General features: G+C 42.6%; 5 protein-coding genes and 1 long non-coding RNA gene across 11 annotated transcripts; 3 read left to right on the top strand and 3 right to left on the bottom strand.

The window, feature by feature from the left end:
• Positions 1-1,707: 1,707 nt before the first annotated feature.
• On the bottom strand, positions 1,708-5,872 carry sgf29 (SAGA complex associated factor 29). Its single transcript, XM_071466188.1, has 10 exons — positions 5,730-5,872; positions 5,022-5,095; positions 4,813-4,888; positions 4,641-4,713; positions 4,343-4,407; positions 4,108-4,237; positions 3,847-3,993; positions 3,694-3,729; positions 3,016-3,178; positions 1,708-2,729 (listed from the first exon to the last, which is right to left on the bottom strand). Exons 2-10 carry the CDS (start codon positions 5,085-5,087, stop codon positions 2,613-2,615), a joined length of 873 nt encoding a protein of 290 aa, XP_071322289.1. The 5' UTR covers positions 5,088-5,095; positions 5,730-5,872; the 3' UTR covers positions 1,708-2,612.
• Positions 5,873-10,770: 4,898 nt separating this feature from the next.
• nupr1b (nuclear protein 1b) lies at positions 10,771-12,742 on the top strand. Its single transcript, XM_071466124.1, has 3 exons — positions 10,771-11,038; positions 11,120-11,255; positions 12,357-12,742. Exons 1-2 carry the CDS (start codon positions 10,942-10,944, stop codon positions 11,245-11,247), a joined length of 225 nt encoding a protein of 74 aa, XP_071322225.1. The 5' UTR covers positions 10,771-10,941; the 3' UTR covers positions 11,248-11,255; positions 12,357-12,742.
• Positions 12,743-32,196: 19,454 nt separating this feature from the next.
• doc2a (double C2-like domains, alpha) lies at positions 32,197-85,996 on the top strand. 3 transcript variants are annotated; one of them, XM_071466089.1, is made up of 12 exons: positions 32,197-34,999; positions 37,241-39,232; positions 50,169-50,516; positions 54,997-55,076; positions 60,629-60,703; positions 61,454-61,563; positions 67,736-67,862; positions 68,044-68,103; positions 77,540-77,754; positions 82,199-82,280; positions 83,991-84,087; positions 85,157-85,996. In XM_071466089.1, exons 3-12 carry the CDS (start codon positions 50,174-50,176, stop codon positions 85,291-85,293), a joined length of 1,326 nt encoding a protein of 441 aa, XP_071322190.1. In that variant the 5' UTR covers positions 32,197-34,999; positions 37,241-39,232; positions 50,169-50,173; the 3' UTR covers positions 85,294-85,996. The 3 variants fall into 3 exon arrangements, with proteins under 3 accessions (XP_071322190.1, XP_071322197.1, XP_071322206.1); XM_071466105.1 differs by lacking the exons at positions 32,197-34,999; positions 37,241-39,232 and adding exons at positions 40,712-42,773; positions 43,659-43,906; XM_071466096.1 differs by lacking the exon at positions 32,197-34,999 and having other exon boundaries at positions 36,159-39,232.
• On the bottom strand, positions 50,376-55,821 carry LOC139611425 (uncharacterized). The gene is made up of 3 exons (XR_011686311.1): positions 55,708-55,821; positions 55,382-55,471; positions 50,376-51,585 (listed from the first exon to the last, which is right to left on the bottom strand). It is a non-coding gene; the product is annotated as an uncharacterized lncRNA (long non-coding RNA).
• A 4,494-nt stretch (positions 85,997-90,490) lies between the features above and the next one.
• On the top strand, positions 90,491-114,928 carry LOC139611386 (proline-rich transmembrane protein 2). Of its 4 annotated transcripts, none has more exons than XM_071466061.1 (6): positions 90,491-90,640; positions 99,545-99,593; positions 105,532-105,814; positions 106,949-107,238; positions 107,363-107,495; positions 108,491-114,928. In XM_071466061.1, exons 3-6 carry the CDS (start codon positions 105,586-105,588, stop codon positions 108,505-108,507), a joined length of 669 nt encoding a protein of 222 aa, XP_071322162.1. In that variant the 5' UTR covers positions 90,491-90,640; positions 99,545-99,593; positions 105,532-105,585; the 3' UTR covers positions 108,508-114,928. The 4 variants fall into 4 exon arrangements, with proteins under 4 accessions (XP_071322162.1, XP_071322154.1, XP_071322178.1 ...); XM_071466053.1 differs by having other exon boundaries at positions 99,545-99,624; XM_071466077.1 differs by lacking the exon at positions 90,491-90,640 and adding an exon at positions 96,489-96,627.
• LOC139611381 (zinc finger protein 358-like) lies at positions 91,935-96,703 on the bottom strand. The gene is made up of 2 exons (XM_071466039.1): positions 96,465-96,703; positions 91,935-95,244 (listed from the first exon to the last, which is right to left on the bottom strand). Exons 1-2 carry the CDS (start codon positions 96,655-96,657, stop codon positions 94,193-94,195), a joined length of 1,245 nt encoding a protein of 414 aa, XP_071322140.1. The 5' UTR covers positions 96,658-96,703; the 3' UTR covers positions 91,935-94,192.
• Positions 114,929-115,485: the final 557 nt, after the last annotated feature.

Raw genomic sequence — 115,485 nt, 5'->3', positions numbered from 1 at the left:
GTGCTCGTGTTGTGTTCACCCTCTGGTTCAGCTCAATTAACCAAAAACAAGAGATTCTGGAGCGGTGTGGGTGATGCAGAGGATGTTTGTGTGCAGTAATGCTTTGTTGTGTGACATTAAATCAAATCTAATCTTATACCCTGAGTGTGTTGTGCGTGTCCCAGGAGAATAACAGAGAGGAGACAGGAACAGTTTTCACTCTGCTCTTTAAGCTTTTGTTCCACACAACAATCATTAAAACTTAACATGTAAAAATAAACAATTCAGGCCCTGAAACTTATCAAGGCACAAAAAACCAAACTGATCCCACTGAGACATCATGGGATCATTCACACTGAGGGTTGGAGGGTGTTGTTCTTCTACTGGCCACTAGATGCTACGACACGTTTGAAGACGGTGGGAAAAATGTCCGTCTCTCACTAGTACAAAATCAGTTATGTCCCAGTTCCATACAGTAAATACTAATCTTTATTTTTGCACTCAGTGTACAAGACGTGAACATACTAAACTGTTTCATATCAACAGGAAATGATTCAACACAAAAAGCTGCTGCCAATGAAACTTGACAAACAGGAAGCAAAATGTTTTTTCCATTTGTTTGATAATAATTTTTTGTTTTCCGTTCATTTGAAAATGTTCATTTTGTGTATTCCCCTGTGGGACGGGGGGGGGTTGTTTTGTCCTCACACTTTAGTTTGTCACTTTTCCAGTGTGAACACAACAGCATCAGGGTCACAGATACTATGTTTCCCCACGAGACGTTCAGGTCTCTGTGGTTAATCTTCTGAGTCTGGTGGTGATTTGACTAACACAGTCTTATTTAAAGGATGTTACACATTTTAAAATAATCTGTTCTGGGGTGTTTTTTTTTTTTAACGAATGTCTCCCACCTCAGCTCCAAACCACTTTTCTTCACATTTGGGTTCTCACTGATCATCACAGATAATTCACTGATCAACCAGCATGGATCCTGGAGCAGAACCTGCTCTATTCCTGAACAGTTGATGAACCTGTCCTGTGATTTGTTGTGTGGGTGTCTGCAGAAACAGACGCACTGAGCTGTGTGTCCCAACAAAGTTCAGTTTGCTACACGAACATGGTGATATTTGAACCAAATACATTTTCAAGTACTCTAAAAGGTACTTTTACTTTTACACAGTGCTATAATTCTATAATTTTATTTGTATGGCCCAAATCATCATAACTATTATCTCAAGGCATTTTACAGGGTCAGGTTGAGCAGCAGATAAAGATTCATATTAAAATGAAAAAATGTTCAACATAAAAGAAATGCATCCAGAGGCATGTGAGTGAGTTTTTAATTATTCAATTAATAATTTTCCTCTAACAAGCTCACTATATCATCACTGTAATGAAACCCAGGTCTGTGTCAGTGTTGTGTAATAGAGAATCTTTTAGATAAATAATGATTTAATCACTATATCCTCTCTGAAATATTATTTACTTTGGAGAAACGTGAAGAAAACGTGTTAATGAAAATCTTTTTTATCTGATTTTGTGCTCGTGTTGTGTTCACCCTCTGGTTCAGCTCAATTAACCAAAAACAAGAGATTCTGGAGCGGTGTGGGTGATGCAGAGGATGTTTGTGTGCAGTAATGCTTTGTTGTGTGACATTAAATCAAATCTAATCTTATACCCTGAGTGTGTTGTGCGTGTCCCAGGAGAATAACAGAGAGGAGACAGGAACAGTTTTCACTCTGCTCTTTAAGCTTTTGTTCCACACAACAATCATTAAAACTTAACATGTAAAAATAAACAATTCAGGCCCTGAAACTTATCAAGGCACAAAAAACCAAACTGATCCCACTGAGACATCATGGGATCATTCACACTGAGGGTTGGAGGGTGTTGTTCTTCTACTGGCCACTAGATGCTACGACACGTTTGAAGACGGTGGGAAAAATGTCCGTCTCTCACTAGTACAAAATCAGTTATGTCCCAGTTCCATACAGTAAATACTAATCTTTATTTTTGCACTCAGTGTACAAGACGTGAACATACTAAACTGTTTCATATCAACAGGAAATGATTCAACACAAAAAGCTGCTGCCAATGAAACTTGACAAACAGGAAGCAAAATGTTTTTTCCATTTGTTTGATAATAATTTTTTGTTTTCCGTTCATTTGAAAATGTTCATTTTGTGTATTCCCCTGTGGGACGGGGGGGGGTTGTTTTGTCCTCACACTTTTGTTTGTCACTTTTCCAGTGTGAACACAACAGCATCAGGGTCACAGATACTATGTTTCCCCACGAGACGTTCAGGTCTCTGTGGTTAATCTTCTGAGTCTGGTGGTGATTTGACTAACACAGTCTTATTTAAAGGATGTTACACATTTTAAAATAATCTGTTCTGGGGTGTTTTTTTTTTTTAACGAATGTCTCCCACCTCAGCTCCAAACCACTTTTCTTCACATTTGGGTTCTCACTGATCATCACAGATAATTCACTGATCAACCAGCATGGATCCTGGAGCAGAACCTGCTCTATTCCTGAACATGTGTTCATAAAAAAACTGAAATCAGAGCTGTTTCAAAATATAATCAGGCTCCATCACTGTCTTGTAAATCTGGTCTTTGTATCCAGGCGTCCATCACTTCTTCTTGTTCTCTTTGCAGGCGACCACGTATCGCTGCGCCACATTCAGAGGAGGGGAGTAACCGTCAGCGTACGATGTGTCCTCAAACAGCACCGAGTAGTCGTCCTGAGGCTGTGAACAGAGCAGTGTTACAGTGAGAGGCTGCAGCTGTGGAACCGTGGTGATGTGGGTCTGACATCAGGAGCCACGAATCATAATTTAACAACTCGTGCAGCTCCTCAGATAACGTGTACGTTCACTCATTTCCGCCTGAAGGGTATTTATTCATCTAAAACCATCAATGGCTGAATGCGAGAGCTGCATTTATAATTAATGGATCATTTATCAGACGGTGTCGCTCGACAGGGAAGCGGACAGTGAGCGGGTTCAGATGTCGGAGCTGTGAGCAGAATCTCACCCTGTGTGGTGGGGTGTGGATGAGGGCCCGGTAGAAGCAGGTGGTCTGAGGGTAGAGGGCCAGCACCAGCTGGTCCTTACTGAACAGGGCCTCGGGGTCCGTCTCTGGGTTGGCCTTCCACTGAGGCAGAGGGATGATCCGCCGTCTGCTCAGAGTGTGTCTCCTGATCACACAGACACACAGAGGGAGAAGAGTCCACAGGTGATTTCTACACTTTTCTTCTTGTCATTAAATCTCATGTAGAGACTGAAACGTCTCCCACCAACAGGTCCTGAGGTGGATCTGGTTCCTCTGAGCCACAGAGCTCCATGTATGATTGAGGAAATTATTTCTTAATAATAATTTAATAATAATTTGTTAGTCAGTGAGCCTTGGACTTGAAACACAGGCCAGCTGTTTCCAGTCTTAATGCTGAGCTGCTTAAACTCCTGTGGACACACATCAGCTGTATAAAAACATAATGAACGAAAATGTCCTGAAACAAAGCTGCAATAACAAGTAATATGTTTTAGGTATTAGAACAAATACTGAACATTAATAAAGCCTTAAAAACGATGAATATCTGCTTGTAACTACATTAACAGTGTGTTATTAGCTGTTATTACATGTTTATACACTGAGGTAGGAAAGAGGAGGAGAAAACAACATGAAGACAGTGACTGTTTGTGATAAACTCACTCTTTGCCTTCTTCATCAATGTCGTCCACTTCATATCTGAGGAAGAGGAGAAGAGTCACATCTGTTTCAGAACGTGTTCACCCCAGCTGTGATTTCACATCATCGTGTGTGTGTGTGTGTGTGTGTGTGTGTGTGTGTGTGCGGCGCTCTCACTTGTTGGTGGAGTGGTTGTAGCTGACCACCTCAGCCAGGATCCACTGCTCGTCTCCATCCACAGCTTTCACCCTCGCCGCCACTTTGTCGCCCTGTTTGGCCACGTAGTCGCTGCTGGCCGGCGTCGCCCCGCACAAAGGGGGGGGGCTGCGGGTGGTCAACACAAGTTATGTTAACATTTACGATTTTAGTTAGTGTGACCATGTGACCGTCCGTCAGAGCAGAGGTTTGTCCTTTAGAGAGTAGACGAGGAGCAGCTACCTCTCCCCCGGCTTCCCGATCCACAGAGGGAGCGTCATGGCCGACTGCTGGAGCAGCGTCATCAGGACCCCGCGCCTCATCGTCTTCCTGGGAGGGTCACTGTCACTGTAAACTCCTGCCATCTTAGCAGCTGCAAATAAAATTAGACATTTCATAAATTAAAAAAACACAAAGTCACAGATGTTGGAGAGCAGAGGTTTTATAGGGAGTTTCTCAGTGTGATGTGTTTTCATACCGATCCTCCTCTCCTCCAACAGAGACTTGATTTCTGCTATTTTATCGAGAGCATGACGCAGGATGCTGCAGACGGGAACAAGACAAAGGGATTTTCTGTGAATGCTCAGCAGCATTTGGACGTGTTGTAAAAACCCAACCCAACTACAAACAACAGAGACCAGAGGAGTGACCTGAACAACAGTGTCTTATTTCAGTAAAACTTTACATGAACCAGGTTATTCTCTCAAACCTTCCTCTGGTCACAGTTATGTGTCAGTGCAGCAGTGACATCAGAAAGTGATTGTGCACCCACTCACCTACACTCTGCCTCGGCATCTGCTTTGGCCGTGGTGTACAGTCCCCTCAGCTTGGTGCGGTAGTATGGAGAGGCTGAGGAGACAACACGTGTGAACTGGGAGTCATGTCTGTAGCAGCAACTAATACATAGTTAGAGAGTTAGAATACAGTGTCAACAGTGCAGTGACTGACTCTTGTTTTCTGTCTGCATCCTCTCATGTGTTTTCTGAATGTTGAGCAGATTGTGTTCGCTGCGCGATCTCTCCTCCTGAAAAGAGCAGATCCGGTTTAGTATCTATGTTAAACTTGACATCACGACACCCACCCTAGTCTGCGACAAAGGTGTGGGAAGATTCCCCATCATCGCTGTGTAGAGTTAATAACTAGTGCCTCCGTCTTACCTGGGTCTGTTTGATGAGCTGATGGAGCTCTGTGAGCAGCTCTGCAATCTTGGTATCAGCTGACATGACCGCTCCTGACATCCAGACAAGAGTCTTGTTACAACAGCGTTCATACATACAAAAACTCGTACATACAAAATCTCGTTAGAAAATCTGTCAATTTAAAGGCAGGGGGCACTGATGACATGACTGGGAACAATCAGCAACAGCACAAATAAAATTATGATTTTACCATAGTATTAAAACTGTGCATCTAAAGATAACCGAATTAATAAGGGGAACTTAAGCAGTTTAAATCAATGCCCCTCCAGGTTGTTAGGCTTCCTTAAAGACAGATCGTGTCTGAATTGACAGATTTCTGAATGGAGATCGGTGTAAACTTCCCTGATTGAGATAAAGAGGTTCATATTGATGCTACAGCGGCTTCTGTGATATTTTGAGTGAAAAAATTCGTAACCTTGTTTTATAAGTTTGGTTTAAAAGCTAATTTTTTTGCGGATGATGGAAATAAACAAGGTTTGATTGCGTTATAGCTTCTGAAGTGCTAGTTAACCGGGTTAGCAACTGGTTTGTCTCGCTAATGTTAGCCGGGTTGTTGGCTAATCTGTGAGATTTGTGCTCATGCAACAAAAACATTAACATTACAGCTCAGCTCGATTCATTGAGTCCTCTTTATTCTCCCCTGATTCAGTCTGTGAGGCTTCTTACCGCGACTGTTTCTCTGTTTGTTTGTTGTCGGCCTGTGAAACACTCGGATCAGCTTCTTCTTCGTTGGTGTTTTCAGGAGTCGATAAACCGGCCTCAATGTTCACAGCGCCTCCTGCTGCAGGAGCCGCGCCACTTCCGGATGAAGCACCAGTTAGAAAGGGTTTATAGGCTGTAATTAATGGATTTATTAATGATTAATAAATCACTAAAGATTTATAGATCAATTCTGTTCTGTTCTATTTGTACAGCGCCAAATCATTACAAACATTATCTCAAGGTACTTTACAGAGGTCAAGACCCCACAACATTATACAGAGGAACAGTTCCTACAATGAACAAGCACTTAGATTAGTTATTGTGTTGCCAGGTTGTGGAAAATCCTCCTGCAGACGAGGATATCTGGATCAAACTCCATTTATAAGTTGATTATTAAAAACACAGCTGCAGACTTATTATGTTTGCACCATTTATTAACTCAGACATAGAGTCTGAGATGTTGATGAAAAGACATTTTGAAGTGAAGAGGTTTCTGTTCTGTTGGTTGAATAAAGACTCTGTTGCATCAGTGTGTTCTGCGTAAATCTGATGTTCTTGTAACAACATGTCTGTGTGCGTCTTCACAGTGTGTGTTGTTTTGGCTCGTGCTGCAGGGCCCGTGCCACATGTCAGGCTGTGCAGTCGGCCTGTGAAGTAATGATTAACATCTGCTGTGGTGTGATGGTCCCGCCAGAAACACACCAGGGTTTATAAAAATACATGTTTGTGGATCAATTATTTATTTCTGCATAGATAGATAGATAGATAGATAGATAGATAGATAGATAGATAGATAGATACATAGATAGATAGATACTTTATTTATCCTCAAGGGGAAAGTCAAATATCCAGCAGCTCATTATAGAGACAAACATTCCTTCAGTCATAACCACAAAAAAGACTTAATAGATAGAGTAATTAAATATGATTACTGTTCTAGGCTGAAATGCACATGGTGTATGTGTGTGTGTGTGTGTGTGTGTGTGTGTGTATGTGTGTGTGTGTGTGTGTGTGTGAGGTGAGATAAAGTGTGTTTACATGGAGCTGCAGGTAGTTAATGTTCACCAGTACAAACAGTGATATCAGGCCATAAAGCTGACAACATCTTATCTGTAACCTGGTTTTCAGTGCAGAAACAGAGACTGTGTGTGTGTGTGTGTGTGTGTGTGTGTGTGTGTGTGTGTGTGTGTGTGTGTGTGTGTGTGTGTGTGCATGCCAAGCTCCTGCTCACACAGAAGTGAGGACAGACTGTAACAGTTCAGACAGGTCGGCTCATATTTCTGCAAATATTTACTTTGCTGAGTCTCATGAGCAGCTGAGAGGAAAACAAGACTTTACAGAGACTCATGTGACGGAGCTGCTCTCAACAAAGATCCTGAAATCAGAGCAACAACAGCTCCTGCTGTGTTTTCATGGGAGGCAGAGATAAGCAGGGAGGGGGGTGGTTATGGACAGACTGAGGCCTGTGTTTATATCAGTCACAGCCTGATTCTCTCTCTCAGCAGCACGTCCTCTTCACACGTCTGTCTGCGAGCAAACAGTCGTGTCGCGCTCACGAGGAGGCTGCCGCCGCTTTCTCCAGGCCTGAGGAGGAGTCTCTGCAGGAGGAGGGAAGTCACAGCTGCTGGTTTCCACAGAGACGGAAACACAGTTGAAAAACAGATGCTGCATGTTCACACCCTGCAGGACGCGGGGACACCGGACATGATGCGTCAATGATACACACATGATCACATGATCACATGATGAAACATAAACAAAACTCAAGTCATGATTCAATGACAAAAATAACAACCGGGTTCAACCAGGGTATTAGAAACACCAGGGTGACCCCCCCCCCCAACACACACACACCTTTTACTCCCTCTTATCATATACTCTTATATTTTTATTCCTCCTTTCCTCAGCTGATCTGAGAGCAGTAGAATAAACTCTTCTTTTGTTCTGAAAAACCACTTTCACTTAAGATCATATTACTTTCTTGTACTGGAGCTTTCAGCCGTATCACATGGTCCTCTTCAGCCAGTTAGGTTTGCTCCGTTGCCATGGAAATGTAGATGTTGAAACTTTCCATGACCCTGAGCATCGCCTCTCATCTAAGCTGACCGTTCACTCTTCCCCTTAGAAACAGCTGCTGACAAAACAATCTCAACTCTGCTTAAAAACGCTTCGTCTGCTGATGAGGACCCTGTGCTGCGGTCGAAAGCTCCAGCACGAGAGAGCGAGAGGAGCTCGATGGGAGTTTGTTTTTGTTGCTGTTTCTAAGGGGAAGGATCCCAGTCAGACTCTCCTGGCTCACTGTAGCATCTGAAGAGCATTTTTCCCTCAGATGATGGAGGGAGGGAGGCCTGTAATTACAGCTGCTGACGTGAGGATGAGTGGAGTTTAAATTCAGAGCGTGATGTGGTTTTTCCCTCCGCTGTGTTTGTGCTCAGAGCTGCACCAGGCTCAGCTCTGAGGCAGAGACGGTCACTTCACCGACTGTCAGGAAGTGTTTGATGCACGAGGAAGGACGAAGGTGTTGTGATCCTGATTTCTGAGCTCTGATGACTCGGACTTGGTCTTGAAGCTGGAGACTCAGACTCAGACTTGTGCTTGTGGCTCTTGTGTCAAACACAGCGAATAAACTCAGTTTAAACAGGGACAACTGTGTTATTGTGTTTATTTTTATGTCAGTTCTGTGTCATCATCTGGAGCTCGACTCTGACTCAGCCATGATGACTCAGACTCGGACTCTGACTCAGGTCATGTGGACTCAGACTCCAGGTTTAGTGACTCAGCTTCAACGCTGCCTTTAGAAAGACTCTGATTTCTTTTACATGTACCTGCTACATGTTCAAATACACACGTGATGTAAAATACTTCAGAAAATGACCATTAGAATAAGTTGGGCTGGAGACATCTGACATCCTCACTTCACTTATACATTTTATTTCACTTTTGGATGATGAAAGTTTGACTCAGGCTAAAACGTACAAACAGAAACAGGTTGTTAAGATGTTTGAATAAAGTCTTTCATTCGGTGACAAATATAGAACTCAGTTTGAACAGTTCACAGAAATGAGTTATTATCAGTATAAAGCTGAGGAGGGGTTTGGGCTGGAGGAGGCTGGGGAGCGGGACAGGCAGCAGAGCGGTGGACCAGGCCCGGGTGGCTGGAGGCAGCAGGGCAGGTGGTGTACGTGGGGCAGTAGAGGCCTGTAGACAGCGGCAGAGCGCTGGCGAGGCAGGTTTACTCGAGGGCAGACAGGTGAACAGAAGTTAGTCAGGATCCAGAACACATCAAGGAGTTACCCAAAAGGTGAACGGACGACCTGGCGGGGAGCGGGGGGAGGAGCCGGGGTAAATATGGGTTATCAGGCACAGGAGGGGGAACACAGTGGAGTGAGGGGACGGCAGAGCAGGACCCCAACAAAGAGCGGTGAGCCCCAGGGCTCCGCTCTCGGGCCTCTGTTGTTCCTCATTCATGATTTCCCTAACGTGTAGTTTCTCCCATTTTGTTTGCAGATGACACAACTTTGTTTTTTCAGTGGAAAAAAAGACATATTGTAAAAAACCTCAAATCAAAGATTGAAATCATCAAAGATTTCACTTGAGAATAATAATGTGCCTCAAGGTCGAGCAGCTAAAATCCTAATCGACAAGAACCTGATCTGGAGGAAACACATTGTTTATTGTGGTTCTGTCGTCACGAAAAAGCTTCATTAACATTTTTTCTTTTGTTAAAAAAAGGTGAGATCACTTTTATTTAAACAATGATTCCTGTTTATGGTTATATGAAGAATTTATTCTGCTTTATTTCATTAAAATCCGACAGCGAGGGGCTGTACATTACTTGGGTGGAAATTATTTCTTTCTTTTAACAAACCAAACAACCTCTCTCCACTTTTCCTCCAGATAAGTTCAGTTCAAAGTTTGTTCAGCAGGGAAACATCAGACGGTGTTTAACAGCGATTAGACGACCGACGGGAGATTTCAGCAGCCACGCTGTGGGCTGGTCTGTGCAGACTGAGGTCATGTGGACTCTGAATCAGGTCAGGGCTGTGTGAAGACTGCAGCTGCTGATAAACAAAGAAAACACAGGTTACTCTGCTGCAGAAATGAAGGTCAGACCCCACGGTGGAAATGTGAAGAGTCAAATGTAGGACTTCAAACGCAGGAACCGGGTCCATATATAGTTTAGAGAGTAATATATCATTTGGAAACCAGCACAAAGCTGGATCATAAAAGTGAAACACTCAGTCGCATCGTGTCATTTATCAGGGCTGGACTGTAACTGAGGTCATGTGTTTTTTTTGTGGAACCTGGAGGAAGTTTACATTCCTCGATTCAAACCTGACACATGGTGGATATTTTATAAACCAAGTCCAGTACTTTTAATCTCATTATAATTAAATTTGATTCGTTTTTCTTGAACTGTTTCCCTGAGAGCTTTGAAACACGAACAGACCTTCAAGTTGGGAAATGAACTAGTAAAACTGAACAATTGATAAATAAAATATGACAAATCCAAATAATGTAAAACAAATTAAAGACATTATTCTTGGTGTTTGGTCCAGAGGGGTGAGCTGACCGCAGTCTGTCTTAGCTCCTGGCTGTGGCCCTGTTGATGAATTGAAAAAAAGGTTGATCAGTTCTCACATCACAAAAAACTTGATTTAAAAACCATTTCAGACTAAAATGACTGATATGAATGTGTGTGTTGGATTGTTTGTGTGTAATTGTGCTCCAGTTCCATGATTAAAAGTGTGTTACAGTGAGCGTGAAGAGCTCAAGGTCTAATGATGGTGGAAAGCATCTGGTTCCTCTGCTTTTAGGGGACAAGAGGTTCAGTGAACTGACCACAAACCATCAGATTCATGCAGCTTTCCTGTGTTTTTCACTTTGAGCTGAAACTGATGCAACATCTGCAGCAGAAACAGGACACCTGAGGGGGGCGTGTCTGCTGAGGGCGGGGGGAGGAGCTTAGTCCCTGTTATAAAAGCACGGAGGGACGTCTGGAGGAGCATCCTGTTGTTTTTCTGCTCTGAGGACAGAAGAGAAGAAGAAGAAGAAGAAGAAGAAGAAGAAGAAGAAGAAGAAGAAGAAGAAGAAGAAGTAGTAGTGTTTCTGCTTTTTCACTGTTGTTACTGTTTCTGAAGTTTACTGACAAACTTTCCTTCTTGGAGAAACAAACATGAGTCACGTCGACGTGAAAAACATGAAGCCCACCAGTTTTGAAGACGAGTACTACGACGAATATGAATATTACAACTTAACCGACAAATATGCAGGTGAGGTGACTTTTCCGCACAGGTAACTTTCCTCTGGATGTGGGTGACAGGTGTTTATCTTTGTGGTTTATTTTTGTACAGAGGGCTCAGCCCGTAAAGGCAGGTCAAAGAAGGAGGCCAGTGAGAACACCAACAGACCCAACCCCGCCGGACATGAGCGCAAGATTGTGGAAAAACTCCAGAACAGCGAGAAGAAAGCCAAAGAGTGAACACTGAGGTAAGACTGACTCTGTGCAGAAGTCAGTGTCAACCCTTCGTTCATGTCTGATCAAACCTATGCCGAATTTAAGACACACTGTCATGTTTGTTGTTGATAAAGTTGCTGAATCGTTTTGCATGCTCTGGGATCTCAGACACAAGCAGACACTTTAAATCGGAAAAAATGTGTATGATGTCTGGTATATGGAGCTTTTGAAGGTATGCAAACAGGCGGGTAAGTGTTTGAAAGACTTGGTGGTTGTTTTTTTTTTTTTTTTTTTTTTTTTTTTTAGAGATGAGACAAACAAGCTGGAGGTTAAAAAAAACCTTTTTCTGAAAGTGTCCCTCGGTTACACAAGGGGGCGCTCCTGGACAGGTTGGATCCAAAAAGCAAATTTCGTACTGAAGAGGGTGTTAACTCTTTGGATGTTCTTATAATCCTGCGCCAAATTTAAGAATGGTCTTTATATTTGATTGGTAAAAGTTGCTGGATTATTTCATTTGCCCTGTTCCCCCATGAATGAATAAACACTTTAAAATGGCAGTTTTCTGAATGACATTTGGCACGAGGAACCATTGAGTGTTGGGACAAATTGTAGATAAGTTTAAACCAGACTGTATATAAGGTTTCAGTATACTTGTGACATGTTAAGGGTCTATTCTTGAATATGGCAAACATTCAGCTTACCAAGTTTCCTTTCAAAACCTTTTCCTTCTTTGTAAATTGTCCTCTGTGGGCTGTGGACGGTTGCTGCCCACATATGACTCAAAGCTGATTTTTGTACTGAAGGAAGTGTTAACTGTTTGTTCACCATGTGCAGAATTTACAAGAGATTGTTTAATTTGTGATTTTTAAAGTTGTAGGATCATTTTACCTGCACTATACTTCCATCAATCAATAGATGCTCTTAATTAGCAAATTTATCAATGACATCTGGCATTAGGAACTGATTGTGTCAAATAGTGTGCGTCATGTTTTTGTTGTGTAAAACAGTGATGTGTGTGTGTGTGTGTGTGTGTGTGTGTGTGTGTGTGTGTGTGTGTGTGTGTGTGTGTGTGTGTGTTTTTTTTTTTTCCTGCCAAAGCACAACCACAGTCTGATCTTATTTCTCTGACACAGGGCAACTCGGACGGCTCATCCCGGACACCGACCATGGCCTCCTTGGCGACAGACAGAACGAGACGTGCAGACGGCAGGGGCGTCTTTGAGCTCCGATGGGCGAGGTTCTACCTGGGCGTGAAGAGGAGCCCGCAGATCCAGATGTTCTAGCTGCTGCTCCTCCAGTGAGGGGGATCTTCATCTTCGTCATCCCCTCTCTGACAGGCAGCGGACTGTGGCTCCTCAGCCTGTAGGTGTTGTAAGGCACTCACCTGTGGTGGGGTGCACCTGGTTCGGATCATGATGGTGCACTGTGATGGTGGTGGTGTGATTTCTCTGTGTTGAAAAGTTTCAATGGATTTTAAAAAAAAGTATTTTTACAATTAAAAACTTTTTAAGTGACTTGACTTTGTTTCTCTTGTCTCTCTTGGTATTTTATTATCTCACAGTGACTGAGTTCAAAGGTCACACTAAATACAAGTGCATCTTGATTTCAGTCGGCCTGGATGTTGGTTTGGTATAAATGTAAATGTGACCATGACCCTGAGCATCAAAAGCACATTTTTGATCAGATAATTCCTGATTTCAAATACATTTTGTCAATTTATCATTTAGGCAAAACTAATGAACAGCTGCTTGTGTTCAACACTGATATAATAATAATAATAATAATAATAATAATCTTAATTTATATAACACTTTTCAAACAGCAGTTACAAAGTGCAACACAATTAGTGATTAAAATGCACACAACTCAACAATAAAACACTGTAGTAAATAAGGCTGAAGATACAATGTTGAAGTTATTCAAATTCCTTTCATATTCAGTTTAGAGCTGAATTATTTACTAATATTTATTAATTTAATAATACTTTTTTTTTTTTTTTTTTTTAAAGACAAGTACAAAGAAAGTTAAGTGTGAGTAATATTGAACTGAGAAAATGAGGCTCAGATCCTCTCTTCTGATTGGCTCACTGACCTGTTGTTACTAGAGCTCCAGAGAGAAGCCTGAGAGAGGAGATGTAAAACTACACTGATGGTTTTTGGTTCTTAAAACTACAAATATATCTTCTGATGGAGATCAAGTCAAAGTCAAAGTCAAAGTCAGCTTTATTTTCAATTATGCTACACATACAGGACATACAGCACAATTGAAATTTCAGTCCTCTCGGACCCACGGTGCAGATAGGAAAAAAAGTATATAAAGATATAAATATAAAATATAAAATATAGATGTAATGTAATCAACACTTTAAATAAAACACTGGAGAAGTGTAAAATATGGGATCTTTAATTCCTTCAGTGTTTGAGTCACAGATCAGTGATTAAAAGCTGCAGAGACTTTGTCCCTGAAGGTTAAAACACAAACCTCTGACTGGTTCCTCATCAGCCTGTAAAACTCAGACCTGCAGGGTGTGAAGTCTGGATCCACCAGCAGGTGGCAGCGACTGTCCAACAGCCACAGACTTATGTGGGGGGGGGGTCTTTAACACAATGAAATAAGCATTAGAAGGTTAGTGTGCAGTGAGTTTGCAGCACTCCCTCAGCGCCCCCCCCCCCCCCCCCCCCCCCGGTGTAATGAAAGAGCTTGTTTATTTTACCTTGGGCTGTTTGCTGTGTCGTCAGCGCGGTCACACTCTGCACAGTGTTTTCATACAGAAACTTTTGGTTTGCAGTTTTAGAAATGAGGTTATGCAACAGTCTGTAGTTATGTAACACAGACAGACTCAGACTGCAGAGCTGAACCTGAGGATGCAAATCAGAGGGGGAGACGCTGATTAAAGGGTGAGTTCACCAAATATTGACGGCCTTTATTCAGCTCCAGCTGCCTGGGTTTGTCACTCGTCTGTCTCCATCTGTCTCTGCCTGTTTCCTGTCTCCATACTTTCATGCTGTCACAGTTACGACAGAAAACACCAGAAAACCCACTGAGTGTGTCGGTGTGTAACATTTTAATTGCACCTTTTGAAATAAACGCAGCTCGTTTGGTTATTAAAAGTCAAACATTTTACATTTCACACTTTCCCATCAGTTACAGGCTGGAGATCAGTTTCACATCATTCACTAGTCTTTCACAACATATGGTGAAATCACAGCTGGATTAACCTCCTACAGGGCCCTGAGGAAAGAAAATCCTGTTGGGCCCCCAGTGGCCCCCAGTTCTCAAAGAAAATAACTGTCAGATCAGATAATGAAGATAATTGTTCTTAAAATAAAGGTTAGCAAATTCTTTAGAGGAAAACAAAAAGAGAAAAAGGAGTTAAGAGAAGACGATGTACAAAACAAGGAGAACTCATAAAGTAAAAGTTAATAAATCAATGTTCCACTGCCATGTTTCTACTGTTTAAACTGTTTCCTGGTTCAGGTCCAGGAAAGATCCTGGTCTGGTTTAAAACAGAAAAAAGTTCACAGTGACTTCAAACTTTCAAACTTTGAAATCAATCCTATACATGACAAGGAGCCAAAATACAGGAGCTCACACTGTGAGAACCCTGATCTGGGTTCAGCTCTTGTTAAAAGCTTCGCTTCATTGTACTCCACACTGTAAGAGTCCGTCTGACTCTCACAATGTTCCTTGGTTATAAAAAGCAGGACTGACGTGGTGATTTCACACAGAGCCAAAGTTAAAGTTATACCTCAGGAACAGTTTCCTGACTCACTGACTGTGTGCTGCCTGTAAAACCTGCTTCTCAACCAGTGTTTATTCTATCAGCAGCCTCCCAGCAGACAGCCGCTGGATTCAAACCAACCTCCCACCTTGTGGAGGCTTTTGTCTGCGTCCTGGTGAACATCTGCGTCTACGACAGCCCTTCATCGTCCTTTCACCAGGACAATGAGTTGGAGCACTGTGAGGAGCTCATCCCTCATGTTAGTGCTGTTGGACTGAGGCTGAGTGGATATTTACTAATGGTCCGTTTAAGCCGGAGACACACTGGATGTGTTGCGGCTGCGGAACGTCTCATCTATTTTTATCATGAGTGATGCTAACGTCTCGCAGGAAAAACAGAAAAAACCTGTGGACATCGTACCAGCAATATTACACAAAACTGCCTCCTTCCACTATATGAATCTGAACAGGACACAGACATAAAAGAATATAAACATGTATTTTTACAGTCTGATGTTGGAAAGTATCCGACCATCTGACGAGCACAGAGCCGACAGGAACCATCAGGCAGGCGAAACTTTGTCTTCATTGTTTTTCAATTCACTGGGGTGTTTACTAAGTCTACAGATAAATGAGCCTAATCTCAGTAAATCTGATCTGCAGGATGCAACACTATCAGCGTGTCCCTGTTCAGGACGCAGCGTCACAGCGGCGGCCCAACCTCTCCCAAGATTCATCTCGCGCCGGAAATGAAAATAATAATATGGCAGCAAACAGCACAGACAGAGAGCCGGAGGGTGACACCGTTAAATGTTGGTATTGTGTTTCAAGTTTTTGTGAAAAAACTTACATGTTGTCAAGGTGACAGGAGCTGCACTTTGCAACGCAACGGTAAGGGCGGGCGAAGCTGGTGATGGTTCAGCTGTTGTTTATTAAACAGCGATGATGTGATGATGATGAAGAAAACTCCGCTGACACCGTCTTGCTTGTATATAAAGAGGTTTATTACAAAGAAGTCCAGCATCAAATCAAGCACCATGGATTGCCTGAGAGAGGAGTTGAAGCCAATATGAATCTCCTCTGAATAACAGCTCTAACTACCCGTCTTCATGAACCTAAGACAACGTATATGATCCATACCATAAAAGGCCTCATTCAGAGAGACAGTCATCTCCAAAAACCCCTAGACCTAAGACCAAAAAAGGCCACATTTTCCTAAACAGAGAACCCATCTCCCAGTGCATCCTCTGACCTGGAGCTCCTATCTAAACACACCAAACCCATAAAGTTACATATCCTATAGAACTTCAGATACTACACAGCCTTCACGGTCTATGACGGCTACGAAGGGCCACACCTTCGTAGACCGCGTCCTCTGAGGGATGTGGCCCCTGAACTGGGACACAGCTTAAATAAAGGTTCAGTCAGATTATGTTTCATTTTGAGAGATATCAGCTTTCTCAGATCAATATTTCATTGATCAAACTGTAAACAGCGATAAAATCAAACCATTAAACCTTAAAACATCTGAGATCAAATTAAAACATCAGTCTTGTCTCTCTGAGGACAGTTCGTCTGATATGACCTCCAGTCCTCTGGAGAATCAGCCTGTTGGAGTTATTGACACATTTTCAGAAGTGATCTCTGAGCTCATGACAGCAGCTGACTGCGATCATCAGTCTATTTCTGTGTAATCCTGACTTACTGTTTGGCTCTGGGTGTTTGGCAGAGTGCTGTACGGGTGCTGTTGAGTAAATCTGCAGCTTCTCGACAAACAGGAAGCAGAGTGGTTCGAATCCCCCGTGCACCTGCGGCGTGAGCGCGGCAGCCAGCAGGATCTGGCTCCACCGTGGAAACAGGGATCAGGAATATTTAAAGAGACGATCCAACACGCCAACCTCAAGACGGCGTTACATAACTAGCTTCATCATATAACATCCAACTCAGTGTGTCTGTACCAATGTCTCACACACACACACACACACACACACACACACACACACAGCATCACCTCCTCCCCCATCACCCCCCCCTCTGCAGAGGAGACACCAGTGCTTTTAGAAACTCCCCTGGTTGCCTAGCAACTAGTCCTCAGGACTGCCTAAAGAGACCTCAGATTTGTCTGTTATGAGGATGTAATATGATATGCTGTAAGTGTGTGTGTGTGTGTGTGTGTGTGTGGTTCTCTGATGGTATGTCTCTTATGTACGGTGTCTCGTAGCAGACACACTTCATGCTGAGATGAAGGAGAAGGTAAAGTTGCAGTGCTGAAGCTGATGTTTGTGTTGTTGTTGTGTTGTTGTTGTGGCTGGAAACTCTCCACAGTGTGTTACTGACAAACACTGACCAGGTTTGTACTGGTGACGTCAGGATTCGTCCAGTACACCCAGTGGGTTCAGGCCTCCTCTCTCACACTTTAAATTAAGGTTTGATTGATGCTTTGGATGAATTTTGTGAACATACATCACATATTTCTTTTGGCTGTTTGCCTCTGATTGTTGTGATAATTAATTTTTACGATTATTTTAATTGTTTTTTCTTTCTTCTTTGAGAAAATCTAATTGTAGACGTCATTTATTTATTTATTCATTTGTTTTTGGCGGAATGTCTCTATAAACCCATTTGGGTTTTTTAATCTCACCAGCATATGTTAAACTAAACTAATTACTTATTGGACAGTTTTGCATCTCACAGTTTCTGTCCTGTGCCAATGCAGGAAGTAAAATCACTGCTGAAAAATGAATAATGAATCCTTTCACACTGCGACAGAGCTGTGATGAAGGTTTGGTTAGATTCAGGCAGAAATATGTTTGGTTTAAAGTTAGAATCTGTAACTTCTTCACATTGAATGTCTAAAAACAACCAGACCTGTGATCTGTATGTTGTTGAGTTGTGTTCTTACATTATCACAAATGTTTCTGTCAATTCTGTGATTTTAATCATGGCCACAGTCCGTCTCATTGGTCGCCTGTCAATGATGTCATATCCTCTATGCTCGAGAATCAGTGTTGTGTTTGTCTGACAGAAGCTCAAACTGACTTTTATCCAGTTTGAAGTCACATTTTTTTTAAACTTTAGCGAAGATGTGAGTGTGTAAACAGAACCACAACAGAGTTTAATCTACAGAGAACCTGCCGGTGGAAACATGAACCTTTATCTCATCAGTGTCTGTTGTACAAAGATGGAGGAGACCAGGAGATGAGACGCCGTACAGACACATCGGAGTTCTCACAAGTTTCACCTCAATCGTCACTGAGCTGTGTTCTGCTGCTAATCTGTCCTCCATGTTTGTTGGTGGATGTTTACAGGTGAGAGCAGACAGGTAAACATTACAGCGTCTGTCACAAAGCAGCATGAAGACAAAGAAATATAACACAACGGAGCAGGAGGAGTCGTCTACACATCTTAACCACGTCTGTGTGAAGGGGCACAGAGATGACGGACGCTGCTGTGTTTACGCTGTTGAGTTAAAATCATCTGATGATCAGTGGTTTGTTGTGTACGAGTCGACAGAGAAGATAAAGCTGCTGTATTAAAACATCCTGCTGCCGCTGACCTCATCTGATACTGTTTATTAAAGTCAACATGGAGGTGTGTGTGTGTGTGTGCGTGTGTGTGTGTGTGTGTCCATGCAGTGTGATCTACAGGGGTTAGAGCTGCTTCACACAGACCGGGAGGTCTGATATTAAAGTGACCTCCGATCCATATTGCAGGGCCACACACACACACACACACACACACACACACACACACACACAGTTTGGAGTTGTTGGTTCTGTGTGCTGCAGATTTTCAAAGCCCATTTCCCTAAATGAAATAAATGAGGCTCAACGCACGTTAATTTAAGAAAAAACACAAACACACGAAACACAATTTAAGAAAACATATGCAAATTGAAAAAAAAACACAAACCTAAGGAAACATTTTACAACACAGGTGCACAACATGAGAAAACACAACCGAAATGAAGAGCTGCTACACACAGTTCCCTGTGTAGTTGTGTGTTTTTCTAAATGCTGCGTCTTTGTTGTCCAATTGGTTGATCTGTTTTCTCAGTGTGTTTTGTGTATTTATTTGTGTTTTTTTCAATTGCAATGCCTCTTTAATGTTCCTCATCAGCAGTGAGGTCGTCTGATCTAACTATGAGAGAGAGAGAGAGAGAGAGAGAGAGAGAGCGAGAGAGAGAGCGAGAGAGAGAGAGAGAGAGAGAGAGAGAGAGAGTGCTTCTCTGTCTCCTCATTCTGCAGGAATCTGACTCTGGAGCTGCAGGATCCAGATCTGATGCTACAACACTTATTATTATTATTATTATTATTATTATTATTAATATTATTAATATTATTAACCAGTGCTGCTATCATTGCTACCTATATGTATTTACTATTATTATTTTCACTAAGCACTCAGCAAATTAACAATCAACAGTATATACAACTGCTCCTGTAGAAAAACTAGTTCAAACTACTTTGTAAATTGACAGCGTACAAGCCTTATTTGTGTTACAACATTTCTAAGTTTTAAATTCATTTTTTAACTGTATTTTTAACTTCACCACCTGAAAAATGTCAGGTGGCGCAACCAAATTTATATCCTTTCCTTCTATTTATTCTAAGTGAAATGTTTGGCAAGTATACCTGAGTGTGTCTACAGTGGCTAACACATTGTTACTTTGTGGTTGAGTTTTTTGTTAACTATAATTTAAGATTCTTGCATTTCAGTGGCCAGGTATTTCATATTTTTAATATCCAATTTTACATTTAAATACAGAAAAACTTGTATATAAATATACAAATGAATCTATTTAATACAATAGCTATATACCTCATAGTTTACAACCATTTGTTCATTTTAACCTATCATTTATTGGTTTCAATAAATATTTTACCTGGTCGCACCACCTGACGATTCAGTTGTGTCACCTGACTTTTGCAGCTAATTTCAAATTAAACTAGCTTCTACTTAGACACCTGTTTAACCTTTAGCCTTTGCTAGCAAGTTCATACATATAGTTTTTTAATAAAATGGAGAGTTTTATAATAAAATAACATTTTCCTAGTTTTACCTTGGTTGTACCACCTGACATGAATTGTGCACCAGCCCAACTATGAGTTGAAAGTAGTTATTTTTATCAATATTGGAGAGAGCTCTACAAACCTTTTCACTCATCAATAAAGATCACCTGGGGTCCTCTGGCTGATGGAATATCCTGTTTGATGTTACAAAAATACACAAATTCCCGGACAAAAGTTTTTGAATTATCTTTAAAACTATTAATATTTGTGAATTTAGTTTATTTGAAAGGTCTCAAACATGAAATCATGCCACAGTATTTATTATGAATTTATTATTATTAAAATATCATATTTAACACTTTTCTCAGGCTGTTCATGAACTCGGACGGTTGCACCACTGGAGATTTTGGTGGTTTGAGAGGCCAAAATATAAAATATATACATTATTATAATGTACTGAAAACATGGTCAAACTAGAGCAGTTCTATAGAATAAAATGATGCATGTCATGAATTAATTAAAATTATTTTAAAAGAAAGTAATGCACTCGGACACAAACATATGCACGTCCTGTCAATGACCCATAAACATGTCTGCCACTTTAAACAGGCGCAGGTTGTTTGCATTGCACATAGTGAGAATGTGGAGTTCACAGCACAAACTGTAAGGTTGGATTTTACCATATGTGGTTGGTTGATTAAGAAGCATGTCATTTTTCCTGCATTCTGATTGGCTGGGAGGCGGGACCTGACGAGGTGCGGGGGGAGGGCGAGAAAAAGGGAGGGAGCGGCGGGATTAGCTAAACTTCCTGCCTGGGGAAGGAGTGAGGGAAGAAAAGACGGAGAACTGCAGTAAAAAAGGTTTAAAGTGTGGTTTGCCAGTTAATGCACATTAGAGCACAAGTGAAAATGTGTACGAGCACTGTAAGAAGTTCAGTGATAGACGCAGTAGCTGACGTTGTGTTATTATTAGCCTCTCCAGCTAACTAGCTAAGTCAGTTGCCCTGCCCACCACGGTCAGCCGTCAGCCCGCCTCCAACCAAGTGGCAACCCACCGTGACGTCACCCGTGGTTTGTGAACCGCCGTTTTGAAGCCTCGAGTTTGCAATTTGGCCGCCGCCATCTTGATTTTTTGAAACCAGAAGAAACCATATTTGGAGAAGAGGGTGGAGCTGAGGAGGAGCGGGGGGTGGGGCTGACCTGAGAGCCCAGGTCACTGTGCCCGCCCACCTGAACTGTCGTCCTGACAACGGCATCAATCTTTCGGCTACGCAGCGCTGCTGAATCTGAAGTCATTTTCCATAAGTCGAGGTAAACTTTATTACGCAGTGTTCAAGTACTTTTAATAGTTAATAGTTAAAAGGGACTGCTCTTGATTGACAAGCCAAAATGTGTCAATCATATGTTAGCCACGCCCCAACGCATACCCTACTTTATCGTCTATTTTAAATTAAATGGGACTATAATTTTAAAAATGAACATCATGTTGTATTGAAGAAGACTAGGAACTAGTGATTGAGACCATAAACTTGTTATGAAAACGTTTACTGGGGTCGTAAACCAAGTGAGAAGTAGGGTCATTTCCTCATAGGCTTCCATACAATCTGACTTCTTTTTGCAGCCAGTGGTGTCGCCCCCTGAGGTCAGTAGATAGAATGCAGGTTTAAGGCACTTCCGCATTGGCTTCATTTCCCGGAGCCGGCGTTGACGTCCATTTTTATATACAGTCTATGCCTCCAACACTGGGACTGTGTGACTTACCTGCAGCTATTGTGAGTACTGAACATTTATATTTGCTGAGAGTGAAACAACTTCTACGTCGTTTGGCCGCCACTTATTCGAACATCAATCAGGCCTAAAGCGGAGTTTACTTGTTTAATTTTCTTTCATTTTGTCACCAGCCTGTGTGTAACACGGCCTCCAATTTAAAGGCTACATTAAAGTTAAACACCACAGCTTAAAGGTACTTAAATTGGTTCATTAAAGGTTAAAATACAGAAACAAAACAAAGTTTAAAGGGAAATAAGTGCAATTTGTTTGTGTAAATGTGAAGTAAATTTTAACAGGAAGTTCAGTAGGCTGTATTTGCTGGGTTACTGATAAAAACAGCAATTATTTCATTTTGTGTAAACCTTTTTTTTTGTCTTCTGTTTTTTAAAACTTATTTTTTCTAATTTATGAAATTATTATTTCCCTTTGAATATAATAAATCATGACCTAGTTCTGGGGAATATAGTATAATTGGTTGTGATTCCTTTTAAATATTGATAACCTTGTGAAGCCATGGGAATAAAGGAGAAGATAGCTATTGGTAATTAGTGTTAGAGCACACTCTAAAAAAAAACAGAAATAAGGGCTTAACTAAATGAAATTGGGAATTAAGTTTACAGACACAGGGTGCTAACTATAGAATAGGCTTCAGAAGTGCTACATGTAGTTTCAATTAACGACACAAAAATAGTAAAAAAAAAGTTATTTAACCACTTGAATAAAACGTTTCAAACATGAGACCACAGCTTCTCTGCAGCTTAAACACCAGAGGCTGGTCTATTATTATTATTATTATTATTATTATTATTACGTGAGCAAAATGCAAGTTCAAAACCACTATAAACAAGGCATCTTTCTATTTTTTCATGTTAGGCAAGGTTAAAATATGCACATAACTAAAATGCATTCCTGTCTGGTCTTATTTGCAGTATATCCGATTGTGCATGCAGGCCAGGGAGTGTCCGCACCTCACCCTGGTCCACAGCAGCACCGTCGAAGCCATGTTTGACAAGGAGATGTCCACCATCGGAGCTGTGGTCAGCTGCAAGTCCTCCAACCCACCTTTACTGCTACCTCCCAAGAGAAGGGTTCCCACACACACACACACACACACACACACACACACACACTCTGATAACCAGTGATGTGTGTATAATCGTGATAATAATGATGATCACAACAATAGAGAATCCTTCAGTTATACAATGAGACAGTCACTTCACTACAGGTTTTCACATTAAAAGAGAAGCAGCATAAACAGCTGCTACTCTGACTCCATGTGTTGTCACACAGCAGGGAGACGTCGCACACTTCACACAACACTTTCATTTTCTTGGGCTAAATTATAAAATGTACATCACGGGACACCGCAGACTCCATGAAAACACGATTAAAGCCAAACAGAGGGATACAGACGAACGGCAGCCATCAGCATATTTGGGCCTACGTACTCTCTCTCTCTCTCTCTCACACTAACTGAATCACACAGTCGTTTGTTGTTCCCATTTACATACGGCTGCAAAAATCATAAATCTGTTCCTGAATACATAACTGAGGCCTGAAAGAGGGATTGGAAAAAGATTTACAAGTGAGAAAGAAATCTAATAAGACTGTTACTGGTGTTGTACACTGGTGTTTAACTGGGATTTGTTACCCTATCTGGACAGACTATTAAAAACATCCATCTGCATCTGGAAATCAATGAGGCCGATATAAGCGTGGAGCAGATCCGACTGAGTCTGTCTCAGCTCTGCGATAAACACCAGTCGAACATGATCAGCGCTCTCTGCAGAGGCTGAATGAGTTTACCTCAACTCCTGCACTTTATAAAACAACTCTTCTTGAAGCCTTATGATGCAGCCTTGAGCACCTGTGATCCTCAGTGTTACCTGACAACTGTTTTATGTTTGAATTAACTGGAGGAGGGAGTGTTTTTTTTATTCTCCTGTTCAGGGCTCTGGTACAAGTTGCTCCAAACAAACACAGATGCTTCTCTGTGTTGAAGTAAATCTCCTAAGTGCAACACACACAGCATCACATTGTTAGATGCAGAACACACTGTGAGAGCCGTATACACAGAAGCAGCAGTCATGGTCTGTCCCACCTGGATTACTTCCTGTTTTATTTTGAAGTTGTGTTTATCATTTTGTCCCCTCCCTCCCTCCCCCTCTGTGTTTTCCTGCCTTTGTGACTAGCTGGGTCCCAATTCAAGGGCCGCATCCTTCAGAGGACGTGGTGTACAAAGGTGTGGCCCTTCGTAACTATTGTCGACCATGACGGCTGAACCGAAACGAGGCGGTCTGGCCTACGGGGGATTTTCGCTTTGCGTCACCAGCTGTGCCCGCCCCTACTGCTGCGTTGCCAAGTGCAGCTCTTGTTGCCTAGCAAGACTTGAGGTTTTAAGGCCCCTGGTTTGAACAGTTGTACTGTTTGCTGCTGGACTGAGCTGAAACACAATACTCGGATCTAAAAGTATAATCTGTGATCCCTCAGATTATACTCTGTCAGGGCCTTCGTTGTCCAGGAAAAGAAGGACACATCTGAAGGAGCCTCTGAAACGGGGCAGTTTAGTCGCGTTGCTGTGACCCAGTCGGTCTTCACGTGAAGCCTCTGAGGGATGAAAGCCTGAACGGAGACACAGCTGTCGGCCTCGCTCTGAGTAGTTTCACCTCTTCCTCACTGTCTTCTCCTCTCTACACTATTTAGGTCCAGTCCCAACGTCCCCCCGAGCCCTAAGTCCTGAATGTTGTGCACAATTGTGGGTTTGGGACTTACATTCTTTTATTTACTCCCTTCACTTCCTGTTTATCAACAGTAATGTTGGATTACTGAAAAAGACACAAAATGACCACAAGGACACACAAAACAACTACAAAGAGACGCAAAACTACACTGAGATGCAGAATGATCACAAACGATTTTGTGTCTCTTTCAGTCTCTGGACCTTTAATCCATCTGTCCACTGTTGTTTGACAGAACCTGAAGAGCAGGTTCGATTGTTCTGTCTGAATCATTGATTTCATGGAGTGGAAGAGAAATGTGACTAATTTTTATAAAATCTACACTCACATAAACACTCGCGCTGTAAGAGGAATATTTAACATAAATAATGATCATCATCAAACAGAATTACATCAAATTACTATAAATGACAACAACAATCACAACAGTGAAGAAAACAATCATCACAGTTTTCTTTGAGGTTTTCATTGGTTCTTTCACTGACTGCATCATAGAAATATAATTGGAGTTCACAGATTTTGTCATCAGAATCAGAATCAGAATCAGAATCAGAATCAGAATCATCTTTTATTGTCACTGAACACTGTTCTATTTAAGTGCAAACTCCACTCAGTGATACACGAGAAATAAAGTGTAAGATGGAAGAAAACATTTCAAGATAAAAAGATAAAAGGTAAAAAAGGTAAAGAACGATCGACCCAGACACACATATAAAAAATCAGTAGCAGCAGTTTTAAAGATTTTGTACAGTCAATGTATTGCACAGATCCAGCAGGATATTATTTCACTCAGCTGTGATATTGCATAGTCCCCGTGTTTCAGGTCACAGTTTCAGTGGGAGTTCAGTTCTTTAATGGCACATGGACTGAAAATGGAGGTGCAGGTCTTATTAGACCTGTAGTGTCTTCCAGAGGGCGGCAGAGTGAACAGGTGGCTACCTGGGTGGGAGGAGTCCTGGATTATCTTTGTGGCCTGATTGAGGCATCTGGCTCTGTGTGTTTGTCCTGTGCTGATTTAATAACTCTTTCTGTGCTTTTTTGTCAGCCACAGTGCAGCTTGTGAACCACAGCAGGATGTCATGAGAGAGGAGACTTTCAACAGAACATGTGTAGGTAGACGCTGCTGCCTTTTTCACAAGAGAGGTGGTGTTTACCGTCCCTCTGAGGTCCTGAGAGATGTGTGTGACTCTCTCCACCGTGTCTCATTTGACGTATAGAGGAGCAGGTTCCTCTCTCTTCCAGTTGTTAACATGGCACCATGCAGTCAGTTTATAGACTTCCCCCTGTTGGCAGACTCATCATTATCTTGTTTCAGTCCTACCACAGTTGTGTCGTCCGCAAACTTAATGATTGTGTTTGTGATGGGTTGGTGTACAGTTGTGGGTGTACAGAGTGTAGAGCAGAGGGCTCAGCACTGGAGCCCTGCAGGGGAGTGATGGGACCCCACCCTGCTTGACTGTGGACGGTCTGTTAAAAAGTCCTTGATCCATCTGCATGTGCACTGAGTGACACCGAGGCGGTGAAGTACACCGATCTGCCGGGGACGATGGTGATAAATGCAGAACTAAAATCAACAAACAGCATTCTCACATGAGGCAGGGTGTTAAAGGTGAGTCAGTGCTGTGTGGAGAGCTGTGTTGATGGCGTCTTCTCTCAACCTGTTAGCTCTGTATGCAAATCGGTGTTTGTCCAGAGTGGGAGGGAGAGAAGATTTTTTGTTTTTAGGACTAGCCTCTCAAAGCACTTCATCACAGTAGAGGTAAGGGCCACAGGTCTATAGTCATTTAGGCTGCTGATAGATGGTTTCTTGGGTACAGGCACAATGGTGGCCTAAGTCTTTAGGGACAGTGCATGTTGACAGAGACGGGCTAAAGATGTTACTAAATACCAATGAAGTGCCCCTCAAACTTTTTCCCATAGGCCGCTTTTGCCTCTTTGATGCCTTTCCTTGGTGATTCCTTATTTCCAGACCTAAAGGCTGTTTTTCAGTCTCTCAGCAACAGCTTGACATCCCTGGTCATCCATTGGTTTGTTGTTCCGTTAACATCTGATGTGTTTGTTATTAATACAGTTCTGGATGTAAAACAGGACAGTGGATGTGTAGTCTGCAGTCCTGGAGTTGAGTGGACGCATCCTCAGGCCAAATCTTTGTGTATGTCACACACCTGATGAGAGGTCTGTATGCTGGGGTGAAAAGAGGGATAGGTGGTCAGACTGGGCTAAGTGAGGATGGGTAGAGACTTAATACCCTCCACTAATGTTGCTGGATACATGGTCCAGTTTATTTTGACCTCTCGTCGGACTCGTAACATGCTGGTAGAATTTAGGAAGAACAGTTTTTAAATTTGCATGGTTAAAGTCCCCACTCACAGTGAACATCCCATCAGAGTGCATGGTCTGCAGTTCACTGATGGCAGTCAGCAGGATGCTCAGTGCTATCTTGACGTTAGCGCCAGGTGGATGTACACAGCCATGGCAATAACAGTGAACTCCCGCGGCAGATAGAATGGCTGCATCTTAGGGTAATAAACTCTAGATCCGGTGAAACGTGTTTTTTGATGACTGTTGCATTAGTACGTTATTAGAGTGGATGAATAAATATACCCTCACTGACCACTTTATTAGGTACACCTGTTCAACTGCTCGTAAATGCAAATATCTAATCTTCCAAGCTGATAGGAAGGAAACAGTAACTCAAATAACCACTCGTTACAACTGAGGTCTGCAGAGGAGCATCTCTGCATGCGTTGAACCTTGAAGCAAATGAGCTACGACAGCAGAAGACCACACCAGGGGCCACTCCTGTCAGCTAAGAACAGGAAACTGAGGCTACAGTTCACACCGGCTCAATAAAACTGAACAATAGAAGATTAGAAAAATGTTGGTTTGGTACCATTAAGATGGTAGGGTCAGAATTTGGCGTCAACAACGTGAAAGCATGGATCCATCCTGCCATGTATCAACGGTTCAGGCTGGTGGTGGTGGTGCAATGGTGTGGGGGATGTTTTCTTGGCACACTTTGGGCCCCTTAGTACCAACTGAGCATCATTTAAACACCACAGCCTACCTGAGCATTGTTGCTGACCATGTCCATCCCTTTATGACCACAGTGAACCATCTTCTGTTGGGATAATGCACCATGTCACAAAGCTGAAATCATCCCAAACTGGTTTCTTGAACATGACAATGAGTTCACTGAACTCAAATGGCCTCCACAGTCACCAGATCCAATAGAGCACCTTTGGGATGTGGTCGAACGGGAGATTCACATTATGGATGTGCAGCTGACAAATCTGCAGCAACTGTGTGATGCTATCATGTCAATACAGACCAAAATGTCTGAGGAATGTTTCCAGCACCTTGTTGAATCTATGCCATGAAGAATTAAAGCAATTCTGAAGGCAAAAGGGGTCAAACCCAGTACAAGCAAGGTGTCTTTAATAAATAATTATTAGACATAAAAATGTTTGAACAGAAACAATAAAAAATGAGTTCTCAAATTGCTCATATTTTCTGTGTTTTGACAGGAAGCTATTTCCTTTAAGTTAATTAGGTGTAAAACAAAACCAGTGCAGCTTCATAAAATCTCTGAGGAACAATCGAGAAGCAGCAGTGACAGAGAGGAAGAGCCTTAGTCAAAATAATGAGCCTCAGAGGGAGCAGGAAAACATCAAAGTGGACAAGCTCGATGCCTCACGGTGACCCGGACGCCTGATGAGGCGGCGATCCCCCAGCTGAGCACTCAGAGTCATCCTCACGATTATCACATCATCACAGGGTTGTTAACACCACTGACTCATAAGTACATAATTACACACACACCTACACATCACACATAAACACAGACCAACTGAGTGTTAGCTGATGGTATGGATTGTTGGTAGTTAAATTACAGGTTCATTAGATCATTATCACCTCTTTAATCAGCAGAGGGCAGAGCATCCACCCACCAGCAGCCAAAGAGCAATGACGAAGAGGAACTGTCTGCAGAGACGAAGATTTACTCACAGAGAGGAGAACTAAACAAAGGTAAGATCTCGAACAAGACACGAGAAGAGTCCAGCTCACAGATATTCAGTCCACTACAAGGGAAGACAAAGAGAAGGGCAAATCCTCCAAACTGGAGGTAAAAAAAAACAGGTGAGTTAATACATTGAACAACCAGTGCTGTTGTGAAGCAGGTGAGGAGAGTCTCTAACCAACAGACACAGGCTGAAAATCCTCTCAGTCGTCCCACGACTCAGGATTTTGTCTGTTTAACATGATCCATGGTCAAGGTCTTTATAATGATGGATCACGTGACCTGACTGCAACGACGGTGCTCTTCATGCAAACCTGCGCCTCCCACCTGTTCACTGCTCTCCTCCCACCTGTGCACTGTGAGTGCTGTGCAGGGTGCAAAAACACCACACAGAGAGAAGTGAATGTAAAGGTCAGGAAATGGTCGCAGCTCCGCTCGCGCTGGTCTTTATCATCAGTTACTAGTTTTTCAGCTGCCTCTCTCTGCCCCCTCCGCCCCCTGCCCTCGGCCTCTGTGACGGGAGCACTAACAAAACACAAGCTCCTGCCACAGTGTAGAACATCAGTGGATGCTGCAGAATCAAGATTCTTCTTCACTGTAATTATGGGGATCAATCAGTCCTCCAACCTGAACAACTGTCAACCCTCTGATACGACCCATAGCAGTGTCTCCTGAAATGGTGCAACCTACAGTGGGAGGCGGACATCGGTTGTCATGGTTACAATAATAACCATCATAGGTACCGAGAGCGGTGTACATACATTCATTGCTGTGGTCACAATAATAACAGTCATGGCTTGGTTAGGTTTAGAAGAGATGGTGATTTTGGGATAAAATAAGTTCTTCCTCAACATTAGACGATCTTTGTTGTCATGGTTGCAATAATAACAGCGAACGGTCGTGGATAAAACATAAACTGCTCCTTTCACATGGGAATCGAACACCGCTCTCCTGGGTCATATTCATCCATCCACCCCAACCTCCTCCTGACGTGGACTTTGTCGCTCTATAAACTACGTCACCGCACTTTTCCCTTTGCTCCTGTCATCATTACTACGACCGCTAGATGTCGCCTAGCAACAAAACCGAACTATGGGCCATAGTAACCTGCTGACAGACGACCTGTGGGCTCATTTGTTACAGGACAGTCTTGGATCAGACCAGGACACACAGACCCTGACAGTCTACTACAGTACCTCCTCATGAGGTCAAATCTAACAGCGCCTGTGTGAAACTTTCTGTGATACCTCATGGACCCAACGGCATCATCAGTATCGGGCTTCTGGAGCTGTAGTCAGGATTGTTTTCAGACTGACCCTGAATCTTTCTGACAGAGGAAAACATCTAGAATTCAAGACCACCCCCACCTCCCTCGCTGCTGCCTGTGTGGATGTAGAGAGATAGAGAGAGAGGGAGTGGGTGGGGCTGGGTAACCTCCTCCTGTATACGAGCTCCGTCAGTCCTCTGCAGCTTCTCTTGGCATGGACGCTGTGCACTCTGTTGGCACGGTGTGTGATCAATGTTGTCAGCCTGAAACAGCAGCAGCAACAGCACAAGTCCCACCAGCGACCGTGGCTCAGGAGTGGAGAACCACTGGTTTATTGTCAAACCCTGATTACTGCGATATCTGCTGCTGGTGCATTTTGGGAATGTTAAGAGACATCCTTAATGTTAACACCAACAACTGTGTCCTTCTCACTGTGACCAGTATGAATCAGCCTGTGGAGGGAAACTGTAGTATCTACTGCAAACAGGCCCACAGTGCAGTCATCACATTTACAGATGCACAGATGTTTTTGTAGTTTTACAGATGTGCAACATTATACCTGAAGTGTCTGAACTAAAGAGAGTGAATGAGTGAACAGGTGAGTGAATTCAGACACAGTTTATATTTATAAGATTTATACATAAAAAGTAAAATCAGAATTTGACTTTGTCTTCAGACTGATGAAGACAGTGACCTGCTGTAGAGAGGAAGCAGGTGCGGGGAATATATCCTGCAGACATGATGAGCTGATGAGCAGCAGGTGTGCTGGCAAACTGGAGAACAGGTGTCTGAGGAAAACATGGGAAACACCAGAAAAAACTGGAGTCATGGTCCGGACTGTGACATCAGCACCAAGGAAGCAGAGAGGCAGAAGATACAGTAGATAACAGCTCAGATCCAGTGTGTGGATGGTTTGATGTTGGACTGAGACTCGGAAAACTGTCGTCTGCTGATTTTACCAAACAGCTTTTGACACAAGTTGCCAAAGTTTACTCTGACAAACAGTGGTGGCCCTACATTCTGGGGGGCCTCAGGTAAAGGAGTCCATTAAAGTCCATCAAAGAACACAGTTACAATTACAGATGTCCCTTAAACCCCAGGCCCAGGTGGTCTGGACTTAGCCCCAGACCTCGTCAGCTCCTAGAGACGCCCCTGCATGTACCTGCTCTTAGATCAGGCCCTGTTTATTGGTAATGTCACTATTGTTGCTGCATGATTCAAACAGTGTGTCAAAAGAATCACATAGACAGTGTGTCTATCTCTCAGTGGGAGTTTGTATCATGACCCTGATGCTGATTGACTTCACTCGACACACTGGGTCTGGTTTTGACAAACCGGGAACCAGACGCTTAAAATGTAATAACCAACACTTGGTTTGACAGTAACCAGCTAAGCCTGTTAACCATCTCACTTTCTTTCACTCAGAAACGCAAAATCCTTTCAGACAAAAACTCATCAGAACATTTCCATCTGGATGCCAGCAGAGGTTTTATGAGATTCATGAAACAATAACAGGAAACTTCTGGACGCTTTTAATCTTCTATCTACGAGGCGACGGGAACATGAAACATGTTTGCTAATGCCACTATAATTATTTTTCGCCAGCTCAAAAATGAGCAGATCGATGGAGTCTTAAGAGAAATGCAGTTTAAAGTAAGGGGCTGAGTGACATCTGAGGGGATAAAAAGCTTCACAAACATGAGCTCAACACAGAAACAGCTCAGATTTAGTTTTGTAGTTTTTATCACTTGAATGTGCAGCAAAGACTTAGAGAAAAATCCATCGAAAAAACAACAAAAACTCTAATTTTAGCATCTTCATCCATCCATCCATCCATCCATCCTTCTCCCTAGTTACTTCCTTCAGCTCCTCCTGTGATCCCAAAGTGTAGCCAGGCCAGACAGGAGGTGTTCAGGGTCTTTCCTGGACTCTCCTCTCAGTTGGAGATGCTGGAATACCTCCACCAATTCAAGAACCCCTGTGGATCCTGCAGTAACTGACAGAGCAACCTCGCCTCGGGGATTTACACTCATTACCCAAGAGAAGGAGAGCAAAGCCTGCTCAGTGTGCTGCAAATGGAGCTTGTCGGGCCGTGCTTGTGGGTCTGCATCTGATCATTTCTGTAACTTTCAGAAAACGACAATCTCACATTAACACCAATTCATGCAGCGATTGGTTGAGACTGTCCTGTAACAAACGAGCCCACAGGTCGTCTGTCAGCAGGTCACTATGACCCATCATTGGGTTCTGTTGCTAGGCGACATCTAGTGGTCGTAGTAATGATGACAGGAGCAAAGGGAAAAGTGCGGTGACGTAGTTTATAGAGCGACAAAGTCCACGTCAGGAGGAGGTTGGGGTGGATGGATGAATATGACCCAGGAGAGCGGTGTTCGATTCCCATGTGACAGGAGCAGTTTATGTTGTTTCTATTATCCATGACCATTCGTTGTTGTTATTGTAACCATGACAACAAAGATCGTCTAATGTTGAGGAAGAACTGATTTTAACCCAAATCACCATCTTTTCTGAAACCTAACCAAGCCATGACTGTTTTGATAGTAACTATGGTAACGAAGATGTCTACGCCACTCTCAGTACAGTCCTTGTGTCTACTATTGTAACCATGACAACCAAAGTCCGGTACACCTGCCGCTGTAGGGGCACCGTTTCAGGAGACGCTCATCTGGGTTGTTCAGGTTGGAGTTGTTGGATTGGTCGGCTGTGTGGGGTGAGAGTTAGACGGGTTTGAACTTCTAACACAACACAAATACTTCACCGTTCATGTCAACAACCAGCTGCAACACAATGACCATCTTGTGCTTGGTCGTTCACATTTGCACGAATCATCACGTCTCCTCCTGACTCTGTGATGCAGACCCTTCCAGTGTGTCCACTCAGAGCAGTTACAAACAGTTAGAGTCAGAGGATAAAGGCAGAAGCTGTGAGTCACTGTTAAATAATTAATGACTAAAAGCTAAATCACACTGGCAGCACGTGACAGGTATCAAAAGATCTGCACCTGTTGTTTTCTTTTTAAAATACATTTTTATTGGCACTCTGCCTTTAATTTGACAGTGAAGCAGAGACTCAGGGGAAACAGAGAGATGTAGAGAACGATATAACACAGCAGTGTCCCTGAGCATCATCCTCCCTGCACCTCCACTCTCACAATAATATAATAATAACTTCATTTGTATAGTCAGCAGCTCAAAGTGTGTAACAGACAAGATTAACAACACACATTGAATCCTAAAAGGAGCATAAACCATAAAAATGAGTCTGCGGTGCACAGAGCTGGAGACACTGTCTTCTCCAGCCATCTCACCTGACACACCTGCATCACAATGAACTGATGCAGACACATGATGTCACACTTTCTTTAGATTTTAATGGGACTTTGTTTGGATTTTTGGTTAGTTCCTGTTTTATTTTGAAATTATTTACCTTGTGTGTCTCATGTTGTTTGTGCCTCCTGTGATTGTGCCGTTTCCCTCCTCAGTGATTGTCTGCCCCGCCCTAATGTGTTTCACCTGTGCTCAGTTACCTGCGCCTCCCTGGTGTGTTTAAGTGTCTGTCTGTGTCAGTTTGCATTGCTCAAAAGTTTCAGGTATCAAAGTCAGGGATGAGATAGATAGTGTGATCTCATGTTCTGTCAGTGTGGTGTGGAAACGGCTGTGAAACTGTGAACACACCATCAAAAGTCATCGGTGAAGAGCTGCCGAGCATCTGTGGTATTTATAACACCTGCCTGTAGAGGAGGGTGTGAAAACAGTCGGTGACCCCTCTCACTTTTTGTTCCCCATCCTTCAGGAGGAAGGTCGCACAGAGTCAGGAGCAGAACTACTTGTTTTTATAAAAGCTCAGATCCCGAAGCAGTGAGGGCCCTTAACTCTGCATCATCATCATCATCATCAGTTCAGTCCCTGAACTCAAAGTCGCTGAGTCCCCTCAAGTTTTTAATGCAGCTGAACTTTGTGATTCAATTATTCTTAAGAGTTTTTATATCAGTCATTTTATGGTTATTCTCAAGTTGTATTTATGTTGACAGAAGAGTACTGATGTTTTTACACTGTTGTGTATTAGTGTTGTATTGTTGTTGTGTATTAGTGTTGTGTATTTTTGCAGCTCCATGTCTGTCACTGTGTTTACTCTGGGAAATCGTTCTGTTTATTGCAATAACAATATTCCTGTAGGATTTGCATTGACCTTTTATGGTTAATTGTGGGCGGGGCATGAGGCTCATCGAAGTGCGCACATTTTCAAGTTGATTTTGATTTCATGGAGTCATGTGCACAGTATTATAAGTCTGATTACTTTTTTGTTTGCACTATTTTCGGCTTTTGTGTGCACGTACACTTTGAGTCTGGATCCTTCGCATTTTACAAACGAGGCCCCAGGTGTCACAGAAGATCTTTGCAGTAAGGAGCTCTTCAAATATACCTGAGCTGAGGGTTTAAGGAACTCACATTACCATGGAAACAAAACTTAGAGTTTGAGTCAGACCCCATGTCTATAAATCTAAATGTCTACAGGGTGTAAGTGCAAATACAACAGAGATGTGGGTGATGAGAATTAATCATAAGTGAATAGAGAACATCAGGAATAACTAATGATGTCCCACAGGTTGAGGTTTTGGGTGGTTCCTGGGGCATGATGATGATGATGAAGATGGATATCAGCTCAGGGAGCCAAGTTTCAGTCACATTTTCTTACTGAGTTGACAGGTGGTGCAGAGGGAGGAGGTTTTAAGTGTGGACCCAGGAGAGTGATGCATTCAAGGACACAGAGATGAAGTCTGTGCTGTCGTACAAAGACCTGCAGTGTGAGCAGAATCAGAAACAAGTGGAGTGGAATTCAGCCGGTGAATCTGCTGTGACCTCAGAGGATCACAACTGAGACTCAGTGGAAACAACACCTCCTACAACTTTCCATCATCCTGACAAACAAAAAAACATTTTTTGTAGTTATAAAATGTGCTTCAGTCTCCTGTTGTAGTGTAAAAGTACAGCTGAGTTCAGTTCAGTTCACTTACCCCAGAGTTCTGCTGCGGGTAACAGCAGGTCTTTTTCGTAGCCTATTTTTCCTATGTTTAAAAATTTTTGAAAAGTTGAGCTATTTCACAGGAAGAACAGTAAGTCACATTACCTGTTCACAGCTCCTGTTTGCAGTGTAGCCATGCAGGTCCAGACAAGTATCACCGGATCACTGTGATACTGAAGAAGACTTAAAAACCTCACGATTCTCAGGTGAGTTCTTTTTTCTGTTATTTCTATGTGGACGTTTGATGATCAGAGACAATAATATCTTCAGAAGGTGTGATAGGTGTATTGAGTCTGTGTTCAGATCTAACCGAGTTATGATTCAGAGGAGAAAAGCAAATCCCGCCGCAAATTTTAGGAATGAAGTGCTGATGGTTTAAAGTACCTTCTCATCCTCCTGAGAGCTGAGAGAGGAAACCCTTACGTCTCCATCATTGCTAGAAATATTGTTGAATAATTTGCATTAATGACCTTATTTAATTATGTAGATTAGTTTGTGAATGTGAATGATATTAACAGCAGCTCCATTAGTGGAGGATAAAGAAATGAAGGTTGGGTTAATACAGAGTGGATGGAGGGAAAATGGACGAAAGGGTGAGAGGAGGAGCAGAGTATGTGATGCAAATGAAATTAGACCTGAATGGTTACTGTCTCATTTCTTAAGGGCTTTTAGGGTTAATAACACTCAATCTACATAATACATGACCGCTTCATAGGCAGCACATATGTGAAACAAAGAGTGGAGGCGGCGGTGGGAGGGCAGTTAACATTTTCAATTGTCTGACTCATTATCATCAATAATTAACAGGAGAACACTGTTTGGTTGAGCATGAAAAATAGCTTCAGTCAGTGAGGGAACAGCCGGAAGGTGTTGAACGTATACGAGTGTGAGATACATCACAGTCTCATTTTTCACCAGGACTTTAATTAAACTTTTGTCCATCAGAAGCAGCAGAATGTGGTCGTGATGATAATTAATTTCTTTACCAGAGGATGAATCCCAGTGACTTTGGTGATCTCCTGACATTTCCTCCAGTATCATCATGGGTGTAAAACATCAGTATGTTGACTTCGTCACTGTGACAGAACCAGGTGAAAAAAGTAAAAAAAAAAGTTAACCCTTTCGTTATTTAAAATAAATTTTACTCAAGTAGAAATAAAATAATAGGTGTATAGATGTTCTTAGATTAACGTACAACGTGAGTCAGTTAAAACATTTTCTGATTAAATTACTACTATTACTATTATTACTATGTTACCTTTTAATAAATTAAAATTACAAATGTAATTAAAATTTTGATAAATTGTGTCTATTTTGAATCAAGGTACGTTATATGTACAACAAAACTCAATCACTGTTCTTTGATAAATATTACTTCATAAATAAATAATATTAATATTACACTACTATGTGTATTGAGACAAAAAGCCAAGGTTAACAGGAGAAATTTAATGTATTTCCAATCTGTTGCAACCATCCCTGATCGATGCAACTGTCCCCTGGGTTGGGGTCAGTTACAACATCTGAATTCTTCTATTCAAATAAATATTGTGAATAATATGTGATATGTAATCATCTTTAAATGCTATTGGTAGTTAGCAGACAGATGTGAGTATAATATGTACAAGTTTGGTTGGTCTAGGGAAATGAAAAGTGTTACGAGCGTCCACAGTTTCCGCTGCCTCATCTAATTTGACAGTTTTATTCAGGAAAGTTTCTTCTGTTTCTTAAATGAGTTTTTTTTTTTTTTTTTGAAAAACAGACTCCAGGTGTCAACGTGTCAAAATGGTTGAAAATTGTTGATTTTCTAAGCTTTTTTCCTGAAAGGTTTGTTTTGTCTTGAGAGACCTGATGTATTTTTCACAGGTTGCAGGTGATCAGATGTAATATTGTGTTTTTCTGTTTGCTCTCATTTTGTGTGACTAATTATAAAAAGTAATCAGCTGATCCTCAGAACCATCACATAGACAGTAACAATGAAGTTTGTTATAAATGTTAAACACTTGGTCCAGAAGAAGTTCAGTTAAATTTGTAGCTGAGTGATTTTATTGCTTGACCATTTTCTCAGTGACAGTCACAGTCCGTCATACAACGCATTCACATTGTACTCTCTGTGTTTCTGAGCCTCGCTGTGAGGGGCCGAGTTTCCTGCACAAAATTCAAACATGCAATAAAATAATGATGAATGCTCATGTACATATCGAATGGGAGGAGAAGAGCCGGGGGCAAATACATCACATGGAGGAAACGGCGCTCAGGCCCCTCAGCTGTTAAAGTGATAAATCAGTGGAGGGGAGTCGAGTCCTCTCAGTGGTTGTCAGTTAACGCTGGTTCTTACAGACCAGAGACACAGTACGAGCTGTGGTGACTCTGTGAATAGTTGTGTTTCATTTATTTGTGTAACTTTAAATACACACAACAGTAAAACCACTGCTTATATATTGTAGGTCCCCCCATGGACTCCACAAGACCTCCGCAGGAGTCCTGTGGTCTCAGTCACCAAGACGTCAGGATCAGATCCTTGAAGTCCTGGAGGTTTGAGGTCTTGTTGGGGATTGAACATTACAGAGATTTCCACAGCTCATCAAATGTTTTGTTATACCACCAAGAACAAGAATAACATTTTCTGTCTATTACTAGATCGAGTCATTTACATGTTGTATGATTTATGCATTTTTGGTTTACTCTCAGTAAACATGGCTCAAATTTTCATCTTTCGTTCTTGAAAAGTCTGTAGTTTTAAGACAAAGCTGTGTCTCAGATCAGGGTCTCATCCTTCAGAGGCTGCATCTGAAGACCGACCGCACTGTCCTGTTTCAAAGGCTCCTTCAGATGTGGCGATGTGGGTCACGAAGGCTCCCATGTGGATCCTTTGTGGCCAAACATATCCCAAGATTCATCACGGGCCAGTAATGAAAGCAAACGACAGACAGAGAGTCTGAGGATTAGACTGTGAAATGTGAGTATTGTGTTTCAGCTCAGTTCAACAGTAATGGTATAGCTGTTAAAACCAAGGATCTTAAAACCTAAAGTTTTTGTGAATAAACTTGCGTGTTGTCCAGGTTGCTAGGCGACAGGAGCTCTACTTTGTGATGCAACAGTGAGGATGTCCACAGCTGGTGCTGCAAAGCAAAAATTCTCCGTAGACCAGACTGTCTCATTTCAGTTCGGCCTTCACGGTCCACGACGGCTACGAAGGGCCACACCTTTGTAGACCACGTCCGCCGAAGGATGTGGCCCCAGAATTGGGACACAGCTGAAGTGAACTTCTTTTGACCGCGACCCAGTGATTTGTTTGTCTATCAGACGAACATCTTGCTGTTCAGCCTGCTTTCTGCAGCAGATATGTGAGCGGCTTTCAGGCTTGGTTTGCTTTGGTTGGACTCCACCGTCAGCTGGTGGAACACTGAAGAGAAAAAAAAAAAGAAAATTGCTCCATCTGGGCTCTAAAGACGAAATCCAACACAGCAGAGGCAGCCGTGGTATTTCTTTCTATGTTTTATTTTTCATTGAACTGCCCTGCAGGGTTTTATATCATGTTACACGCGAGATCAGAGATGGAGATGGAAAGAGAGGAGAGCAGAGGTGTGGATGGAAATTGGAAAAAAAAAAAAAAGATCTCAGGGTTCCCTGGTCCATTTGGCATGCATGGGTGGGTAGAGAGAGGAGAGAGTGTGTGGGTGGATGAGATGTAGAGAGGAGAAGAAGAGGAGGATGAGGAGGAGAAAGACAGGGCTGGTGGGGGTAGATTTTTTTTTATTGCGGGGTTCCTTCACCCCAGGGACACCTATCTGTCTGACCACGGGAGTGAGGAAAAAATGAGGAACAAAAGGTTGAGGAGGAGGAGGGATGATGAAAAAAAAAAAGACTGAAATAAAGGGGGGGGGTGGAGGGCCAGATCATCTACACCCTTTCCTGGAAGGGAGGAGTAAAGAAGGCTGCAGCTTTGCATGGACATCTATGTGTGATAGTATATGTGTGTTGGATGCACACATGTATCATTAGGCATCATTAAGCTCAAATTATACAGAGAGAAAGAGAAAGACAGATGCTGCTGTTGGCACATTATTTTACTCCAGTCTCCCCCTGCAATCTGCAGCCCCAGGAAAGAGAGGGAGAGAGAGATGGGGGGGGGGCTGAGGGAGAGTTAATCTAATACATGTGTAGTGTGATTAAAGGAAGAGCTTCATCACTGTTGACATTTCAGATGAATGTGAGGCTGCAGTGAAAGGATATTAAACACACTGAAATCACACAGAAAAAAGAGGCAGAGGAGAAAGGGTTAAACGTCTCCCTCCCTCCCTCCCCTCCTCCCCCCTACCTCTCTCGACCACTCGGCTCCTCGCTGCCTCTCTCACCACCTGTTAGTTGGTGCGGACCCCTCATGCACTGACATCCACTTGTTTGTGTTGGAATCTCCTCCACTCACACAATCAAAGGTAAGAAAATGAATCTTCTCTGTTTCCACCAGTGCTGCTGCTCCTCATCCTGAGCTGGTTGCTGCTTTTACTGGTCTTTTTTTTTTTTCTTTGGGATTATTTTCACTTCTCATTTTTATCTCTGCGTCTGTTATCTCTCCGTCCTCTCCTGTCTGTCCATCTCTCTTTGCTGCAAATCAGAGGTGGAAAGTAACTCTTTACTACATATACAACATAAATACTGAACAATATTTACTTTATATACATTTTATTTTTATTATTTTATTTTCAATTTTTACTTTTTCTGCTTCTACTTTACTACATTTCAGAGGTAAATGTTTTTACCCCACATTATCATGCACACAAAAAAGACAAAAATAAGCTTTTAGTTTTTTCTTCCAATGAAAATTACATCTCTTGTTACTATTAAGTTTAAATGCACCTTTATAAATGATTTTGGACAAAGGCATCTTCCAGATGAATGTAAGGTAATCTATATCTTTTAAAACATGATGCACTGTCACAGATAAAACAATCCAACAGTAAATAGAAATGTCTGCCAACAACAGATTATTATTGGTTTGCTAACTATAAAAGTTTTAAGTGTAAGTGATGTGTTCACTGCTCTTCGTGCTGCCTTCAAGTGGCCAAAAAAAAAAAAAAAAAAAAAATCAAGTAAACGCAGATTTAAATTTGTGGTAATTGTACTTAAAGGAAATAATTATCAAAATGTATTGTGTAATATATTAATGCAAATTTAAAAAGGAAAATATATATTGCTTCATGTCTGATTTTAATAAAAAGAAATAAATGTGGACATACAGAATTATTTCAAAATCTTTCAGGGACACCCTGCAATACTGAATCAGACCACAGGGGGTCTGCAGTACGGAAGCTGAGAAAGGCCATACTCAAAAATATATTTTTATCCCATTTTCTTGAGATGACAGAACAATTATCTTGTTATCTTGGGAAAACAAAGCTCTGTTATCTGGAAATAACAAGATAAAGGGATTAAAAAATATATTTGCTTCCGTTCCTCTCCCAGCTTCCATACTGCCAAACAAAACGTAATTAAATTTAACTCCTCCTCTGCCAGATACAATAAATGAAGCGTGCAATCCAGTAATATAATAATAAATAGTATCTCATTCTTTAAGTATTTTTAATTTAAGTCATGTGTCTCCAGAGGGGAGACATTTATTTGAGTTCCTTTAAGTTATTATTGTCTGAATCTACTTATTTTATCTGATAAGCACCATAAACATTGAGACACTTGTTAACTGGACGCCAACGTTCTGATGCTTAAGTACATTTTTTCGATGCAGGACGTGTTGTGAGTCGGTGTTTTTGTACTGATGTATAATGTCAGCTCGTATGTCAGTGCACTCTCAATGCGTGCGTTAATCCACAGTCAGAGGGATTACAGTTCATCCACACTTCGCCCAGGTTCCTTCTCACTGTGTCAATTCAGTTTCATCTGATCAGGGATCAGCGGTGGAGGGAAAAATATCCAAATCCTTTCCTTAAATAACAGTAGCTGTAAAAATACTCCACACAGGTGGAGAAGTTACTACGAGCTGGTTTAACTTCTCACTTTGCTGCAGTGATGTCAAAGTGTACTCAAGTCCACTGTGACATCATCACTGCTGGGCGGGGTTACAGCCTGTGTTGACAGGTGGTTGAGTCTCCCAGCTGATGGTCGAACTGCAGCAGGTGGTGCAGATGCTGCAGTGACTTTGATTTCATCTTTTACAGTGGAGCTGTTGGCAGATGCAGCGATGCACCGTCTCTATTTGAGTTCAGCCAAAACAAACTGTGAAACATCAGCCTCTGTTGTTTGCAGTGCTGTGGGCACACATGGTGTTCTGTTTGTGTGCTGCACAGAGCAGCTGGCAGCGAGCCCTTGTGTGCGCCCAGTCGAAACGGAGTGGAAGCGATGCCCAACTGGCACAAACTGGAACTGGAGTATCCAGGTTTCGGAGCGCACATCCGACCACACCCATCAGTGATGCTGGATGTGGTCAGAGGTGAATCAGGTCTGACGCTTAATCCTGAGAGGCCAGAGAAACAGGCCTGTTCACCCTGCTCAACTCAGTCTGACTGAAAGGCTGTGATAATAATGATCTTTGTAATTATCGTTATTATCTGCTGAAAATCACAGAGGTTGTTTTCAGTTCCCAGGAAGCCAGATATCTGAAAACGTATTTCACACAGGCAGGATTTTGCTTTCTATTAACATAATGAGGAAATGTTAATTTACATATTTGGAAACTGAACGTATCAGTTCACAGATGTTTTTGTTTTCAACCAAAATCTCCTATCCAGCAGCTCAGTCTGTAGTGACTCCAGCTTTATTCAGCTGTTCACTGGTTCTGTTCAGACTCTCACAGATCTTCAGGTTCAGGAAAAGATCCTGATCTGGTTTAATAAATTAAAAGTTCGCAGTGACTTTAACGACTTAAGCCCGACTGACTGACCACCACACTACCCTGCTTCACACTCATGCATTTTGCAGCCATGTTTAATGTATATTCAGCAACGTGTTGCAAAAAGGATAAAAAACAAAACATAATTCAATTCACATCATCATCCAAAAATTTTCTAGGCTTCTCTCTGGGATTTAAAAACCTCCATTCTCTGAAACAAAACATTATTATAATTCATATCCACCAACAGCTGCATGTAAATCAATACTGCCTCAGTGCAGACACAGACCTGGTGTTACTGCTGTGAGGAGGAGTAGCTTCAGCAGAGAGGAAGAGAGGAAGAGGGAAAAGGCATTTTCTAGAATTCAGGTATATACTGAAAAAAAAAATCCCCCTGCTCAACGAACAAGTAAAAACAATCAACAACCCACAGAGAGTAATAAAGTTTAAATGAATAGCAGTTCACTTCTTTTCTTCCTCCAGTTCCTGGTTGTATGTAAATGTCATAGACTGTAAACAAAGATGGACGTAACCTCTGTGACGTCACAGACTGGTTTCTGATGAGGGGGTTGAAGCTTAGTGGGCTGCTGTGCCGTTGCCATCTTGGCACTGCCTGACTCCGCCTCCCTCTCAGAGGTGGGGCTTGTGTGGAGCATTTGTGGTCATTTGAGGAACTGCAGTTTCAGTGTTTGCTTCATTTTTCAGCCCCTGGAGGTTGTTGCTTGGTAAATGTATCATCCAGGCATAAAATGTAACTACTTACAGATACTCAAAAACTATACTTAAAGCTGATCTAATCAATAATTGTATTGGGAATGGGAAAAATAACTGTGTAATGTGAACAGTGTCACTCATTACAAAGACTTTTCACCATCTCTGCAGCTCTGTGGAGCTTTTCAGCCTCTTTTAGCTTCAAGTTTTGGTTTTGTGACACATTTACAATGTTTCCAGCTGCAGCAAAAAGCTTCTCTCTGACTCAGTCAGGAGACCAAACACAGAGCTAAAAGAGTGGGAACAGTGAACTCAGATTCATCAGGAGACACATGAATCATCATTTTGATCCGTAACAGCTGGATGTGGAAATAAACAGCTGTTTGATCCCCTAAGACGCCACAAAAGTGACTGCTTGACAGGTGGGTAACAGTTTCTCCAATAGGTCAGTATCCCCTGCAGGCATGAAGCTGGGCATTGACGTCATTAGATGTTGATATGTGGTTGAATGTAGTTTGTGATGTGGGGCGAACAAAATTCAATGTCAGGGCGTTAATTTCATGTGGAATACTGACGACAGCTGATGTTGATATTTTGTTAGTTTTAAGTTGTGTTGTTAAATAACTGAAATCCAACGTCTTCCAAATGTCTCACGTCAAGGTAATCCTGACACAAAAAATGTCGACATTCTGGTCATGAGCAAAACCCAACATCTACGAAACATCAGCTAAACATCACAACGTCAGTGGTTAGGGTTAGTGAATGTTTTTAGTGTCGCTCCGACGTTAAAACCGACCACTGGTTAGTCAACAAGCAGGTGTGGGTTCGACTTAATGTGTCGTTTGCCGAGATGATGTTGTGTGATGTCAGAGTTGTTGGTATCTGTATCTGGTTAACTGTCTCATCCTCTCTGTGTGTTAGCTTAGCATCAGCAACTGTAGCCACAGTTAGCTGTCTCCTTTGTGCTGTGTCGTACAACGTGTGAAGAGTTTTAGAGCCGCGAAGACCTAAAAACAAGTTTGCTAGCACAGTGGATTATCTGATTTGAAATGCTAACAATATCTTCCTTGTTAGCTTAGCTACAAAGCTACAGTTCTCTCCTCTGACATTTTTCACTGATTTTTTGGTGTTTTATAGACAAAATTACAAATTGATTAAACAAGAAAATAATTGACAGATTAATTAATAATAAAAACTAGAAACATGACACATTCACATCTAAACTATGAATGATCCTGAATAATTTGATGGTATGTGAGCGTTAGCAACGTTCCTCACCCTTTCCTCACGTGTCTGTCACTCATCAGGTTAGTATTCACAGTGATGGGACTGACCGGCCACTGAGTCACCCCTCCACGGTGAGAGGGTGAGTGAGGGGGAGACTGTTGATGCAGAGAGCAACATGAAGACTGTGACATGTCTGCAGAGAAGAAGAGACAAAAACAAGCAACACAGGGGGGATGAGAGAGGGGGGAGACGACCGACAGAGCTCTGGAAGAAAGAAAGAATCTGCAGACACCAGGATGGGAATAAAGACTACAGCAGTGAGTGGCAGGTGAGATAGGCCAGCACCGAGGAGGTGAGGGAGAGGGAGAGGGGTGAGGATGCAGAGAGAAGCATTTAACGTGTCTTCATTAGCATACTCCACTGTGCTTTTCTCTCAGCTTAACTCTCCACTGCTGAGTTTCACCAGTAATCCCACTGAGACCGAATATCAGTCACTGGACCTGCACCAGATTTCACTTTCATGTGGGAGAATGGTTCAGTTGATAAACGCTGCTTCCCCCTGAATTAAACATGACGACAGTAGAGCAGCAGCCAGCTGAGACACCCACGAAGTAAATGCACATACCCTGGCTGGGAAAATGGAAGGAACAGCAAAACTAAAGTCAAACTTATGGGAAAAGGTATCTTACAATTATCACTTTTTATTCATAATTATCATAATTATAATTTGCAAGTCATGAAGATGACTGAGTGTCTCTGAGTGTCTGACTGAGTATTAAGTAAATAAGAAATTATGACTTGAAAGCTCATTAATATGATTTTATATCAAAGCCTTGAGAGTAAATTATAACAGTGTCTTATTATTATAAGGATGTTAAAGTTTTGATTCAGTATTATATAATCATAATTACATTTAGAAATTTAAACAGAATCACAACACTGACACATGCACATAGAGGATATGACATCATTGACAGGCGACCAATGAAACGGAGTGTTGCCATGATTAAAATCACAGATCGATGGAAACATGTGATAATGTAAGAACACAACTTAACAAGATATAGAACATGGGTCTGGTTGTTTTTTTATTTTTTTTAATGTGGAACAGTTACAGATTATAACTTAGTGGGGGGGGGGGGGGTTTCACAGTTTTTCACAGCCTGTTCTGGTTCAGGAGGCAGAGCTGAGGCTCCTCCAGTCCACATGTCAAAGTGTCCTCAGGCAAAGATACTGAACCTCAGATTCCTCCACTGATCCACCATCGATGTGTGAAGTTCTACATCACAACAGTCCATTCACCAAAATGTTTTTTTTCATATTTGATAATCTAGTGAAATGTGCTTTACATGCCAAATGTTTACATGTGTTGTTTTTAACACAACTTAATAACTCAGAGCTTGACTTTGACCACGTTCAGGCTCACATTAGCCCTGCAGAGGCCTCTGGTTGAACCTGGCTTAACCTTTCAGTTTGTTCAATACAGTTAGATTATATTGTAACACGAGCAGCATTTCTCTGCTGTTTTTCTGTGTTTTACAACATCTGTGCAGTGATTGGTGTCTGAGCAACATTCTGATTTAATGTGTTAATTTGACTGAGCTACGTGAAACTAATTGTATTGTCTCACAATACTTGAAACAACTCCTCTGCACCATTTTTCTTTCTTAGACGCCCACCAGTAGGGTCGTTAAAGGTGCCTTCAAGCTACCGCACATGCTTACAATGAACTGCTTCATCACTAATTTTATTTTCAAGTACCACAGGACTCACATGCATGAATCAGCTTTTCTCCTTCTGCTCACAACAGCAAATCCAAAACCTCCGAGGGAAGAATCCAGCAAACAGGTCTCTGCACCAATTTAGAAACAGAAACCAAAAAGCTTTTTTTAAGTTTTGCGTAAAGGATGAAACAGACACATTCTGCAGACTACACGATAAACAAGTGACTGACAGGACAGTTTTCTGCCTCCACTGCGCCACAGGAGAAGCAAAAAAAAGGTGGAGTGACTCTGTTTTTCAGTTACCGGTGTGATCAAACCCCTCACTCTGTCCACACGGTTCATTTCAGATGTGAGGCCCTGCTTCAGCCTCGTTAAGGACGCCCTGCAGAGCTTTTAAACGAGGACAGACTCAAACTGAGAATATATTTCATCCAGCATCAGTTTCTCTCTGTTTTACTGTCTTCACTTCCTTAAACGTTTCATTTGTGCTCTCCCCTCCTGATCTCCGTCTCCTGCAGCTTCACATGAACAAGGCTGTGGGTCTTCAGGTTGATAACTGGAACCAGCTGTTCAGCATTTGGAGCTAATGAGGACTCTGCTCAGTAGACTTTCAGTAGACACACAATAAATTCTTCTGCCTCCTCCAACAAAGACTCTGGCTCCATCTCTGCCCACGGCCCCTATGATTTAGATTATTGTCAGACTCAACAGGAGCCTGGTCCTGGATTTCACAGATGAAGCCCACAACTCGCCGTACCCCGGACCAGTCGACCCTCCGTCCAACTCCCAGTCAGACAGTGAACCGAGTGTCGCTGGAATTAGAAACTGTGATTTAATAACTGAAAGTAAAACAACTCGTTAGTGAACAAAGGAATCACATGACCCTTAAACCTGCAGTGTGCAACTTCTGTCTCCCCCTAGTGGCAGTGAGAGGAATGAGGCCTACAACCTGGAAATGAGTTAGCATTTTGTTAGATGGCTGAAATAAGGTTTGTGGTTAATACAAGCTCAAGACATTTTATTCTATTATTTCTTTTCTTCTTTTTTTTTATTATTAATTAATTTATTAAACCTTCTGCTATCAGGTCGCTTCAGTCATGATTTCTTTAAGCTTTAATGTTTCTTAAAAAGGCTGGTTGCTAACAAGAGACAAAGAGACGAGTAAAGGATTGAAGTTTGATGCTTAACTCGAAACGTTTCTGCCAAGTAAACAGCTGTTAATGCTAACGTTAGCTTCGTAGCAATAGCAAAACTTACAAATAGCTCCCTTAAGTAATCAGAATTAAATCACTGCCTGTTGAGCACACTTAGGGGCCAAATAAGTCACAAGCAACAAGGTGCTCACGGTCAATGGTGTCATCTACGTCCAGTTAAGAACTTTGTCACTGCTGCTGCTGCTGAGGGCTCATTTCACCCTGAGCTCAAAGTGATTAAAAAACCATTCGAGGAGGGCGGCAGGACGAGGAGGGAGGGAGGGAGGGAAGGAGGGAGGAGAGGTCGTCTGAGGCTCTCAGAATAAACATGAGCCCAGGTTGAATGTGGTGACTTCAGTGTGTACACAGCTCACAGACTCAGTGATTATTAAAGCACTGGGGGTGTGCAGCTCAACAAGTCAAGCAGTGATGCATGTTTGCACTACACGGAGGTTTTTGTTGTTTTATGTAGCTTATTATGCTGCTGCTGGGTTTTTCCTGTTAATTGTAACAAAGCTGTCGTCCACTGGGGATCGTTGCTGTTGTTGCTCGAGTTGTTTCTTGTCCCCAGAGTCTAAACTAAAAATGGGGAGGCGTGTTTAGTTTCTTACGCTCCACACGTCTGGAACGAATCTGCTCCAACTCTCAGTTCTTATGAACCAGGACTTCAAACTTCACTGTTTGTCCCGACCTTTTATGAAATTACATTTATCTACCTATCATTTATCTTTCTTACTGCACGCTGATTTTTATCGTTCTGTTTTTAATTCGGTTTCCTTTTTTTTAAGATTCACAGACCTTAAGACACATCTGCATCAGTTTCAGCACTCGCACGTGGACACAGAGACAAATCTGTACAAAATCAGATCATCTGTATGAAAGGATTCTTCCTCTAAACTATAACAGATGTGTCTGTCTATAAGAATCTCATCTGTAACGAGGTTACCATGGTTCAGTACGGCTCCAGGATGGAGTCCCACTTCAATGACACTTTTCACCTCCGCCTGTGAAATGATCAGTGTCACGTCCGCCCATTCGACTCTGCAGCTCCTCTCGCCGTCTCTCCTGGACGCCGCAGTCGCCTGGCACATCATGTCTGAAGGTGGGGGGTCGTTGACGTCAGGTTTGACCAGTAAATTTACTTTGGAAAGGTCACCAGCAGAGCCTGAAGCAAACGCTCTGACTCATTGATACTGTGGGGATGTGACAGTGTTGGGGCGAACAGGTCCATCTGTCAAACCCTGTGTTCAGTTCTCAGACTTTAACCATCAGGACCGACTCTGACTACAAGCAGCCATCAGACGCCACTCAGGGCCTGAGGTGGAACTAAATGATTGGCAGGACTCCCCTTTCAAAGAGCCTGTAAACCAGATTTTAATCAATAATGCAGCAACTGTTCGCTATGTAAAGATATAGAGGAGTCATGGCGTCCTGAATGGAGAACGAAGCCACACCCCCTCTGTGTGATGTAATCTGAGCTTCTCTGGTCTTTGTTTTGGTAGCCAGTGGGTTAGGGTTAGACCTGTGAGTGGTGATGTCAGAGCTGTGGGTGGTGATGTCAGAGCTGTAAATGATGATGTCAGACCTGTAAATGGTGATGTCAGAGCTGTGAGTGGTGATGTCAGAGCTGTGAGTGATGATGTCAGAGCTGTGAGTGGTGATGTCAGAGCTGTGAGTGATGATGTCAGAGCTGTGGGTGGTGATGTCAGAGCTGTGAGTGGTGATGTCAGACCACGCATGTTGAAATCTTCGGTGATGTTAAAATTTTCTGGAGGCCTCGGTCTTCACCCTGCTGTTCATGAAACAAGCAATGTTTGTGTGTGTGTGTGCGTGTGTGTGTGTGTGTGTGCGTGTGTGTGTGTGTGTGGAAACCTCATCAGGGAGCTGTCTTTGCACTTGGTTCTGCTCCTGTCTATGACTCCTATATATTTCCTGTTATATCCACACACCTTCAGAGCTCGGCTGTTAAACTTCCTGGTGTTTATCACCTTTCCTCTCAGTGTCTCAAACTCACATACAATCCTTGTAAACTCAGTCTCACACATTCAATTCTTTCTTTTCATTTGTCGGACTCTCACACATAAACACTCCTCATTAAATATCTGCTGTCAGGGACACGCAGCGGACCGCCGAGGATGCTGTCGGGGCTAAATTGTGTCAGACCTGGTAAATAGACCTAAAAATAGCTGCGTGTTTCCATTAAGTTCAGAAATTGAATGGTTTAGTCAGAGCAGCACAGACGATGAGTCCCAACTGTTGCAGAGACAGTTTGGTGAGCAGGACTGGAGGTGTCGTCAGGTCCACACAAACACGAGGATGAGAGCTGAGAAGCGTCTGCCAGCTCAGCTTTGAGCTTAAAGCATCGTAGTGATTTTCTGTATTTTGCTTCTTGTCAACAAATCCCAAGTCTTGAGTCAAACCAACAATGACAAGTATCATCTGTGTATCACAGCCTGATCTATCTCCGTCCTCCGAGCCACAGAGCAGAAATAAACTCTGTCCACACTGACACGTCTTCAGATGAACATGTAGGTAGTTTAGACACAACCAAGTCAGCAGCACTTGTGGTTCATCATCCATGTTGAATCCAATTCTGGTAGTTCGGTAGTTTCCCCCAGAAGACGATCACATGACAGGAGGGTCAAGAAATCAGGAAGAATAGGTCATGACTCAGGAAGTGAACGTGGGTGACTGTGTCATCATTTCGAAACGTCTCTGTTTCTGCTCGTCCAGACGTAAACGCCACCAACTGAAACAGGGTCCGCAGTGTTTCTGTCTCTGTTTTAGACGCTTGAAAACTCTGGAGTCATGTGGACGCCAGACGTAAACATAACAAAGTGATTTCAAAAGTTTTTTAAAACAGATTCTTGTGGATGTAGCCTGGAGCAACAAGGTGGATTAATCCACCACTGAAAATAGTCCCCAACAAATGCGTCTCCTCTTTGTTAAGTGCAGGAGAAATAATCACGTCTCTGCTCGTTAATTGGTGGAGCTGCTGTGTTTGCTGCTCAGTGTGGGTCTGTTCGGGTCCACTGCATTTTAGACAGAGACTAATTATCCTCTGGTCAGTGTGGACTGGGTCTGGCTCACACTGTGTCTGTTTTTTGTTTTTTTTATCATATTGACTTCATGTTAACACACTGTTTAGCATCGATAGACGTGAGGACTCAAACCACAGGCCACAGGTCTGTTACCTCACCTTTGAAATGAAGTCGACAGATGTTGGATCAGTTTTTTCTGTTATCATGAACAATAATATTTTAATACTTCAGTTGGAAGTAAAGCAACTGAACTGATGACAGCCAGTTAATGTGGTTGTGGTGTAATATGAATAGTTGTGACTTATTTTACCAAACTGAAACATTTCTATTGTTTGATTTCATTTATATTTAAATATCTAATAATGTTCTTATGAGCTGATCACTGTTTGGACCTTTTAAAGATCAGCAACTACTAAACTAAACTAAACTAAACTAAACTCATTCACACCTGAGGTGTTCTCTAAAAAAACGTCCAGAAACCTGATGGTTTCCTGAAAACTTGATGTTTACTGAAAAGACATTTGTGAAAAATCAAAGTTCAGCTGAATGTTTCTAAAGTTAAAAAGCCATGGTGAGCATCAGTGTGGAGGGAATCCTGTGACGTGATCCGACTGGTTTGTGTTTCTCCTCAGACTCTATGACGGTGCGGAGAGGAAAGAAGCTCAGCATCTCCATCCAGGAACACATGGCCATTGACGTCTGCCCCGGCCCCATCAGACCCATCCGACAGATCTCCGCCTACTTCCCCCGCCTGTCCCCCACCTCCCCCACCCCCATCTCCCCGAACCCCGCCGTGTCCCCGATCCCTGCCTCCTCCCCCCTGTCCCTCAGCCCCGGCTCCGTGGCCTCCGGGATGGGCGGGGCTCACCTCCTGTCTCCTCTGCTGGCCCATGGCCGGCCGGGTGGGGGCGGGTCGTTGTCTCTGACCAGCAGCGTGGACACGTCGGTGGAGATCAACAGCTCGGACAGTGACGACTGCAGTGAGCCTCGCTGTCGGCATGTGTCTGTCTGTGTGTGTCTGTCTGTGTGTGTCTGTCTGTGTGCGTCTGTCTGTGTGCGTCTGTCTGGGGGGGTCCAGTGTTGATTCTGTTGTACCACACCCTGTTAGTTTGTGGGTTCACATGCCTGTTAATCACTTGTATGTGCCACTTCAGAACAAGTTCGTTCAGAGACTCTTGTACGAGGTCCAAGGAGTCAGAGTTAAATCATTAATGATGATTTTCAGCTTTTCTTGATGGGATCTTATTGTTCCCCTGAGGCTCAGGTTGAAGCTTCCTTCTCTGACACAAAGGTATAAATATAAATGTGTCTTTCACTGAGAGTTGGCCCTGTCTAACACCTGGTGCAAGGCATAAGCATCTTTGTTCATTTCAGACCAACACTGATTCATTTTCTCATTAATTGCCCGCGTTGTTTAAATAGCAAATACACTTGTGTCCATCTGAGCACCCACGGGTGTGTTGGTCTTAAGCGGCTCGAAAAGCCACGTCCGGGTCCACATCCTCTTCTTCCTCCTCCTCTTCTCCTTTGTTTGTCATTACAGCGTCACAGATGGTTGATGCACAGATTTGTTATTGTACTGACTCGCGTCATAGCCTGTGATTCACCAGGTGTTAACCATCGTACTTTCATACCAACATTAATGAGATCCTTGTCACACAGTGTGGCCATCAATAAAGTTATAGACCGATGAAATCTCACAGGCGACTTCAGTCTGAGGAGTTTAAAGATGCTGCAGCGAATCCTCTTTAATCAATCAACAAAAACTCCTTGAATTTATCTACAACACAAATGACCATTCCTCCAGAGTTCAGCTCAGGGAAACAACTCCTGAATAATTGATGTCTTTATGTTAAATAACATTAATAATGCAACCACAGAGCTGTGTGTTTCAGTGGATACTTCCCCCTGTGGTCTGCTGAAGCTCCAGTGGATGGCAGACAGAGGAAGAGTCTGATGAGGCAGCAGGCTGCAGAGGAAACACATCTCCACTGTAGAGACGTCTCCCAGGTGTCAGCATCCTTCTCCAGAAGAAGAATGACGAGCTTTCTGAGGGGTGAAGAAGAGCGGAAAAATCATTGTCTTCCTGCAGTGAAGAGATGACTCCTTCATGCTCTCTATCATCCCTTTAGTCACAGAATGAGAATAAATTGTGATAAATGACTCTGGCTGAACGCTGGTCTCAGAGCAGCTTTTGTCTCTGACATGCTTCCAGGCGTCTCTGTGATTCAGATCCCCTCAAAAACAGAGACTAATTAGGGGTTTTTACCAATTTAATTTCCTCATCAACACATATTTATTATCTGATTTGTTTTGCAGTCATAGGTCGATGATTTATTCTTTCTGTTTTGTAATAATGAGGCTTCAGACTCATCAGAGCTGGAGGGAGGAGCAGAGCGTCGGAGTCTGACAGTCTGTCTCGTGTAACTAAAACTCCAGGCTTTGATCAAACATAAAAGACACTTTCAGTAACAAAGAACATTTCTGATGAGAATTCCTCCTTTGGTGCACAAATGAATCCTTTAGAGATTTCACCCACAGGCTCAGATTTCATCACTGCAGAGCGCTGCCGCTGTGCAGTGATGTTTTTAGGATGTGGAGGACTGCATTTGTTTGTGCACCGAGCTATTATAGCAGCCAGGCGTCTCTGCCCCGGGCAGCTGTAAGTCAGTGTAAGTGGGTGGAATCTGAACTGTAAGCATTCAAAAAAACCAGCATAAAACATGGAATGTTTTATTTCTGCAGTATGTTGTGTTCAGGAGAGCAGAGAAACAGGTTGTGTGTCTTCATACTGAAGCTCCGACACACAGACGTCTGTTCATCTCTCACTCTGCTCGTTAGATGAGAATCATTTTACTGATGACCTCTGAAACTCAGAGTTTTTCTCTGTTAACCTCCTCTCCTATACTTTCTGTTTTCTATTTCTGTTCTGCACCTGGTTCAGGTCAGGAAAGGCCCTGGTCTGGTTTAAAGCTCCACACAGTCTAAAGGTAGATGTCCATGTGTTTGTGATTATAAAGCAGGTCTAGGTTCTATATTAATACTGTGAAAGTATCAAAGCCTCAGTCCACAGAGAAATGCACACAGCCTGTATTCAGACACTGAGCCTTAAAACCAGCCGTCAGGACTTCTGGAGCTTTGTGATGTCACAACAAAGCAGTCACCGCCCTCAGCCATGCTCCAAGCCCCGCCCACCTGGACCCAACATCCAACCTCACAGGATTTTGTTTCTCTGAGTGTTTACCTGAAACCTGCTGTATTTTTATTGGCTCATTCATAAAACATCCATAAAACTGTTACTAGAGCTCCAGAGAGAAGCCTGAGAGAGGAGATGTAAAATTACACTGAGATGGTTTTTGGTTCTTAAAACCACAAATTTATCTTCTGATGGAGATCAACACTTCAGATAAAACTCAGGAGAAAATCTGGAGTTTTAAAACAAGCTGCAGTCAGCCACGTTGTCCTTGAGAACCCCTCCACCTTAAATCTGTGATTATTTCTACCAGGTTTGGTTTAACAACAGCAGGGCAACAGGTAGACGGCCCCACCTGTATCAGATCTGCTCTCATTACCAAAGACTCCACATGTACTTTTGCTTTCCACGCTGGGGGGACTTGACATTGGGCTGTTGCACACAGCAACGTCTCAGGTGATGAAAAATCAGTTTCATACCAATCTATACAATAGATATTTGACTCTAAATGTCATCATCACTGTGAAGCCACAGGAGAAGTCAGAGGATCCTCAAAGTCAGAACAGCTTGTTCTTCACTGGCAGAGCTGTGTGGACGTCCTGCATTCAGACTGGAGAAGGAAATGGACAGAAAAACAAAAAGTTAAAGACGTCATTCGGCTTCGGCAGCGTTTTACTGCAGCCAGATAGTTGAGTCCAGTGGTTAAGGCTCAGGCCTTTGGTTTTTTTTTGGAGGAGACAAAAAAATTTGAACCCCCACCCCAAGGTGTTTTTTTCACCTATGAAAAAAAAACAAAAAAATGTTTTTTTCCACTCACACATAAAAAATATTATTTATTTATTTGTTCACTAGAACAACCCCTGAGAGGCAAGTTTTTTTTCTTTTTTTTTTGTGAGTGGGTGATTTTTCTAATTTAAAAAGGAAAAAATACAGATGCAAAAATGTGATCCTGGCCAAATAAGGACCTCTGTAGATGATTGTTGTCACACACAGAGTCTCTTTTTCATTAAATATTGTTGAATTTAACTTATTTTCCTTCGGTTATTTAAATGAATCCATTTTTGTCTCTGTGGAGGAGCGACAAACTCAGACATCTGAAATGTGACAAGGGTCCAAACCAGATACAGATCTTTTGTAGGATGGAAATCAGTGATTTAATGCATCATTCTGCACATGGAAAACCTTAATATGAAAGTGTACAAAGTTTTACATAAAATAAAATGGAAATACTCAACTATTAGTACTTCAGACTTGTACTGCAGTGAGGTACTGAGTAAATGTACTGCAGTGAGGAAGTATCAGAATCACTGATGTGGGAATGAAGCTGCTGTTGATGCAGAACCAGTGTTTTAGAAATAAAATGCAAATGATGTGGAGAGTCTCCCGGGCAGCAGCTGTGGGGCTGATATCCATTTAATTTAATACAGTTATGGAGAAGAAAGAAGAGCAGCTTGTTTCAGTTTCACAGAAACACAGAACAGAAGCTCCTGCAACACGCACCAGGCTCCCGTGTCTCTTCGTGGTCTTTGTGTGGTTGTTTTGTGTCCTTGCGTCATTGTGTGTCTCTTTGTGGTTGTTGTGCATCTGTTTACAGTCATTTTGTGTTTGTTTGCATCATTGTGTGTCTCTTTGTGCTCATTTCGTGCCTCTTGTAGTTGTGTTACACCTGTTGTCGGCTGGTTGACTTTCCAACAATAACCTGTAACAGTTCCTGAAAACCTGCCTGTTGCTGTTTGAAGCTGGAGCCTGATGAATCACTGCAGCTTCCAGCAGCTCATAGTTTATCATGAAAACACAACACGTTGTGTAAACAGTGTTTTGTTTCGAGCTGCTGCCTAACATAATGCTCTAATCCCTGTGAATCATACGTACTGTATGTATCGTCTTATATAACCACGCTGCAGCAGCGCCGGGTTGCGTTTTTTATGTTGTGTGTCACTTGTATGAACATGTTTGTACCTTTCTCCGCAGTATGTATGCACGGTTGTAACCGGCCATGACGGAAGTGTTTGCTGTGCTTTTAAGAGGATTTTCCGTGTTGACGTGTGATGTGTTGTGTTCAGATTAATATGACGGGCGCTGCTCCTCTGAATGCCTGGTGCGGCTCAGATATTCCTCTGCTCTCTCGCATGCTTTCAATTTATCCTGACAGATTTTGAGCAGTGTCATTTTTTCTGCCTGCTGATGCGAGGGTTGTAAATCATGTTTTTTTTATGAGTTTTGATAATTGTGTCTCTCCTCTCTGCCTCTGTTTGTTATTTCCCCAGCTGCTCTGGGAACTCTGGAGTTTGAGCTGAGATACGAGCAGAGCTCCAGCGAGCTGCACTGCACCGTGCTCCGGGCCAAGGTGAGGACACCAGCACTGGTTCTGTGTTTGGACAGTTCACGCCTCCTCTGTGTCGAGGAGCAGCTCCACTCTCTGAAACTCACGTGTGAATGTTTTCACAATTAAATTTCCTTTGTTACCGACTCTGCTCCAACATGTGTGAGTTTGTAGAGAGGGAGGAAAACAGTCTCAGCACATTAAGCCTCCAATCAGCCTTTAACCTGTACTGAGATCAGCCATATTAACATTTAACAGTCAAAACAGGGACATGAATCATTTTTTGTAACAGGTGCTACATCATTAGATGTTGGAGGATCAGTGTTCACCTTTTCCTCCAGCGGGTTGAATATGTAGATCTACCTCGCAGAGGAAAATGACTGTGGACTCTGTGCCATCGATCTCACTCATGGTGAAGCCTGTAAAACAAACATAAGGAAAATATAGTTTATTATGTAATTAAAGTCCACTCACACAGGAGCATTATCACCTTGGAATTTGCTCCTGTGATCATAAATGAAATCTGCTGTCATCCCGTGTGAATCAGAGGGAATTATTTCTCCTTTACTCTCCAGCGAGTGGAGAATTACAGAGGATATTCATAAAATCCTTTTAGTATTTCAGTGCAAATTCAGATTTATTGAGCTCCTCAGACCTGTGATGTTTCCTGTGCTGATTCCTCCTGTGATTGGTTGGTAAATTCACTGGAACACAGACTTTTATCCTGTGGATGTGGCTGAGGATGAAGCATAAAACCACACCTGTAAGAGACATGATGATGATGATGATTATGATGATGATGATGTATCTGCAACAGGTGGAAGTAGCGGCCGTTCTGTCAGCAAACAGTGTGTTTGTGTGATTGGCTCCTGCTGCGTCAGGGGGCGGGTCGCTCTCGTTGACCTGTAAACACCGAGGCTCGGAGCAGGTGTTAAGTGTTGGCAGGTGAGATAAGAAGCAGCGGAGCCTCTGGCTGCTGCAGGAGACTGTGTGTTTGATGTGAAGAGCAGGTGTCGAGTCTGAGACGACACAAAGCCTGCTGCTGCACACACACACACACACGCAGGTCTCAGTAGCAGTTAGATGAGCTGTCAGGTGAATTGTACCTGGGCTCAGACTCTGCTGTAGAGTTGCGGCCTGTCGTCTCCTCTCACTCCCACAGCAGGTGAGGTTCACTTATTATTTCTGACACTTAAGTCGGCTCCTGTGCGACGGTTTGAGTCTTGTTTTCCCTGGAGACCCTGACGTGGTCCCAGATCGTAGACACAAGAGTGAAAGGTTTGCACCAGGAGGCAGAAACACGACGTGATCCCACAGTAAGTAGGGTACCAGAATGCATGGGCGGATTAGGAGAAAATTGGCCCCTAGCAGAGACAGGTAAAGGGCCCCCACACCTCTCCTATATTTAAGGAGCCCCAGACTGAAGGAAACAAAACAACATAATTCTTTGTCGATTTAATGACATTGTTTGTCTCATGTGGGTGTTTTGTGTCTCTTTGGGGCTGATTAGTTTCTTCTGACTGAGCTCTATGACTTTTAACCAGGACACAGAGGCCCAGGGGTCAGGGTTCAGGGGTCAGGGGCCCCTGTCCTGTACCTGTTGGCCTGTTTTGTGATCCACCACTGCTTCTATGTACAGTATCTTTTCCAGTGCTTGACTTTTGAATTTCTCTGCAGGGATAAATTAAGTATTTCGTATCTTATTTAACTCCAGTCATTGTAGGACTAGAAAGTGAACTTCAGGAATTCAGAGGTGAAGAGAGGAAAAATGAACTTTTCCTCCTTTTTCTCTGCAGTGAAATTGTCGCCATCATAAGCTCCGCCTCATGTTTTCATCATCACATTTTCAGGTTGTCCGTCCGTCTCATTCTTGTGAACACGATCTCTCAGCGACAGCCTGAGGGAACTTCTTCAAATTTGGTAAAAACATTCACTCCAGGACAATCTGATTAGATATCGGTGGTCAACGGTCAAAGGTCAAGGTCACAGTGACCTCACAAAACACAATTTCATATCTTTAAGTGACAACACTACAAGTGGACACCACCATGATCACTGTCACTGAAGGTTCAGTTTTCAACCAAAACCCTGTGATCAGATTCCAACAGATGAAGATGATGAAAGTTTCCATCTCGTTCAAACACACGATTCATTATAAATGTTTGTGGAATTTTCTCATGAATCATTTCATGTGATGAAAAACATCATCTTCTATTAAAGGAACATATTCAGAGGGCCGAGCAGCTCTGAGGTCGTCTTCAGTGGAAATGAAAAGAACGAAATGTGCCACTGAGCTCGTCATGACTCGGATATAATCAGGCCGAGATGTTTCCTGCCTCCCTCACTCTGCAGCTGCAGGTTTATAACCTTTTAGAGAACAATCGTACCACAAAGAGAAACTACATCAGACAACAGTGCTCTGATAGAAACACAAGTCAGGTTTAAATTGCTTCATTATCTCCGGGATGGGAGATGATCTGAGCACCTGCTGCCACTGAGCTCTGTATCGTCCTCTCCGCCAGCGTTTTCTTTATTTGAGTACCTACTTGAATATCAATGATTTCCCTCCCAGCGTCGAGCAGCTCCTGCAGCTGAGAGAGAGGCAGCTTCAGATCGAAGCAGGTGGATTAACTCAGCGCTGCCCGTTGTGAAGATGAAGGAGAGCTCACATTCGTTAACGCCTCAGAACTGAGAGAACATTAACGGCTGCTGTGACTGAACAGGTCACATTACGGCAGATTTACAGTGTGTTTGTCTGAGACATTGGAGCAAACATCTCTAATCAGCACAACAAACCAGCAGCTTCACCAACACTGACTCTGTGAGGCTGTGATGTTCACGTCAGATAAAACACAGGTTTCAAATATGGACCTTTAAACTTCCTTCCTGTTGCCTTCACCTGTGGGAGGAATCACAAACAGCCCAAACTGACCAATCACAGTTCGTTCTACCTCTGTAGCCCCGCCCCCAGGAGGTGCAGACGGCTGTTTTAGGTTCAGCTGTGCTTTTGACCAGACTGTTAGCTTACATGCTACTTTGCTAACATTAGAAGCAGCAGAAAACACTTTGCTGTTTTCTTCCAGCTTCTCCTGCTCTGTGGACGACAGAGTCAGGTGGTGCCACCAGGTGAAATATTCATTTAAACCAATAAATGATTGATTCAAGTGAACAAATGGTTGAAAACGATGAGGTATATAGCTATTGTATTGAATAGATTCATTTGTATATTTATATAATCATATTTCTGTATTTAAATGTAAAATTGGATATTAAAAATATTAAATACCTGGTCACTAGAATGCAAGAATCTTAAATTATAGTTAATAAAGAACTCAACCACAATGTGTTAGGCACTGTAGACACACTCAGGTATACTTTTCACTAAGGAAAGTATATAAATTTGGTTGCGCCACCTGACATTTTTCGGGTGGTGAAGTTAAAAATACAGTCAAAAAATGAATTTAAAAACTTCTAAATTTTGTAACACAAATAAGACTTGTTGAAACACATTGTTCTTATTTAAAAAATATGCATAATATCCATTTTAAAAAGATTTTTTAAAAATACATTTTTAAAAGCTTTATTTGTCAATGATCGATATTTCAATCAGGAGAGACAAGTGAGATTAAAAATTTTAATTAGACAAGACGTGATGAATAATGCTGAAATTATAGACCTCGACACTTGGTCTCATAGGGGAGCTATTTAGAGTTGGGATGAGCAGCAGCAAAATACATGTACGTATATGTATATAATCCCCCCCAGACACTGGTGGTGGTGGCCAGAGAAGCTCTGACACTGATGAAGGTTGAAGATCCCTCGACGATGGGATGGCTGAGAAACCTCTGATGTAGAGATGCTGAAGATCCCTCTGACGATGGATGGAATAACTGGAACTGAAGAAACTCTTGAACCAGGTGGAGACTGGGGAGGAGGAGAGGCGCACGTCAGCGGAGCAGGAAACTAGAACTGAGAAGGAACATCTTTAAAAAGGAAGCGCGAGAAGGTTTGTCGCTCTGCTATTGGTTAGTTGTGAACAGCTGTCTGAACAGCTGAAAGGACAGATGACAGCCACAGGCAGGAAGAATGAGTGAATATGTGAGAAGAGGTTTGCAGAAATCAGGATTATATATACAGCACATACAGACAGGAGGATAGAACTTCCTGATTGAGCTTCATTTAAATGTTGAGGAGCCGTGGCTGCATCACTTGGCCTTCACTAATGAACAAGCCTCAGCCCTAACAAGCTAATTAAGATCTGAGACCGAGGTAAACCTGATCTGAGAGCTCATTTCTCTTGGATCGCCCAAATTCTGCAGCATGTTTCTTTCCTTTCGTCTCTAAGAATATAAAATAATGTTTCATCTTTAATTTTATTCCTCTTGTACATCAGTTCATCAGTAACAGGAAGTTTGCTGCTATATCCGAGCAGCCTGATGTAATTTAAACATACATTACAGCTGTGTATCTGAAGCCGGCGCAGTCTGTAAGGTCGCAGTCTCAGTACAAAGGAAATCTATCATGGCTGCCGTCTCCTCAAATGTCAAAGCTGTTGGAAGAAATTTAGGAGCAATTTCTCACGACGGTGTGTTTGCCGCTGATGAGGTCAGGAGATTCAAATCGAGTGTTTCATCTGATCCTTCGTCCGTGAGGAGGAATCATCCATCCTGCTGTCGCTGTAAGAGTCTGGACTCCTGAATCACCGCAGTGAAGAGGAGCAGAGTGGGGGGGTCAGGAATCACAGCCGACTGATTTAATTTCACCTCAGCAATTTTTAAATTCAACTGACTGATAGATACATCAGAAACATACATGTCAAGGCTCTGAGCCTCTCTTCTGATTGGCTGATGGTTTCTGAGTGAGCCAATAAAAATATAGCAGATTTCAGGTAAACACTTGGAGAAACCACATCCTGCAAGGTTGGATGCTGGGTCCAGGTGGGCGGGGCTTGGTGCAGGGCTGAGGGCGGTGACTGCTTTTTTGTGACATCACAAAGTTCCAGAAGTCCTGACGGCTCGTTTTAATCGCACAATATAAAAGTGATTTCTTTTGAAAAGTCGACAAAACATAGTTGTGAAGCGTCTGTGTTTTCATTTTGTGATTTTATGGGAGTAAAATGTTTTTTTCTGGTGTGATTTCATTCCAATGAAATGTGACGACAGATTTCCAGCAGCTGGTTTCTTGGGGCCTCATACTGCAGGCGCCATGACTTGACTGCATAATAATTGAGCCAGTTGAGGTGGTTTGGTCATCTGCTCAGGATGCTTCCTGAGCTCCTCCCATTGGAGAACTTCCAGGTACTTCCAACTGGTTGGAGGCCTCGGGGTGGACCCTGGACGTCTGGTTGCTTGACCTGCTGCCACTGAGACCAGACCTCGGATTCAAGTGGAAGAAAATGGATGAATGGATCTCTCTGTTTTTTTTCAAAAACTATCCATCATTATTATGATAAATCAGTGGAACAGTCCTTAAAGAGCAATAACCAGAACGATGTTAATATAATCAGACCACAGGTAAAAAGCCAGAATTCACCCAGTAACTGAACAAAGTGAGTGAAGTGTGGTTTCTCTCTGCAGGGTCTGAAGCCCATGGACTTTAACGGTTTAGCCGACCCGTACGTCAAACTGCACCTGCTGCCTGGAGCCTGCAAGGTGAGACACAAGCACACACTGTGAACATCATTCACACTGAAACTCTGCCGACAAGCTAATCAAAGTTTCATTCAAGATCTGGTGGAAAGAGACTGTTTGTAATTCTGATTTTCTCCGTTTAAATTGAAATGGACGTTAATCTGTGTATGTCAGAGTGACGATGTTATTATAGCACACTGTTTGGTTTGAGTGTGGAAATGCTAAATATATTTTTGTAATCTGCTGTGATTCATGCGCAGCAGCGTGCTGACGGTACAGTACGGATTCAGCTGCCATTTAAAAGCCATGAAATGAAATGTCTCTCACTCACAGCTGATGTGTGGAGCGTAAAAAAGCAGGAAATAAGATAAGTGCAGCATCGATTGATCTGGTTCTGATGATAACTGAATCTCTCTTTAAGTGAAATGTATTTTTTTTTAGAACTAATTTTCTGCCTGTGAACATGAAATGAAATTAAACCAGTGATGTTTTAGAATTAATCTCTGATTGAGGTTTCAACATGAGTCTGAAGCTGTGGTGCAACATCACTGCACTTAAACATCAAGTGAATAATAAACCTTGATCATTTCAGATTACAATGTTATATTGAATTTACTTTAATCCAGGTTTAAATGTTGAGCAGAGAAAAACCAAAATGATTAAAACACTGCTGCAGTGTGGAGCCGCTGAGTGTGAAATGACAAACTCAAATCAATACTCATCAGTGTGTGTGTGTGTGTGTGTGTGTGTGTGTGTGTGTGTGTCCTGCAGGCCAATAAGCTGAAAACGAAGACGATCCGTAACTCTTTGAATCCAGTGTGGAATGAAAAGCTCACTTACGTCGGGATCACAGAGGAAGACATGCACAGGAAGACGCTCAGGTGTGTGTGTGTGTGTGTGTGGGTATAATTGATGCCCGGTTTCATTGGATCTCGTTTCGGCCTGATTACGCTCACAGCCATTAATCAAGAGCAGGGACGTCTTGACATTCAGATATGAAGCTCAGTTGTCACCTTTGATTAATTGAACTGTCAGAGCAGGAACCTGTTGTGTGAAAACCACTGAGCTCTCACTGAATTTAAGACCAAGACTCATGATGTAAAGTGATCTCTCTACTGTTTCTCTGCTGTAAACAGCCTCAACAAACAATCATCAGTAAGTACTGCAGTGCAACATAATCAGAAGTGGAGAAATCTGCTCTTTCTGGTTGGAGCGCAGCAATGGAGATAATCCTGTAAACAAGACAAGTGTCGGAGTTTCCCCATTTGTTGTTGCTCTTTCAAAATGATTTGAAGCTGGGTTCTCAAGTCAGCACCTTTGTCACTAGATTAACAGACTTTTCAGAAGTGACTTTTTCAAAAAAGCAGATGGAGTCATGTTGAAGCCACACCCCCTCTGTGTGTGATGTAATCAGGGTTTCTCTGGTCTTTGTTTTGGTTGCTGATCTGGTCGTGTGTACATGTTAGTGCAGGTGAGTCCCTCCTGTTAAAACTTCACACAGGAGGTCGGGAGGACTAGCCATGGAGAGTGCTGGATCAAATCCTGATTGGCTGATGGACCATCAAAACATTCTTAAATTCTTTTTAAAGTCTTTACCAGCTCCATCAGTGTCATTCTGTGACCACCATCCCAGTGGATCAGTCCAAGGCTGAACCTCTTTCCCAGTCCGACCGTGGAGCCAGTCCTGGTCTGTATCTACTGAGATGGAGAAACCCAGGAGCTGCTAAAGGCTCCAGCTGGTTTTCTCCTCCTCCATGTGTCAGTGACTTGATGCTACATAATGTTAATGTCTGTTTTCATCAGTGAGGCTACAGTAGCACGCTAACGTTAGCTGTTACCCATATGAATGTATATGGCAAATGTTGCCTCGCTACCTGGCTAACTGCCATCAAAGCAATGCCAGCTTGGGCTGATGGTTGTGGCTTTTTTCAGTTGTGCTTCTCGTTGCTTTCACTGAGCTTCCTGACTGAGAACCTGAAGTTTTGATCCGAGATGCTGCTGGTCTGGTGTGACGCCCAGCAGCAACGAGGATGATCTACTGAACCTTTAACTCGTGGTGATTCTGTCAGACGACGTCGTGGTTACAAAACCAGGATTTTAGCAGCAGCTTGAAGTGACAGCTGGTCAACATGTCGTCTTAATGGACCACGTTTCCGTCACAGTTTCAAACTCGCTCCACTGTCTGACAACAGAAACAGAAAAAAACATGTTAATGAGAACAGCTTCACTGTGAATTCAGCTGAATTAAAATACTTCACATATGAGCACAGAGGAGGAGAGAGGTTGGTTTTGACCTGGTCTTATTTCAGTGAACTCTGGTGTGATTTTCCACCTGCTGCAGCCAGGAAGCCTTTAAAAGGAGCACAGTACATGTTAACATGTTTTTTTCACCCTTTAATGATGAAATAATGTTTGTCCCATTGAAGGCACAGAGGGGGGCAACCAGAGGAGCATATCCATAAACAAAGGAAGTGTGAAATAACAGAGCGGAAAGGCTTTAATTACCCCGCTCAGGAGCAAACGTTTAATCTTAACTAAACATGCAGCAAAGCCAGCGTGTAATTGTGAGAGAACCTCAAAGGGAAATCTAAACCAGGAAGTGTGTGTTCGTCAGAAAACCCCAGGACCCAGTGAAGGATATTAATCAGTAACAGTTCCTCCTTGAATCCAGAATCAGGCTTCACAGAGTCGAGTCAGGACCGTTTATTCACATTTAGATACAACAAACCAAAGTATTAAAAGTAAGAGATGTTTTATGAGAATCAAATAAAATGAGAACGGAGAGCGGTGATTGGTCAGCAGATCTGAGGGTCTGGAGGTGAAATAAGAGACGAGGTGAGACCAGTGGAGAGAGGCCAGTTCACCAGTTCAGATGAGCTGTGGTCTCTCCTCTTGTGAAGCAGCTGCAGGCGAGATAATGTTTCCGTCAGAGAGAGAGCTGCAGCAGCCGAGGCCGCAGGAAATAATAATCTGAACTCAGTTCTCCAAATCTTTAACGGACAGGTTTTCATTTAGTTATCGGTCTAATATGGAGGAAGCAGAGGAAGGTGCTGACAAATGAGTGGATTTGTTTATCAAAACCAGAATCAAAGATAACACAGACTTTACAGAAGATTAGAACCTCAGTTTTCAGTTTCATTGTTGAAGGAGTCTCTGGTCTTTCCTTTACTGTCTCTAAACTTTGAGGACTTTGAAGCCAGCATCTCTCAGGAGGTGCTTGGTTGAGAAACTCACAAAGCCTCCGCAGCTGACTTGTAATGAATAGGTTGTCGCTCTCCGGCCTGTCTCTTGGCATTCTGATGCTTCCTCTGCAGCCTGAAGCCTCTTTCTGTCATGTTGTTACTGAGTGCCCTCCTCCCGTGGGACCGTCTGGTCACGCTTCTCAGCTGCTGACCACAGGACGATGTCAGGTCTCAGTGTGGTGGTGCTGATGTCAGTGTCGAGGTCGGCTTTAATTGACCAGACATTTCCTGGGGCCAACACCGATGTTATGTCCAATGTGGAACAGCTCTGCACCAATCGATCAATCTGACAAAATGGACCAGCTGCTTCCAGTGGCACTGGGGCTTCTTGTCTCTGTGAGTTCTGAAAGCTTCTTTAGCACCTGGTCACGCTGCTTCCTGTACGACCCCGGCCCAGGCCGCCTCGCCGCCACACAGGATGCGGTGGAGATTCACCTCGACCATCGTGACTGGGCTTTAAGGGTTTTGTATGTGATTCTCATTGAAAAGCTCAATCCTGCCTGAGGATTCGATCCATCCCACCGGCCTTCTGATTACGCACTGCCCTTTGGCTAAGAGACGTTACCAAGAACTTCCTGTCACTTCTTTCTTTTAAAGCTCTGGTGGCTCTTCTCCGCCCAGACCACATCTTCCTTGTTGATTCTTCTGACAAGTTCTTGGTGCTTTTCTTTTTTTTAAAGATACTCTTTGAGCATTTTTGCCTTTATTCAATAGGACAGTAGAGAGTGACAGGAAAGGGGGAATGACATGTAGGAACGTGTCGGGCCAGTTGGGACTCAAACTGGCAACTCACCTATCGGGTCGCCCCAAGTTCTTTGTGCTTTAATGTAGAGATGACATCGTCCACACATTCTTCTCCCTGTCCAGATCTTGGTACCATGACTGTCTGAGTTCCAGCACCAGCCTGGTCTTCTCTGGTTCCTTCCAAACAGAGCAGCATCATAGAGGAGGTCCAACCTGCCTCAGAATAATAATAATAATAATAATAATAATAATAATAATTTAATTATATAGTAACTTTAAAAACAGAGTTTACAAAGCACTTTGACAACAAAGCAAAGGCAACAGCTACAGGAAGCTGGACACTGAGGTCAAACAAGAGCAGGCTGTGGCTCAGGAGGCAGAGTGGAGCCTTGGACAAGATACTGAACCTTGAATTTCCCTCGATGTATCTCTGCTGCGTGGATGTGCACGGGATGGGAGCAAACCACTATATGTGTGGTGAATGTTGCTTCCATTATAAAGCACTTTGATAAGACTGTTAATAAGCTAGAGAAGAGTCCATTTCTTAATATTTCACCCAAACCAACCAGCCTGTGGATACTGTGTGAGTGTTTACATGTAGATCACACAGCAGGCAGCATCACTTTCCACATGTGTGCATGTTTATGGTGTTTGAGAAGTGAAACACGGCAACATTAACAACATGAATGAGCTTGGTCCAAACCCTCCTTAATAAAAATGTCACACCTCCAGCTCCAGGCGGCGATTACGTCTCCTCACATCATATTTGGCAAAGTTTAGTGAAAACTGTAAATGAGACGGAGCTTCACTGCTGCCTCACACCTTCGTGCCAACAGCCAGGATCCAGCCTCCTCCGGGAGCAGACTTTTCACTCCTCTTCAGCTTAACAAGAGCGGTAAAAGGACAATTTGTGGCTTTTCCCAATGCTCCTGAGTGCGTGTGTGTGTTTCTGTGTAAGTGTGTGTGTGTGTGTGTGTGTGTGTGTGTTTCTGTGTGTGTGAGGACCGGTTTTAGACCCTGAGATTAACTTTTGGAAAATGAGGACATTTTCTCTGGACCTCGTAGCGTTCAGGGGCTGATTGAGGGTTAGAGACCTGGTTTAGGGTTCAGGGGAGAACCTGGTTCAGGTGAGGTTCAGCGGTAGAGTGTGTTCCCTACACATTACCAAGGATGCAGCCCTTTGAATAGATCTGCTCATAAATAATACAAATACACTCTGGATGGATTCTAGAGGTCACCTTCAACTTCAACACACACACACACACACACACACACACACACAGACACACAGACACACACACACACACACAGACACACACACAGACACACACACACACAGAGTCTTTGCCTGGCTTTGTATTTTATGAATATATTTTCTGTGATTCTATTTATTCCAAAAATAGACGTTAGATTTTTACTCGGCTGCTTGGTGCCTCTCTCTCTTTCTCTCTCTCTCTGTCTCTCTCTCTGTCTCTGTCTCTCTCTCTCTCTCTCTCTCTGTCTCTCTCTCTCTCTCTCTCTCTCTGTCTCTCCAGCTTTCAACCCCTCAGTGTTTCCTCACTGTGTACCTCCTCATTTAAAATGCTGTTTGTGTTTGCTTTAATCCAAAGCTGCCGACTCTGTTGTCACTGTTTTAATGTGTCTGTGTCTGGTGAACGGCAGCGCTGTTGGCTCTACACTTTCCCTCCAAACAGAACTGAGCTGCTTCAGCTTTGATTCCATTTGGTTTATTGAAAAGAGGAAAGTAGGATTTTTTCCTTTGGATTCAGACGAGCTGAGGGAACGATGTGTGTTCACTGTCAGCTTAAAGATCTGGTCTTTATTAACAAAAAAAAAAAAGACAAAAATGTCCTCACTTCTAAAAGATGCACTGGATTTAAAAAGCTGGACAGTCCAGCCACATGAACGTCTGCTGCTCCTGCAGGAGGAGAAGTGTGTCAGGACGCTGCAGGTTTCTCTGACTCAGTGTCACGAACAGAATCCGACATTTTTTCACATCGATGACCTTTTTCTGTGCGGCTGAGAGCCCGTCTGCAGCAGGAGGAGGACGAGGGTTTCCTGCCGCTGACGAGGCATCATATCGATCTGTCGGGAAAAGTCTGATCACGGGTGGAAACCCAGAGGAAGTGTCATCCTCATTATCTGTTTGGTTGGAGTCAGGTGTGGAGGTGGAGGTGTGTTCAGGTTCACATGTTTCCTCTCCTCAGGAAAATGAGACTCAGTGTTTGAGGATGTTTCACTAAAGAAATGCAAACAGGAAAAGAGGAGAAAATTGATCTTTCTTTCCTCTCCTGTTTCCTATCCTCTTTCCTCTCCTGTTTCCTGTCCTCTTTCCTCTCCTGTTTCCTATCCTCTTTCCTCTTCTGTTTCCTATCCTCTTTCCTCTCCTGTTTCCTCTCCTGTCTCCTCACCTGTTTCCTCTCCACTCTCCTCTCCTGCCTCATCCCTTCTGTCTTCTCCTGTCTCCTCTCCTCTCTCCTCTCCTATCCCCTCTCTTCTCTCCTCTCCTGCTTCCTCTCCTTTCTCCTCTCCTATCCCCTCCCCTCTCTCCTCTCCTGCTTCCTCTCCTCTCTCCTCTCCTATCCCCTCTCTTCTCTCCTCTCCTGCTTCCTCTCCTTTCTCCTCTCCTATCCCCTCCCCTCTCTTCTCTCCTGCCTCCTCTCTCCTCTCCTGCCTCCCCTCCTCTCTCCTCTCCTATCCCCTCCCCTCTCTTCTCTCCTGCCTCCTCTCCTCTCTCCTCTCTCCTCTCCTGCCTCCTCTCCTCTCTCCTCTCCTCCCTCCTCTCCTCTCCCCTCTCTCCTCTCCTCTCTCTTCTCCTGCCTCCTCTCCTCTCTCCTGCCTCCTCTCCTCTCTCCTCTCTCCTCTCCTGCCTCCTCTCCTCTCTCCTCTCCTATCCCCTTCCCTCTCTCCTCTCCTATCCCCTCCCCTCTCTCCTCTCTCCTCTCTTCTCCCCTCTCTCCTCTCTCCTCTCCTGCCTCCTCTCCTCTCTCCTCTCTCCTCTCCTGCCTCCTCTCCTCTCTCCTCTCTCCTCTCCTGCCTCCTTTCCTCTCTCCTCTCCTGTGTGCAGGTTGACTGTGTGTGACGAGGACAAGCTGACTCATAATGAGTTAATCGGTGAATCCCGGGTTCCTCTGAAACGTGTGAAACCCGACCAGACGAAACATTTCCACACCTGCCTGGAGCATCCGCCTCCGGTAGCTCAGCAGCTGTGGAGTCTGCAGCCATGTTTACAGTCCACACACACACAAACACGCACACGCACAGACATTTACAGCACGAGATTCTTATTATTAATGTTAATTTAATGTTAAAGACACAGTCACTGTTTCCTGTTTGCTGCTGTAATAAGAAGCTTCTTCTCCGTCTCTCCTCCAGCTGCCCTCCCCCACGGCCATGGGCGAAGCTCTGCGAGGAATATCCTGCTACTTAAGAGAGGTGAGAGTCCATCCATCCATCCATCATCCATCCATCCATCATCCATCATCCATCCATCCATCCATCCATCATCCATCCATCCATCCATCCATCCATCATCCATCATCCATCATCCATTATCCATCATCCATCATCCATCCATCCATCCATCCATCCATCCATCCATCCATCCATCATCCATCCATCCATCTATATAACATTTACACAACATTAATAATGTTACTAATAACACAACTTATTATCTGTGTTGTCAATAATATTATTAGTTGCACCTCATTATTGATACTAGTTACATTCCATTGAATATTTAAGCTTATTAATTACACCTCATTATAATGTTATTCATCACAAGTAATTATGAATGTTATTAGTAAGATTTTATTATTAGACCAATTAATATTTGAATTCACACGTGTTGTTTATTCTTCCATCTGTGTCAGTCAGGAAACATTTTGTTCAGTGAGCTGCATTTCACATTAATTGAGTTTCGGTCCAGGATTTTGTCGACATTAATTAGAGACAATTAAACGAGAGGAAACGTAATCAGCGTGTTTGAAGAGCTGAAGATGGACGAGTGGAGCCTCTTCAGTTTGAAGTGATGTTTGATGAGAAGTGGTCCTTCAGCATCATCACAGAGGTTCACATCAGGAGCCAGGTTACGTTTTCATTCGAGTGATGTTCGGAAAAAACATTGTTCAGAGGCAGAAGCACTTTATTTGTCGGTTTAATTCCAGCACTTTGCATTTAATCGAGCTCAAACCTGAGGCCCAGAGGCCGACAGGGACCGGCTCAGATTCAAGACCGTCATCGATCAGGATTTAAGCAGCAGCTTGAAGTGACAGCTGCTTAACATGTCGTCTTAATGGACCACGTTTCAGTCACCATTTCAAACCGCTTCCATTGTCATGACAACAGACACAGAAAACATGTCAATGAGGGCAGCTTCATTGTGAATTCAGCTGAATTAAAATACTGTACATGTGAGCACAGAGAGGAGGAGCGGAGCTGTATCGGGATCTCTGCAGCTGCAGAGTAACCAGGGAAGGTCATTAATTAGATTTTCCCAGGCACAGTGGATGTTAATGTGATTTTACCTGTGCACACCCCATGACGGTGACATAATTCAATGAGGGACCATGAAAATCCAGGGACAGGCCACAATGTCACCGCATCCCAGACTTAATGTGGAGTCTGTGATCCAAATTTGGTCTGGTCTGGTGATAATCTGTGACTCTCTGCTCGTCATTGATCCCATTAATCTCTGAGCCACAGAGCTCCACATTAACAACACATTAATGAGACACACACATGTTCCTCCTCAGTCACTCACACACACACACACACACACACACTGTCCTGCTGCCACAAATACTTACTACAGCACCAAATGTGGATAAATCCGCTGCTGAAACTAGTCCCCAACAAAAGCTGTATATATTTCCTCCTGTTTGTTTGATAGAAACTACAGTGAGCAGCTGTTTGAGGAAATTACTGACAACAAGTAAAACAGAATATCAACACAACGATCCTTCAAAATAAAAGTAAAAACAATAAAATGTACATCATCTGTCAGAGAAAGTATTTAAATTTTACTCATTAACCAAAAAGATTCACACAGTCCTTTGTCATTTCTGACAGCCTGAATCTGTGTATTTTGGTTTGTTCTTTACAAAACAAAGAGACAGTATCAGATTCAGTCAGTAAGAACAAAAATCTGAAGTGGAAACAGTGAAAGAAAACTGTGCTCCTTCTCAGTTACAGCTGAATTAGCGTAAAGTGTGAGACAGTAAACCAGAACTGAGCCCAGATCTGTGCCCACCACTGGAGCTGTTTCACATAAAGGAACTTCACACTTTGAAAAGTAACAGCAGGGTCAGAGAGCAGCAGTCTGGACAAGAGAGACATCCAGATAAATGAGAGATAACATGTCAAAGGAGCAGTGAGTGACAGCTGGAGGAGAAAGACGGATGAAGAGAGAGAGTGTGAATGGAGATGGAGCGACAGATGATGACTCGCCCTGAGGAGTTTAAACCCACACAGGAGTCCAGACGATCTGTGGGGAGCAGAAAGTGACATGGAGGAGGGGTTTTTTGTGCCCTGAATATTTTGCAGATAAGTAAAAAAATGTGAACAGAATATCTTTGCCCTGCTCAGCCCAGAGCTCAGCCTCTGAATATGTACAGTCACGTCATGTAACTGAGGTTCCTTCAGACTTTTACAACTCAGTCTGAAAGGCGGGCGCAGGTCTTACAGCTTCAAAAAGAAGCAGAGGGCGGAGAGAGGCTTAAGAAACATGTCAGTCTGGATTTGGAAATTTCAGTCAAGCTGGTAACGCTTCAGTCAATTGCTGAAACAAGAGATTAGGAGAAAAAAAAAACTGTGCTCTTATATTCAAAAAGTCATAAGAAATAAAATCTTATGATTTTTCCTGCTGTCAAAACAAGTGAATAGGATTTTGTTTAGTCCCATAGTCTTATTTCTTCAGCCTACATCAGAGGTTAAATGTGAAAACATAGTGGGTGAAATGTCCCTCAAGGTGTGGAACCACATCACATCTCAGTCCAGCACCTTTATGAACTTGCCTGGAGGAATTAAGGTCCTTTTTTTATGACTGGACTGCAACAGCAAGGTCAGTCCTATAAACACGTCCATGACTGAGTGACTGAGTGATGAAGTTACACTGTTGGTCAGCTGGGCGAGTTTCTGAGTTTTCCCATTGGCCCATTGGGTTAAAATAACAGAAAGGAAGATTCCTCATATCTGGTCATATCATTTGTCAGAATAATCAGAGGTTCTTTGGTTTGTCTCGGTCAACTGTAAACACATCCAGGACACAAACACGGAGAGGGTCTCAGGATCTCAGGTAAATTGATTCATAAAAAAATAATCAGGGCTGGTGTCAGACAGTTGGACCCTCTGTGTGTGTGTTGGCCTGTGTTGTTGTCTTAGTGAGGACCTACATCTGTTTTAAACCATCATAGTGAGGACATTGATGGATTGTGGGGACATTTTGAGCGGTCCTCACAAGGTCAGAGGACTTTGTTTTAAGGTTGAGGTTTTCTGTGCATCAGCAGACGATGTTGTTGTGCTGAACAAACCCTCATCAGCTGTGGGTCAGTGGATGGGGAGTATATTATTCCAACATGGGTCCTCACAAGTACAGAAAGATAAAGGTGTGTGTGCCTCATGTTAAACTGCTCTCTATAATTGATAGCTGGAGGACATTTTGTAAATGTGTGTGTGGATCCTGATGAATTAAATATGATGGTTTCAAATTTAATCACATTAGATCTGAATATGAAAATGGTTCCTTGAGGTCCTGGTTTGTTCAGTTTGTTCAACTTCAGTTAAAGAGAACAGTTCTGGGAAATACACAGAACATGTTCATCTCCACTGAAAGTTGGTGAAGCACAGAGCAAGTAGAGCTGTCTTCTTACATGACTACTCTGGTATTTTAACAACATATTACAACATATCATGAATAAAAACTGAAAACATAAGAGGACCCAGGAAACTTCCTTGTGGAACACCGTTAAGTATCTGAGCCTCAGGAAGAAAAAGGGGAGCATTTCCCAAAGTGACTAACTATTCATTCAAAGGTCTTTTATTTTGTTATCCCACAGTTCAGAGAGAAGTGTGAATGGATGACACCAGACTCTGTAGAAAGGATGAAATATACAGTCTGAGTCAGATCTTCATTTCTAGTCTGTGTGATCCTCATGAGGATCAGGCTTCCTCTCCTCCATGTGGGCAGAGTGGAGTGAAACCTATTATCTAAATTAGTCTTTATTATACTGTACACTCTCTAACTGGGATAATTTCCAGAAACTACCTCTACTTTTTCTGTACGACTACTGGACTTTGAAGAACTCTGAGTCTCTGAGCTGCGGGTTTAGACCATCTCCCTGAAACAGGATCAGTGTGAACATCACCGAACCTCAGGACTGGATTATATAATCTGTCACTTCCTTTTACCAAACTACACCTCGGTGCGTCCTCAGAGACGACTAATGAACCTGTGTGTGTGTTAATTCCTGGCTAGTGGACGTTTGTAGAGTATTAATATTTATTCACTGTGGTTAACAGTCATTTCTCATTCTAAAATATTTCAGACATTTTATAATTGTGAGAAACAAATCACTCAAAGTCCCTCATCCCCGCTGATAAAACATCTGTCTCAGTGAGTCATTTCATCCCATTTCATCTGGTGAAGTGACTTAATTCCTCTTGTTCCCTGAACAGTTTCACTTCTTTCAAGCAATTAAATAATTAATTAATTATAAATTAATGTCAGTATCAAGTCTCAGACAGACTGAATCTCCTGCATCATTTTAGTTAATTTAACTTGGGTCTTACTTTCAGTCCGACTGTCTTGACTGCTCATGTTTCTGATTGTCCTGACTTCTTCATGTCACTGTTTTCAGATCTCAGATATCAGCTAAGACTAAGAAACAAAATTAAGGATTTAAGTCTGAAAAATATATGACTCCAACAGCAGCCAATCAGTTTGTCAGACTAGACGAACAGCCCTGCCTTAAAACCTGTTGGTCTTGATTTAGATCTTGACTTAGGACTTGTTGGTTTTATGTTGGTCTTTATTTAGGACTTTCTGACCAGCAGATTTTGGCTTATACTTGGGACGTGTTGGTCTCAACCTGGACATGTTGGTCTCGACCTGGACGTGTTGGTCTCGACCTGGACATGTTGGTCTCGACCTGGACGTGTTGGTCTCGACCTGGACATGTTGGTCTCGACCTGGACGTGTTGGTGTTTACCTGGACTTAGTTGTCTGGACTTTACGTCACACATCACCACTTTCATTTGTTGTTCCAGGAAACACCTGCATCACGTCTCCTCAGCTGATTCCGTCACTTGTTTGAAGAAAATGAGACTTTGACTTCCCTTTATGCGGTTTTAAAGCTTTGTTCAGATTCACGCTGTGGGTGACGCAGGCAGCACTAAGCTCCATGTTGGTATGTCGGTGTCAGCTGTGTTTTTTGACCCGGTGCGAGCTCATTAGTCGCCTGCCTTCACCTCAGCAGTCATACAGGTGTTTTATCAAAGACAGAGGCAGGGGAGGTGTTTTATTGTCTGTGAAATCCCTCTGGAGCTTTCATCCAATTGACTTCAGCGTGGTGACAAACAGGAGCTTTGCTTAATGAGTCACCGTCTTTTGTTTGTGTGTGCAGGCTGATCTGAGAGCAGCCGACTATGGCACACAACACACGCCTGAATACAAACAGCAGCCCAGTGTTTCTGTTTGTAACTGTGGGGTTAGAGGACGACTCTTTGGTTCATTTTTACTCTGCTGATATGATGGATATGAATCAGTTTGCTTGATCCGAAGTGTCGTGCTGGTTTCAGAAGTTTTCAGCCTGAGCAGATATAAATGAACATGTTTCCTCTGTTTCCTTAACATGGAGCAGTGAGTCGGTCTCAGACTTCCTGCGAGCTGAGCTGTCAGTCAAACCACAGATCTGGATGATCTCTGAAGTTCAGCCGTTTACTGTCCCTGTTGAACACGAGGACAGAGTGCTCACTCTGATGGAGTAACTGTGCACCGGCTGCTCACCTGGAGCATGAACCTGCAGCCTGAAATTTCCTCCAGCGGGGAAACATGTTTATTGAAATGTGGATTGGAGCAGATACCCAGGACTGGACTGATGGTCTATTTCATTTCAGTCAAAGAGCTTGGGTGCTGTGAATGTTGCAGAGCTGAAATCTTATTCAGTGCGGGGTTCATCTACAGAGCCTCTCCCACCAATTGGAGGTAGGCGGGAGAGAAATCCGGCCAAGCTGTGCTGACTCCCGCTAAAAGCCATCGATCTGCTTATTTTCTGACCTTTTTTTTCTTTTTTTAGCTGCAGTTTATTGTGAAGGATGGTGGGAAGCAGGCTCTCTGGAGCTGAATACCAACTGAAGTTAGGAGGCACTTAGAACAAATGACTGGAATAAAAAGATTCGTCTTTTTTTTAAGTTCAAACAGATGAAGATGAAAACTTTTGGGTCTTTTTGGAGCAAAGTGAAAGGTCAAAGCGTGAAGGAGGCTGATTTGATCAAAGCGAGAAGTGCAGGAGGTAAACTGAGCACAGGCTCCGTCTCTAATGAGGATTGGTGGTGTGATGGAGTGAGTTAATAGAGCCGGGAACCCTCACCACAGGAGGGGGGAGAAATAATGTGTGGGCGAGACAAAGATGGAGGATTAAACTATCGATCTTCTCACCCTCTGCTGTGTCATGACCACAAAGATCAAATCAAAGACAGTGCAGTGGGATGAGTTTTAATGAACAGCCTCGGTGCTGGAGGTGTGTATCACCGTCTCTTCTCATCTGTGTGCTCTCACAGTCGCCTCTTCATGGGAAGTTTTTGGGATGAAATTAAATTTCCAGCTCATCTGTAGAAAACCAGATTATAGCAGGACTCAAAAGGTTCAACTCCCACCAACGTCTGGTCTATTTTCAGAGGAAGCTAAAAGCAGAAGTAATACCTACATTATCCAGTCGTGGCTGACACTCTCGGTCTTGCCTCTCAGCTCCACCTGTGCACTCAAACTCTTACAGTAACACGCAAATCACCAGCTCTCTGCTAATGTTAACTGTTGTGTCTTCTTCCCTTCACACTGTGTAAGTTTGACTGTCCTCAGTGAGAGTGGACGAACGCACAATTTAATTTAATTAACAAAAATAATTCAATTCATTTATTCAAACCTTTATTTATACAGGGAAGACCACTGAGAGCAAGCTCTCTTTTTCAAGGACACCCTGAAATAAAACATGCAAACAAAAAGCATCAAATGTAAAATCAATTTTCAACTGATAAAAAATAAACAGTATCATGTATAAAAGCAATAAAAGCCATATATATGGCAATAAAACATATAATATGGGTCATAAGTGGATAAAAGCTATATACATACAAAGGTCATGACTCAGTTGAAGCACTCATTCACACTGCCATGAATCAGCTAATAGAGATTTAAAAAGATTAGAAAAGATGAACTCATCTAATTTTAATCTTGTTTGAATGTTATTCCACTTGTGTGAAGCGTAAAATTTAAAAGCCAGTTTCCCAATCTCAGTGCTAACACATTGATTCACAAGGACCAAACATTCTTGGGACCAAGTGCAGTGTGAAGTTGAGCTATTGTTAATAAGACCTGTCAGCGTCCCAGGAAGTTTGCTGATAGGTTCTCTGTAGCTAAAATAACTCAGTGTTGTTCTCCTCTTTCTGCCAACGACCACCACCACACTTTCTGATATAGATCTCAGTGATGAGTCCTGAAACTGGCCCCAGTTATGAATCAAAGGGCACAATGATGAACTGAACAAAAGGTTGAAGAGTAGAAACAGGAGAGTGCATATAAGTCACATCACCATTATCCATAACTGATAGAAAGGTTGACTGAACAATTAGCTTTCTGTAATTTCTGGGAATACGTGAATTATTTCTCTAAAACAACGCCAGTGTTGCTTTTAAAGACATTGTCATTTCATTGCTATATTTCTTGAAGCACAGCTTTTCATCTGTCCAGAACCCAAGGTATTTATAGCAGGATACTCTTAATGTAGTAATATTGACCTCCGTGGTACTGTTGAACTATTTTCTAGAGAACAGCAGACATGTTGTTCTGTCTGAGTTTAGCATTAATTGATCACACAGAAATCAATAGTGACATTTTGAACAGCCTGAGCAGGAGAGGGTGTATAAACAATAGCATCATCTGCATACAGGTGAATTGTGCTGTTCATCACTGTCTCGCCTCTTCCTTTAGTAGGGATGAACAGGACTGAACAGACAAACCAAACAAGCCAGACAGAAACACAGTTGTAGGGCAGAGGAAAAAGACAGTATCAGTTTACTCAGCTACATCCTCCTGGACTTAATTTGTCTAGTTCACTTTGCAATGTGTACTTCACACAATGCTCTCAGAGTAGCATTGGTCTTTATTGTAAGTATTGGACTTTTTCCCCAGGTGAAGTAGGTGAAGTTGGGTGGAGAAAACAGGAAAGTTGGACAACAAACACCAAGATATCCAAACAGGAGGAGTCTACGAAGCTCACTGCACAGAGAGAGAAGCCTGTGTGATTCCTGACAAAACTGCAGTGTGTGGGTTTGAAGTCCACAGGTGTGGGACTGACACGGAAATGCTGAAATGTTTTCAGTGCAAAGTGCCTGTAGCAAAAGCACAAAAGCAGCTGAAAACACCTGAGGCAGTCGGGCCCTGACAGAAGCATCAGAAGACACATCAAGATAAAAGTCAAATGGATGCAACAGCTATGAAACATTAAGACATCGTTGTAATTTGTGTTTTAGATTTTAAAGATATGTGGTCAATGCTGTGTTTTAGTTCAGTCATGATGGTGAAGACTTTTTTTTAAAGAGAGTCCATTTCCTTCCTTGTCAAGTTGACAGTTTGCTCATAAAAGGTTTCTTTCATCACTCTTACTTGATTCTTTAGTTTTCTGTGTTTATTCTATAATTAATTAGTAAAATGAATAAAGTACATTTCATGTTAATCTGCCAATTAGATTGTCTAAGGGAAAAATCTACTGGTTATGAGATCAGTATCGTTCATCCTCTGGGGACATGATCGTCTCCAGTTCATCCTCTACATGTGGACATATTTCTGTCCGAACCAAAGTGGTGGACAGACTGGCGTCATGTGCCACTTTCTTTGGTCCCCTCTCACCGCAGCACTTAACTAATCTGTCTAAACTAATCTGACTAAAGTAATCTGACTAAACTATCACAGCCAAACTATTCAGATTTAAATTATCTGACTAATTGACCAAACTAATCTGACTAAACTCGTTCAATCGGAGAAATCTGAAAATTCTAATCTGACCAAACTAACTAAACTAATCTGATTTTACTAATCTGACTAAACCAATTCAACCAAATTAATAAAATTACATTAATCCAACTAAACAAATCTGACCAAATTTATCCAACCAAATTAATCTGTCAAAAATTAATTATTTACACAAATTTAACAAATCTAATTTGACTAAAATAATCCAACCAAATTAATCTGATTTAGCTAATCTGACCAAAATTAATGATCAAATTAATCAAACTAAATAAAATCCAACCACATTTATCTAATTTAATTTATCAGTCTAAAATAATCAACCAGACTAATCTGATTCAATTATTCCAACCAGACTAATCTGATTGAAGTAATCTGATTAATCAATCAAACTAATCAGACTAAACTAATGTGATTTTTATTAATCTGACTAAATGTGACAACAAAGCTAAAATTAGTTTAACTAAAGTAAACCAGCCAAAATAATCCGATTTAACTAAATTTATGACCAAATTAATCCAACTAAAGAAATGTTACTAAACCAATCCGATCAAACTAGTCTGTGTTAACTAATCAGGCTAAACTAATGTGACTAAACTAATCCAACTAATCTAATCTCGTCTACAGTGGGAGAACGAGCAGCTGCACAGCCTGGAGGAGAGAGGTCGTCTTCTTCTCTCCCTGCAGTTTTTGCCTCCACTCAGTTCAGAGAATAAAGATGTAGCGGGAGGAGGAGGAGGAGGTGAAGGCCGTCGCAGCGGGGGTCTCTGCGTGGGCGTGAAGCGCTGCGCCCACCTGGCCGCCATGGACGTCAACGGATTCTCCGACCCCTATGTCAAAATGTAAGAATTCAGGCACACTAATCTGCGCAGGTTTTAATAGGATTTCGTCCTGCAGCATAGTTTGAATTACTGAAGGGAAGCAGAGAAGAGAAAGACTGAGACACAGTAAACTCTTCTCAATCTGTGTTCTTATCCTCTCTGTTCTTGTGAACTTCAGCCATGATCCAAGTACAGTCCACACTGAGCCAAGAACACAGGCTCAGACATGTTCCTGCTCCATCTGTTTTAAAGAGGACACTAGGGAAGCTGAGTGTGAGTGTGGGTCAGAGGGGGAGGAAGGATTCAGCTCCTTTACTTAAGTAAAAGTACAAATACAACACTGTAAAAATACTCATCTATTTGAAATCCAGTGGCACAAGCATTTTGACCATAACCTCATCAAGTAACCTCAACTGTTCAGATAGACAGATAAAAAACTTTATTTATTTATTTAATTCAAATTGTCCAGCAGCTCAATAATATATGCAGTTTAGATTTCAGTCCACGTCATGAGCCACTTCCTGATGGGAAGGATTGGCAACAGAGGATTTCCTGAACCTGCAGCACAGAGAGATGAGACATTGACTGCTGCTGTAGCTGCTTCTCTGGCCTGAGGGATGTTGTGGAGAGGGTGGTTGGTGTTGACCAAGATGGCTGCATCCTGCAGACCTGCTGCTCCCCCAGCAGACCACAGCAGAGAAGAGGACACTCTCCACCACTGACTGATAAAACATGAGCAGCATTTCACTGCAGACGTCAAAGGACTGGAGCTTCCTGAGGAAAAGAGCCGGCCCCGCCCCTTCCTGTAGATGTCATCTGCGTTCAGGGACCAGTCCAGTTCACTGTCCAGGTGCACACCTAGGTATTTATATGTGTGCACCACCTTGATGTTCTTCCCTCTAACTCTGACTGGCTGAAGGGGCCTAGACCTGAAACAGTCACTGACCATCTCCTTGGTCTTGAAGATGTTCAGGAGGAAGTTCTTCTCGCTCCATTCACTGAAGGCCATTCTTCCTGTCCATTCCTGATACACGCCACAATACCTGTGTCATCCAAGTATTTCTGGATGTTGCAAGACTCAGAGTTGTATTTAAAGTCTGCTGTATTCAGGTGAACAGAAATGGAGCCAGAACAGTCCAGAGCCGCTCACCACTGTCCCTGAGACAGTTACCCAGCCTGACGGACTGTGTTCATCTCGTGAGGTAATCCACAATCCAGGACATGGAGGAGGGATCTACCCTCGTCCCTTAATGCAAACTTTATTGTTAGTACTTTCATTTGTGACACAAATTACCATAACAGTCAGAAAACTCCCTGCAGACCTCACTAAACACTGGACTTCTGCATTAACAAGACAATTAAAAGTTGGTGTTTTGCCATCTTATTAACTTCACTAATCAATGATGCAGTTGTTGTTAAAGAAGCCCCATCTGTTTCCCAGTAGGAGGGATAATCAGTGAGGAAGAGGACACAGTGTGAGCGGCATCTCGGCTCAGGCAGAAGGAAACACCGGGGATGAAGTCTAGGATTTAAGGCTTCTCCTTGCCTTTGTTTCCTCCAGCACTCGGGGGACACTCGCTCACTTTTCTGTCGCACGCAGTCAGAATACAAACTGAGCCTGAGCCAGAACAAGAGGGCGACTGACAGCTGAGGGGTCGAGTGAGCTCACAGAGATTTACCAGTTTTAGAAAGAACTGCGGCATCCAGAATATCAGCATGCTGTGTCACGGCTCACACTCAGCCAACACACCGGTCTGCAACAGGTCAATATTCCTGTTACAAACCAGACGAGGTGCAGAGGGTGTCGTCCACCTGTTCCTCTCTGTTCTGCCTGTGTCTGGCTTCATTACTGTCTTCACAGCCGAGAAGAGAAATCTGTCCGTTCTGACGTAAACGGTTTTTTAATAATAAGTTTGAACCCTGCAGAGAAGCTGTTGTTTCCAAAATAAGACAAATACGTCTCAGGACTACACTCTGAACGCCTGACGGGATTTAGATGACGATGTTCACCATCTGGGTTTCTTATGTTATGCTAATATTTGCTAGTTAGCACTAAACAGGAAGCACGGCTGAGGCTGATGCCATTAGATTTGCAGCTATTGATGATAAACCAAAGAATTGGACACGTTTATATTTTTAGCAGAAGATCGTGGTCGGGGGGTTAAAGTGATGATGGTTTACCCACATCCACTTCTTCACAATCTGTCTGATAGATGTTGAAATATTCCGGTTTGGGCCGATGCTGCAAAAACTGAAGGTTTGCACAACTGAATTTAAAATGTATTCTGATAATCACTTCATTATTTCAGTAAGTTGGTAGAAGAAAACAACTTTTGGTTGGACAAGGAAAAGATATGTAGACGTCTCTTTGGACTGATTTTTAAATTTTTTTTAACTGAGATTTTTCACTGTTTTCAAACATTTCACAAATCAAATTATTGATCGATTATTCCTGGAAATAATAAACAGATTAAAGTAAAGTCTTTGATCTGTAACTTCTCTGTCATCTGTTTGGTCAGCCTGTTTGGATTCATCATTTTTGTTTTCATTTTAAATCAGTTATAAGTCCGTCAGACAGACAATGAGACAGATCCTCTCAGATTTATCTCACGGCTCCTTGTGGGCATCACATTAACAGTTTCCCTCCACCTGTGATGCAGAAAATGCAAATGAAAGCACATCTCCGTCCAGCATCATACAGATGTTAGAGGCTGGTGTGTCGAGATAAACAGCTGGTGGAGCTGTGCCATTAAAGCACTGCAGAAGAAGAAGAGCTAAAGGATCCAGTCAAAGCTCAGCAGATGGAAAACTGAGTGGAGACCATGATGGAAATGTGACATTTCTGAATGTTTCATGTGTTAATGTGAGGTTAATGTGATCATCATCCTCATGATTCATGGAGAGTTTCTTCACTGAGACTGTTTCACTTTCACTCGTGTAAAAACTTTTTGCGATATTTCAAGATTTGTTTTTCACATTCCCCATTTTTTTAAGAGCAAATTGAAAATGTGCATAAAATGATGAGACAGATTTTATTCATTACAGCGGTGACAGTTACTGTGATGCAGCAGCAGAGCGGCGTCTGTCTGAATGAATCAGTCTGATTAGAGGAGGTGGAGGTCTGAGCAGCCTCAGCTGCTCAGTGCTCACAGTGAAGTCTATTCTGAGTTAATGTGAAAATTAACAGGTGGAATATTCCAGCAGGCGACTTCTTAATTTCCTGCACAGCTTCCCAAACACTTATTGAGTACCAGGGGCCCAAAATGAAACGGGGGTCCCAGTCGCCTTATCTCTTCCTATTAGCCGGCAGCGTCTTACAGAGGGTTGACTGTGATGAAGAGGAAGCTGCCGAGCGTGTCGGGCTGGCTCCACCTCGCCTTTATTATTTCCTCATGTCATCTGTTAAAATAACTGGTCAGAACCAATTACAGCAGCACTCTGTCTGCTGAAGAGGCTCCACGACAGCCGCCGCCGCCGCCACTGAAGGTGAAGATGGAGAACTTCCCTGTCCTGCTCTCTGCCGAGAGTGAATCACTGAGCTGACTGTGTGTGAGCTGCACTGTGAAACTGTCTCAGGCTGATTAATGATTAATTACCGCTTCATTAATGATGATTTACAGGATTCGATCAGACTGCAGTATGAAAATAGCGTCGTCTTTGAATATCATTTCATTAAGGGCTTTATAATCAGGCTCACAGTGAGACATGACACAAATATTATAATATTATATGTCATACTAAATGTTATTTTAATAGCCTTTATTAAAAAGTCGAGCTACAACAGAGAAAAAATATAAAAAATAAAATACAATTTAATAAAATTTATAAAGGAAGGAGGAAAATATAGAAAATTAAAAATAATTTGAACATTTGTTCAATCAAATGTTCAGTGCAGGAAGTCGTAGAAACTTTGTTATTAAAAGTGGACATGAAACGATTTGGGTGATGAAAATGTAAAATTTGATGATGGACATCATCAGGTAAAAACAGAACTAAAGTGAGAGATGTGAAGTCATGACGTACAAGTTTATCAACATGTCAGTACGTCACTAAAAAGGTGAAGCGACACCTTCACATCTTGTTTTGTCCAAAATCCAAAGATTGAAGAACCATTAACTGAACCAGGTAGTGACCGAGTTTCTGCTGTAACAAACCTGTTTTTAGTTTCTTGTCATTTGCTGTTTATTCATGTTTTCTCGTGACTTGTTTCTTGTTGTTCTTTTGCCACATTCAATTAGTTTATTCTTAGTTTTTTTTTTTGTAGATCAACCTTTAGTGTCATGAAAGGTGCTTCAAAATAAAAGTCATTGTTATTAGTCAGATCTGATAGAACTGAAATAGCTAAGCCTGTAAGGACTGCTCCTCTATTATCTTTATTTATCTGCCGTCATAAGTCATTTCAGGTGTAAACCAACCATAAAATGAACTGATGTGCTTTTCCCTCCTGTCCTACCTGTCCTGTCAGATACCTGAAGCCCGACATACAGAAGAAATCCAAGCACAAAACAGCAGTGATGAAAAAAACCCTCAACCCTGAATTCAACGAGGTAAGACACCCCAGCAGGTCCCAGCAGGTCTTAGCAGGTCTTAGCAGGTCCCAGCAGGTCTTAGCAGGTCCCAGCAGGTCTTAGGAGGTCTTAGCAGGTCTTAGCAGGTCCCAGCAGGTCCCAGCAGGTCTTAGCAGGTCTTAGCAGGTCCCAGCAGGTCCCAACAGGTCTTAGCAGGTCTTAGCAGGTCCCAGCAGGTCCCAACAGGTCTTAGCAGGTCCCAGCAGGTCTTAGGAGGTCTTAGCAGGTCTTAGCAGGTCCCAGCAGGTCCCAGCAGGTCTTAGCAGGTCTTAGCAGGTCCCAGCAGGTCCCAACAGGTCTTAGCAGGTCCCAGCAGGTCCCAGCAGGTCTTAGCAGGTCTTAGCAGGTCCCAACAGGTCCCAGCAGGTCTTAGCAGGTCTTAGCAGGTCCCAGCAGGTCCCAGCAGGTCTTAGCAGGTCCCAGCAGGTCCCAGCAGGTCTCAGCAGGTCTCAGCAGGTCCCAACAGGTCCCAGCAGGTCTTAGCAGGTCTTAGCAGGTCCCAACAGGTCCCAGCAGGTCCCAGCAGGTCACAGCAGGTCCCAACAGGTCCCAGCAGGTCTTAGCAGGTCCAACAGAAACCTGAGCTCCACGTGTTAACAAACTCACTCTCTCTTTTAAAGTTCTTGTTCTCTGAAGTTCGGCCTCCTCTGCCTCTCAGTGCTGCAGGCTAAATCTTCTCTGCTCTGCTTGTCGTCCTCTCAGTGGAAACGTCTCCAGTGTTTCTCCCTCATAAATGAAGGTTTTTTAGGCTCCATATTTTACTCTTCTTCTGTGTTTTATCTGAAGTGTTGATCTCCATCAGAAGATATATCTGTGGTTTTAAGAACCAAAAACCATCTCAGTGCAGTTTTACATCTCCTCTCTCAGGCTTCTCTCTGGAGCTCTAGTAACAACAGCTCAGTCAGCCAATCAGAAGAGAGGATCCAAGAATGTGGTGTTGTTCTGTATTTTTCCTCCAATCATCAAATCCCCTGTTCGGATCCAAACCAACCATTCGTCTCTCTGTGACTCTCAGCTTCAAGCCCATTTAAAACTCCTCACCTATAGATTTCATTTTAAAAAGGCTGAGTAATTTAAAAAGAAAGCTGGATGCTGTATTTACTTCTCTTTGTCCTCTGAGGACATTCAGCCTCAGCAGGTTCCCTCCATCGTTCGTTCGTTGTCCTTTTCAACATGTTGAAAGGAGTCCTCCTCAGCTCGACATCTGGGATGAGATCTGCTTTCTGCTTTTTTCACTCTATTCAAGGTTGTTCCCATGAGCTCTGCAGGCTTCATTAGGATGGACTCGATGTTCCTGTTCCTTTTGTTCTGCGGTTGTGTTGACTTCCAGATATTGCAGAGTTGGGAAAACATACTGTGGGCTTTCCCCAATATAGCCTTGATTTTATTGGACAACAGTGGAGCTCTGTCTGACTCAGAGGAATAAGATACATCAGCTTTGATACGCACACAGACCCTGTTGGTAGAAGATCACTGTCACCAGACTTATCACTGAATATCCTTCAAATAAACTGAGCCAAAGTGACCTGACACCGGCTTTCAAACAAACACAGCTGTTCTTTTTTATTTGTTGCTGCTCACTCACAAATAACAAACCAGCTGTCAGTGCAGGACTGTTTGTACCGCTGGACCTCACAGACCTGCGCTCTGTTTTAAATCAGTGTCCCTGCATGTGTGTGATCACCACAGGAGTTTTTCTATGAGATCTCTCTGTCGGAGCTGGCCAACAAGACGCTGGAGGTCACGGTGTGGGACTACGATCTGGGACGCTCCAACGACTTCATAGGTGAGAGACGAGCGGCTCATTGTGATCCCTGACCCTTCGTCTAATCAGTTTTATGGTTGATCAGAGTGTCTCGGCTCACCGTGGGGGGATTTTGACAAGATTCAGCTGTGAGAAAATGTAGCTGCTGCAGCTGTAAATATTAATGACTCCAACACATGGTGCTGGCAAAGCTGTTCTGGGAAAAGCCTTTCAGTGTTTGTCAGAGTATTAATGCATATTTATCACTCTTACCATCTGTATTACTGATTTATTCCCTCATCTCCTCTAGTCATGATAATTACACACTTTCTGTCTGTTGTTAAGTTGATATTCTTGTTAAATGTGGAAACAAAGAGTTTGTGGTCATTAGAGCTGCATCTCGACTTCTTGGCACTGTCTGGTTTTATAGATAGACAGATTCTTTTGATAGATAACAGGTGTGTACAGAAGCCCTGAGAGGTGAGTGAAGGTTTTTGAAGCCAGGATTAAGTTTTGTTTTATCTGTGAAAACAACCCCTGAGAGGCAAGATAAAACCAAATGGGTTTTTTTCTTTATTCTAAGAAAAAAAAATCACTTTCCTCTCAGGGCTTCTGTATTTGTGATACATGATTTGATAATTAAAAAAAAACCATTATTTTTATCTATTGATTTTATACTTAAACTAAAACCAGAATCCCCATAAAGACACATTATAGATGCGTTAATATGTGTCCAGGCTGCAATCAGCAGGAGATTATGCTTCAGTAAATGCAGCAGAAAGAAAAAAAGTTTAGAAAAAGTGTGGTGAGGTGTCACATGTGCATCATGTGAATCTCTTGGCTTCTGTGCCTTTGATGAAACAGAGGAGTATTGATGAAAGAAGTCATCTCGAAGATTTCTGTTTCGTTATCTTTGGCGTCATCATTGTAACTGCAGGTTTGTGTTTGAACCACACGTGTTCAGTCAGGTGTTCTGGCATTAACCACCTGTTTGTGTAAAGGTGATTAATGAGCATCATGTCAGGTTTAATTAATGACATTAACACAGAGCAACACAGGAGGTAAAAAGTGCAGCGTCACAGCTGATTCACGTTGTTTCTCACTTGTTTAGGTGGCGTTTGTCTGAGCTGTCACTCCCAGGGCGACGCCCTGCGTCACTGGATGGACTGCCTGAAGAACAAGGGTCGCAGGGTGGAGCGGTGGCACATTCTGACCAACGAGCTGCCACAAACCTTCAGCCATGACTAAACCCCCGCAGCGTCGTCTGCACATGCAGACAGCCGCTGGCGGGGGTCACGCGGTTCCTCTGGTTTCTTTACAGGACAGATTCGAGCAACTTCACCACAGGAATCAACAGTAATTGTGAGGAAAGGTGTATTATAATAAGAGCCACCATGAGGCTGGAGAGCAGAGTGAAGCGGGAGCAGCATGGTGGTGTGCCTTCGTTATTCAGCAGTGAGTCATCCAGAAGAAGAAGCTTGTTGGCTCCACCAACACTGTCAACATCAGCAGACCACATGCAGACCTGAGGGTTAGACCGATCCACTCGACTTAGGAGGGTTGGAACTCACAAAAGTGAAACAGAAACCACAGACTAGTGGCTTAAATTAAAGGTGGAGTAAGAGATTCTGGAGAAAAAATACTGTTGATATTTGAACTCAACAGCAAAACAAATACACCCCCTCCCTTCAGTGCTCCTTCAGAGGCTCCGCCCCCCTAAATCATGGATAAAAGGCCTTATACAGCGTCAAAGTAAATACATGCGCCACTGCTGAAGCAAAACAAACACGTAAACACACACTGAAAACACAACAAAGTAAAAACTAGAAAGAGTTAGTTGTATAGATTGTTTTTATGAACCAGTAAGGATTATCTATCACAAGCCGTAGCAAATAGGACAAATCAATATAAGATTAATTGGTTGTGAAACCCACCTGTGAAGCAGAAGCAGAGTAACCTCCTCCTCCGTCTTCATGCCTTTCACCTCCCTGAGGCCTCTCCGCCACAGTCAGGATTACCAGAACACTGGTGGACCGGTCGACCATCAAAACCCTCATTAGTTCTTTATGAGTCCTCTCTGGCTGTGGTCCGGTCCCAGCAGATAAGCCCAGGTCTGAATTTCTCCCCCCGTTGAAACCATGGGGAAACCAGCTCTCTGTCTGATTATAGCACTTCTTAATTTGGTGCTTCCCTGTTATCATGTGCCAGATTTACCATCTCTTACTCCCAGTGCCCCCTTTATAACATCTCCTCTCTTCTTCTTCTCTCCCTTGTTCTGTGCACAAGCGTGACTCCCCCTGTTTCTGATTGGCTGGAATAGTGTTGTGCCACAGTTGGCAGGGTTCAGGCTGTAGAAACACCAGTCTTTTTCAGCACACACACAGAAGAGCGAGCTCGCAGACCGTGAGGAGACAGTCACTGAATTTGACAGAAAGTTGAATAAGAATCACTTACTCCACCTTTAAATTGCACCTTCTCTCTACAACAGCCTACAGATTTGTTTAGTTACTCATGTTTACAGTGCTGTGAAAAATCAGTACCCAAACGGGAGACGTTTATATTTTGTGTATCTGGTGTCGGGACAGCGCCCTCGTCTGTACAGATCCTGCAGACAGAACTTCAGTTCATTTAATCAGCTCCCAGTTTGTGCCTGTCATGGATCCCGGTTACACTGGAGTCACAAAGCTAAGCATCTGTTTCCCAAAAAATAAATAGTGTCCAGTCATTGAAAAACCCTGATGATGGTGGTTTATTAACACTTACTGTCTTTAAAGAGTCTTCTAACCATCTGGATGAATGACGATGATGAAGACTTGTCTCCTTGCTGTTTATGATCAGTTATATTTGTTTATACTGATGATGTTGCTTTTTATTATTTTTATATTTTCATACCAATTAGCATGTTAGTACCTTCTGTGTTGTTTAAAAGGAGCAAGGAGATGTGTTATTTCAGCAGGAAGTGTTTTTAAACCCTCTGGGTTTGCTGGATATCAACTATCAGGATTCATGAGAAGCACAAACTGGAGCTTTATAGAATCAAAGAGCTTCATTTTAAGTGTTTTTGCATGACACAGTCACGTTACTGTTCCCTGTGCTGACGGTGACACTAACAGTCAGACAACAGCCTGAGACACAACAGGAGACTCACATCAGCTGACTCACTCATTCACTTCAAAACAGCTTTCTTGGCATGACCAGAAATAAGTGTAGTATTGCCAAAGCATGTTGTACAAAGTTTACATGTGAGTGTGATCATTCAGAATGTAAGAAAAACTGCATTTTCTCTTTGGACTTGTACTATAAGCATGGACATGTCTTGTGTTGCACTTTGGCTTGTTTAACGAGCAACCAAATGAACGTCTGCTGTGGGAAAAGTCCACCGCTAACATCAGACAGGCGCTGCGAGGCTAAAGCTCTGGTCACATCAGAAAATGAGGCACCAATTTTCTCTGTGCAGCCTCACAGAATAGGCAGCACGTGTGCCGTGCCTTGGAACAACACAAATCTTGGGAATCGAGTTTATCTCAGGACTATTTGTAGAGGTTTAGTGTAGTAAAAGTGAGGGTGAAATAAGACTGCATGGTGTAGTACAGCTAATTGCCAGCTAACGGAGGAGTGAAAAGACAGCTTGCTTTGACCAATCACACAAAAAGAGAATAATTGAAAAAGAGTGAAAAAAAAAAGATTGGTGCAGATTTACTCCACAGCCAGCGCTGATTTATGCCACTCAACAAACCACAGCCCTGACCATCATCCTCTAAGCTTGTAATGGCAGCAGACACAGAGCAACATGATCATTCATTGGATTAGTGTTTGTGTCCATGTGATGAATGCAAGTCCAGTCCCTTCGCTCTGTGTTTGGTCTCCACCTTTGAGTTCCACCCGTCATACACTGGGCTTTTGTTGCACGTCACCTCTGATCCGGTGGAGGTTCCCCCATGATTGCAGCTACAGTCTAGAAAATCTGCAGAGATGTATCATTTTATTTATTCCCGTAGAAGTTGAATCTTGTTTTTTGAGTATTTTAAAGACCTCGTCATGTCCCAGGGTTTGTCCTGTGTGAATAGGTGGAGGGTCAGCAGGTCTTCAAAGGTGCGAACAGTGAGGAGGGAAGAGGTTTAATGTCCACTGATATCACAGTTTCACAAGCTGCACGGTCCACAGCGACAATACATGAGGAATGCTCACTAAGCCCCACCCCCTTAGTTACTGTTGCTATGAGCGTGAACCTGTAGTTAATGATGATGGAGGAAGATTCACCATCACACTGCCATTCAAATGAAATGATGAGTGCTGCTAGCAGCTGTAACTAGCTGGTTGAAGCTAGCTAGCTACTTAAGCTAATTTTAGATCAGTGGGTTGGTTGAAAATGTTGTCTCTGTCTGGATGTTTCTAGCTGAGTCATTATAAAACGAGAGAACCCTGTAAAAGGTACTTAAACGTGCACTTTGATGCGATGATATCATGCTAACAGACTGAGGCTAATGTTAACAGCACTCAGGTAAAAAGTTAGCATTGATGGTTTGTGGACATGGACGCAAAAAAAACTAATTTATATTGGAGGGTCGAATTAGTAGTATTATGTATTACGAGGAAACATAAGCCTGTTTGGTCATTTAGCTCTTTTGTTTGCATTTTCAAACAGTTTGTTTCACTTTTAATGGCACCGGAGAACTGGAGTCATGGTGCAGGAGTAAGAGTTTAGACTAACATAGGTATACATGGTCCAACACCCATTAGAACAGATTAACCCACTGTCTAATGCATCCTTTAAATCAATGTTGTGTTTTTTGATTTTGGAAAGGTTAAAAAAGACGCCACCTTTTGTCTTACAACACCCCAATGAATGTCTTGTCAGTGTGGACAGATCCACACGGAGCTGGACGTCACTGTTCGGTGGAGGGGTTCAGTGAACAGTCGGTTGGGGGCAAGAAAATATATTAAACATCTACAGGAAAAATGAACTTTCAGCAGCTTCCATTCACACTCATGTCGGTCAAACCCTGAATCCTCCATATGATCTCTGTGGTAACTGCCTGGCTCCATAGCGCACGGATCGCACTCCTATTGCACTCCTCAATGAGACTGTGAAAAAACAAACTGCATCCTATTGTTGCCATGACCGATGATGATGATGATGATGATTATATATCAATACAAGTGGTTCTTCCTTGTTGTTGCATGATGCAATATGTTGTTATACTTCTTTATATCTCTATACTCCCTCTGCCTGTTTTCTAATTCAAAGTGTTGAAGTGAGACATGATGAAACATTCAGGTACGGCTCATGTTAAAGATTCTTCTGTTTACAGTGTTATTGTTCATCTTTTATGCACGACTGAATGTATGAATGTGGCTTTCTATACGATATTGTTGAACTGTTGTTTACACTGATCTCGTGCTTTACAGTTGTTCTTACATTTCTATCAGGTGTTTTATGTACAATGCAACAGTAAATTTGGAATTCAACACAGACCGAGCAGTGAGTGTGAGTTTGTTCTCGTTCTGTGGTTCACTTCAGGAGGGTGGGTCAACAGTGCCCCCTACAGTCAGAAACAGCTGTAAATGTTCACCTGTGCATCAACACCCACAGTTAACACGTGTAAAACAGAGTTTAGTTACAATCACAACATTATCAGGTGTCTGAAACTGTTGTGTGTCTCTAGTCTCTCTGAGGAGGAGTAAAACTAAAACAGCCTGTCAATAAATCTTAAAAATACTTTACATTAAAATTAAAATATAATTTTAGAAATACTGCATTTTATTTATCGTGCAAATTATTTGATTATTTGTGACATATGAGCACATGTCCTTCATACTTCTAACACTTCATCAGTAGGAAGAAATTATTCTTTCTCCTTATAAATTAAGTGATGTCAGCTCTTTTTTGGCCTTTTCTAATATTCATTTGTTCATATTTGCCTTTACACTTCATTTTTTACGCTCTATTTTCTTTTGTGTCATTTGCTCTTTTCTCTATGTTGTTTGTTCTTGTCTCTTTCGTTCTATCTTATTCCTGCTTTTGTTTAATACCAGGGTTTTATTATCCCTCATACACTGTGTTATCTAATGATTATTCTTTATTATCAATTGATTCATTCATCATTCTGTCTGAAAGTGTGATCTATTCAAATCTATTCTATGTCTGACTTGTAAATATCATTCATGTAAACTTCTAAGTCGTAACTTCGACTGTGAAACTGTGACCAACACCAACACGGTGGTGTCTGACAAACATGGACACTCTCATGTGGTAAAGTCTGTCCTTCAGTGAATCTTTCCCACCGTTCAGACAGGACTTGAACGCATCAGAGGTCTCATTAGTTGAACAAGTGAAAACAGCTGTGAAGCTGGACTGTGGTGTGTGTGTGTGTGTGTGTGTGTGTGTGTGTGTGTGTGTGTGTGTGTGTGGGGGGGGGGGGGGGGGGGGGACATGATTCTTTGAACTTTACAGCTCCAACTTTTTCAAACTAAAACAAAATGTATGTCTCAGTCCTTTACGCCTGGTTCTGTCCATCCACCTGTTTTTTATTCCATCACCTCGTCTTGCTGCAACATTTCAAAGACAAAGGAGAAACTCTTCAACAGGACCGAGGTAAGAGAACATGTTTCATAGAGCTCACACAGCTCTGCAAACACACAGCCACACAGTTCATGAGTCACAGCAGGAGCAGTTTTCAGAGTCTAAATCAGTGATTCCCAACTTTTTCTAACTCATGTCCCACTTCAAAAATGTTGGTGGCCCACAGTCGACCCTGTAACAGAACTGAGGCCAAATGATGCCTTTTTATTTTCATGATAACCAAGCATTTAGGACTGAAGTGAGAGCAGAGGAAGATCACTTTTCTTTTCTGTTTGACAGAGGACAGATCACCATCTGTCTCTGACTCTTTCCCTTTAATTCTTCCTGTTTCTAACCAGCCGTGCATTTTGATTCTCCAGTTTTTGCCATTGATGTGATCTAATAAAAGTTTCTGTAATTGTCTTATCACAGTGATGGGTCTTGATATGAGGTTTTTTTTAAAACATTTAAAAATTGTGTATGTATGTATATATGTATGTGTGTGTGTATATATATTTTTATATATATATATATATATACACACATACATACACACGTATACAAACTATTTTTTAATTAAATTACATTTTTCTTACACGGACCAAACTGAAACATCAGATTGTAAAGTGAAGTGATTTTCTCTCTCTGTTCTACTTCCTGTCTGCACACATTTGTGCATGTAAGTGTTGGACAGGTGGATGAATAAAGTTTTTTTTTATAGAAAGAACAAATGCTTGATTTCATTGAAAAAATATAATCAGAACTGTAGTTAAAATTACAGTGAAAGTTATTGTGGGATCCCTGAAATTAAGTTAGACCAAGTTAAAAGTGAGGGGTGTGTGAGGTTTTCATTCCTCTCATGTTCTCGTGAACAGGATATCTCAGTAACGCCTTGAGTTCTCAAATCTGGCACAAACGTTCACTTTGACTAAAGGACAAAATTATCAGATTTTGGTGGTCAAAGGTCAAAGGTCACTGTGACCTCACAAAACATGTTTTTTGGCCATAACCCACAAATTCAAACGCTAATTAATTACAATTTAGCTCAAATGTGTATAAGGATAAAATGAAGTGATGAGTCAAAGGTCACTCTGACATCATAATGTTCTGCAAAAATACCTCTGGCCGTTATTCAGTACTATAACTCAGGAAGTGGAGACTGTGACCATATTTCCTGTCAGTCTGCTGTTGGTGGAGGAAACGATCACAAAGAGCTGATTCTAGTTTCTTTTTAAATCTAAATGTGCAAATATTTTGCACCAAGTGTGATTTTTAAAATCAAACGACAGAAATCAAACCGTTCAATGAATCGAGACTTTCGAAGCACAACAGTTTCACTGACCATTTATTTTGGCTAAAAATCCAAGATATTTCACATTAATACAAAATACTGATGGTGACACAGAAAAAGTCTCAGCCATGTTCTTCACACTGCGGCTGCTCTTCGCGTCAGCTCACAGATGATTCTTCTTCTTCTCAGTCAATCCTGACTGAATCTGAAATATCAATAATCTGCTGTCTGAAGCATCATGATCTACAATGTTTCCTGGAGATCAGACAAAATTCAGGATAAAATATACAAGAGGAAAATAAATAATAATATATTATTGTAACTTTAGTCTGTTGAGAAGCAGCAGAGTCTCTTCTCTTGGTCGACTCTTTTCACTCTGAAGCTCACGTCTGTAAAACCAGCCCACAGAAACAGAGCAGAGTTTCCAGCTGTTCCTCTGTGCTACATCACAAACACACACCTGTCACCTGGACAGGAAGTGATGCTGAACCTGCTGCTGAAGCTCTACACAACCACGAGATTTCTGTCTTTGAAAATTGAAATTTTCAGCCACTTGAGGACAAAACATCTTAGCCTCACCAGACATCACGATGTGTCTGACTTTATGCTATTATGTCAACAGTGAGTTAACACTTCATTAGGTACACCTCTGACCCCTTTATGTTGCTGTTGTCATCTGTACGAGACAGTCTGTCATCGTCTGCCTGGTTGTTGGCCTGATCTTACCTTTCCACAGATTCAGCGTGTTTACGAGAAACCAGGTCACACAGGAAGTCAGACGTGTGTCACTGCTCAGATTTGATCTGGTTCAAGTCAAATCTGTGTCAACGTGCAGTGGATCAATCATTTCTTTTATTTAACTGTCGCAGTGAAGCAACGTGATGTTTCTGGTGGTTGTTCCTGCAGCACCAAAGGTCCCATGTTGTATAAATTGAGATTTCTGAGATGTGTTTCTGATCATAAAGCAGGTCTAGGTTCTATATTAATACTGTGAAAGTATCAAAGCCTCAGTCCACAGAGAAATGCACACAGCCTGTATTCAGAAACTGAGCCTTAAAACAGGCCATCAGGACTTCTGGAACTTTGTGATGTCACAATAAACAGACACCACCCAGGCCCCGCCCACATGGACCCACCATCCAATCCTGCAGGATTTGGTTTTTTGCAGTTTGTTTGGAACCTGTAACCCACAGTCACTTTTGAATTATTTATTCTAATAAAGCATCACGGCACCTGGAGACTCTGATCTGCCTGATTTACCTCAGTCCGTACAGAGGTGGGGGGTGTACCTAATAAACTGGCAAATCGGTGAATTGTATTACAGGAATGATATCGTTTGTTTTAGTGATGACTGGACTGATGACAGGTGATATCTACTGTCGTAACACAACAAATACACCAGCAGGTTTAGAGTCGTCGTCTGTGGCTGTGATGAAAAGGAAAACAGAAATTACTCGACCTTTTTCCTTATTACACGATAAGTGCAGCAGAGAAATGTGGACACTTTGATCCAAAGTGAGGGAAAAAGCTGAGTCTTCGTTGTGTACCTCAGTGTACGAGAAGTCGTCTCCTGTCTGTTTTGTTGAGAACTGATGAGAAACCTTGTGTACACAGTCTTCATCAGGTAGGAGGGACGGGTTCAGTCCGTCTCTCCAGGGTCCACATAAAAATTAATAAATAAATAGATAAATTAATGTGAAGGCATGATGATGTCAGTCAGTGCAGCTGTGCAGCTGCCAATAAAGCACAACTCCTTTCAGAAAAACATAGTCAGCCGCCATGTAACAGTTCCCACAGACTCCTCGTCACTCATTGGCTGCCTGTCCAGGTGTGACAGCTCAGCCCCCACCTGCCTGAGATGCATGTAGAGGAGGGGGGTGGGGGGGGGGTAGAAAACAAACCAGTAACATGTGACGTTGTTTTTGTGCCTGAAACTGCAGGAATGACAGAAAATGTTTCCAGCAAGTTACTAAATACTAATGTTTTCTTCACTGATTAATCAGTGAGTCTGTGAAAGGTCCACCACAGTTTCCTAAAGCCCTAAAATTGTTCCGTTTCTCATCAAATGTGACCAAAAAAAAAGCAGCAAATTCCAACGTGAGAAGCTGAAACTGAGGATTTTTGGCATTTTTACATAAAAAGTGACTTTGATCAGAACAGCTGATTATTGTCTGTCTTATTGTTCCAGCTCTAGTGAAAATGTCTCTGTCTCTATAAAAACCACCACGTCACCATAGAAACATGTTTTCTACCCCCTCCGGACCGGAAGCCCCGCTCTCTCCTGACCCGGCCCGTCAGGCGTTAGCCACGAAGCACATGTCCTTCTTGAGGTGGATCTGCAGGCCGCTGGAGGTGGTGAAGGTCTTGGAGCACTGGACGCAGCGGTACGGCTTCTCCCCTGAGTGAGTGCGCTTGTGCTTCTTCATGGTGTCTCCGTCGCTGAAGGTGCGGCAGCAGTACGGGCAGCTGTACGGCCGCTCCCCGGTGTGGATCCTCAGGTGCCGCCGCAGGTTTCCTCTCTGGCTGAAGCTCTTGGAGCAGAAGGTGCAGCGGTGCGGCCTCTCCCCCGTGTGGGTGCGCAGGTGGCGCCGCAGGTCCGCGGACTGGGCGAAGGACTTGCAGCACCACTCGCAGGCGTAGGTCTTTCGTTTCTGCTCCAGGTGGAGGCGCAGGCTGCTGACCTGGCCGAACGCATCGCCGCAGCGGGGGCAGCGATGGACAAGCTCTGGGGCGTAACCAGCTACTGTGACATCATCAGCCGGGACCGTCAGCGGCTCCTGGGAGGACGTCTGGTTCCGATGAGCTTCATGTCGGTCTGCACGCACCACCACCACCGCCCTGTCTGCATCCGGGCCCCTGAAGCTCGGCTCCTCCGCTGTGGTGCGAGTGTGTGCGGCCGCTATCAGGGAGTCTGGTTCAGGTTCAGTCACTTTGTAGTCCTCAGGCTCGGTTTTGATCACAGCAGAAATCTGGACCTCCTCCCTGAGCGCTGGGACCTCCACATGGATCACAGGGCCCGGGGCGGGGGCAGGATTCAGGGAGGAGTGAGAGGGAAGAGGTGACCCGTTGCTGATAACCTCCTGCTGAGGTTCGGGCTTCAGTGCCGGCTCCCAGGCCTCCGCTGGCTTCTCTTCCCCTGGGAGGAGAACTGGCCCCGGAGGAGGAGGAGGACTCTCATTCTGGACCGACAGTAACTTCACAGACACCACCGGCTCATGAGGCTGGTTGGCTGGTGGCGCCCGGGGCTGGTTCGGGGTGGAGTCTGGCTCCTCTGAGCGGGGCCTCAGCTCCGGATCACTGGACTGCTGCTCTGGAGCTGCAAAACCAAGACTGGACCTGGTGGACCCTGAACACAGAATGAAACTGACAGTCAATACAACAACCACCAACACTTTGTTATGAAAGGAACAGCTGTAGCTCTTGAAATTATTTAGTGAGGCGACTCTGAAGAAAAGGTCCAATCAGTTATTTTTCAACATCTGAACTACAGGTAAAACATGATCAGACAAAGATCTGTGCTCCTCAAATAATCACAATAAATCTGATTTTGGGGATGATGCTATGATTTTCATCACTGTTTAGTCTTTCAGTTACTTTTCTTTTTAATCTATAAATTGTCAGATAATTGTAAAAAATGTCCCCTATTCAGATGTCATACTGTCCAACCAACGGTCCAAAAGCCCAAAATATTCAGCTTACTATCATAAAAACTAAGAAAACCAACAAAAGGTTGGAATGGGCATAAAAAAGATTCAAATAACTACACAAATTGTTCGATTAATTGTTGTGATTAATTCGTTTTCTCCTTTGTTCTGTTTTATAATGTTGCCACAGACAGGTACAGAGGCCTGTAGGAAGAATAAAGGCATCCTTGTGTGTTTAAACACAGTTTTCAGTGTTTGGAACAAGCACCTGTTTATACCCGTCCCCGCCTCCCGGAGCGCTCTCCCGGGATTGGTCGGCTCTACCGACCCGGTCACGCTGCGTCTGCCTCAGATTAAAGCTGATCATTATTCTAACGTGAAGCAGTTTGTGGTCGGGATAAAAGCCTCTTCAGTCCGCCAGCTGGTGAACACTTCCCTAATTCTCCTGCGCAGAATGAACGTCATGCCAAACTCCATGCAATAATCTGTCAATTCAACGCTGAGTTGTTTTATGTTAAACATAGTCCTAAAAAATGGGGTAAATAAATAAGTTTCCGTATGAACACACTTACATGTGAAATACGGCGTATAGCTACCTGATCAACCAAACACCACCTGTGTTTTTCAAAAGCCAGATCCATTCTCACTACACCCGGTGACAGTCGATACTTGCTTATTGGAAAAACGGAAGTAATTGATAAGATTACATAAAAATCAGGCATGTATTAAAATTTCCACCGAGTGCGTTCATTTAATGATGCCGAATGTAAAAACAAGCCCTTTACGAAATTTAACTACTTTAAAATATCTGTTTTTGCTGGCATTCAGCGCTCAAATCCCTTTGGCACCTAAACTAGACATGTTTCTCAGTGGAGTTTGGAACGGCGCTCTGACGGAGCTAGCCGGACAGCTCGGCCCTTACTCAGCCACTCGGTCTCGGCCTCCAGGAGCAGGATGTCCCGCAGCTGCCTCCGCAGACTCTCGTTCTCCCGCTTGGTCCTGGCGGCCTCCTCCCGGTACTCGGTGACCGTGTCCTCCACCACGTCCAGGATCTCCTTCACCACCACGGTCAGCCGCTCCGTCAGGTAAGCGTTCAGCAGCTGCAGTTTGGTCATTTTGGAGCCGAAAACAGCTGCGGCTACACCGGAAACAGACCCAGACAACAACAAACGAAACAGGAAACGCTTATGTTGTTTTGTGTCAGTTTTCTGTGTTCTTTCAGAATAAAAGCGTCTTTTCAAAAAAACGTAAACAAATTACACGATAACGAAACTACACATTTATACGTCAGTTATAATAATCAAAGATGACTTCCAAAGTGACCAGGGTTTTCCAGAAGATTCACTGGGAACAATGATCGTTTTGTGGGGGGAAACTGTAAAAAAACAGCAGGCATCTATAATTACAACTCCACATTTCCCAGTGGGATTAATGCAGAGTACAGATTACCCTGTTAGACATATGTTTGTGTCTCTGTTGCTGTGTTATCAAATAATATGAAGCTCTGTACAATGTAATGGATGAAAATAACAGGACTGAAATGAAAATACTACCACTGTGCATGATTTGTACCTCTGAATGGAAGTGGTGCTTGTGGTTGTTTTATTTTGAAAGGTTTAACTGGAAGTGGTGCTTTGAGCTCTGTTTCGGCCTCTCCAGCTCCTGAGGGAAACATCCAGCTCTTGGTGGTCTGAGCAGATGAACAATGAGCTCAAACGGTTGTGCCAGTGTCTCCTCAGACGCCCAGGAACTCACCATTACAGAGCTGAAATGATAAGTCGATTAATCAATTAGTTGGTAGTTTTTAGTCGTTTATTTAATCATTTTTTAGTTAATTGTTAGTCTTTTTAAGTAAAAGTGGAAAAAATTTCTGACGGAATATTTGCCTGCTGTTGTGAACACTAACAGGAGTCTACACTGGAACATAGATGTGGTTACAGTGTGTACCTGTGACCACAGGAGGGCAGAAAACACTCATGATTGTCATTCAAAACATATTAACAACCTTCATCAAATCTTTCACAATAAAACCAATTAGAAGAGAAAACAGCATTTCTAATGTGTATTTCCACCGAAACATTCCCAGTGTCAGTTCTTATTGCAGGGCTGTTGGAAAGCATGACATGATGCAGGGATGATAAAGCGTGTTTCATTCATACAGACACTGTCGTACTGACATGACTCTAAATACCCTCACTGAAGCCTCTAAATACTACTACTAATAATACTAATAATGATCAGTGTAAATCTTCCTGATGAGGAATGTGGAGTTATAGGTTGTAAATGGTGCATTGTTGGGATTGTGCTCTGTCAGCAGAAACACAGCAGGATGGGGACAGAAAACGGTGCAGCAAGTTGCCCACAGTTAAATAAGACAATACAGGAAACTGGCGTATTTCCCTCCAAAATAAGAGTATCTCCATACCGCTCTTTGGACTAATTTAAATTTACAAAGAGACAAAAATGGTGGTTTTAATGGAGTGGGACTTAAAACCACACCTTCATTATCTCTTCATACCACCAAGATACACAACAACACTCACCGACTTTGTGTTTAATTCAGAGAATCACAAAGTATTGAACCCATATATTTTCTGTTTTTCCTTTTTACCGTATCATACCCTGTTCCCACATTTGTCTGAGGTCTTTTCTCTTTTTTCCTCCGTCTGTATTTCAGCCTTGTCCAGGGCACATTTATCTATCTCTGTTTTATGTTTGACAAACTGTTGTATGGTGTGAAATGTATTTGCCAGATGAAGGCTACAGCAGGATACAGAAAAATGAAATATCTTCAGCCAAACACAAAATCTGATAATTAAATATAGTATTTATTATAGTCAAATATAAAAACACACCAACACTGAACATAGCTGTTTGAAAATACAAAACTATTAATATATATGAAACCATAATGTGCATATCCAGCTCATTTTCACCCTGTAAAGTTTGGTTTAAACTGTGTTTCTCACCTTGACAAATGTGTTGGATGAAACCGGCAGGATGGAAACTCGCCTGTGTGCTGATATCAATGTGCATCCTCGTGCACGATGTAAACAAAACGAGGACCCACTCATGACCCCTGTTTGTGGTAACCTCAGTCACTTTTATTTATATTTACTGTATGTTCGCTGTAAATTCTGACAAGTGTCCTGTAGGACAGATAAAGCAGGTAACGTTCATAGATGGCTTATGAGACAAGCGACCCCTGGGTGCAGATATGTAGAAGGCCCCCAAGCCTACTACATAGCACCAAGACAAACAGACTGAAAGACATGTGTCTCTCTCATTTAGGAACATCTCTGGTTGTTGTGCATCTTTTATGGTCATTTTGAATCTCTGTTGTCTGTTTGTGTCTCTTTGTTGCTAATTCATTGACTTTCAAGCAAGAAATGTTCAATCAGAGGCTCTGACCCAGGGGCCCCTGAACCTTTGGGCCCCTGAGCCTGTGCCTGGCAGGCCTGTTCAGTGATCCATACATGCTACTACCGGAAGGCTCCTGTTATTTCAGGCGCACAGTTGGTAACCCAGGCCTGCAGAACCCCACTAAGCTTTTATTTTGAAAATTTAGACACAAACTGCTTTTAACTTCGGTGAACTTCACATTGGTGGAAGATGGGAGGAAAGCAGTGACTGTGCTGCAAGTGCTGCCTCCTGGACACACACACACAGACACACACACACACACACACACACACACACACACTCTCACACTCACACTCACACTCACACTCTCTCTCTCTCTCTTAAGGCGCCCCTCCCTTCCCTTTTACCTCTTGCAGTGGAACAGAGAGCTGCTGCAGCGACACTCCACCACTCTGCATCATCTGAAACCAAAATAACACCATAAAAAAATTCAAGAGAGAGGCTACAAAGCTATTCCACCCTATTTTAAAACAGGTTTTACAGGGCGTTTAATCAGGAACCGTGTATCTTTTTTTTTTTTTTGTCCCTCAGTCTATTGCTCCGTGTCTTATCACTGGATTTTACCTCCTGTATCTCCAGCAGAGACAAAATGACCATCACCCTGCAGCTTCCTGTGGACTAGGACCAGGTGAGAGCTGAGTGACCGAGCGGCTGCCGTGGTGAGAAAATGTTTTTCTTTGACATGTTGGCTGTTTAAAACATGTACAGTAACTCTGTGGGTGCGTCGGCTCCTCTCAGCTCAGGCTGCATCACACTCTCATCAGGATTCTTCCCTTTCCTTTGTCTGGCTTTGATGCTGATGCATTTGGTGAATTAAGTGTGTGTGTGTGTGTGTGTGAGAGAGAGAGAGAGAGAGAGAAATGATGTCAGACATGCTCATGCATCAGTGTGTGTTAATTATGTATAAAATAAGGTTGGAGTCATGTTGCTTTCATGGCATTACATCTCAGTTTTAAGGCTTTGCTGCCTCAAGATTGAATTTTTCTCTCTTGTAGAAATGCAAACACAAACAGCAATAGTTGTGTTATATTTGTAGTATTTCTGTTCATGTATTTGTCTGGAAAACCCTGTGAGAATTGGGGATATACATGATATATTTATCAGAATAAGACTGAAACTTGTGATTTTTTTCATCATCAAACATCTTATGTCCAACTGACAAAAGTATTTAATCTACAAAGACATAAAAGCCAATTAATCACATCTGAGAAGCTTTAATCAGAAAATAAATGGTATTTTTCCTTGATTACTCAATAATTAATCCTCTATTGATTGGTTATTCTCTAGAATCAGGTTTAAACAGTGAAAATACCGATACCGACTTTCGTTGAACTGTTTTACCCCTGCAGCTAACAATTCATTTAATTATTGATTAATTGACTTATTATTATTATTATTATTATTATTATTATTATTATATATCAAAGTGCAGCTGCTACACAACACAAGAACAACCTACATTAACTTTCCTGTTGGAGTCTCCTTCTTATCCATCTTACAAACCAACAAGTCCTCCCACCTCAACAACTACACAGGGCACAGGTGAACCGGACCTCGGTTGTTATGGTAACAGTTATAAACACATGCAGTCATGGATAGAAGATTCTTCCGTGTCCCATCCATCCACCTCAGCCTCCGCCTCACGCAGACTTTGCAGCTCTTTACATACGTCACCTGACTTCTTTGCTCCTGTCATATTCACTTCGACCACTAGAGGTCACCTGACAGTAAAACCTAACTATGGGTCGTTATAATCTGCTGCACAGACTCGTTTTTCTTACAAACACGTGCTGAACGTTCACTTGTTGAACGAGCCACGAAACAAACGGAGAAAAACAGAGAAAAGTGACCTGTTAGCATCAGTTTGATAATTAGCTGCTGAGCTGCAGCACGTTAAACAGCAGGGAAACGTAGCTGCACGCTCCAGTTAGACACTGTTCTTCAGCAGACACGCCCCTCCACCTGCTGTCAAACAGACACACCCCTCCACCTGCTGTCAATCAAACACAGACACGCCCCTCCACCTGCTGTCAAACAGACACGCCCCTCCACCTGCTGTCAATCAAACACAGACACGCCCCTCCACCTGCTGTCAAACAGACACGCCCCTCCACCTACTGTCAATCAAACACAGACACGCCCCTCCATCTGCTGTCAAACAGACACACCCCTCCACCTGCTTCCTCATCTTACGTCCTCTTCCCTGACTCTAGTGGAGCAGTCACTCTTGTCTTTACACTGACAAAATCTGTCGACTGTTGACTCTTAAATGAAAAGAATCCAGGATCCTAAATGTGATTTGCACCTAAAACTACGTAAATAAGTTCATAAAATTTTATTCATATTTATCATCCCAAACAAAATTTATTCCACTGAAACTAAAGTTTCATTGTTGGGGTCTTGCAGCAGGTTTTACAGACTGAATGTGCTGTGAAGTGGAGGTGGACAACACTGACCAACCATTATCCAGTATTTAATAAAAGGTCTGTATCAAGTCAGGACATCAGCTAGCTGTTGGTCTAACCCCAGCATGAAATAAACATTATCAAAGCATCGAGTCATTACGCTGCTGCTGCAGAGCTAAAAACATCAGACTGTGATGGCTTTAATGGTCATCTCTTCCTGCTAATTTTCCCCCCTGACTCCTAAGTGTCCGCCGCTGCTCGATGCAGCCGACATTAATCCCGCCACTTCCTGAAAAAGAACAAAAGCAACAGCAGGTTAATTGCTGTGGGAGTCGGCTGTTTAGACCCCCAGGCCTTTATTGATCCTTCAGCCTTTCATTAAAGACCTTTCACTCTCTGTTCAGCACTGAGTGACGGGAAGAACGGAGGAGCAAAGTTAGCATGTGTCCCCGGCCTCTAACAAAGACAGTAGATGTAAAGACTGAATCACACATTAACAGCACACATCTCCACACTGTAAGACTGGAACAATAACATAAGAGCTCATTTTCTTCCTCTTTGTGCCATTTCACAGTAAAGCTCCATACATGGACATAATATGTGGAGTGCCATAAAAGAGAATAAATCTATAAATGACCTAAGAAAAATCAACCTAAGAAAAAAATCAGTTTCATTCTGAGCATCTGGGGCTTTAGAAGTAGTTTCGACCTGGACACTGCTCTGAAGTTATTTTGGCTTCTCCTGGTTCTCCTCATGTTCCTTTAGACGATGTTTGTCACTGACACTTCACTGAAACAAAGATGAACAACTGAGGGAGAGAAGTCAACTACTACTCCCAGAGTGCATTTCACCTGCACACATCCAATCACAGAGCTCACAGGTGCCCTGCTCAGTGCAGGTTAAAATATTACATGGTTAAGAAAACTGATCTGGTGAAGTGTTTTGATTGGCTTCTTCTCTGTAGCAGCAGCTGAGGCTCATGGGTACTGTAGTATTTAGAGATGTTCACCAAACTAAAGGAAAAACTGGTGATCAAACCATAAACTTTACAGAATGAATACATTTTCCAGGAGCTCCTGTGTTTTTATGTTTTGATTTCTGCTCTCAGTGAAATGTCGCCAACATTTTCAAAAATTTGTAAAAACTTGTTTAATAGAAGAATTTCAATAGAATAGAATTTCAGACATATGCATTTCTGTAAATCATAACCTCTGTGAAAGATGTCGAGTGACATATGTTGAGAAAATCAAGTTTACAAGATCAAATGGATTTGTTTCTTTTCTGCATGTTCATCTAAAAACTTAAAATGCATTAGCTGTAATACAAACAGGGTGTCTAGAGGTCATTTCACTGAGCTCTACAACGTGGGGGGTTTTTGCAGACGTGCTCCTCTGACTTGTTTTAAGTTACACTGCAGCTCGAAGCCCCTCAGGCTGCTGGAGGACTGCAGTGTATCACATCCAGGAAGATGAAGTGAACCTCAGAGAGAAGAGACTTTGCATTTGTCAGCTTTTACAGAGCAAAGTAGCTCTGCAGTGTTTGGTCCCTGGGGGGGTGTGTTGGGGGGGTACAAGTCATCAATCGAGTCATGGCAGGTCGTTACAATATGCAGTGTGCAGGTGCTGCTGCAGAGCTTTGCTCCAGATCTGCTCTTTAAGAAGCTGTTTGTCTTCCAGGCTGTCGCTCACATGGACGAGTCTGAGGGATCTGCTCTCACTTAATGATGCTGCAATAAAGCATCTGTAAAAATAAAGGTACACTTACATGTGCCTGTAACATAATTATGTTTTAAGTGAATCTGTAAAATGATTTTAATTTTCGGGCATAATTTCATTATAATTTACTTGAAAGTGGAAAAAATAGAGACAGTATTCTGAGACAGTTTTAAACCCATTACCTCTTGTGATGAACATCAAAACTTTATTGGTCTCAAACACAAACAGATGAACTGGTGAACAGACTCGTCTGCTGAGCTGAAACCAATCATTAAAGTCATGATTCAACCCTGAGCTTGAAAAAAATCAAATTTTTAAAAAACTTTTTTTTGCCTTTAATGAATAAAGTCCTCTTGATCCAAATCTTAACAAACAGCTCTATGGAAGTGTAATTGGTACCTATTTAACCAAAGTCTATAATTATTCTCTACCAGTGTTCAAACAGAGTAATGACTGACAACGTAATTTCCCCTTCTGTCTTCCAAAGCCCCAGAACGGCTCTCGGTCTGTTAATATCTGCAGCTGGTAAATTACAGTTTTATTCTCTGATTATATATTTCAATGAGGCGTTCAGTGACACGAGTCTAAACTCCATCCGTGACCAGTGGGAAACAAATAGAGACTGAGCTCGCGTCCACCTACACAAACCACCAGGAGCCAGAAACCTCAGCAGCTGGCAGCAGGAAACTGTTGAGTCAACAACCTGATCAGCCCACACACTCAGATCTGGATTATAAATATTCTGTGCTCGAGGCAGCAGAAACTTTCTTCTTCTTCTTCTTCTTCTTCTTCTTCTTCTTGCCCTTTTGCAGAACCAAGAGAAATAATCATGGTTTTCATTTTCTGACTCATGTGTCATGATTATGAATAATTAGCTTTAAAGCTTGATCTGAGAGTAGATCTCAATACTTCACCAATCTCACCATGACACGGGCAGAGCTCTCACTCTGTTCACATGATCTTCCTCTGCAGGTAATGACGTAATTAAATGTTCATTTTCATTCATTTCTGAACAAACTGACTTTTCTCTCTCATGAACTGGGATCAAAGTTTATTCAGTTCAGTTGACAAAACTGGAAAATTCCTGGAGAAGTTTTGAATATGGCTGATCATGAATCAGCTGCCAGACGCTGCTGGGGATCAAACGGATGTGAGGGAGCACAACCACAGTACACTACAATATATATATATATATATATATATATATATATTTCATTATAAAATCTGAAATGGTCTAAAAATGTCATGAAACGTAAACTGACTTCTTCTTTGTAAAAAACGTAACAGCTGTCAGAATATAGAACACAAGTCTTCAGTCTTGTGACGTGTTTAAAGTTTCAACCATGTTTCCATGATGAAGTGGTGGCGCTCCAATCAGGAGAGGGTTTGGTCATTTATGATGTCTCTCCATTGATTTTAATGGGAAATTTTTCACCATTTACATTGTTAAATGTTTTAACCATTTACATGGCAACTCGAAAGCAGACCACTCCCACTCGAACCACACAGCTTGATATGTAATTTGTCAGGGTTTTCTCAGAGCTCTAGGGCTAGTTACGCACTGAAGCTTTAACTGAAGAAGAAGAAGAGCAAACAGCAGTATGATGGATTATAATCTCACCAAAAGGTCCATTTAGTAGCTGTTCTGGAGCTTTCATTTGTACCAATGAAGTCACAAACTGTATTAAAAGTATCTCAGCCTTTTGGAGAAGTCTTCAAAGTAGCATCATATGCTGAGGAGGATCATGTAATACAGTTGAAAGCTCCAGAGGAGCTGCTAGATGAATGCCTTTGTGAGTAAAAATGATGCATTTGCATTTTTGGTCTGTGTCCTTGGTTCGTAATGTCAAAGAAATCCTGAAGAAACTTATACTGAGCTCTTGTTTTTTATAAATGTAATATCTGAGTATGTGAAATCTGAACATTTCAACCCTCTCCGTCGCCTGTGGTTCAGCAGCAGGGACCTGAAGAGACGTTTGTTGCTGACAGCAAAGTAAACCAAGATGTTTTTTCATTACGGTGCAGAAGTTTAATATTCTGTCTTAAATCTCCTGACTCAGGACGCTGCATTCAATAACACTGCAGTTATTAAAAAAACAATCCTCCCCACCTTTCTCACCTCAAATGAAGTCGGAGTGAATGTCAAAAAAGCATACATCATCCAAAAACACACAGAAATCATCTCCATGAATTATTAACAATCATTGTCAAAACATGTTCAACTGAGAGAAGTTGTTGATTCTTAGTGGGATCAGTAGCACTGGCTGCTTCCTCACATGTTAACATCGAAGCTGGGAGATGTGATCATTTGGATTTTATTTTATTTTATTTTTTTGCCGCGTTGTAAACACTGGATATTTTGTATCTGTAACAGCAGCAGTTGTCTTCAGCTGATCAATAATCAAAACCATCATCATTGTGATGACATCTCTTCAATCCTTTTCAGAGCGAACCCAGCCATCAGCTTTCCTTCAACACTTAGCTTTGTCTTCACCGTCCAATGGCCACCAGTCCCAGCGCCCCGCAGCCGCCCAGCAGCATGGACAACACACAGCAGCCCGACCAGCCAATCAGCACGCAGCCCGAGGCCGGAGAGGCTATGACCTCTCAACCAGCCAGCGCTGAACAGGAAGCCCCCTCCTCAACGACAGACGCTCCCGAGGCCAAACAGGCAGAGGAGGGAAACGCTGTGGAGCACCTGACAGTGATCAGCGACAACATGGAGACCAGTAAAGAAAATATCTGTTTTCTTCTTCTCCTAAAATGATGATAAACGAACAGATGTTTGAGTGAACTGAGGCTGTGCAACCTTCATTATATCATATCCTCTAGTTACACAGTGGTGAAGACAAAGGTTGAGTCCCGGTGGTTGATTTTTGGTTCCTGTCCATGAAAACCTGCAGCAGTTAGTCAGCGACGTCCTGCTCCTGTTTTTAATCAGTTTTTAGTTGCAGACAGTTTGAGTTGTAGTGGTCGACGACACAGTGAGTTGTGCTCATGTTCAGATTTTGGGCGGGGCGGATTTCATATGATGATGTAATTGATGACTTTGCATCAAGGAAAAGCAAGAAAGGTCAGACTTTAAAATGTGAGTGTGCAATAGTGAATAATTAGGTTCTCTGAAGTGTTTTAATCTATTTGTTGGATGAAGGATTTGTGCGATTTAGTCGTTTGATCCTCTGTTTTATTTGTATATATGTGTTTACACTATTTCCTCTCTATTCTTCTTACTTTATTTGGTATTTATTAGGTATTTAGTTGTAGCTGAGAGTGTAGAAGCTAGAACCGCCTCTGTGTCCCACAGTCAACCTCCTAATTGTCCTCCTAAAAGCAGATTAGACAAATAAAGATTAATTTGGTGGCCTAAAACAGCCAGTCATCTACAGGCAGTGGGCGGGACCAGAGCCTGGGAAGTCTCACATTTTGAGCAGCACATGGCAGCAGCATGAATCTGGATCATGGATGTATAATAAGACCTTATTATCTTATTCTTATAATACATCCATGACCTGGATCAGACAAGAACCGTGCAGAGGCCTGATACCTGAGGAGTGGTACCTGGTGTGTTGAGACAATGACGACTGTCAGCGGCTGCAGAGGTTCAACACAATGTAAACTCAAAATATGAGGAAGCTCCTGTATTGTTACCTAATCCTGAGGTTCTCTGTCAAGTTGAGTGCCTCAAACCAAGGTCTCCTAATGCAACTACAGCTAAAACTGATGAGTCATCCCAATATACTCAGGTCATTTACCTGTCACCTTGATATACAGTTACAGCTGCTCTGTGTGTTCCACAGTAAAAAACCTGCATTTTAAGCACTTCTGGTGCATTCCTCGCCCTCTTTGCTCCTCTTCTCCTCCAGGTAACGGTATCGGTCCAGTGATGGTGGACTCCTCCCCCACAGCGGCCTCTGTGTCGCCCAAGCTGTTCGCTAAGCCAGGCGGCCACCCTAACGGTCGGCCTGGTCTGGGCAGCCGGTCCGGCTCTTTAGCGGCGGGCTCCCCCCGGCCCTCGCTCACCCGCCAGCCCAGCGCCATCACAGAGGCCGCTGTGGACGGGTCCAAGCCCAGGGACTACCTGATCCTGGCGATCCTGTCCTGCTTCTGCCCGCTGTGGCCCATCAACATCGTGGCCCTCACCTTCTCTGTGATGGTACGAGTCTGGACTTGTTATCACACCTTAAACTTCTGATTTTCTAAATAAAAGTCTTTTTTTCGCAAACCTGCTTGAGTTTTAGTTTTGAGCCAGTGTCAAGTTAGAAACGTCTTGTTTTCAGTCCCGAAACAGTCTGCAGCAAGGCAACGTGGACGGAGCTCGTCGTTTGGGCCGTAACGCCATGGTTCTGTCGGTCGTGTCCATCTTGGGCGGGATCGCCATCATCGCTGCAGCTATCGCCCTCAACTGGGGATGTGAGTAACATCTGAAGTTTTAACTGCAGACTTAATAAATTAATTTTGAAAAAAATATAATTCAAAAAGAGAGAGAGAGAGAGAGAGAGAGACCTTTTGACAGTATGATGATTATGTTGTGTATCACCTATATAATCTTTACACCAAGTGAAATTTTCAAACCTCAGACTCTGTGTTTTTATGGGTTTATCATTTAATTAAACAGAGAAATTCAGCCTTACACATTCAGTATTTTTAGAAACTTTATGATCGGAAATTTAAATAAGGTTCAGTAGCTTTGAATCACTTTGTCACTTTAATATCTTAAAGCCTTTTCTAACTATAGCTGCAGTTAATTATCTCCTTTATAGTCTGTCACTGATTATGAAAGAACAGACTCAGCTTGGTGGTGAGTTCCAGTTTTAGTCAGAAGTACAGTGGCCCTGAAGGCTCAATGCACTGCAAATGAAGAAAACGTCTTTGTCCGTTGAACAACGCATGAGCTGCAAATACACACAACACAACAGAAGTGCTTCCAGGGGACACAAAAAAGTGATGAACCAGTTGTTGTTCAGTGATTTGTGACTTTTGAAGTTAAAAGCATTGAACAAGTGCACATATAATAAATTTATTATAATTAGAATTTAAAAATTATAATAAATTGTGGGTATTTGTATGTGTTGTCAGATGTTTTCTGAATTTGTTTGTATTTTGTCTGTTTGTATTTTCTTAAGTTGCAGTGTGTTGACCTCTCAGGGCCACCGTACAGAGGTTTCTTAATCTGTAATTTTTCTTGAAAGTGAAAGAAAAACAAACACAACACTGTGTAGCCCTGTGTGTTCTACAAAGAACCAACAATCCTTGCACTGAAGACGAGTGAATAGTGTAGTTTGTATTGTACTGCGGAGGCAGGAAGCAGCAAAACAAAGGTCAACTCAAACAGGAAGTTCAGAAGTAAAAAGATCACAACCTTCAACTTTAAATATGAGTGAAATTCTTTGCTTCTCTCTCGGCAGTGATATTAAAATCCTGATGAAACCCACGCGACGCCGCTCCCTCCCCTTCCTGAAACACTATCGTTCTCAAGCGCCTGCACTGGATCAAAAACCAATAAAAATCTGTTCCTGTTCTTTGCTGTTGTTTCTTGCTGCACGACGACGAGCATGGTCTGCCTGACGCTCTACCTCCGACTGACCAACCAACCCTCCCGCCTCCTGACGCCGACGCCCCAGCTGGATATGGAGTAGGAGAAAGGATGCATCATCTCGCTCTGTGCTGCTCCTCAGACTGCTTTCTCTCTCGCCGATGAACAAGTGTGTCTGTTGTCATGGAAACGGACATCTGTCTCTATGGAAGTTGGATTACTCTGATCTCTGAGTGAGTCTCCATGCCGCAGGTCCAGTATCTGGGGGGCGTGGTTTTCACATTTAATGCCAAAAAATGAGAAACTTGGTGTTGAGCTGAGCTGAAACAGGGATGATGCTGCAGTGATGAACAAACGTGAAGTGAGAGGTGATGGAGAGAGAGGACGATTGTTTCAGTTGTTCCTGCTGTGTGTACTGTGCAGACATGTCCACGCTGCTGCTGCTGCTGCTGCTGCTGCTGCTGCCTGGCGGTCATGTTGTAGAGACCGAGGCCTGACACCTGTCCTGCCACACCTGTCATGCCACATCTGTCCTGCCACACCTGTCCTGTCACATCTGTCCTGTCACACCTGTCCTGCCACACCTGTCCTGCCACATCTGTCCTGCCACACCTGTCCTGTCACATCTGTCCTGTCACACCTGTCCTGTCACACCTGTCCTGCCACACCTGTCCTGCCACACCTGTCCTGCCACACCTGTCCTGCCACATCTGTCCTGCCACACCTGTCCTGTCACATCTGTCCTGTCACACCTGTCCTGTCACACCTGTCCTGCCACACCTGTCCTGCCACACCTGTCCTGTCACACCTGTCCTGCCACACCTGTCCTGTCACATCTGTCCTGTCACACCTGTCCTGTCACACCTGTCCTGCCACACCTGTCCTGCCACACCTGTCCTTCAGCGTTTCTGTCGCCGTCTGTCTGACAACATGAAGCTTGTTCCTGTTTGTTTTCCATATTCTAACAACAACACTTTCTATTAGAAACTGAAAGCTAACAAAGTTTTAAAGCTTCCCTGCAGATTTACAGGTTTCCTCCATAAGATCCTCCACAGCTCGTCTCCTGTTAATTACTGTGACACCTGCTGTCAAACCAGATCCCTCAGCTCACCTGTCGACTCATCTGTGCTGGCAAACCATGATGTTTAGCCCATCAAGTTCTGGGACTTATGGGAAATGGTGTTCCTTAGAGGCCACTAAAAGCCCTGAAATATAATCTAAACAATATTAGATTGTTTTTCAAAAAGCTAAATGTATGATGTGAGCTGCTGCACTGAGCCTGTGGGAAATGATGTTTTTTTCAAAGCTGCTGAAAACAGAAAAATAAACTGATATGACATTGATGAGTTTAAGATGCCGACAACACGATCACGTCGCTGGGACGTCCTCCCTCCTCTCTGTGATCATTTCATGTCCTCTCTCCTCTCTCAGTATTTTCAGTATCTTCAAATTCAGCAAAAACTTTAAAGAAGCCAAAAATATAAAGATTTCCATCCCTACTAACCACACGACTCACCGCAGCGTGAGGTTTAGCACGACACAGAGTTTGAATGAGATTTTTGAGCTTGTGGAAAAAAACCTGGAGGTTCAGGCTTCATTCGTTTGTATCTGAGAGAAAATTGTGTGTGAAGCAGAGAGATGAATTGTGTGTTGTGTTCTCAGTTGTGGTTGTCTGGACATCTAAGTGCTCTTCAGCTTGTAACTGATTCCAGCCGAGTCCCTCTGATTCAAACGTATTTAATTATTCTCCCTGACCACAGGAGGTGCAGCCTTTTCCCCCTGATGGACCTCGGCTGCTGGGCTGAGTGATAGTGATCTCAGGGCCCTCCATTCATTTGGGTGGTTAAGGTTACACCACGGACCTGGACTCTGAGTTCAGGTTCTCACGGTGATGTAACATGAGATGGATCAGTTTTGGTCTTTAAATTTCTATTTTCTATTTTTCAAATCAGTTTCTTTATCCTAAAGGACAGAAGCTGTCGGCCCCTTCCTGCAGTTTCTGTCGTATATCTGGGTCATTTAATAAATTAAAAATATTTGTCTGATCCTAAAAAAATATTGAGGTCAACTGGTCACAACAGACTCTGTTGAAATGCAGGATTCTTATTATCCCAGAGTTGTTCCCATGAGCCTGTGATATAAATATTTGGTCTCTTTAAAGGTGGTGAAAGCACCGAACATGAACTAAATCAAATCCGGATCAAAATTTAAAGGACCGGCTCTTATTTTTTAAGTCTGGCTTAAAACGATACTGAGATACCACTGAAAAAATCTGCAGTCGTCCATCTATGCAAAAGTTTTCAGAGTGTATCTGAAGGTAACATGAGGCGTCAGCGTCAGCGTGAGTTGAACAAGTCGAGTAGATATCGTCCAAATTCAGTGTTTTTAGATGTTTCTTTGCTGAGCATGGATCTGAGCCTCTCTTCTGATTGGCTGACGGTTTTCTGAGTGATCCAATAGAAATGTAGCAGATTTCAGGTAAACAAATCCTGCAGGGTTGGATGGTGGGTCCAGGTGGGCGGGGCTTGGGGCGTGGCTGAGGGCAGTGACTGCTTTGTGACATCACAAAGTTCCAGAAGTCCTGACGGCTGGTTTTAAGGCTCAGTTTCTGAATACAGGCTGTGTGCATTTCTCTGTGGACTGAGGCTTTGATACTTTCACAGTATTAATATAGAACCTAGACCTGCTTTATAATCACAAACACATGGGCCTTTAGGCTGTGTGGGACCTTTAAAGACAATAATTCTCATGGTTTTTGCAGTTATGATAAAATTAACACACTTTACCACACTGTTTACTAACATGACAATAATTAAATGAAACATTTAACACTCATTAAGATTGTTTCACCATCATGATACATTGGTTATTTTTTGCAGCTGTGAGCAGCTCCTCTCTCCCCCCTGCTGTGAGACTACAGTGACATCAAGTGCACACTTCTAATATGTGCACTAACGTTTTAGACTAATCTCTGTCACTCTTCCATATGAACACACTCACAACCTGATTAGAGTGAGTGTGTAGTTGGGACGCAGCTGTAGTGTCAGTGCCTGAGGTCTGACTCCGCCCACCACTAATATAAAGGTGTGTGATGAAGCAGACGTCGTCTCTCCTGCAGTGAATTCAGCCTGAAGCCAGGAGGGGCTCTGAGGATCTGTGTTTTCTGAGGTTCTTTGATTGGGCCAATCACAGGTTTCCCACAGGCTGGTGATATTAAACATCATTATAAAACTCACAGGAACAAGCTGATGTTGATGGACTGGACACTGGCGGCAGGTCTGGTTTTGATGTGACATGTTTCTGGATCATTGGCTGATTAACACTTTGATTTTCACATGGAGCTCGTCTGGTCCTTGTCTCGTCAGCTTTCAGAGCCTCAATGTGACGCTGTGCCAAACACCAGAGTGTGTGCCAACCTGCACAGAAACTGTGTGTGTGTGTGTGTCTGTGTCTGTGTGTGTGTGTGTGTGCGCGTGCTAACAGACACTTTGAGGACAGATTGTTTGAGGGGGAACTCTGAGGAGCTAATCTGGTGTTATGGAGCTACATCTGCTAAACCCTGTGCATGTTTACAGTATTTATTACAGAATGCTTTCACAGAGACCGTAGCCTCATCGATCAGGAGAGCGAACCGAGTAGCACTTTGTAAATACATTATATGAGAAACTGTAATAGCCCCCCCTCCACCTTTATTTTCTCTGCATTGTAATGGAGACGTAACTGCACTTGAACCCTGGTCTGTCGCTGCTGTGAAGATGACGCTTGGCTCGAGGGTTTGAGGCAGTGACACGTTTGAACTCTGCACCAATCAGATGGCGTCCCTGTGTAGAGGTGAGGTCAGGGGAGGTCAGGGGAGGTCAGGTGAGGTCAGGCTCAGAGGTGGGGGAGGGAGGGAGGGTCCGTGCACTATAGCAGGCGTTCACATCATCAAGAAGGTTGTATGATTATAATATTATATACAGTTAAAATACAATCTAAGGCCACATCCATTAAATCTGAAGATAACAGCCGGTTTTCAGTCATTTCCATATTATTCATCACATTTGTTTATAGATGTATCAAAGCTTTTAGGAAAATTTCCCAGTTGTGTAACGGTTTGAATGTTGACATGAAAGCTGTTTACAAGAAACTGTGAACGCAGCACCTCCGTCCTGCTCCCACCTTCACCCGCCCCTTCCTGTATTGTATGTAGCATGCCTGTTTACTAGTCACATTATGCAAAAAAAAAAAAAAAAGCCCCAGCTCAGTGTCAGTACGAATGCTAGCTTTCCTGATTTAGCTCTGATAGTGAACTTGTACACGGTTTTGTATGGAATTTGCTTGCGCTACCTCTCGGAGATGCCTACAGTGTGATATCAACTGCTCCTCACATCCTTTCACTTTAATGATTTTGACCGACTGTTAAATCTCTGGTGATATTGTTTGTATTTAGCTCTGTTGTGTTACTATTGAGTTTCACTGCTTACAATTTCAATTATATTAATGTGCAGGGTTTTATAATCTAATACAGTCGTGCATCTCTTCAACTACTACAAGTCCTGTAAATAAAAAACCTTCACACACACACACACACACACACGCACATATATCTATATATATAGATATGTGTGTGTGTGTGTGTGTGTGTGTGTGAACATAAAATTGTCCTATAATGCAAGTTGTTTACACTAAGAAATGAAAAGTTCTATGGAAGATTAATCAGCAGAGACACTAGAAAATTTAAATATTTAGTGAATGATGCTGAATATTTGTAATAATATCTGTAACTTTCTATATGAAACATGTGGGAAAAAATCATTTTAAAATATGAGCCAACATGAATGGACTGAAACACTGAACCACTCAAAGATCTTTACAGTTCGTGCCACATTCACCAGTTCACTCACATTCATACATCACACCCACAGATTCACACATTTAAACCATTTTTATGTTTTAATTCAAACATTAACAGATACAGCGCGAAAACATTGAGAAGACTCATGAACGTGTGGTTGTTTTCAAATTAAAACATATACATGTCAAATTGGAATTTACCCAAACTATTTTTTCAGACTATTTTTAAGTCAATGACATGTTGGGCTAGCTTAGCATAAGGACTGGACCAAGCAGCTAACTGCTAGCTCGCTAAAACGCCGCCTTCTTAAAGAGAAAAATGTCACGTTAATTCTACTTTTCAAACAACTGAACTGAACGTACTAAACGTCTCAGCTGTGTTACGCTGTAGATAGATAGTCTCATTATTTTCCCATCATGCAACGCCTCAAAGGCATTTTCATTCCTGCAACAGCAGCAGTTCACAAACATAAATAAAACTTCCCAATAATCAGGACAACAAAATTAATGGAGTCCAGCAGATGTCATGGAAAAGACAAATAAATAAATTGTGCACTAAGTTAATGAGCCGCTTGGACTGAATGGACAAAGATACCTGGATATTATTTGATGTTAAAATGTCTGATTCAATGATTTGTTCATTCAAACTCATAATTTACTGAATTAATTCAAGAGCAGGATTTACTGATCAATGGGCTCTGAATTCAACTGATTTTATTTTGTCCTCTTGGAACAAAGATTGTTGCAGATATGAAACAGTCGGAGGAATTAAAATGATCAGTCTGATACAGTTCACTGGTAAACACACACATGGACATAATGTAGAGAAAAGCTTTGACTTTGGTTATAAAGTGTAAATACTGAAAATCTTCCAGAGGACTTTTCATTTCCAACACACACTGTCTTCTGCTGTATAGATGCTCTATATTGTGAAGCCCGGTTCATTTGATGTTCACTTTAAATGGCACCTGAAGGAAGAAGAAATCTACTTCTCTTGGGTTTTTTAAAATTATTTTTTTTTGTGTTTTTTTTTTTTAACTGTTGTGTCTGCTCTCGTTTGTCATCTTCATTTCTTTTGTAAACACTCTTTTGACACCTGATTACCTGATCTTTGTATTTTTATATTTCTATTCTCATTCTCTGGATCTCTTTTGTATTTACATGGTAATCTACTGTTTGTAACGCTCAGTATAATCTGCTTCCTGCTTGCTTTTTTTAAATGGCAAGGTGGTGGGACGCTGTAAGCATGAGTTCACTGCCACCCGACTTTACGGTGTCCTTCTCTTATTATTGATTGCTGTCACCAGACACTGGACTCTCTTGTGCCTGTGCATGCCTTAAATCGACTGCTTTATGAAGCATCCAGAATGAGTATGGGTGTACACAATACATTTATCAGAGACACTGTTGGTCTTGACTTCTGATGTTGAGTATTTGATCATGTTTGAAGGGAATAAATCCCAGTTAAATACTACCTCTCCCAAGTCTGCAGGCTCGTCTGTCATCACTGGCTGTCACGCTGAAAGTAGAACTCGCTCTATTAAAACACAACATCAGTTTTACTCACAGGGTTGTAAGATTTGTGACAGGAAGTTTGCTGAAAACATGAGTCACAGTCTGAGTCTATGACTAACTGACTGAATGAGAGCATCAGTGTAACCAGCAGCAGAATAAGTGTTTTCAGTTGTAAACAAAGAACAAATTCAGCTCCATCTTTGATTTTTGCTAGTTCTTTACAAGAAGAAATCATAAGAATTTCTTTTTTCTTTTTTTTTTTTTTTGCTAGAATCATTTTTCAAAATGTTTTTGTTTGTTTAAATTTCTATCTTTATAAACCATCTCTGAAAGGAAAATTATATTTAGATATTACTGAACAAGGCAAATTGTTTTCCAAAAAAGAAGTTTTCTCAGATGGAAAAAAAATATTCTCTTGCCTTTCGTCTGTGAAAATCCCTGAGAGCCAAGTGGAAAAAATATTTTCATTTTTATTTTATTTATTTATTTATTGCTGATTCTTCCTCACATCTTGAC

The sequence above is a fragment of the Trachinotus anak genome, unplaced genomic scaffold (genome assembly GCF_046630095.1).
Source record: "Trachinotus anak isolate AG129_WGS33_773 ecotype Australia unplaced genomic scaffold, CSIRO_AGI_Tana_v1 ptg000003l, whole genome shotgun sequence".
Taxonomy (NCBI): domain Eukaryota; kingdom Metazoa; phylum Chordata; class Actinopteri; order Carangiformes; family Carangidae; genus Trachinotus; species Trachinotus anak.
Note: the sequence above shows the minus strand (reverse complement) of the source record. Positions and strands in the feature narration are given on the sequence as shown.

Coding starts and splice junctions, on each gene's coding strand:
- doc2a (XM_071466089.1), top strand. CDS start 50,174: ATGACGGTGCGGAGAGGAAAGAAGCTCAGCATCTCCATCCAGGAACAC. Junction 50,517..54,996: donor CTCGGACAGTGACGACTGCA/GTGAGCCTCGCT, acceptor TTATTTCCCCAG/CTGCTCTGGGAACTCTGGAG. Junction 61,564..67,735: donor ATGCACAGGAAGACGCTCAG/GTGTGTGTGTGT, acceptor TCCTGTGTGCAG/GTTGACTGTGTGTGACGAGG.
- sgf29 (XM_071466188.1), bottom strand. CDS start 5,087: ATGTCAGCTGATACCAAGATTGCAGAGCTGCTCACAGAGCTCCATCAG. Junction 4,408..4,640: donor GATGCCGAGGCAGAGTGTAG/GTGAGTGGGTGC, acceptor TCCCGTCTGCAG/CATCCTGCGTCATGCTCTCG. Junction 3,730..3,846: donor TACAACCACTCCACCAACAA/GTGAGAGCGCCG, acceptor CCTCTTCCTCAG/ATATGAAGTGGACGACATTG.
- LOC139611381 (XM_071466039.1), bottom strand. CDS start 96,657: ATGACCAAACTGCAGCTGCTGAACGCTTACCTGACGGAGCGGCTGACC. Junction 95,245..96,464: donor GGCCGAGACCGAGTGGCTGA/GTAAGGGCCGAG, acceptor TTCTGTGTTCAG/GGTCCACCAGGTCCAGTCTT.
- nupr1b (XM_071466124.1), top strand. CDS start 10,942: ATGAGTCACGTCGACGTGAAAAACATGAAGCCCACCAGTTTTGAAGAC. Junction 11,039..11,119: donor CTTAACCGACAAATATGCAG/GTGAGGTGACTT, acceptor ATTTTTGTACAG/AGGGCTCAGCCCGTAAAGGC.
- LOC139611386 (XM_071466061.1), top strand. CDS start 105,586: ATGGCCACCAGTCCCAGCGCCCCGCAGCCGCCCAGCAGCATGGACAAC. Junction 105,815..106,948: donor CAGCGACAACATGGAGACCA/GTAAAGAAAATA, acceptor CTTCTCCTCCAG/GTAACGGTATCGGTCCAGTG. Junction 107,239..107,362: donor CCCTCACCTTCTCTGTGATG/GTACGAGTCTGG, acceptor TCTTGTTTTCAG/TCCCGAAACAGTCTGCAGCA.